Source organism: Zeus faber (genome assembly GCF_960531495.2).
Source record: "Zeus faber genome assembly, chromosome: 10".
Lineage (NCBI taxonomy): Eukaryota > Metazoa > Chordata > Actinopteri > Zeiformes > Zeidae > Zeus > Zeus faber.
In genome coordinates, this window is record NC_137199.1 from 33,730,837 (window position 1) to 33,875,015 (window position 144,179).

The 144,179-nt window shown below is 46.0% G+C and overlaps 2 protein-coding genes across 6 annotated transcripts; both read left to right on the forward strand.

The window, feature by feature from the left end:
- The first annotated feature begins 30,898 nt into the window (after positions 1-30,898).
- Positions 30,899-53,554, forward strand: LOC307236054 (WD40 repeat-containing protein SMU1). Its single transcript, XM_080008335.1, has 12 exons — positions 30,899-31,005; positions 32,319-32,529; positions 34,582-34,734; positions 41,491-41,601; positions 41,810-41,938; positions 48,288-48,407; positions 48,532-48,648; positions 48,922-49,049; positions 49,475-49,601; positions 50,342-50,509; positions 50,611-50,763; positions 53,220-53,554. The coding sequence occupies exons 1-12, from the start codon at positions 30,980-30,982 to the stop codon at positions 53,316-53,318; spliced, it is 1,542 nt and encodes a 513-aa protein (XP_079864461.1). The 5' UTR covers positions 30,899-30,979; the 3' UTR covers positions 53,319-53,554.
- A 4,309-nt stretch (positions 53,555-57,863) lies between these two features.
- Positions 57,864-112,267, forward strand: arhgef37 (Rho guanine nucleotide exchange factor (GEF) 37). 5 transcript variants are annotated; one of them, XM_080007994.1, is made up of 15 exons: positions 57,864-57,964; positions 73,530-74,038; positions 74,892-75,021; positions 75,282-75,429; positions 78,425-78,624; positions 78,812-78,942; positions 79,570-79,674; positions 82,602-82,715; positions 82,977-83,146; positions 84,817-84,876; positions 85,626-85,773; positions 86,177-86,305; positions 87,034-87,229; positions 103,069-103,232; positions 111,797-112,267. In XM_080007994.1, the coding sequence occupies exons 2-15, from the start codon at positions 73,541-73,543 to the stop codon at positions 112,052-112,054; spliced, it is 2,451 nt and encodes an 816-aa protein (XP_079864120.1). In that variant the 5' UTR covers positions 57,864-57,964; positions 73,530-73,540; the 3' UTR covers positions 112,055-112,267. The 5 variants fall into 5 exon arrangements, with proteins under 5 accessions (XP_079864120.1, XP_079864121.1, XP_079864119.1 ...); XM_080007995.1 differs by lacking the exon at positions 57,864-57,964 and adding an exon at positions 58,070-58,086; XM_080007993.1 differs by lacking the exon at positions 57,864-57,964 and adding an exon at positions 72,344-72,525.
- Positions 112,268-144,179: the final 31,912 nt, after the last annotated feature.

Consider the following 144,179-nt stretch of genomic DNA (forward strand, 5'->3'; position numbering starts at 1 on the left):
ATAGCACAACACATTTTTGCACTTCATGGAAACATAACTTACTGAAAATGTAATCCAAGGAAAAACAACTCAACTTTCTAAAAAATTACGTAAAACTCGACAAATAAATGAATTTCCGTCACGGCACCAAATTACCTCCCGTCACTGAGAGTGCAGCTCTATTTCCACAGACAACACGGTGAGTTCTAACAATGTCAACAACACTGACAGTTGTTTTAAAGACAGGAGGGCTGTGCTGCGTAGACCGCATAGACAGACCGGGGCGAGCCCACGCTGCATTAAAGCAAACTCGGAAAATTGTGCTACGTTTCAGAGAACCCGATAAACTGTAAAATGCTTCCAACACGACTAACCCTAACCCTGTGTATTGCTGCCCTCAGCTATATTTATTATTATTATTATTATTATTATTATTATTATTATTATTATTTTGTGTCTGTAACGCAGAACATTTTCCCAAATATGGACTCACTGAATGAGAGGAACATCGCTCCTTGGAATTCTATTCTATTCTATTTTATTTGAATCGTGTGAAAAAGACAAAGGAAAAAGGAAAACAGTCGATTTTCTAGGATTTAAGATATTGTGGCGCCACCCCTGGAGGAAAGGCTGCTCTGCTTCTAAATGAGCAGCATATGCAGCTATGTCATGAAATAATTAAAAGCAGAATTATGATCCTGAGAAAACCCAGTCCCACAGAAGCAGCTTGATCCTAGTGATGGACCAGAGCGTCCACCTCCATGCTGCCCCTCTCCCTCTCTACATGCTGAAGAGTCCTTTCCTGTCTTCATCTGGTGCAACAGACAGACAGACAGACAGACAGGCAGGCAGACAGACAGACTGGCAGAAAGGCAGGCAGACAGGCAGGCAGACAGACAGACAAGCAGGAAGTCAGGCAGACAGACAGACACGCAGGAAGGCAGGCAGACAGACAGACAGGCAGGAAGTCAGGCAGACAGACAGACAGGCAGAAAGGCAGGCAGACAGGCAGTCAGACAGACAGACAAGCAGGAAGTCAGGCAGGAAGGCAGGCAGGCAGGCAGACAAGTAGGTAGACAGACAGACAAGCAGACAGACAGACAGACAGACAGGGAGACAGGCAGATAGACAGACAGGCAGGCAGGCAGACAGACAGACAGGCAGGCAGGCAGGCAGGCAGGCAGACAGATAGAGATGCAGGCAGGCAGGCAGACAGACAGACAGTTAGACAGCCAGACAGACAGAGATGCAGGCAGGCAGACAGACAGACAGTTAGACAGCCAGACAGACAGAGATGCAGGCAGGCAGGCAGACAGACTAAGGTTGAGTGGAGTTCCTGCTGCTGGGCTCCATGGAGCTTCTCTCTGTGGAGATGCCTCCGCCCTCACAGCTCCACGCTGCCTTGCTGCGCTGTCAGGTCAGTGCTGCAGCGTCTGTTGAGCGCTGTCTGGACCCCAACCGCTGTCTAAACCACATGACCCAGGTCTGTAAGGACCTGGAGGAGGCCTGGAAGGACCTGGAGCCTCCTTCCAGCACCGTACAACAAACCCTTTTTAATTGATGTGTTGGTGGTAAATTCCCAGTAGATTCCTCTGGCTTCATGGTTTGATTTCTGTATCTGACCTGACGTTAGGCTTTCATGTTGATCTTCAGTTGCAGGCACCAGAAACATGAATTTGAATAAAAATATAGTTTGAGTATTTCTACTGTCAGCTGGCTTTCACAAGTCTTGCCAAAGGGGAATAGGGAAGGAAGACGCTATATAGGACATTACATTAATACAATATATATATTATATTCATGTAATATCACAGTAACATGATATACATTATATTACTATGATATAACTGAAATATTACGGTGATATTACTTAATATAATATTACAGTAATATTACTGTGATATCACTGGAATATTGCTTTATATTACATTACTGTGATATTACTGTTATATTACTGTGATATAACTTGATGTCACATTACTGTAATATTACTGTGATATGACTTGATATTACATTACTGTAATATTACTGTGATATAGCTTGATGTCACATTACTGTAATATTACTGTGATATGACTTGATATTACATTGCTGTAAGATTACTGTGGTGTAATTCTAATATAGCTAAATATTACATTACTATGATATTACTGTGATATAACTTGATGTCACATTACTGTAATATTACTGTGATATGACTTTATATTACATTACTGTTATATTACTGTGATATAACTTGATGTCACATTACTGTAATATTACTGTGATATGACTTGATATTACATTGCTGTAATATTACTGTGATATAGCTTGATGTCACATTACTGTAATACTTCTGTGATATGACTTGATCTTACATTGCTGTAATATTACTGTGATATAGCTTGATGTCACATTACTGTAATACTACTGTGATATGACTTGATATTACATTGCTGTAATATTACTGTGATATAGCTTGATGTCACATTACTGTAATATTACTGTGATATAGCTTGATGTCACATTACTGTAATATTACTGTGATATGACTTGATATTACATTGTTGTAAGATTACTGTGATATGACGGTAATATTGCTAAATATTACATTACTATGATATTACTGTGATATAACTGGATGTCACATTACTGTAATATTACTGTGATATGACTTGACATTACTGTAATATTACTGTGATATAGCTTGATGTCACATTACTGTAATATTACTGTGATATGACTTGATATTACATTAGTGTAAGATTACTGTGATATAATTGATATTACATTGCTCTAGGATTGCTGTGATATAATAGTAATATTGCTAAATATTACATTACTATGATATTACTGTGATACAACTTGATGTCACATTATGGTAATATTACTGTGATATGACTTGATATTACATTACTGTTATATTACTGTGATTATAACCTGATGTCACATTACTGTAATATTACTGTGATATGACTTGATATTACATTGCTGTAAGATTACTGTGATATGACGGTAATATTGCTAAATATTACATTACTATGATATTACTGTGATATAACTGGATGTCACATTACTGTAATATTACTGTGATATGACTTGACATTACTGTAATATTACTGTGATATAATTGATATTACATTGCATACATTTTGTCATTTGTCATATTTTCCATCCATCCATCCATCCACCATTCATCTACCCTCCATTCATCCATCAACCATCCATCCATCCATTCACCCTCCATCCATCCATCCATCCATCCATCCACCATCCATCCATCCATCCATCCATCCTCCATCCACCCATCCACCATCCATCCATCCATCCACCCACATCTATCTATCCAACCCTAGCTCCTCCCTCCTTTGCTTAATACCAGCAGAGTCCTGAGAGACGCTGAGGGGGAGGCAAGACAAACAGATGGAAGAGGAGGAATAGAAATAGAAGAAGAGAAGAAGAGAACAACTCCTCCGGTGGACCGAGACTGAAGCTTCTCTAGTGTATATGTAGTATTAGAGAACATACAGCACAGTATCATATATTTAGTGTATGCAGTTTACACAGTGTAGTATATACTGAGTATATCAGAATCAGATCTGGTGACCTGGTGTGAGTTGGTCCAATGTAGTACAACCAGGACCAGAAAAAAACCTTAACATCTAAAAAACAAAATATATACAAATATACAGAATGTTCTGTATGCAGCAGAACCTTTAAAGGCTGGAGGTTTTTACTGAGTGTAGCTGCAAATACAATGATGAATATAACATACAGAATGGATAAAGATATACAAAAAGAGATGTGGATGTATAATTTAGAATATGTATATCAATATAGTATCTGGATAGAACTGGCCTGGAACCTGCTGCAAGGTCACTACTTTGATCAAGAAAGTGGTATATTCATAAGTATATGTATAAATAAGTACATAATATGTACTTCCGATCCATCCAGATATGTATAAAACGTTCCTTCAGACCAGGAGATGTCTTCTGAGCTGATGACCTCATGCAGGATCCTGAACTGTTCCAACGCACACACTTTACTTTTTAATGTCGACTGGAGCAGTAAATGAGAAGTGAAGTGTGTTCTTCATTCCATGGCCATGGAGACAATGAACAATTTCCTGGATCCAAATAGTCTAATTTGCATACTAATTAGTACTGTGCCAAAAAAGTAATTGCCTCAAACTCCTGTTGGCAGAAACCTCTTGATATGAAAGCGACGTTTGGCAGCAAACTCTCCAGCCCTGCATGTGCGACAGCTCTGTTTGTTCCCCTATCAAACATCTAATCACACATCTGTTTATCTGGAAGATCCTGCTCAGTCACCATATACACCGTCTTCCTGAAGATACTTCCACTGGACCTTGGACTAAAGGGATCAAGGAGACTCCAGAAGGCTCAGTAAGTGCTGACCTGGAACGCTGGAACTCTCTTGTTTCTTAAAGGAAACTCCTGTAGAAGCAGCAGCAAATTCCAGCGGGATCATTCGTCCCTCTGTAGATGTCAGAAGGACTTCTGTGTGTGGAGATCGAAGAAGTTTTTCCTGGTCCCCCAGTGCGATCAGAAGTCCTGGCCCAAAACCCCCGGTCTGAGTACAAGTCTAGGATTCCATCTTCCTCCTTTACAAACCCTCATTTCAACTCCTATGCTGTTTTGTTTCGAAGCTTTATTTTGCTGCAGGTTGTGTTGAGACGAGACTAACTTGTTCACAATATTTCATACACTTTCTCCTTCTGTTTACTGTAATGACTCTGACTGACCATCTGAGGGTCCCTGAACCACACATTGGGCATCACATGTTCCTTCTGATTAACCAATATAGGGATCGTTTTATTTCCTACAGATGAGACGTTGGTCCTGTTCATTTCAAATAAATTTGTCAATCTCATTTGTTTTACATATGCATTATCTTTTACGCATGCATCAATCTCAGACAAGGGCTTATGGAAAAAAAACATTTTAAACACGCAAAAGTCATCATTACATCAATATTTAAACAAAACATCAATCACAACACATCAACTTGTCTTTTGCGTTTCACATGTGTAAACAGGGAAACAAGCAGGAAGCAACATATGACAACAAGCCACAGGGGGCATTAGAGCGTCCAGCTGATGGAGCTGATGGAGCTGATGGAGCTGATGGAGCTGATGGAGTGGACCTGTGCATGCAGACCCGCATCTTGTGTCTTCCAGTCGTGGACCTTGCATTTCAGAGCTCAGCCTTCAGGGGGTGTCACCCGCTAAACCATCTCTTAATCACATGTCCACATCACCATGACACCATGTCTTTAACATTAAAGATTTCATTAAGAAACATGAAGGTGTAATGACATAACATCCCAGCTGGGCCTATCAAACAAACATTCTTGAAAACACTTAAAAAGCAGCCCAGACGTGGCCACCCGTCAGTCAGCCAGTCAGTCAGTTAATCAGTTAATTAATCTGTTATTGAGTTAGTTAAATATTCATTCAGTCAGTCAGTCAGTCAGTAAGTCATTCAGTGAATTAGTCACTTAGCTGTCAGTAAGTCAGCCAGTCAGCCAGTCAAACAGTCAGTAGTCAGTTTGTCAGTCACTGAGTCGGTCAAATAGTCAGTTAGATAGTTAGTCATTTAGTCAGTCGGTCGGTCAGTCAGTCAGTCAGTCAGTCAGTCAGTCAATTAGCCAGCTAGTAGTGATTTAGTCAGTCAGTCAGTCAGTCAGTTAGTCAGTTAGTAGTCAGTCAGTCAATTAGTCTGTCAGTCAGTAGGTGAATCAGTTCGTTAGTCAGTTATTCACTCATTCAATCAATCAATCAGTCAGTCAGTCAGTTAGTTAGCCAGCTAGTAGTTACCTAGTCAGTCAGTCAGTTAGTGTCAGTAAGTTAGTCACTTAGTAGACATTTAGTCAGTCAGTCAGTCAGTCAGTTAGCCAGGCAGTGAAGGCCCTGTGACACTGTGAAAGAATACCCTACCAGCTCCAGACTAAACCTGATTGGCTAGTTAGTCTGTCCAGGCAGGGTTAGGGTCAGTCAGTTAGTAGTCAGTCAGTCACTCCCTCAGTCAGTCATTTAGTCAGTTAGCAGTATTTTGGTCAGTCAGGCTTGGTCTCACCAGCTAAACATAGCAAAATCCTCACCAGGATGAACCCCAGCTTCTGTCTACTGCAAGAAACTCACCTCACTGAATCCGAGCACCTCAAACTCAAAGCTAAATGGGTTAATCAGATGTTTTCTGCATCATACAACCCAAAACAATTGGTGTTTCTATGTTGATCAATAAAAGTATCCCATATCAGAATAAAACCACAATATCAGAGACAGAAGGGCGTTACATAATGATTAATGGAATTTTTGGAGAACATCAAATTAACCATAGCTAATATTTATGGCCCCAATGTTGATGACCCAAATTTCTTTCACAATATATTTTCAAAACTCTTAAAATTCTCTGAATCAATTATTATATTGGGAGGACACTGCAACACAGTATTAGACCCAAATATAGACCGTTCTCAAGCCAAAAATATTCACAAATCCTGGCGTTCGTCGGACATTGTAAAACAATATATGAGTGATCTTGCTCTTGGGGATTGTTGGTGATCAAATAACCCACATTCTAGAGAATACACATAATTTTAGAGAAACTCTCTACTCTCTCAACTCTAGAGAAACTTTGGTGGGGTGGTGAATAATATTATTTTTCACCACCCCACAAAAGTTTCTCTAGAATCGACATTTTCTTGACAAGTGAAATCCACCCTATTGTAATTTCCGAACACGGGTCGATTAGTTTCAACCGCAGAAATGACACAAACCGGAACCCCCACGGCAGGTGGGGGTTTAACACCTCACTTTTGACAGATAAAGAATTTAACCATTTCTTTGCAAGAGAATGGACTTCCTTCATTGAATTGAATGACTCCCCAGAAAAATCACCATCCTTACCCTGGAAGCAGCTAAGAGGTAGTATTATTTCATTCTCCACTCACAAGAAAAAGAAAGGACAAGAATGCCAAAATAAACTCGAACAACGACTAAAGGAGTTGCATTCCCAACAAGCCCACTTATCCAGATTCAAGATTCAAGATTCAAGAGGTTTATTCATCACATACATATACATACTTTCATACATATATGCAGTGAAATGTCAATGCAACGCACCCGGTGATTACACACAATATGTCCTAGACTGAACACAGGAGCTCCTTAGAAAATAATTTCCACTTGACCAACTAACTGATTCCTAAAACGTAATGCAGTAAGTTGAATACTATAGAATAAAATAAAATAAGAACTCAAGGGTAATGCAGGGTGGGGGTACAGAATAGATTAAGGGAATAGGCTTATGTATATGGGATAGACTTACGTATGTATATGGGATAGGCAATTTATGTATATACAGATATGTGCATTAAAGTGGCATGTGAATAAAATGAGGTAGTGTTTGTGAGATATACAGCACAGAATACAATGGTACGGCGCAGCAATATTGTAACACCGAACAACCCAGAACAGTGACACAGTATGCGGTACAGTAGGCTACATACAGTACAGTAAGGTAGTGCAGCCTATGTGTGCTGCTCAGTGAGGACCCCTGGTGAGGTCAGCATTGACAGTACTTATGGCTTGCGGGAAGAAACTCTGTCTCAGTCTCTCTGTTCTCACTGTGTGACTGCAGAGGCGCTTGCCTGACCGCAGCAGCTGGAACAGTCCGTTGTTGGGGTGATGAGGATCCTTCATGATCCTGCGGGCTCTGCTGATACACCTCCTGGTGTATAACTCCTGCAAGCGGGGGAGGGTAGTTCCAGTGGTACGTTCAGCTGAACGCACCACCCTCTGCAGGGCTCGCCTGTCCTGAGCAGTACAGCTCCCAAACCAGGCAGTGATGTTGCCTGTCAGGATGCTCTCCACTGCTCCAGAGTAGAAGGACTTGAGGATCCTCACCGAGACCCGGAATCTCCTCAGCTGCCTGAGGTGGTAAAGACGCTGCCTCGCTTTTCTCACCAGAGTGTCTGTTTGCAAAGTCCATGTTAAATCCTCTGTGATGTGGACTCCCAGGTACTTGAAACTCCTCACCCTGTCAACAGAAGTCCAATTAATCACCAAGGGCGCGTGCGTCTTCGGTTGTAAACCACGCCTTAAGTCCACAATCAGCTCCTTAGTTTTGCTGATGTTCAGGTGTAGGCTGTTGACCTGTAGACCTGGCACCAGAGTGACAGGTCAGCCACCTCCTCGCGGTAGGCCTTCTCATCGCCGTCAGTGATCAGGCCCACGACAAACAGAGTCGTCAGCAAACTTGATGATGGTGTTGGAGCTGGACCTGGCCACACAGTCATGTGTGTACAGGGAATACAGTAGGGGGCTGAGGATGCAGCCCTGGGGGGGTCTTGTGTTCAGGGTGAAGGACCTTGACATGTGCTTCCCCACCCTAACCACCTGGGGCCGGGCTGAGAGGAAGTCCAGGATCCAGGCACACAGCGGAGTATTCAGTCCAAGCTCCTTCCACTTGACAGCCAGTCTGGAGGGGACTATGGTATTGAAAGCTGAACTATAATCGATGAACAGCAATCTCACATAGGCCCCCTTCCGGCCATCCAGGTGTGTGAGCGTGGTGTGCAGTACCTGGGAGACCGCGTCATCCGTAAATCTGTTCTGCTGGTACGCAAACTGCAACGGGTCCAAGGTGCGGGGGAGGGAGGCGCGGATCTAATCCTTAATCAGCCTCTCGAAACACTCCATGACCACCGAGGTGAGGGCCACCGGACGGTAGTCATTCAGGCAGGCTGGAGAGGCGATCTTCGGGACAGGAATGACAGTGGACCTCTTGAAGCAGGACGGGACCACTGATTCAGCCAGGGAGATGTTGAATATTGTAGTGAACACCGGGGTAGCTGGTAAGCACAGGTCTTCACTACTCGTCCAGATATGCCATCTGGACCCGCAGCTTTCCTGGTGTTAACCCGCATCAAAGCATTCCTGACGTCATGCTCCAACACTGAGAGTGCGCACTCCTCCCCAGCGGTGTAACTCCAATTAGCCGACGAGCTAGCGGTGCTGTTGCCAGACTCAAACCGCACATAAAAGGAGTTCAGTTCGTTGGCGAGGGAGGCGTCCACACTCATGGCTGGGAAGGAGCAGCCCCTGCCACAAGCGTCTGGTGTCCCGTTTCTCCATCTGTAGCTCCACAGTCTCTCTGTACGTCCGTTTAGCGTCCTTCACTGCCCTCCGCAGATTTTACGATGCCGCCACTGAGCAAATTTGAAATGAGATCCGGACAATTACATCTCAACTTGTTAATATATCACCATCAAAAGACACAATTCTGAATGCAATCACCAAGTGCAAATTATTTTGGTTTCAATGACAAATCAGGTAAATTTCTTGCTAATCAACTGAAACACGATAGAGAAAAAACACTTATTCAGCCATCAAAGATCCACAGGGTAGGATAACATACAAGACAACAATGCAACATGCAAGACATCAATAACATATTTAGAGACTTTTATAAGAATCTATATCACTCAGATAATGAATCAAATATATCAAACATTAACTCATTCCTTGATGATATCAACCTCCCTAAACTTTCCACAGAGTTGGTTACCACGTTTGATCAACCACTTACTCTAGAATAACTCAAAAAAGCTCTCTTCTCTATGCCCAACAATAAATCACTTGGATTAGATGGCTACCCAGTGGAATTCTATCGACACTTCTGGCCACTTATATTACCATTATTCATCAGAATGGTTACAGAGATTAAGTCAACCTCCAACATGCCACATGAACACCACTCTCATTTCGGTTTTGCTCAAACCCAATAAGGACCCAACCCTCACCTCCAGCTATATACCCATAAGCCATATTAATTGTTACCTTAAGATTAGAAGTAAAACACTAACCAACAGAACTGAAAAAATAATTCCATTTATAATTCACCGAGACCAAACAGGCTTTGTGAAAGGCAGACACTCATTCAGCAATATGCGTTGTTTACTTAGTCTGATCAGCATATCTCAAAGGAAAAACTTAAATACTATTTTTGCCTCTTTAGATGCCCAAAAAACATTTGACAGAGTTAATTGGGCATATCTCTTTCAATCCACAATAAATTTGGCTTTGAAGAGTGACTCATTCAGTGGATCAGAATCCTCTACAACTCCCCATCTGCTTCTGTCATCACCAATGGTTACACTTCACAGCGTTTCACTCTACAACGTGGCACAAGACAAGGATGTCTGCTCTCCCCTTTACTATTTGCCATCTTTATTGAACCCCTTGCAGCGGCCATCCATCAAAACAGTAATATCGGAGCCATACAAACAGGAAACTCTGTTCACAAAATCAGTTTGTATGCAGACGATATCCTACTGTACATACGGAACCCAATATCATCCCTACCGGAGGTGTTCAATCCTATATTTAAATTCGCAGCTATCTCAATAATAAATTAAAGTCCAATAAATTGGACTAAAACCACGGTCTTACCACTCAGTGGAGGGACTGCAATGCTGAAACCCAGAAACTTCCTTTAACCATCACAACTGACAATATTAGATACCTTGGTATTGATATCTCCACCCATCTGTCAAATAGTTTACCCTTAACTTCACTACATTGCTCAAATCCATTTAAGAAGACCTCATTCGATGGAAAAACCTACCCATCTCACTAATTGGTAGGATAGCAGCAGTGAAAATGAATATACTTCCAAAAATAAACTATATATTTTCAATGACCCCAGTGCAACCAACAGTACATCGGTTTAATACTGTAGACTCAATAGTAAATAAATGTTATTGGAAGATTGTGGAGGTCTAGCAGCCCCACACTTTAGATACTACGATCTAGCAAACCATCTTTAATTTATAATTAAATGGTTACAACCAGAGCAACAATTGGCCCATGGATGGTGGTGACATTGAACAAACAGAATGTCAGGAGTTATCGTTATCTGATCTCCCATTCCTTAATGAATCAATAAGGAAACATAATTGCTTTAAAAACCCATTTCTAGCAACAACTCTGTGAGCCTGGTGTAAATTCCTCAAATTCAGTGGTCACACTCTATCTCCAAACAAATACACGCCAATCTGGCACAACCCAGATTTTCTGGTTAAAAACAGACCAATAATCTTTAGGTCTTGGAAAGGCAAGGAATTACTCATCTGGAACACATTTATGAAGGGGATGCAAACCTTGGGTTTGGATCTCGGCCCCGTTGTCGGTGGGTCGGCGTGCCGCTTGGGTTACCCACCCTGGTTTTCCGGGGTGGCTGGTCGCTGGCGAGTCGGTGTGGGTGCATGGTTGTCTGGGGGGTGGCCGGGTAGGACCCCCTTCCGGCTGGGCTGGAGTCCTGGCGGCTTGCGCCTACTGGCTTAAGTGTGCTGCCTCCTGGCGGGGCAGCGGAGAGCGCCACTGGGTGCCTTCCGGGACCCCTGGGGGGGTTGCTTGCTGTTGTGGGTGTGGGGGACAGCTGTCGGCCTTTTACTCCTGTTGGCATCAGCAGGGGTGGAAGCTTACAGCCAGGAGGCCTGCGCTGAGCACACTCTGCTACATGGATGGCTACTCGGCGCTGATGCCGGGTGGGACATCTGGTCAGCTGCAGTGGGGCAGGCCTCGCCCTTACGGGCGCGGTTCGGGCAGGGTGTCGGTCTGTCGGCGCAGGGCTAGGATCCGGGCCTGCGGTCCGTGCCTGGCACTCGCAGCCCGGGTTCTGTGCCTGCGGCTGCGTCTTGTGCCTGCATCTGGGGGTTGGTTGTATGTGTGCACCCCTGGGGTGCGGGGTCTCCTCGTGCTCCCTGGGACTGGGTTATGCTCCTCGGGGCCGGGCGTGGGGGTTGCTCCACGGCCCTCTGGCTTCTCTCGGGGCCCGGGGGTCCTATGTGGCTGCAGGGCAGGGTTAGGGTTAGAGTTAGGGGCTTTCTTGCAGCCATGGGGTGTTTATGCGGCTGTGGAGCTCGGGGGGCTTCGGGGCCCTTTCTGCTGCTTGGAGGGGCCACGACATAATACCGACCTTAAACACTAGAACCAATAGGGATAAGTCCTGTACACTCACAGGTGGACACTTTACACACACACACACATACAGGCGGCCCCATCACACACACACACATGCACACACCACCAACACCTGCTTCGATTGCACCCCAGCACCCTCCTGCTTGCATTCCTCTACTTTTCTCCCTCATTTACAGCCATAACTATGACAGGAAGAGGCCACGTGACCAGTTGTTCTTCCAGTTGTCCTGGACTTGATTAACTATGTTTTTCAATACGTTGTCATCCAATGTTTATGTTTCCGTGTAAATGTTGTTTGGTTCTGTGTTTAATTATCTCACCCGTGGTGATTCTCCCCTTCTTGGAGTGTGATCAGTTGTTTATAGACCCAAACATTGTAAATAGTTCTCCAAAGAGGGGGGTTGGTGGTGGTTCTGTATAATCAAAAACTGTGCTCTTGTCATCTTATAGGTCGTCCACAGGACAGAGTTATTGCAGCAGTTGTTGATAATTAAAGAATGAATAAAGAGTTTCATTGTAGGTTGAGAAGTTGAACTCCACTTGCAGACTAACTCTGTCCTGAACGCAATGGCATACAAATAGTCTGTGTTGTATGTCCAGCATGCTGACAGCACAGGGGGGAAAATGGAAAAATAAAAAAATAAAACAGGGAGACACTCAGTCCCCCCCACATTTTGTAAACAGTGAATTAGTCAGTAAGTCAGTTATTTGTCATTTAGTCAGTCTGTTAGTCATTTAGTAATCAGTTAGTAGTCAGTTATTCAGCCAGTCGGTCAGTTAGTTAGTTAGTTAATTCGTTAGTCAGTAAGCCAATTCTATTGAATTATATCGGCACAGACACAAGGATCTGACCGAGACAGAGTGAATGGGGAACAGGTTAAATACAAGAGGAGTGATGAGGAAGGTGAAGACAGGTGGTGAGATTGCTGACTGGGGACAGGTGTGCAGTGGCAGGGATGTGGAACAGACAGAGGGGGCTAGAGAGGCACAGATAACAAACAAGCACAGGGCAGGTTCCTGACACTGACTCACAAACTGAATAACTGAATAACTACCTGATTAACTGACCGACTAGTCAGTTAATCAGTTCACCACTGCACACCTGTCCCCAGTCCCTGTCCCCAATCCTTTTGCGCATCATTGCTCATTTTATGAAAATAAAAACGTATGAATTAAATTATAAAAAATAAATATAGTCAATCCAAATATAATAATGTTGGATTGGTGTATTACTGCACAGTCTTTACACCCAAACAGAAAATAAACAATAAGATTAATGTATATTTATGAGTTTTCAATCTGGATTGTCATTCGTTCTTATTTTGATGCAGTTTTTCCCACTAAGTCCCAACGGAGCTAAAGAAAGAAAACCTGCAGATTAACAATTGATTTTCCCCGTCCGGGTAATGAAGATAACTTCACATATCGACCTGGAATGTAAATGATGCTTGCACTGCGGTTCGCTAGGAAATATGAATATAAATGTAGAAACACGATGTGCTGAAAGTGGAAGCCATCAATTTGGGCTTGAAAAAAACACAAATATCATTAACAGCTGGTCGCCAGTCACTGTGCTCCTGCTGCTTCACACGACTTTAAGATTTTAAGATTTTAATAATAATAAAATAATGGTAGCTCAGGCAGTAGAGCTGGTGGTCTAGTGATCTAAAGGTTGCTGGTTCGATCCTAGGCTCCTCCTGCTAGCATGCTGTAGTGTCCTTGAGCAAGAGCCTTAACCCCTAATTGCTCCTGATGGTTGCGTCCGTCGGTGATTGAACAATTGTAAGTCGCTTTGGATAAAAGCGTCTGCTAAATGTAATGTAATGTAATTTTAGAAAGAGGCAGCATGTTGTGGCGTCATTAGCGTTCCTAGAGATCTACACCAGATCTACTCCTATAACTACTACAGATCTACACCTAGATTTACTCCTAGATCTACCACTAGATCTACTCCTAGATGTACTCCAGATCTACTCCTACATCTACTCCAGATCTACAACTGGATCTACTCCTAGATCTACTCCAGATCTACACATATATCTACTGCTAGATCTACTCCACATCTACACCTAGATCTACTCCAAATCTACACCATATCTAATCCCGATCCACTCCTCTATGTACTCCAGATCTATTCCAGAGCTACTTCTAGATCCACATCAGATGTAATCCAGGTCTATTCCGTGATCTACTCCTAGATTTACTCCTAGGTCTACTCACAGATCTACATGAAATCTTCTCCAGACCTGGAGATCCAGGAGAACCTCTGATCTGCTAATTTCCTCAAGAACTAGTACGCTGCTTAGGGCTCGGACGCTGGAGAAGGAATCGCCTGATTGATCCCGTGAGGAAACGTGTCCTCTGCGTTTTCCATCCCATCTAGCTACAAGCAGTGTGTAAAAGGTGGTTCCAACTTGGAACTTTCTAGGTGTGTTTCACAACCAGTGAGCATGGTTTGTGTGTTTGGCGGACCCCTGGAGGGGCTTTCTTTGGGGTTGTTAAGCACTGTTGCTACGTGGCTAATGTGCGGTCTAATCAAGGAAAGGTCAGCAGGCCGTGACCATCATATGCTAGCCTTTACCCTTGATGTTGCACTGCAGGATGCAGCAGCGAGAGTCCGCCGCCTCCCGTCACAACATCAGCTTGTGCTAATTAGTGGAATCTGCTTTTTAGGACGAGTAGGCAAATGACTCTGCTGATAGTCTGGTCATGAAAGACTCAGAAGGATGTTTGCCCTGCTTCAGACGAGTGGAGCCTGCTCTGCTCAGGACCTGGACTTATGGGATGGGGAGGGCAGAAGGTAAAGAAGGACGCCCCCTGTTGTATGTATGTAACACCTTGAATGTACGTGTACAGGATGTTATGTGACGTATTATGTAGGTGTGGCACATTTGGGTTCAGGGGAAACATGTCAACCAGCCTTTTTTTTAAATACACTGTAAACATTTATTTTCCCCCTTGCTTTCCTGTTGGTGAGAGAGAGCGAGAGAGAGAGAGTGAGAGAGCGAGCGAAAGAGCGAGAGAGCGAGAGAGAGAGAGACAGAGAGCGAGAGAGAGAGAGAGACAGAGAGAGAGAGAGAGAGACAGCAGAAAATGAGCTCCTACAACATTCATTAAAACTCATTATTTTTACATTGTGTACAATAACAAGTTTAGCTTGAAATTAATCCAGAAGAATTCATGCAAAGCTGGGTAACTTTGCAGAACTATTGTCACTACTACTGGACTGTAGCAGCACATTTAAAAAGTTATGCTAACTGCTACTCAGTGAGCACCTGCCACAGCCACACCACAGAGAAAACAACTTGGAGAAGAAGACCAAAGGGGATTAAATAAGTAAAAGGACATCATATGGACAGAAAAACAGAAGACAAAACTACCAAGACCTACAGGATTAAATAAACAAGACCTGGAAGGTGAGATAATATTTAAAATCTCATAACAAAAGAATAGCCTTCAAGCTAGCTAACAAGCTAACATATACACAGGAGGCAGTTCCCAAAACATAACTTCAAAAATGGAACCTTCACAACAGCAGCTTAGTGGACAAAGCCTGGGTGACCTGACGATAAACTATCCTGAAGAAATCACAAGTGAAGCAGGAAGAAAGAAGCACAGACAGCGGTTACTGAGAGAGATCCCAGAGACCCTGAGAGCTGAGCACCAGCAGCTGGACAACAGAGAGGTCAGAGGTCAGAGCAGACCCTGAGAGCTGAGCACCAGCAGCTGGACAACAGAGAGGTCAGAGCAGACCTACTGTTCTACACCCCGCACCCAGAGGCGTGGCACGCTACTGTCCATGCAGAGTACACCACCCTCAAGATGGGAGAGAACAAATCTATCAGGCAGCTCTACACAGATACTGTTCCAAAATTCAATATTAACTTTTACAACAATGGAACTGTCATGATCCAAGGATCTCAGGTTAAATTGGAAGAATTTGGAAGAGACTTTGTCGAACTTAAAGCTCTTGCTGGAAAAATAAAAACCAATATACGTCCAAACACTATACAGTATGTGACCATGGAGCAGCTCGGAGAAACCGTGAGGGAGCTTCGACGAGACAATGAGGCCCTCAGAGAGGAGCTGTATAAACTGAGAGACACGCACTTCCTCAACCTCAGACAGACAGCAACAGAACAGCCCTCCCCACCAGACCACTGACGCTGGCTCCCAGACTGAAACCAGCAACCAGACAGAGACCCAGATCAGCAGCGTGGACCCCTGCCCCCCGACACACAGCCCATCTCCCGCCCTCACAACCTAGGGAGACGCAGAGATCCCAACCCCTCCCCCTGCCCCCACAGTCTGCAGAGGAACAGAGCTCCGCACCACGCCCAGAGCCCCCCAAAACTGCCATCCTCATGGACTCCAATGGCAAATTCCTCCTTCACAGGAAGTTGTTCCCCAGACACAGTGTTGGTATGTTCTGGTGGCCTTATACTGACAGTGCACTAAAGCTGCTCTGCCAGGCCCACCTAGGTCAGCCTAACAACATCACTATACACACAGGCACCAATGACCTGTGCCACAAGGGAGAGGGCGTGGCAGAGGCCCTGACGGTAGTGGCTAGGAAAGTCCACAGAGAGTTCCCCAGAGCCAACATCACCATCTCCACCCTCCTGTCAAGGACAGACATCCCCTCTGACACCATCAATAAGATCAACAACAAGATCACCACAGACTGTGTCAACCTGACCCACGTCACCATCGCCCATCACCCCACACTAACGGCCGAGCACCTACACGACGAGGTACACCTGGCCCGGAAATACGTCTGGATGTTGGCAGTGGACCTGAGAAGAGCCACACCCTACATAGGAGACACTCCAGCTCCTCTACAACATCACACACCACACCAAGCAAGATAGAAGAAAGCTCTACCCAACCGACAACAACCTACCAGATCCCAGCCTACTAGACCCCCACCCAGAGGATTCTTCTTGACTCCCACTAAACAGAACCCAGAATAGGAGTCCTCAAGCCAATGTCAGGCTCTGGTGCCAGGCCTGAGACATCACACCTGGCACAGCACCCCACACAGGACCACCGCACAGCCCTGCTGCCCCCTCAAAGAGTACATACCTATGCACAGGTAGTTTCAGGACACCCGACAGCCAGCTCTCTCTCTTTACCCTTCATAGTACCAACGTTCAAAGTTCCTACTCTCAACTGCACTCTCCTCCCCTTCTTCTCCTGCTGTCTCCGGACACGTTTTCCCCCTCTTCTTCTTCTTCTTCTTCTTCTTCTTCTTCGGCTGACAGTAGCACAATTTCCACTGGCACCCTGTTGGGTTCGGTTTGGAAATAAAATTTGTTGTCCGCATGTTTGATTTGCATGGTTTTTACGCCGGATGCCCTTCCTGACGCCACCCTCTCTATTCATCCAGGCTTGGGACCGGCACTGATGATACACTGGCTTGTGCACCCGTAGTGGCTAAATTCAAGTTGTTTAGTTGCTAGTTGTTTTTATTGTATTGAATATTTTAAATAGTTTATGGTATATATTGTCTAGGATTTGATACTAATATTGGCAATAGAGTTAAATGTTGTCTTTAAGTCTGCGTTGGAGAAAATAAATGTCACTTGATGAACTTCAGAATGTTCTAATAAATGATTCAACCTGTATAATATTAACAATAAAAAATATTCAAGTATTATATATATATATTATATATTATATATAATAATAATAATAATAATATATATATATATATATATATATATATATATATATATATATATATATATATATATATATATATATATATATATATTTATATATATTTATATATATAGCGTATATTATATTAATATCTATAATTTTGAACGTATGTATGCATGAACTTGAAGGTATGAATGTGTGTGTGTGTAGCTTTGCTGGTATGTACTGTATATACCTGGATGTATGTTGGTATGTAGAGTATGTGCCTTGAATGTCTGTCTGTCTGTGTCTGTGTGTCTCTCATCTGGACATTATGCTGTAATGATCAGGTATCATGACTTATCTGTATGCGTTTTGTTATATATATATTTATTATTTATGTATGTTTCTTTAATCATTGGCTCCAAAGTGATGCCACAACGTTGTCTGTCCAGAGCTATTCCCATGAAGACATTTTGTTTTACAGCCTTGATCAGTGCAATACCCTTTATACCTTTTCAGACTAATGTCCCTAATGTCTGTCATCAGAATTGCCTGCTGACAACAAAGCTGCACTTTGAGTAAGAGAAGCTGTTTGAGATGTGATGAGCTGAGGAGAGGCTCCAGAGCTCAACAATATACACATGTATCACCCTGAATGTACTTACAGTACATACAGATATACATACTACATACATACTACATACATATATACATACATACAGACAGACAGACAGACAGACAGACAGACATACCTGCGTATTTACGTACAAACGTACATGAAGGAATCTGTAAATATGAACAACTTCAAAGATGAATGAGATCAGATCAAAGATGAGATTTGTATGAAATGTTAAAAGTTGATTGATTGACGTTGTTTTCAAATCCTCAACTAGTGTGTTTTCAGTTGTTGATCCATCGTTGATTCCGCTGCATCTGCTCAACTCAAACAAAGTTCAGCATAGAGCAAAGACCAAGATGGCGACGAAGCCAGTGATCAGAGTGTGTGTGTGTGTGTAATGTACTGTGTGTGTGTGTGTGTGTATGTGTGTGTAATATACTGTGTGTGTGTGTGTGTGTATGTGTGTGTAATATACTGTGTGTGTGTGTAACGTACTGTGTGTGTAATGTGTATGTGAAATGTGGGGGGTGGTAGCTCAGGAGGTAGAGCTGGTCTTCTAGTAATGTAAAGGTTGCTGGTTCGATCCCTGCTCCTCCTGCTAGCATGCTGTAGTGTCCTTGAGCAAGACACTTAACCCCTAATTGCTCCTGATGGCTGCGTCCGTCGCTGTTTGAATAATTGTAAGTTGCTTTGTGTGTGTGTGTGTGTGTGTGTCGGCAGGGTCTGATTCGACCTTTAATCTGAGATGAGATGTGAACCCTGCAGGGGGGATATCACTCTGTCCAATCCTGTTTCATCTTCCTCCCTCCGTCCTCCCTGTTTCTTTCTCCCTCCCTCCATAGTCCCTGTTTCTCCATCCTCCATTCTCCCTGTCACCCCCCCCCCCCCCTTTGTCTCTCCCTCCCTAAATTCACAAAGTCAATAGAAAAAGTGTGGCAGCATGGAGGGGGAGACTTCAAAGACAAATTATTCTTCTCATTATTACAAAAATGTCGCTGATATACTAATCAACATGACAAATATAGAATCATATCTGATAAAGATCTCAGAACTTCATGTCTTAGAGCAAATGGTTTGAACTTCAGTCAGGAACCAAACGTCTCAGTTCTTTGTACAGAAACCAGTTCTCAAACCGGAAAACGGTTCGAAATGTCAACTGTAGCAGAAAATCTTAAAAATAAATAAATGTGATTTTTCAAAAAAGCCGATGGTCATGTGACTCATGTCAGCTCCATCTTCTGGTCCCTCTCTCTCCATGTCTGCCTGCTCCAGCGGCTCAGATGCAGAGAGAAGCTCTGAGGAACATGGCCGACACCTCCACGTCACATCAACAACATTGTGTATTTCAGTGTATTTCAGTGAGGTGGCAGCAGGACACAACATAAGTACAAGCTTTTGTTTCTGCCCCGGTCCCAAAACCAAAGAGTCTGTTTTTGTGACACAGTGAGCGTTACTTGCTGTTAGAGAAGCCGGAGCTCATGGTGACGCTACGGCCAAAAAAACAAACAAACCAAAACTGTACTCCCAACAAAAGTTCTGCCTGAACCATAAGAGAACAAAAGAAATACAAACAAAAGACATTGGCTATCCCTCACTTTCTAAGCTAACAACAACATGGGAAAAACATTATCCAAACCAAAATGGCAACTCACTCCTACTACTTGGAGCTTAATACACAAAGAGTATTTACAAAATGTACGACAAGAATAGGTAGGTATCAACCCAACCTAACAATAGATACTAAAAAAATAAAGTTGTCAAAGCTCACAGAGCAAATAACACAAGTCCACAAAGACTTTGTAATATTTGGAGGCCAGGGTCTTGGAGGTCAAGATCTTCTGTGCTGGAACCAGCACCTGTGAATTATCACAAAGATCTCCACAGAAAACAGAGCTCCAACTCTCCAACAAAGACAAATTACGAACACAAACAGAAAGGGCTGGGGCCGTACCAGCGGGTCTGTCTGCCTGCCTGCCTGCCTGTCTGCCTGCCTGTCTGCCTGCCTGCCTGCCTGCCTGCCTGCCTGCCTGCCTGTCTGTCTGTCTGCCTGCCTGCCTGCCTGCCTGCCTGCCTTCCTGTCTGTCTGTCTGGCTGTCCGTCTGACACCCGTATATCTAATGGACTTCACACTTGGCGTGTGCATGGCTGGGACACGAGGACGTTCACTGTCCAATTTGGTGCAATTTGGACACACGACAGGTGCATTATTAATAACTTTGAATAAAGCAGCAAACAGGAACCGGCGGGGGTGGGGCTTCAGGGCTGTGACTGGGTTCCTTACGGCTGCAGTGCAGGGCCGATGGTCCTCTGTGAGAAACAGTGTATTTCCGTGGTGTTTTTCACCACGACTCTCAGGAGCGAGGCCGTGCATGCAGCAGGTCCAGTCAGAGTCAAGATGTTTGGATGAACCAGCAGTTGTTCAATCACATTGAGTCTCTGATCTGATCAGATTGTTATTGATTAGATGTTATTGATCAGTGTCTCTACTCCAGTCATTCTTGGACATTGTTCAACAGTGAAATTGAACCAGTGATCATTTTGATGAGGACCCCCTGGGGCCTCTGGAAGGACCCCTGGGGACCCTGAACCCCACGTGAAACAATCACAGACTCCTGTTGGATCTGAGCATCTTCATGTTTCTACCTTGAAGAACCTTGAAGAACCTTGAATGGAGTCTATATCTGATGAGCCAGCTCCCCCTGCTGGCCGTCCTGGGAAACACCACAGAGCAACAACCTGCTGCAAGGCGAGTGCTGCTCAGGGGCACTGCGGCAGACACACTGCAATCTGCTGAAGTGTTTTCTGGAAATAAAAGCAACATTTTCATGAAGAAAATAACTTGAGTAACAATTAAGACTGTTCAACTCAAACAATCCTCAAGCAACGACTCCGTCTTAACATTGCATCTTTGATATCACCCAGTGAACCAGGTGAGCAGTCACATGATGTACCCACCAGCCATGAATATACACTACTCACAAAAGGTTAGGGATATTCGGCTTTCAAGTGAAATTCCAGGATGAAGCTAAAATGCACTATAACCTTTACAGGTTAACTTAATTTGACCTTCTCTCAACTTTTGAATGCACATGTCCAACTGTTCAATGTTTCAGTACTTTTTGCACAACTTGCTGTTCTCTAACAAGGAGCTGAACGGCAAAATTCACAACAGGTGTTTGATCCATGAATCCACCAATACATTTCCTGGTTCAATTGGAATTGGTATTTTAACAGTCCTCTTCGTCATGCTGTTCACATGTTGACATCATGAGACCAAGACCATACCTAGCAACTGATCAACAGCACCTCGCCATTGCGTGGCTTCAAACAGGATGTTTGGGGAAGGAAGTGGGAAGTGGCCACTAAGCTTAGAGTGTCACAGAGTGTCATCAGCAGGTTGCAACAGAGATACAGGGACTGGAAGAGTCACAGAAAGGCATAGAAGTGGACGTGCTTTGGCCACATCCCACACTGATGAGCGCTTCATTGTGAACAGTGCCCTGCGCAACCACATGATGATGCCACTCAACTCCAGGGACATTTAAGGGAGGTGAGAGGCACCCAAGTGTCACGTCAGACCATTCGAAACCGTTTACATCAGTGTGGTCTGCGTGCTAGACCACCTGCAAGGGCACCTGACCACACCACCAGGCACAGGCATCATCGTCTCGCATGGGCCAGAGGGCATTTATGCCGGACGAGGGACCAGTGGCCTCAGTGCTGTTCTCTGATGAAAGTCGATTCACGTTGAGCAGAAATGATGGCCGCCAACGATGTTGGAGAGGTCAAGGAGAGCGCTATGCATCATCCACTGTTGTCACCAGAAGAACCTTTGGTGGTGGTGGTGTTACAGTGTGGGCAGGTGTGTCTAGTCAATACAGAACTGCCCTACACTTTGTGAATGGTACAGTGACAAGCCCATACTACCTGAATGACATCATTCATCCAGTCATTGTGCCCCTGCATGAACAACACAGGCCTCGTTTCATCTTCATGGACGACAACGCTCCAGCTCATGGAGGTGGCATCATTAGGGAACGGCTGCTGGAGACCGGGGCACCTCAAATGGAGTGTTCCTGCACTTTCTCCAGACCTGAATCCCATAGAAAACCTATGGGATCAGCTGAGTGGCCGTGTAGAGGCTCCTAACTCTGTACCCCACAACCTCAATGACCTGAGGGGCCCCTTCAAGAAGAGTGGGGGGCCAGGCCTCAGCAGACAATAAGTCGACTTGTGAACAGCTTGAGACGTCCTTGTCAAGCTGTAACTGATGCTCAAGGCCACATGACAAGTTATTGAGACGTTGACATTTGTTGTTGTGGTAAACCCACCACTGTTGTTGGCTTTTGTTTCAATACATTGTTTGAGATGAGGAAATCACCATTGTATCTTCTACTTAAATGCTCTACTTTCATCATATCATATCAATGTAGCGTGAACTTTTCACATTTTCCATAAATTTCACCCGAAAGCAAAATATCCCGAACTTTTTGTGAGTAGTGTATCTTAAACTAGTAGTACTACAACACTACATGTTGTAAAGTACTAGTATTAAAGTAGTAGTAGTACTAAAGACTGCAAAAAGTAGTTTTGTAAAGTACTAGTATTAAAGTAGTAGTAGTTCTAAAGACTACACAGTATACACACAACACAGTATACAGGACACAGTACACAACTTGAACTTGAACACACAACACAGTGCACATGGCACACACGACACAGTACACAGGACACACACAACACAGTACACGGTACACACAGGACACAGTACACAGCACACAGGACACACACAACACAGATACAGACGACAAAGTACACACGACACAGTACACATGACACAGTACAGTGTATACACTCGACACAATACACACGACCCACACAACACAGTACACACGACAAAGTACACACGACACAGTAGACAGTACACAGTACACACATGACAAAGTAGACACGACATAGTACACATGACACAGTACACTGTAGACACTCGACACAATACACACCACACACGACACAGTACACACTACACACTACACAGTACTCACACGACACAGTATACAGTACACACGACACACACGACACAGTACACAGTACACACAACACAGTACACAGTACACAGTACACATGACACAGTACACACACGACACAGTACACAGTACACAGTACACACACGACACACACAACACAGTACACACACAACACAGTACAGATTACACAATACACAGTACACACACACGACACAGTACAAAGTTTACAGTACACAGTACACAGTACACACACAACACAGTACATATGACGCACACAATACAGTACACACAAGACACACAACACAGTACACAGTACACAGTACACATGACACAGTACACACAACACAGTGCACAGTACACACACAACACAGTACACAGTACACATGACACAGCACACACGACACAGTACACATGACACACACGACACGGTACACACACGACACAGTACACAGGACACAGTACACACACAACACGGCACACACAACACAGTGCACAATACACACGACACACACAACACAGTACACAGCACACACACGACACAGTACACAGTACACACGACACACACAACACAGATACAGACGACAAAGTACACAAGACACAGTACACACACGACACAGTACAAAGTTCACAGTACACAGTACACAGTACACACGACACACACAACACAGATACAGACGACAAAGTACACAAGACACAGTACACAGTACACACACAACACAGTACACAGTACATTACATTACATTACATTTAGTCATTTAGCAGACGCTTTTATCCAAAGCGACTTACAAGGGAGAATAACATTCAAGCTACATTGCGACAGAGATTAGTGTAACAACAACATTAGTGTAACAATAAATACTGCAAGGTGGTGCTAAGTAGTTGTAGGTTAGGACAGGAGGTACTCACTGAAGAGCTGGGTCTTCAAGTGCTTCTTAAAGACAGAGAGGGAGGTCCCCGCTCTGGTCATTTTTGGCAGCTCGTTCCACCAATGTGGAACTACAAATGAGAATAGCCTGGATTGCCGTGGCTGTATGGCCGGCAGAGCCAGGCGACGCTCATTTGACGAGCGCAGCATCCCGGGGGCAACATGTGCTCTTACAAGAGCATTTAAGTAGGCGGGAGCATTCCCAGCAATCACTCTGTAGGCCAGCATAAGAGACTTGAACTTGATGCGGGCGGCTCCAGGTAACCAGTGGAGCTCGATGAGCAGCGGAGTGACATGTGCCCTCTTTGGCTGGTTGAACACCAGTCGCGCCGCCGCATTCTGTATCATCTGTAGTGGCTTCACCGCACAGGCCGGCAAGCCTGTTAAGAGGGCGTTGCAGTAGTCGAGACGGGACATCACCAAGGTTTGTACCAGCAGTTGAGTGGCATATTGGGTCAGGTACGGCCTGACTTTTCGGATGTTGAGTAGTGCGAAGCGGCAGGACCGGGAGACGGCGGCAACATGGTCCAAGAATGTCAGTTGGTCATCAATAATGACACCAAGATTCCTTGCAGCCTTGGTAGGAACAAGAGATAGAGAGTCAATTTTAATATCAATGTTGTGATAAATACCTTGTTTGGCTGGGAAGACCAGCAGTTCCGTTTTCGCCAGATTGAGTTGAAGATGATAATCCTTCATCCATGTGGATATGTCAGCGAGACAATCCGAGATCCGCGTCGAGACAGTAGGGTCGTCGGGCGGGAAGGACAGATAGAGTTGAGTATCATCCGCATAGCAGTGATATGAAAAGCCATGTGAGCGGATGATCGGGCCCAGTGAGGTGGTGTATATGGCAAAGAGGAGGGGTCCTAGCACCGAGCCTTGGGGCACGCCTGTGGTGAGGTTGTGAGGCACAGACAGCTGGCCTTGCCATGTCACACTGAACGAGCGCCCAGTAAGGTAAGATTCGAACCAGGAAAGTGCACTGCCCATTATGCCCATGCTTGAGAGTAAGGACAGGAGTATGCAATGATTGACAGTGTCAAAAGCAGCTGATAAGTCTAGCAGAATGAGGACCGAGGATTTGGCAGCAGCTCTAGCAGTTTTAAGGCCTCTGTCACAGACAACAGGGCTGTTTCGATGGAGTGACCACTTTTGAAGCCAGATTGAAGTGTATCAAGAAGGTTGTTTCTTGACAGGTACTCTGTAACCTGTCTAGAGACCGCCCTCTCTAAGGTTTTGGAAAGGAATGGGAGGAGAGAGACCGGCCTATAGTTTTCTACTTGATTGGGATCGAGTGAGGGTTTTTTGAGCAGTGGTGCGACCCGAGCCGCTTTGAAAGCGGAAGGGAAAGTGCAGGGAGTTAGGGACGAATTAATCACATGTGTGATTGCCGGGGTGATAGTCGGTGATATGGCTTGAAGGAGGTTAGATGGGATCGGATCTAGCGGACAGGTAGTAGGATGGCTACATGTTAGTAGTTTAGATACCTCACTTTCAGCGAGGGGGGTGAAACCAGGGAACGATGAGCCTTGGGCTGGAGAAGACAGGTTGTGAGTAAGTTGTTTAGTGAATTGGCTGCTGATGGCTGCCACTTTGTTAGTAATAAAGGAGGCAAGGCAGTCAGCAGTGAGGTTTGTAGCTGGGGGAGGTGGTGGAGGGTAAAGCAGAGACTTGAAGGTGGCGAATAACTTACGTGTGTCTGTGGCACTGTTGATCCTATCGTTGAATAAGGCCTTCTTAGCAGCAGTGATGCTGGAAGAGAAGGAGGACAGCAGTGTCTGGTAGCTTGCAAGATCCTCAATTGTTTTGGATTTGTGCCATTTCCTCTCGGCTGCTCTGAGGTCAGTGCGCATTGTCCGGAGGGTGTCAGTCAGCCAAGGGTGCGACTGGGTTGATCGAGCAGGTCTGGTGGATAGTGGACACAGGCTATCCAGACATGAGCTCAAGGTGGAACAGAGGGAGTCAGTGGCATCATTTACCTGCAGAGAGGAGAAAGTGCCGTGGGGTGGAAGAGAAGAGGAGAGCACAGAGGAGAAGTGGGTGGGAGACAAGTTGCGGAGATTGCTGCGGATAGTAACCATGGGTGGGGAGGTGGGGGGTTGTTTTGGTAGCTGGACATTGAAGTGGATGAAGAAGTGGTCAGAGAGATGAAGAGGAGTGACCCATAGGTTGTCCGTGGTACAGCTCCGAGCAAGAATGAGATCAAGCTCTTTGCCAGCCTTGTGAGTCGGTGGAGTCGGGACCTGTCTTAGGTCGAACGAGCGAACCAAAGACAGGAAGTCAGCCGAGGTCGCACTGTCCAAGTGGATGTTCATGTCTCCGAGGACGAGCATGGGACACTCATGCTCAGGGATTGATGACAGCAGGGTGTCAAGCTCATGTAGGAAGTCACCTAGTTGTCCTGGTGGACGGTAGATGACGACCACATAGGCTTTCACCGGAGCAGTCACCAAGACGGCGTGATATTCAAAGGAGGCAAAGTTGTTTAAAGGCAGCAGTGGATTAAATTTCCATGTGTTGGAAATTAGCAGGCCAGTCCCACCACCACGGCCAGATGGTCTGGATGTGTGGGAGAATGAGTAGTTAGTGGAGAGTGCAGCCGGGGTTGCGCTATCTTCTGGTTTAGTCCATGTCTCAGTGAGAGCAAGGAGCTCCAAGGAGAGGTGGTTGGCATGACCAGAAATGAAGTCTGCCTTGTTAACTGCAGATCGACAATTCCACAAGCCAACAGAGAAGGAGGTCTTTGCAGAAGATGTTTGCTGCAGGGACCTGAGGTTACCCGGATTGCATCGGCGTATGGTATAACGAGGCTTTCTGGGTGACCTTGAAGTTGTAGGGATGCGGTAGTAGCACATTTTGTATGGAGAGAGAAAGAAGGCAGGTTTGCCTTGTTCAGTGTCCTTGCTTCGGTTGACGTGCAGAGGTAGACGTGCGTCTTTACACAGAGCGACTACAAATGGGCCAATGCTTGAAGCTAACGCTTCAAGGGCAGGACCATAAATAGGTGATAGAATACAGCTGCTCATGTTATTAGGGTTGCACCTGGCTAAGAGCACGCCCACATAAGAGAGGACTTACCTGAATAGGGGGTGTGTCTGGAACACAAGCTTGTTGGCAGATCAGCAAATAGCAGTGAAATGTGCAGAGTCAATCCAGTAGTCCAAGTTGCAATACTACAATAGGAGCAGTGATACACTACACAGCAACCTCAGCACTAGAGCTCGACTCGACACAGTACACATGACACAGTACACATACGACACAGTACACATTACACAGTACACACATGGCACAGTACACACGACACACACAACACAGTACACACACAACACAGTACAGATGACACAATACACAGTACACACACGACACAGTACACATACACACAATACAGTAAACACGAGACACACAACACAGAGTACACAGTACACACACAACACAGTACACAGTACACAGTACACACGACACAGTACACATAACACACACGACACAGTACACACACAACACAGTACACAGTACACATGACACAGTACACACGACACAGTACACATAACACACAAGACACAGTACACATGACACAGTAAAGACGACACAGTACACAGTACGCACACACGACACAGTACACACAACACAATACACAGTACACAGTAAACACACGACACAGTACAAAGTGCACACAGGACACAGTACGCGCGACACAGTACACAGGACGCAGTTCACAATACACATTTGACAGTACACAGTACACACACGACACAATACACACGACACAGTACACAGGACTCACTTCAAAGTACACATTACACAGTACAAAGTACACACATGACACAGTACACATGATTCAGTACACAGTACACACGACACAGTACACATACGACAAAGTACACACGACACAGTACACAGTACACACACAACAAAGTACACACGACACAGTACACATGACAGTACACTGTAGACACTTGACACAATACACACCACACACTACACAGTACACAGTACACAGTACACACTACACAGTACTCACACGACACAGTATACAGTACACACGACACACACGGCACAGTATACAGTCCACGCACGATACACGACAAAGTACACATGACACAGTACACACGACACAGTAAGCAGTACACACGACACAGTACACATACGACACAGTACACATGACACGGTACACAGTACACAGTATACACATGACACAGTACACAGTACTCAGTATACATGACACAGTACAAACACGACAGAGTACACAGTACACATGACACCGTACACACACGACACAGTACACAATACACAGTACACACACGACACACACAACACAGTACACACACAACACAGTACAGATGACACAATACACAGTACACACGACACAGTACAAAGTTCACAGTACACAGTACACAGTACACACACGACACAGTACACATGACGCACACAATACAGTACACACGAGACACACAACACAGAGTACACAGTACACACACAACACAGTACATAGTACACAGTACACATGACACAGTACACACAACACAGTAAAGACACAGTACTCAGTACGCACACATGGCACAGTACACATAACACAATACACAGTACACAGTAAACACACGACAAAGAACACACGGCACAGTACACATGACACAGTACACAGTAGACACACGACACAGTACACAGTGCACACAGGACACAGTACACACGACACAGTACACAGGACGCAGTTCACTATACACATTACACAGTACACAGTACACACATGACACAGTACACACGACACAGTACACAGGACTCAGTTCAAAGTACACATTACACAGTACACAGTACACAGATGACACAGTACACATGACACACATGACACAGTACACACGACACACACGACACGGTACACACGACACACACGACACAGTACACACATGATACAGTACACACAGCACACAAGACACAGTACACAGTACACACGACACAGTACACAGTACACAGTATACACTACACACACAACACAGTACAGAGTACACACACGACACAGTACACAGTACACAGTACACAGTACACACAGTACACAGTACACACGACACAGTACACATGACACAGTTCACAGTACACACAACACACACGACACAGTACATAGTACACACGACACAGTACACACACAACACAGTACACAGCGCACACATGAAACAGTACACAAGACACAGTACACATGATACAGTACACAGTACACACAACACAGTACACAGTACACACAGTACACAATGCACACGATACACATGACACATTACACACGACACAGTACAGATGACACAATACACAGTACACAGTTCACACATGACACAGTACAAAGTGAACAGTACACACGACACACACAACACAGTACACACAGTACACAGTACACACAACATAGTACACAGTACACACGACACAATACACACAACACAGTACACACGACACAGTACACAGTACACACACGACACAGTACACACGGCACACACAACACAGTACACACGACACACACAACACAGTACACACAACACACACAAGACAGTACACATGACACAGTACACAGTACACACGACACAGTACACAGTACACAGTACAAGCAGTACACAAACGACACAGTACACACGACACAGTAAACACACGACAAAGTACACACGACACACAAAACATGACACAGTACACAGAAAACACACGACACAGTACACACAACAGTACACACATAACACATAACACAGTACACACGACACACACTACACAGTCCACAGTACACACATGACACAGTACACACTGCACAGTACACACGTCATAAAGCGTCTTACTGTAAATATCATCTCCCTCATTTTAAAACCAAACGTGTGACGTCTCAGTAAACCAAGACCAACTGAATATTTTGGGTCATAGTTGTTCAGTTTTTCACTAATATCTGCTCCGTATTTGGATCGAATTAGATAAAATCTAAACCACGAGATCCTTGTTACATAGTGATTTCAAATGAAACCTCAACCGTTTTTGTAGCTTATGCCGAAGTATATCCTCCACATCGGGTTTGACATATCTCGCTGTCAGATGTATTGGCTCATCAGTCTTAAAATCGTTCAAAATGTGGTTGGTTTTTCACTAATATGTGCTCTATATGTGTATGGAATTGGATGAAACTTCAACCACAAGATGTTTGTGACAATATGGTTCAAAGAAGACAAAACAGCCCTGTTTGTGTATTCTGCTGAAGTTGGTTTTCCAGATGGTTTTAGGTTCCACAATTTCCTGCAGGCTGGACCCATAATAATAACAATAATAATAATAATAATAATCATCATCATCATCATCATAATAAATAATAATAATTAAATAATAATAGTAATACTACTACTACTACTACTACTACTACTACTACAAATAATAATAATAATAATCATAATAATCATAATAATCATAATAATAATAATAATAATCATAATCATAATAATCATAATAATCATAATAATCATAATAATCATAATAATAATAATAATAATAATAATAATAATAATAATAATAATCATAATAATAATAATAATAATCATAATAATAATAATAATAATAATAATAAAGGATAATAAACTCTAGATCTATCTTTACGACACATCTATCTTCTACTTTGGGAGCCAGCCTTAAGTCACGGAGCTTCGGACGTGGTGGTCAAGTTGATCTCGGTGTCGCCACGTGTTCTCGCGATACTGCGGGGAGCAGCGCCGCTAGAGAAGGAAGCAGTAGGTCCGTCCTGAGTAGTCTGCAGAACATACTAGAACCTCCCGTTCGCCACCATGTCTCTGGAAGTGGAGTCCGCAGAGTAAGTCTGAGCGGAGACACACGCGTTTATTCCGCGGCCATCGAGGCCTCTGCACGCAGCTAAGTCTGCTGGAGCTAGCGGCTATCCTTCGGTGCTAACTGCTAGAGCTGGCAGCCATCTTTCGTCGTAATTGCTAAAGCTAGCGGCTAGCCCCTGTTTGAGTTCATGGCTACAGGGTTACGCAGCTACGGAGCCACGGGGTTATGATACTACGGGGATATAGCCCTACCGGGATATAGAACTGCGGGGTTATGTGACTATGGGGATATAGAACTACGGGGTAATGTGACTACGGGGTAATATGACTACGAGGATATAGAACTACCGGGATATTGAACTCCGGGGTTACGTGACTTCGTGGATATAGGACTACGGGGTTATGGAGCTGCGGGGATATAGAATTACGGTGTTATGTGACTACGGCGATAGAGAACAACGGGGTTATGGAGCTACGGGGATTTAGAACTACAGGGTTATGGAGCTGGGGGCATATAGAACTACGGGGATATAGGACTACAGGGTTATGGAGCTGCGGTGATATAGAACTACGGGCTTATGGAGCTGTGAGGATATGGAACTACGGGATATAGGACTAAAGGGTTATGTGATTAAGGGGTATAGAACTACCAGGATATAGACTTAGGGGTTATGGAGCTGCGGGCACAAAGAATTTCGGGTTTATGGAGCTACGGGGTTATAAGTGCACATATCTGTGTATATGATATCTGTATATACATAGGCATATTCCTTCTATCTATTCCATTTTATTTCAATTTATTTTTATTGTATTTTATTCTTTATATTTTTATCTTATTCTATAAGTATTCCACTTACTGTATTACGTTTTAGGAGTCAGTTAGTCGGTCTATTAGAAAGGAATTTTCTACTTTTTATTTTATTTTATTTTTAATTTTTTCCTAGGACATATTGTGTGCTATCACCGGGTGCGTTGCATTACATTTCACTGCATATATGTATGGAAGTATGTATATGTATGTGACAAATAAAAATCTTGAATCTTGAATGAGGCTGTGGGGTTTACCTCCCAGGATATAGAACTATGGGGTTATGGAGCTGCGGGCACATAGAACTTCGGGTTTATGGCACTACGGGGTTAAGGGGTTGTGGTGTCGTCATGGTGCTACGGGGTGGGGTTAAGGGGCTGTGGTGTTGTGGTGCTACAGGGTTATATTGCAGAGCCCTGAGAGAGGCCTAGGCCAATGGTACCGATAGTAGCATCCACTGCTAAGTGAATGAGCTGTGCTACTGAGTGCGAGTTGACCTGCACTCACTTCAACCCCCCCTGCCCCTAGTGTGATCCGTCTGATCCTGCAGTACCTGAAGGAGAACAACCTGCAGCGCACCTTGTGCACGTTGCAGGAGGAGAGCACAGTGTCTCTCAACACGGTGGACAGCATCGACGGCTTCGTGGCCGACATCAACAGTGGCCACTGGGACACGGTGCTTCAGGCCATCCAGTCCCTGAAGCTTCCCGACCAGACCCTGGTGGACCTCTATGAACAGGTATTAACTTTAGTATTAGATATATACTGACCATCCAGTTCCCGAAGCTTCCGGGCCACACCCTGGTGGACCTCTACCAACAGGCCCTGTACCTTAAAATATATGATAGGGGGGATGGTAGCTCAGGAGGTAGAGCTGGTCATCTAGTAATCTAAAAGTTGCTGGTTCGATCCCAGGCTCCTCCTGCTAGCATGCTGTAGTGTCCTTGAGCAAGACACTTAACCCCTCATTGCTCCTGATGGCTGCGTCCGTCGGTGTTTGAATAATTGTAAGTCGCTTTGGATAAAAGCGTCTGCTAAATGTAATGTGATGTAATGATAGGGTTATTAATTTATTACATATATTATAGGGTTATAAATATGACATATGATGAAACGCCTTTGAATGACTAAAGCATTGGTATGGCAACCTCATGGCAGCTATCACTGTACTCTTAACTGTATTACTAGGACATATTTCACATAATACAGAGGTATTTTTTCAGAACATTTATTGCGCAAAACTGCAATAATAAATAGAAAAAAAATCAAACCTTTTCTCAAGTAACTTCCATCTCTGAAAAACACTTTCATGAAATACAATCAAATCAAGCTCCACAAAGTGAAAATAAAGACTCACTCCAAGTATTTGTTATTTATTCCCCCTTTTGTGCCAGTTAAAATATTTGAACTTTTGGCCGTCCTCAGAGAGGTAACACGCAACATGCCGGGTGTTATGTAGCCAGAAAGCAAGTGGCCGACTATACTGCACGTCTGCTGCAGCTGCCACACTCCGAATATTGCACTTAAATAAAAAATGTGGATTGATATGAAAGTTCTTCTATTTAATCTATTTATTGACTACATGGAGGCTGTTTGGTGCTTGAGGCAAGGAAACGGATGGAAGATTTGGACGTAGTGGTGGCGTGGTTTGTCTGGAGATAAGTTGTGGCTCCGGGTTATTACTTGTATAATGAAATATGAATAATTGATAATAAAAGGGGGATGGGATGGGATGGGATTTCCAGGGGATGGTAGCTCAGGCGGTAGAGCTGGTGGTCTAGTGATCTAAAGGTTGCTGGTTGGATCCCAGGCTCCTCCTGCTAGCATGCTGTAGTGTCCTTGAGCAAGACACTTAACCCCTCCTTGCTCCTGATGGCTGCGTCCGTCGGTGATTGAACAATTGTAAGTGGCTTTAGATAAAAGCGTCTGCTAAATGTAATGTAATGTAAAAGAAGGGCTTCTATTGCGAGTGGAAACCAGGTGATCAGCCATTGCTCACTCAGTAAACAGATCATTGATCACTCTCAGTAGACAGATCTGCGATCTCTAAAGATGCGCTCTCACGAGAACCGCATAACAATATCCATCCATAATGCCAAATAATCCTGGTTCAAACCTGCTTGGAGATTAATATGATGCTTTATCGACGACTTAATTTAAGGATCCTAGACAAATGCGACCTTCAGATCAAACGTGGTAGACGGAAACAGTATAACGGCTCTTTATGAATGGCACAGGGCCAGGGGAGGGAAAAAGAACAACAATAAAACCACATAATTTGGTCTAATATATTTTGCTTTTGTGCGTCACCAAAATATCAACATATCGTGCTGTTTCCATCTCTGAGGGCTCTACCGGTCAGCACGATAGTCAAAATCTAGCGTAGGGCAAATACATACCGGTGTACTTTCTATACCGTCCACCCCTATAATAAGTACATATGTCACAGTATCTAATCAGCTGTATGTCACAGCTCAAGACTCTAGAAACAAGCAGCGCTTGTAGAGTTAGTCAGGTGTTTTTTTTTTTTGTTGTTTTTTTTCTTCTTTTTTTAACATTAATTTATTAGCTCTGAACAATAGTGTCACTTTTTGTGTTAAGGTATTTTCTAGGAATTTATTTAATCGTTTCTAGGAAGTGTTCTTTTGTAGATGGGGAAACCTTGTATGTGATAAATATGTAATAAAATATATTGTTATTTCTGTTATGGTTGGAGCTAATCCAGCTCGACAGCTGGGGTTATGTTTATTTTCTCCCCATTTATCTATATAAAACTATTTTCTGTATTCAGGTGGTGTTGGAACTGATTGAGCTCAGGGAGCTGGGTGCAGCTCGTTCTCTCCTCCGTCAGACGGATCCAATGATAATGTTGAAACAGACGCAGCCAGAGAGATACATCCACCTGGAGAACCTTCTGGCGAGGTCCTACTTCGACCCACGGGAGGTGAGTTAAAATACAGTTTTATTACAACTAATCTTTACATGTAGTAATGACAACAAACTCTCAAATGTCTAGTTTAACAACTTACACTACTCACAAAAAGTTAGGGATATTTGGCTTTCGGGTGAAATTTATGGAAAATGTAAAAAGTTCACGCTACAGTGATATTAAAGTAAAGTAGGGCATTTAAGTAGAAGCATGCAATGGTGATTTCCTCATCTCAAACAATTTATTGAAACAAAAGCCAACAAAAGTGGTGGGTTTACCACAACAAAAAATGTCAATGTCTCAATAACTTGTCATGTGCCCTTGAGCATCAATTACAGCTTGACAAGGGCGGACGTCTCATTCTGTTGACAAATCGACTTATTGTCTGCTGAGGCCTGGCCCCCCACTCTTCTTGAAGGGCGACCCTCAGGTCATTGAGGTTCTAGGGTACAGAGTTACGAGCCTCTACACTGCGACTCAGCTGATCCCATAGGTTTTCTATGGGATTCAGGTATGGAGAAAGTGCAGGCAACTCCATTTGAGGTACCCCAGTCTCCAGCAGCCGTTCCCTAATGATGCCACCTCCATGAGCTGGAGCATTGTCGTCCATGAAGATGAAATGAGGCCTGTGTTGTTCATGCAGGGGCACAATGACTGGATTAACGATGTTATTCAGGGCTTGTCACTGTACCATTCACAAGGTGTAGGGCAGTTCTGTATTGACTAGACACACCTGCCCACACTGTAACACCACAACCACCAAAGGCTCGTCTGGTGACAACAGTGGCTGAGGCAAAGCGCTCTCCTTGATGTCTCCAACATCGTTGGCGGCCATCATTTCTGCTCAACGTGAATCGACTTTCATCAGAGAACAGCACTGACGCCCACTGGTCCCTCGTCCAGCGTAAATGCTCCCTGGCCCATGCGAGACGATGATGCCTGTGGCTGGTGGTGTTGTCAGGTACCCTTGCAGGTGGTCTTGCACGCAGACCACGCTGATGTAAACAGTTTTGAATGGTCTGACGTGACACTTGGGTGCCTCTCACCTCCCTTAAATGTACCTGGAGTTGAGTGGCATCATCATCCGGTTCCGCAGGGCACTGTTCACAATGAAGCGGTCATCAGTGTGGGATGTGGCCAAAGGACGTCCACTTCTATGCCTTTCTGTGACTCTTCCAGTCTCTCTTTCTCTGTTGCAACCTGCTGATGACTACAGTTCACTGCAAATTGCACCACCGAAACTGTTGTGTGATGGTCATTGCAGAATCATGGCTTCGCCTGCAAATTCCTGTCGCTGCGGTTCAGCTAACAGACCATACAATCTTCCGGCAAGACAGGAACATAGACTCTGGTAAGAACAGAGGTGGATAACTTTGCATCTATGTGCAAAATGACTGGTGTACCAACAGCAGAGTTATTGCTAGTCACTGTTCCCCTGAATGAGAAGCCATATCAATCATATGCAGACCCTTCTATTTACCAGGAGAGCTAACAGTAGCTATTGTGACGGCTGTTTACATAGCACCAGATGCTAACATTAGTACAGCTCTCTCCCACTCACTAGCATAACCAACCAACAGCGTGCTCATCCAATTGGTGTGCACATCATAGATTGAGACTTTAAAGACAGTACTCCGTAAATTCATCCAGTATGTGAAGTGCCCTACCAGGGGCATCAAAACACTCGACCAAGACTATTCCAACATTAAGCAACCGACAGAGCCGCACCCCTCCCCCACCTAGGACAATCGGATGACCTCTCACTGCTCCTTATCCCAGAATATACTCCCCTCGGGAGGAAAACAAAGCCAAGCAAAAAAAACAAAACCTGGCCTGGGGAGCTCTCTCTCAGCTACAGGAAAGCTTTGAACGAACAGCATGGGATGTATTTGAGCAACAGGAGTTAGAGGAATATACAGAAACCGTCTTGTGTTACATAATTGTCTGTACAATAAATTGTACAGACAATGTAACTGCAGAGAAACTCATCTCTGTGTTTCCAAATCAGAAACCGGATGACTGGTGAAGTTCAGACACTTCTCAAGAACCGCAACACCACCTTCAAGTCAGGCGACAGGACCCTGTACAGCAGTGCCAGAGCTGACCTGAAGAGAGGCATCAAAGAGGCGTACAAGAGGAAAATTGAAGACCGCATCACAGATAACGACTCAAGGAGGTGTGGAAGACATCACAAATTACAAGGGAAGAAACCCCTTCACCGTCAGCGATGACGCCTTGCTGGCAGAGGAACTGAACCGTTCCTTGGCCTGGTTTGAGGTAACAAGGCCCATCCCCAACTCTCCACCACCATCTCCATCTGCATCCAGCATTCACACACTCCCACTACAAGAACAGGAATTGAGACAGGTGCTTAGGTCAGTGACTCCGAGGAAGGCCGCTGGGCCTGATGGAGTACCTGGGAAGGTAGTCAAAGCATGTGCTAACAAGCTCACCGGGGTCTTCACAAAGATATTCAACCTCTCCCCTACACAAGCCAGTATTCTGCCCTGCCTAAAATCAGCCAAGATCATCCCTGTTCCAAAAAAGGCAGCCACCAACAGCTTTAAACGACTACAGGCCAGTTGCACTCACACCAGTGATCATGAAGTACTGTGACAGACTGGTCTCTCAACACATCAAAGCCAGTCTCCCTCCCCTCTGGTTGACAAACTGCTTGACCTAGGCCTCCCCTCTCCCACCTGCACCTGGATAAAGGACTTCCTGACGAATCACCCTCAAACTGTTAAGTTAGGCCCCCACCCTCACGCTCAGCACCGGCTCTCCACAAGGCTGCGTGCTGAGTCCACTACTCTACTCTCTGTCCACATACCACTGCACACCAATCCATACCACCAACATCATCGTCAAATTTGACGATGATGTAACCACAGTAGTCGGACTCATCTCAGGAGATGACGAGTGGGCCTACAGCGATGAGGTCGAGAAACTGGTGGCGTGGTGTTCAGTAAACCACCTGACACTGAACACCACAAAAACAAAATATCTCATTGTGGAATTCAGAGGGCAGAGTGCACAACCGGCCCCACTCTACATCAACTGGGAGTGTGTGGTAAGGGTTCACACCTTCAAATTCCTGGCAATCCACATCTCTGAAGATCTCTCCTGGTCTGCCAACACCACGGCAGTAGTTAAAAAGGCACAGCAGCGTCTACACTTACTGAGGGTGCTCAGGAAGGACAACCTGGAAGAACGGCTGCTTGTGGCCTTTTTATCGTCCCACCATCGAGAGCATATTGACTTACTGCATCTCGGTGTGATATGCCGCCTACTCAGCAGCAGAGAAGAGAGCTCTCCGGAGAATCATCAACACAGCTCAGAAAATCAACGGGTGCAAAATTTTGTGTTTAAGCTGTTCTTAAACTCTGTATTTGTATTTCTGTAAATTAGTATTTCCACATGCACCATCAGGAGCAGTGCTGCTAATGTTGTTGTATGAATACAATAACAATAAAGGCTTTGTATTTCTAAATGGTAAATGTAAGTTTGATAAGAGAAATGTGTGTATTTCTGCATCCTACTGCTGTGTTTCGACTAGGATGGAGTTGTAGCATTGGAGGTGAAGCACGCACTTGCATGCGTGCAGAAATGTATTCATATTATGATAATGATTATTATTATTATCATCATGATCATCATAAACACCTACCCAAAATAATTGTCTTCAGAAGCTTTTGGCAGTTAATACGCGTTACAGCCACCAGGTGTCCTAGTCCTGCAAGACTACGGACCCGTAAGTGCTGCACGTGCTACTGTGTGTTTACACTTGTAGCCGGCAAGCTGCTAACGCGATAACTCGTGAATTGCAGGACTGTTTTCATTCAGCCAATGATAATCCTGAATCCGTGGTCAGCATTGCTTGCTTCATTATTGTTTGTTGTTATGTACCCTGTGCCTGTTATTAAGTATTGTGCTGACATTAGCAGGTAAGTGTAAAGTTTCTCATTTACAGTGGGGCAAAAAAGTATTTAGTTAGCCACCAATTGTGCAAGTTCTCCCACTTAAAAAGATGAGAGGGGCCTGTAATTTTCATCATAGGTACACTTCGTCTATGAGAGACAGAATGGGGGGAAAGAATCCAGGAAATCACATTGTAGGATTTTTAATGAATTAATTGGTAAATTCCTCGGTAAAATAAGTATTTGGTCACCTACAAACAAGCAAGATTTCTGGCTTTCACAGACCTGTAACTTTTCTTTAAGATGCTCCTCTGTCCTCCACTCGTTACCTGTATTAATGGCACCTGTTTGAACTCGTTATCAGTATAAAAGACACCTGTCCACAACCTCAAACAGTCACACTCCAAACTCCACTATGGCCAAGACCAAAGAGCTGTCAAAGGACACCAGAAACAAAATTGTAGACCTGCACCAGGCTGGGAAGACTGAATCTGCAATAGGTAAGCAGCTTGTTGTGAAGAAATCAACTGTGGGAGCAATTATTATAAAATGGAAGACAAACAAGACCACTGATAATCTCCCTCGATCTGGGGCTCCACGCAAGATCTCACCCCGTGGGGTCAAAATGATCACAAGAACGGTGAGCAAACATCCCAGAACCACACGGGGGGACCTAGTGAATGACCTGCAGAGAGCTGCGACCAAAGTAACAAAGGCTACCATCAGTAACACACTACGCCGCCAGGGACTCAAATCCTGCAGTGCCAGACGTGTGCCCCTGCTTAAGCCAGTACATGTCCAGGCCCGTCTGAAGTTTGCTAGAGAGCATTTGGATGATCCAGAAGAGGATTGGGAGAATGTCATATGGTCAGATGAAACCAAAATAGAACCTTTTGGTAAAAACTCAACTTGTCGTGTTTGGAGGAGAAAGAAAGCTGAGTTGCATCCAAAGAACACCATACCTACTGTGAAGCATGGGGGTGGAAACATCATGCTTTGGGGCTGTTTTTCTGCAAAGGGACCAGGACGACTGATCCGTGTAAAGGAAAGAATGAATGGGGCCATGTATCGTGAGATTTAGAGTGAAAACCTCCTTCCATCAGCAAGGGCATTGAAGATGAAACGTGGCTGGGTCTCTCAGCATGACAATGATCCCAAACACACCGCCCGGGCACCGAAGGAGTGGCTTCGTAAGAAGCATTTCAAGGTCCTGGAGTGGCCTAGCCAGTCTCCAGATCTCAACCCCATAGAAAATCTTGAAAGGGAGTTGAAAGTCCGTGTTGCCCAGCGACAGCCCCAAAACATCACTGCTCTAGAGGAGATCTGCATGGAGGAATGGGCCAAAATACCAACAACAGTGTGTGAAAACCTTGTGAAGACTTACAGGAAACGTTTGACCTCTGTCATTGCAAACAAAGGGTATATAACAAAGTATTGAGATTAACTTTTGTTATTGACCAAATACTTATTTTCCACCATATTTACAAATAAATTCTTTAAAAAGCAGACAACGTGATTTTCTGGATTTTCTTTTCTCATTTTATCTCTCATAGTTGAGGTATACCTATGATGAAAATAACAGGCCTCTCTCATCTTTTTAAGTGGGAGAACTTCCACAATTGGTGGCTGACTAAATACTTTTTTGCCCCACTGTATATACTTTTTCACAGGTTTGTGAATTTACCCGGATATGAAGTGTCCATAGTGCAAAATAATTTAACATTAGTTTCTGAAGAGATAAGCGGAGCCCTCCCCCCTCCTCTCCTAAAAAAATAAAAGAATAAAATAATGCCCCTGCTAGGTGCATATAGAGGAAACACTGCCTGACTTTACTGTGTACTGTTACTACCAGGGTACAGTGCAAGATTACTTTGTACTGTCTGTTACTAGTTACTTGAGTTTGAGAAGTAAACATTAACATTTACCTGAGTAGTATTGCTGTGTCGCTAACTGTTCCATACAATGTTTGGCATAGATAATGTAAGATAACACTTTTATTAATCCCCAGAGGATATTTCAGGCATTACAGCAGCAAATTATGGTGCAGTCAAGCAAGGGATACAAATTAAGAGATAAGAAATACACTATCTATGTACACAATGTTATGTCACAATGTAAGGTCCTCACATTTCAGTCAACTGATCTCCATAGCGATAGTGGCGCCGATAGTGGCGATAGTGGCGCCGCCCCTAGCAGTCGCCTGCGCCGGCGATCCGGTTATTACATTTCACTGCATATGTATGAAAGTATGTATATGTAAGTGACGAATAAAAATCTTGAATCTTGAATCCATCAGTTTATCAGACCTCACATCTTCTCCATCTGGCTGTATCTTCTGCTGACAGTCACCATGGTCAGACCCTGACCAGAATTAAGAGGTTGGGGTTAGCTCCCAAATTGCTGTTCCAATTTTCCTGGACTTAATTAAATCTGTTTTGTCGATACATGTTGTCATCTTTTGTTTCTATGTTTGTTTTTCCGTGTACATGTTGTTTGTTTCTATTTGTTTTTCCGTGTACATGTTCTTGTTTGTTTTATTTGTTTATTTGTCTCACACGTGGTGATTCTCCCTCTTAGAGTTTTGTTGTTTAAAGACCAAAACATGGTATGGTGGTTCTCTAAAGAGGGAGATTGGTGGTGGTTTTGTATAACCAAAAACTGTGCTCTGGGTTAGGGGTCTCCACTTGCAGACTAACTCTGTCCTAGATGCAATGAACAAATTCTCTGTGTTGTATGTCCAGCATGCTGACAGCACAGGTTAAAAAAAAAAAAAAAAAAAAAAAAAGAGCTTGGGGCAGCTCACCAGGTCGGACCCTTTTTACTTGAATATGCAATGTGTGCGTGTGTGTTTCAGGCCTATCCAGATGGTAGCAGTAAGGAGAAGCGCCGGGCGGCCATTGCTCAAGCCCTGGCAGGGGAGGTTAGCGTGGTGCCTCCCTCCCGTCTGATGGCGCTGCTTGGACAGGTAGATCACCTCCAAACTACTGCTATTAAGACCTGTAAATCACATCGAAACTACCGCTGCTAAGACATATCGATAACCTCAAAACTACCGCTGCTAAGACAGGTAGATAACCTCCAAACTACCGCTGATAGACAACTCCCCAGTCCCAGAAGCGGCAGCGCCAGGGCCGACTTCCTCCTGGAATAAAGTCTGATCTTATCTCCCCCAGTCCCTGAAGTGGCAGCAGCACCAGGGCCTCCTTCCTCCTGGAATGACAATTGATCTGTTCAGGGGAAAAGCTGCCGTGAAGGACGTGGAGGAGGAGCGCTTCCCCACACAGCTTACACGCCACATCAAGGTGAGCTGTCCTACTAGATTTCTATTACCCTAACCCTGCTTCAAGAACAGCCAAATTAAATGAATATTGTCAGTGTTTCCCTATAATTATTTCACGCCTGGTGGTAGGCACCGAAAAAGCCCTAAACAAACATTGCGTACGGGATGGCATATTGGCGCGGCCGGTTTTTGTCAGATGGTGCAGTAGGCGGTCTGCAATTTATGTTTGAGTTCGAATTTTTGTTCGCCCTGTATATTCAAGACCTAAAACAAAGTGATCACAAGGAGAGGGTGACTTAGTAAGCTACATTTATTGCATAAAAATAAGCTGTGTAACCAATGACCTTTGCAAAACATTAGCACATCATGAGTGTGAATGATTCATTGCTGCTCATTTATCTTCCTTGGCCTGGAACACAATTTCACCTTGGCGTCAGGATCTAGAAATTTGGGCACCGGAGGCCCATTGATTTAAATCTTCATGCAGGCCCCATGGTGCTCTCCTTGCAGCCTCTTCCCGGGGTCTGTTTTAACCTACCAAAAGTGAAGATGTCTTTATTTAGTAAATTCTTAAATTTAGGGATAGATTGCAATCAAAACATGGGGAGCAAGTTAATGTTGGAGAAATGACGTTCACACTTCCCACAGCATTGAGCTCTGTCATCACCTCAATAAAAATAAATATGCCTATGAAATAAATAAACGAGGCTATATATATATATATATATATATATATATATATATATACACATTTTTAAATAGAGGAGAAGAACAATCTTTGTCGCACACCACAACACATGCACGCACACACACACACGCTTTGGATGGTGGCCGATGGAGGCCTCTGTGTTTAACCCATCCTGGCTTGTCATTCCTCCGGGGGCACAGCCAGGAGCAGTGGGCAGCATTCGTGGACGCGCCCTGGGACCTGGTGATGAGTGTCCATCGCTGGTCAGACGATGATGTGTGCATGTTTTTGGTGGGGGTCCTTACTGATGTGAGGTGGAGGAAACCCCATGTGAGCACCGGGAGAACATGCAAACTCCACACAGAGAGGCTCCTATTTGGGAGATAACCCACCGGAGCACGGTGCCAACAGCGCCCCAGGCGGGAATCAAACCCAGGACCTTCTTGCTGTGAGGCAGCAGTGCAATGCACTGTGCCACCATTTCGTGAGTGGGAAAGCATTGTGGCGGCGCTTGCGCTGCACCTGTGGACACTAGTACAATTTTTTTGTTTTATTTAGAACATTTTGAATAAGCCATTAGGGGGGGAAAAAAAAAAGTGTGGGGGGGGTGATACAGTTTATTTTCAGATAACTATACATTAGAGATCACATTATTTTGTCTTGACTGTCACAATGATTGTTACACTCGGCAAATCAGAAGCTTGATTCCTATCCGCCACATTCCACCAATCAGAGGAGAGATTATTGGACGGATCCAATCCGCTTCAAGCCATGTGCAGCTCTTAGATTGCGTTAACTCTTTAGACCAGTGCATGTTTTGCCAGTTTTCTTTCTACATGATGGTTGCAAAGCAATATCTATGGGCAAGTGCAGATGGAAATTGGAGACTTCCTACACCAATGTTGGAAATTATTTTAGCAGATAGAGGCGAAGAGGAGCAGGAGCCATACACCAATGTTGGAAATTATTTTAGAAGATAGAGGCGAAGAGGAGCAGGAGATTTATCAGAGCCCGATCAGTGGGAATGGTTTGCAACACGGGAATAAATCGGCTATCGGCGGTTGTTGGGCTGATGGTGCCCGGTAGGAAAATATTTTACTTTTCGCCCAACCCAAAGAGATCCTTATGAGATCTACAAAAGAAGTCTTCACTGCCTGTGACACATACCTACATCTCACAGGAACAACAGGATATATTTTAGTATCATCTTTTTTAATTTTCTGAACATAAAGAACCACAGGCTTAAAGTTTAAAAATATAATAAGAGCTACAGCTACAGAGCTAAAAACATTGAGCAGCTAATACAGCCAGTTGTGTTTAATGTGTTGATTTGGACATTTAAGATTTAAGAGATTTATTAATCACTTACATAAACATACTTCCATACATAAATGCAGTGAAATGTCAATGCAAAGCTTCCGGTGATTACGCACAATATGTTCTAGACTGAACACAATCACTACCTAATTGTACTTGACTAACTAACTGAAACTAACTGATTCCTAAAACGTAATGCAGTAGGTAAACAATATAGAATAAAATAAAGTAATACGGGGTGGGGGTACAAAATAGAAATAAAGGGAATAGACTTATGTATATGGGATAGGCTATATGTGCATTAAAGTGGCATGTGAATAAAGTGAGGTAGTGTGTGTGGAGATATACAATACAGTATACAACAGTACGGTACAGTAGTACAGTAACACTGAACAGAACAGCAATACAGCACAGTATGCAGTAACCCAGAACAGTGATACAATATGCTAAATACAGTAAGGTAGTGGGGCCGATGTGAGTGTCTAAGTGAGGACCCCTGGTGAGGTCAGCGTGACAGTTCTTATGGCTTGCAGGAAGAAACTCTGTCTCAGTCGCTCTGTTCTCCCTGTGTTACTGCAGAGGCGCTTGTCTGACCACAGCAGCTGGAACAATCCGTTGTTGGGTGGTGAGGATCCTTCATAATCCTGCGGGCTCTGCTACTACACCTCCTGGTGTATAACTCCTGCAAGGGGGGGAGGGTAGTTCCAGTGGTATGTTCAGCTGAACGCACCACCCTCTGCAGGGCCTGTCTGTCGTGAACAGTACAGTTTCCAAACCAGGCATTGGTGTTGCCTGTCAGGATGCTCTCCACTGCTCCAGGTGGAAGGACTTGACCCCGAAATTTCTTCAGCTGCCTGAGGTGGTAAAGACGCTGCCTTGCCTTTCTCACCAGAGTGTCTGTATGTAAAGTCCATGTTAAGTCCTCTGTGATGTGGACTCCCAGGTACTTGAAGCTGTCAACAGAAGTCCCATTTATCACCAAGGGCACGTGCGTCCTCAGTTGTTATCCTCTGCTAAAGTCCACAATCAGCTCCTTAGTTTTGCTGACGTTGAGGAGAAGGCTGTTGTCCTGGCACCAGAGTGACAGGTCAGTCACCTCCTCACGGTAGACCTTCTCATCACCGTCGTTGATCAGGCCCACCACAACGGTGTCGTCAGCAAACTTGATGATGGTGTTGGAGCTGGACCTGGCCACACAGTCATGTATGTAAAGGGAGTACAGTAGGGGGCTAAGGACGCAGCTCTGGGGGGGATCCTGTGTTCAGGGCGAGGGAGCTGGACATGTGCTTCCCCACCCTAACCACCTGTGGCCTGGCTGTGAGGAAGTCCAGGATCCAGGCACACAGCGGAGTGTTCAGTCCTAGTTACTGCAGCTTGACAGCCAGTCTGGTGGGGACTATGGTATTGAAAGCTGAACTACAGTCTAATCGATAAACAGCAATCTCACATAGGCCCCCTTCCGGCCATCCAGGTGCGTGAGCGTGGTGTGCAGTACCTGGGAGACCGTGCCATCTGTGGATCTGTTCTGCCGGTATGCAAACTGCAGCGGGTCCAAGGTGCGGCAGAGGGAGGTGCAGTCCTTGATTAGCCTCTCGAAACACTTCATGACCACCGAGGTGAGGGCCATCGGTGGTAGTCATTCAGACAGGCAGGAAACCGATCCTTGAGACAGGATCGACGGTGGACCTCTTGAAGCAGGACGGGACCACTGATTCAGCCAGGGAAGGCGTTGAATATTGTAGTGAGCACCAGGGCTAGCTGGTGAGCACGAGTCTTCAGTACTCGTCCAGATATGCCATCTGGGTCCGCAGCTTTCTTGGTGTTCACCCACATCAGAGCCCTCCTGACGTCATGTTCAGACACTGAGAGTGCACGCTCATCCCCAGCAGTATAACACCAATTAGCTGGCGTGCTAGCTGTGCTGTTGCCAGACTCAAACTGCGCATAAATGGAGTTCAGTTCGTTAGCTAGGGAGGTGTCCACACTCGTGGCTGGGGAGGAGCTGCTCTTGTAGTTAGTAATAGTCTGTGGCCCCAGACACAAGCATCTGGTGTCCCGTTGCTCCATCTGTAGCTCAACTGTCTCTGTACGTCCGTTTGGCGTCCTTCACCGCTCCCAGCAGATTGTACAACGCTGCTTTGTGATTGTCCATGTTTCTGGCCACAAGACCTTTGTAAGCGGCCGTGCGAGCATCCAGAGCGCAGAGGATGGATTTATTGACCCAATGTTTCTGGTTCGGGAATATCCAAACTTTCACCGTGGGAACGATGCTGTCTGCTAACGTAACTATAAAGCTCACAGCTACGTCCGTAAACTCTCTGATGTCACTGGAACTTTATTGGAACATGTCCCAGTCTACGTCAGTAAGAGCGTCCTGAAGCGCGGCATCTGATTGGTCCTCGGCTTGTAAACGGGAACCAGTGAAATAGTGGTATGATCTGATTTCCCTAAAGCAGGGAGCGAGACAGTCTTGTATCTGTTCTTGTAAGGTGTGTAACAATGGTCCAAAGTTCTCTCCCCCCTGGTGGCACATGTGATGTGTTGATAGAAATGAGGCACTTTTTCAAGGTTCGCCTTGTTAAAAGTCCCCAGTCATTACCACAGCCGCGTCAGGATGTTCATTCTGAAGTCCGCACGACACATCATATAGGTCCGACAGTTGACACATCATATAGGTCCGACAGTTCTGTGTCGGTGTCAGCTTGCGGTGGAATATAAACGGCTGTAATGATGACCGTGCTGACTTCCCAGGAGAAGTAGAATGGACAGCGTGAGATGGTCGGCTGTTCCAGGTTCGGCGAGCAGGAGCGGGAGAGAGTCTTGATGTTGTTGGGGTTACACCACTGTTTACCATGAGGCAGACGCCTCCAACCTTGGATTTCCCCGACTCCTCTGACTTGTCGGCGTGGAACACGGAGAAGGACTTGGCTGCACGTGTGGCGTGATCCGGCACCAGTGTGTTCAGCCAGGTCTCCGTCAGACAGAGGACGCAACAGTTTCTTATATCCCGTTGGAATGTAATCCTCGCTCGAAGCTCATCCATCTTGTTCTCCAGAGACTGAACATTGTCAAGAAGGATGCTTGGCAGAGGTGGACGACAAGGTTGCGTCCTCATTCTGACCCGAATGCCGCCTCGTTTACTACGGGGCTTTCTCCGTGGGCCCAACTGTGGAACGGCGGCTCTGTTGTTGTTGTTGCTGTTGTTATTGAGAGCGTTGGCGCGTAAAGTCTCCGGTGGCCACTCTGGATCCGTGGATAAAAAGTCCCAAAAATGTTCTTTTCAGGAAATTTTTATATCCACGAGTGCATCGCGGCAGTAGGAGATCACTGTTGATGATTTATTTGCGGACAGTGATTTAAAAAAAAAAAGGGGAAAAAAAAATAGTAAAATGTGTGTAGTCGACACGGAGCACTCGCGCAGGCAGCCGCAAGGGGCGGCGCTACAATCGCGAATGAGTGCAGATTAGTGCAGAAAAGTCTCAGCAGTTTCACAAAATATCAAGTTCTCACAAATACTGCAGAGATTGGTTGAACTTGCACTGAAGTTATTTCAGTTTCTCACTAACCGACGTCTGAAATGTTCTGGAAGGTTTAATTTTTTGGGGGGCTGGGGGGGGGGGGTGCAGTTCCGTTATTTTTGTCAGGGGGAACACTGATTGTGTATATATCCTTGGATGTAAATACTGGAACTACGGGTTAATGGAATCTGACTAAAACTAATAATTCAAATAAAAAATGATCAAAAATCAAATTGTGACCTGAAAATCAAAAGTCAAATCTAATCGCAGATTTGGAGAATCGTGAGACCCCTAGAAGCATATCATTGTCAGCAGTGACATACTAGGTTTTAGAGACCGGTTAATTATTTGCCGAGTTGAATTCTTGAGGAGACAGACCGATAAATTCGTAAATTAAAAGGACAAATCGCCCAAAAAAACAATCACAGCTTGCCGATATATTCGTCCAATCTCCCAAGCCTAATCTCTGTCCCCCTTTCCTTTTCTCGACCTCTATCTTATGTGGATCTCTATCCACCTTTACTCTTCTCTATCTCTCCTAAAGTTACTTCTTGCTGAAGTAGGTTTAGTGTGACTGATGGATTTATACAATGCACCCATTGTAAGTTGCTTAGTACAAAATCGATTGCCATTATGTAACATAGTGTAGCTGTAATGTAACATAGTTTACTGGAACCTTAATTGAATGTTACTTGATGTATTGTCAATTAATGTAAGGTAGTGTAGTTTAATGCACCGTAGTGTACTTCAAGAAGTAGTTTGGTCGCTTCCATGAGGAGTGCTCCTGGTTCTTGGTGCAATACTTGCTGTGTAGTACTAGTACCAGTAGTTCTCTGTGTGTTTTCCAGTTTGGCCAGAAGTCCCATGTGGAGTGCTCCCGGTTCTCTCCTGATGGTCAGTATCTGGTTACCGGGTCAGTGGACGGATTCATTGAGGTCTGGAACTTCACAACGGGCAAGATCCGAAAGGTCACACAAACTTACCCACTCAGTTCTGGAGGAATTATGTTCAAAGATATATTATATATATTAAGTGTGTGTGTGTGTGTGTGTGTGTGTGTGTGTGTGTGTGTGTGTGTGTGTGTGTGTGTAGGATCTGAAGTACCAGGCTCAGGATAATTTCATGATGATGGATGACGCCGTGTTGTGCATGAGCTTCAGCCGTGACACCGAGATGTTGGCGACAGGAGCACAGGATGGAAAGATCAAGGTAACTGGGAAAGCTATAACTATAAAACTTTTCATACATCTTAAACTGTAAAATAATAAAACTATAACTGTGAACTATATATAAACTACAACTTGCAGGACTAACTATAAAACTATAATTATGAAACTATAACTGAAAATATAACTACAAAACTTTACATATAACTATGAAACAAACTATATACCTTTCATAGCTAACTATAAAACAGCATATAGAAAGTGAAATGATGGATATAAAAGGTAAGTTTAAATCAGGCTGCGTGGTGTGTTGCAGGTGTGGAAGATCCAGAGCGGTCAATGTCTCAGAAGGTTTGAGCGAGCGCACAGTAAAGGAGTGACATGCGTGGGCTTTTGCAAGGACAGCAGCCAGCTGCTGAGCGCCTCATTCGACCAGACCATCCGGTATCACACACTGCTTCTATTACCTAGCTATCATCCGAGGAATGTCTGTATGTATGTCCTTCGATTTGCTCAATAGCTGTTCATCCAATCTACTTCGCACTTCGCGGGTGTATCGCTGGGGACCCAAGGACGTGCAGTGTTAAATTTCTTGCAAATTGAACACACAACACCCCTTTCATATTAATAAACTTTAAATAAACAAGCAAACAGCGAGCCGCTTTGTGACATCTGAATTATTTACATTTGTTAAACTGTGACATTAGGATGTTGTAGAAAGTCTGAAATTCCAAACAGGCATGTACTAGTTATTATTAATACGTATTAAGTCTGACATAAAATCTTACACATTTATACTATAATAGCTGGATATAGTAACATGCAACTCTAATTTGAAAGGTCATTCACTCATGTTGCATCTCTATTAGGATCCATGGGCTGAAGTCGGGGAAATCTCTGAAGGAGTTTCGAGGCCACGCCTCCTTTGTTAATGAAGCCACCTTCACCCCTGACGGACACCACGTCATCAGCGCCTCCTCAGACGGAACGGTCAAGGTACAAGTGGCCGTGGCTGAGTGGGCGGGGGTCGCCATTAGGGATGGTTCCAAATATCCAATTATTCGTTCCGCTTTTCAAGGCAATGACTTTTGTGTGGGTAATTTCCACTGAAAGTCATTTTATTTCACGTAGGAAGTATTTTGGGAGAAGTTAACAACCTACAATTCAAAATTCTTCAGAAAAAAACAAATCACTGAGTGAAACAGATTATGCAGTTCATGGGTTCAGAGACATGAAAGGGTAGACTTTGGAGATTACATTTTATTTGACATTGGCGGTTGAGGACAAACTGCATTTTAAGAGCAATTAAAATGTAGTCTGTTCAGATCCAGAACCCGACTTGTATCCGGGTCTCTCTCACAGTGCGTGGTCTGGGGTTGATCCTCGTGTTTCCTCTCAGCCCGCCCGGCTGTGAAGGACCAATCAGGCAGTCAATTGTTCTAGGAGGCGGGGTAGTTGATGATGTTATATAGAGCAAACCACATTTCAGAATAATGGCGGCTCCCGGAGACGAACGTGCCAATACTGTCTCACTGAGAGTGAGTGGTGTGCAGTTGTTTCAGCATAAATAGGAAAATACCACATTTGGCAGGTATCCATTGGCTTATTGTGTGTGTGTGTGTGTGTGTGTGTGTGTGTGTGTGTGTGTGTGTGTGTGTGTGTGTGTGTGTGTGTGTGTGTGTGTGTGTGTGTGTGTGTGTGTGTGTGTGTGTGTGTGTGTGTGTGTGTGTGTGTAGATCTGGAACATGAAGACCACAGAGTGCACGAGCACATTTAAGTCTCTGGGAACATCGGCAGGAAGTGACATCACAGTGAACAATGTTCTGCTGCTTCCCAAAAACCCTGAGCATTTTGTGGTTTGTAACCGTAGCAACACCGTGGCCATCATGAACATGCAGGGCCAGGTAGGTGTGACCTATTCATATGTCAACAATGTGTAATTAGTATGTGTTCTAAATATGTTGTATGTTTGTAGAGTGTAATAAGTATGTCCTGTGCTCGTCAGATCGTGCGCAGCTTCAGCTCGGGGAAGCGTGAGGGTGGAGACTTTGTGTGCTGCGCACTGTCCCCTAGAGGCGAGTGGATTTACTGCGTGGGGGAGGACTTCGTGCTCTACTGCTTCAGCACTGTCAGCGGCAAGCTGGAGCGCACACTGACGGTGTGTTACTCAACCTTCACTCACTGCACCACCTCAAGCTTTTGTTGGTCAGGATCCAGATTCTACCGCAGAGCTAGTACTAAATAGTGTATTCATTGCCGTACAGGGTAGACATACTAGTACTGCATAACATACATTTCAGTACTTGTACAGGTTATACTGAAATAGCAAAATGTTCCAATTAAGGCTGTGATGATTACCGCAATACCACGGTTACATGATTCTGCCGGATTATTGTGCAGTGTTTGTGTCACTAGGGCTAGTAGGGACAGGTTTTAGTGTCAGTAGGTCTAGTAGGGACAGGTTTTAGTGTCAGTAGGGCTAGTAGGGACAGGTCTTTATTGTCTGTAGGTCTAGTAGGGACAGAGTTTGTGTATGCAGGTCTAGTAGGGACGGAGTTTGTGTCTGCAGGTCTAGTAGGGACAGGGTTTTAGTGTCAGTAGGGCTAGTAGGGACAGGGTTTTAGTGTCTGTAGGGCTAGTAGGGACAGGGTTTTAGTGTCTGTAGGGCTAGTAGAGAGAGGGTTTTAGTGTCTGTAGGGCTAGTAGAGAGAGGGTTTTAGTGTCAGTAGGGCTAGTAGGGACAGGGTTTTAGTGTCTGTAGGGCTAGTAGGGACATGGTTTTAGTGTCAGTAGGGCTAGTAGGGAGAGGGTTTTAGTGTCTGTAGGGCTAGTAGAGAGAGGGTTTTAGTGTCAGTAGGGCTAGTAGGGAGAGGGTTTTAGTGTCTGCAGGGCTAGTAGAGAGAGGGTTTTAGTGTCTGTAGGGCTAGTAGAGAGAGGGTTTTAGTGTCTGCAGGGCTAGTAGAGAGAGGGTTTTAGTGTCAGTAGGGCTAGTAGAGAGAGGGTTTTAGTGTCTGTAGGGCTAGTAGGGACAGGGTTTTAGTGTCTGCAGGGCTAGTAGAGAGAGGGTTTTAGTGTCAGCAGGGCTAGTAGAGAGAGGGTTTTAGTGTCTGCAGGGCTAGTAGAGAGAGGGTTTTAGTGTCAGTAGGGCTAGTAGAGAGAGGGTTTTAGTGTCTGCAGGGCTAGTAGGGACAGGGTTTTAGTGTCTGCAGGGCTAGTAGAGAGAGGGTTTTAGTGTCAGCAGGGCTAGTAGAGAGAGGGTTTTAGTGTCTGCAGGGCTAGTAGAGAGAGGGTTTTAGTGTCTGTAGGGCTAGTAGAGAGAGGGTTTTAGTGTCAGTAGGGCTAGTAGGGAGAGGGTTTTAGTGTCTGTAGGGCTAGTAGGGAGAGGGTTTTAGTGTCAGCAGGGCTAGTAGAGAGAGGGTTTTAGTGTCTGCAGGGCTAGTAGAGAGAGGGTTTTAGTGTCTGCAGGGCTAGTAGAGAGAGGGTTTTAGTGTCTGTAGGGCTAGTAGAGAGAGGGTTTTAGTGTCAGTAGGGCTAGTAGGGAGAGGGTTTTAGTGTCTGTAGGGCTAGTAGGGAGAGGGTTTTAGTGTCTGTAGGGCTAGTAGAGAGAGGGTTTTAGTGTCTGTAGGGCTAGTAGGGACAGGGTTTTAGTGTCTGTAGGGCTAGTAGAGAGAGGGTTTTAGTGTCTGCAGGGCTAGTAGGGAGAGGGTTTTAGTGTCAGTAGGGCTAGTAGAGAGAGGGTTTTAGTGTCTGCAGGGCTAGTAGAGAGAGGGTTTTAGTGTCTGTAGGGCTAGTAGAGAGAGGGTTTTAGTGTCAGCAGGGCTAGTAGGGAGAGGGTTTTAGTGTCAGTAGGGCTAGTAGAGAGAGGGTTTTAGTGTCAGTAGGGCTAGTAGAGAGAGGGTTTTAGTGTCTGCAGGGCTAGTAGAGAGAGGGTTTTAGTGTCTGTAGGGCTAGTAGGGAGAGGGTTTTAGTGTCAGTAGGGCTAGTAGGGAGAGGGTTTTAGTGTCTGCAGGGCTAGTAGAGAGAGGGTTTTAGTGTCAGTAGGGCTAGTAGAGAGAGGGTTTTAGTGTCTGTAGGGCTAGTAGAGAGAGGGTTTTAGTGTCAGTAGGGCTAGTAGGGAGAGGGTTTTAGTGTCTGTAGGGCTAGTAGAGAGAGGGTTTTAGTGTCTGTAGGGCTAGTAGAGAGAGGGTTTTAGTGTCAGTAGGGCTAGTAGGGAGAGGGTTTTAGTGTCTGTAGGGCTAGTAGAGAGAGGGTTTTAGTGTCTGTAGGGCTAGTAGAGAGAGGGTTTTAGTGTCAGTAGGGCTAGTAGGGACAGGGTTTTAGTGTCAGTAGGGCTAGTAGGGAGAGGGTTTTAGTGTCTGTAGGGCTAGTAGAGAGAGGGTTTTAGTGTCTGTAGGGCTAGTAGAGAGAGGGTTTTAGTGTCAGTAGGGCTAGTAGGGACAGGGTTTTAGTGTCAGTAGGGCTAGTAGGGAGAGGGTTTTAGTGTCAGTAGGGCTAGTAGGGACAGCGTTTTATTGTCAGTTGGTCTAGTGGGGACAGGGTTTTAGTGTCAGTGGGTCTCGTAGGGTTGGGGTTAGTCCTGGATTTGAGGATCCTGAACTCCTCATCCTCCCCCAGGTCCATGAGAAGGATGTGATCGGCATCGCCCACCACCCGCACCAGAACCTGATCGCCACCTACAGCGAGGACGGTCTCCTCAAGCTGTGGAAGCCATGAACGAGGCCCAGGGACGCTCAGGGGGCGTGGCCCCCAGGGACTCTCGGGGGGCGTGGCCCATGTACAAGTGGATTCTCAGTATGCTGCAACTTCATGGGGGGGTCATTTCAGAATTTCACTTTTTTTTGTAAATATTTTTTTAAACTTGTTTCTACAGATCTGGTAAAGTTTTTTTGTTTTTTTTGCGTGTTTTTTTGACAGAATGTCGTCCTGAACTGATATTAAACAATAAATTTCAATAATCTTGATTGTTTTTAAATTAATTTTAGTTGTTTCCTCATATTTCCATGTTTTCTTCTGGAATGAAACGCCAAAGCTTCTGTTTTCTTTGCAGATTTTTCAGGTTTTTTTCCCTCATTTCATTAAATTGGTTCCATTCACCTCATTGAAGCAGGAAGAGGTGAACGCTGTTAGAAACAAGTTATTTCAAGACTGCAGGAGGTGGGCTACTTGAATTTAGCTTAGTTTACTCTTCTCATTCAAGCAATCATGGATAGGCGTCATGGTTTTATAGCGTTTACACCAATGTAATTTATTTCTTTGTATATTAACAGTAAATTTTCTGCCGAACCAACTCACCAAATAAAAGATTAGACCTAATATTGGTTCAATAGGAGTAATTAATAATGAATAAAAACTGATCTAGTTTAACCAGTATTTAAAAAAAAAAGTTATATGTAAGCCACAAGATGGCGCTTTGAAGCCTCAAACAATAACTTAATTTAAATATAGACTGTCTTCCATTAGGATTAGTAGTTGTAATAAATGGTTAGTAAACAATTAGTGCTAATAGTATTAGTAATAAATGCTCGGTAAGTATTAGTAACATTGAATGTTGACTCCCATTTGCTCCGCCCTCCAGTGTAAGACGGCAGAACAGAACGTTTCCCATTTGAAATGAATATGCAAAAGTTTGATCAGAAGTGTATTAACTTTTTTTTTTTTTTTTTTTTTAAACAAATACTGGAGGAGTTAAAACAGGCAACCAGTAGAAAGTGGCCTCTCCAGCACAGCACACCTTTAGAGGGAACAACTATCCAATGGTTTTCAAAGAAGCCCGTGGTCAAAAACAACTCAGGTATTTGTTTCCATGGAAACAGTAGTTCTACCACCTAAGTCCAGTTGTAAAGAGTTACTATCAAAGTGTAGTACAATTTATCTACTGGTACAATCTCCTGGGAACTGAACCTTAATGAGGTGGAGGGCTTTGTGTGCTGTGCCCCAATGAACCTGGGGACTATGCTGTCTGCTTTGGAATCTGGTAGGGCCACCTATGGCAGATTGGCCAAACAAATAATTCAAAAGACCCTATGAGTTAATGAAAAACATCTGGAAGAACTTTGCCCATGCTAGGGAGACTGGGCCCAACCCCGGAGCCAGGCAGAGGAATGGAGTTAGCAGTCAAGCGCCTGGTTACCAGGTGGCACACGGAAACTGGTAGGCACAGCTCGAAAAAGTAACAAGCAGCTGCTGCCTTGTGGGCAGAACCCCCTGCAAGGAAAATCATCAGGGGCCAGTTCAATGCCCAGTGGGCAGCAGGCAGTAGCAGAGTTGGCCTAGGCGTGCTGGACCCAGAACTGCTTGTGCAGGAGGTTGAGAGGTACTGACTGGACATCGTCTTGACTCACCTCCCAACTACAGCACTGGCTCTGGAACCAAACTTCCCGATCAGGGTTAGACTCTCCTACTCTGGAGTTGCACAGGTGGAGAGGCACTGGGCAGGGGTGGGGATACTCACCAGCTGCTTACTCAGAGCCACTCTTTTCCAATTTGTTCAGGTGAACGAGAGGGTGGCCAGCAATGAGGGTGGAGAGCAGCTGACCTAAATGAAGGAGTTAAGGTATCTCTGGGTCTTATTCACAAGTGAGGGTGAGAGGGAGCATGAAATTGACAGATGGTTGCAAGATCTGCAGTAATGCAGCAGACCATCCTAGTGAACTGACAGCTGAACCGAAAGGCAAAGCTCTCAATTTACCGATAAATCTTCGTTCAACCCTCACCTATGATCATGAGCTCTGGGTTATGCCTGAAAGAATAAGGTCCTGGATGCAGGCGGCCGAAATTAGGTTCTTCTGCTGGGTGGCTGGGCTCAGCCTTAGAGGTAGGGTGAGGGGCTCAGCGGTCCAGGAGGACCTGAGAATACAATTGCTGCTCCTCAGCATCAAGAGGAGCCAGTTGAAGCGGTTCGGGCATCTATTAAGGATGCACCCAGGGCGCCTTCCTTTGGAGGTGTACCAGGCACGGCCAACTAGGAGACCTGCGGCTGACCCGGTTTCAGGAAGTTGCTTGGGAAAAGGACATCTGGGCCGCTGCTAAGCTGCAGCCTCCACGACTTGGACCCGGATAAACGACTTGAAAACAGATGGAACAACATAGTTCAATCTATCTACTGATACCACAGAGTACAATCTATCTACTGGTACCGCATTGTACCATATAGTACAATCTATCTATTGGTACCACATAGTACAATTGAATCTTACCCTAGGATTAGGGTAACCTCAACCCTAAGCAGAAAAACAGGAAAGACTTTTCACACTCTGCTGGTCAGTGCATGAAGTGAACACAACACTATGTGTATATAATATATAAGATATAAGACATGAGATATGACCATTTGCACTGTGCTGATCTCTAAAAGAAAAAAAAAGGGGTTTTTAAACTGTAACTGCACTTTTCTATGTTTTTTTAAGTTATTACTTAAAATAACGTAGGAAAAGTCTGTGTATATATATATATATATATATATATATATATATATATACACACACACATACACACACACAATTCTTGGATTGGCATTAGCAAGAGAGCGTGAGAGAATATGAATAGAATGAGGATATAGAATAAATGGAACACAACAGGATATGAATAGAATGAGGATATAGAATAAATGGAACACAACAGGATATGAATAGAATGAGGATATAGAATAAATGGAACACAACAGGATATGAATAGAATGAGGATATAGAATAAATGGAACACAACAGGATATGAATAGAATGAGGATATAGAATAAATGGAACACAACAGGATATGAATAGAATGAGGATATAGAATAAATGGAACACAACAGGATATGAATAGAATGAGGATATAGAATAAATGGAACACAACAGGATATGAATAGAATGAGGATATAGAATAAATGGAACACAACAGGATATGAATAGAATGAGGATATAGAATAAATGGAACACAACAGGATATGAATAGAATGAGGATATAGAATAAATGGAACACAACAGGATATGAATAGAATGAGGATATAGAATAAATGGAACACAACAGGATATGAATAGAATGAGGATATAGAATAAATGGAACACAACAGGATATGAATAGAATGAGGATATAGAATAAATGGAACACAACAGGATATGAATAGAATGAGGATATAGAATAAATGGAACACAACAGGATATGAATAGAATGAGGATATAGAATAAATGGAGCACAACAGGATATGAATAGAATGAGGATATAGAATAAATGGAACACAACAGGATATGAATAGAATGAGGATATAGAATAAATGGAACACAACAGGATATGAATAGAATGAGGATATAGAATAAATGGAACACAACAGGATATGAATAGAATGAGGATATAGAATAAATGGAACACAACAGGATATGAATAGAATGAGGATATAGAATAAATGGAACACAACAGGATATGAATAGAATGAGGATATAGAATAAATGGAACACAACAGGATATGAATAGAATGAGGATATAGAATAAATGGAACACAACAGGATATGAATAGAATGAGGATATAGAATAAATGGAACACAATGGTCAGTCTGTACTTTAATTTTCCTTTGGTCTTGTTGTCCAATAATAGGCGGAGACTGTGGCGTCATCCAGTTGCCGCGATACACTGAGCCGGACACGGCAGTACCACCGCCATCTTGGTGCGGTGTTCAGTCGGCCAAAAGTAGCGCGGTGATAATCTTGTAATAATATGCTAATATATTGTAAATGCCGCAGGCTTGTACCGCACATTGGGAATGGGAGCACAAATTATAGCAAGGATTTAGGGATGGTAAGTTATGGCAACACATAAAAACAGCGAAATTGAAAAAATATATATAAAAGAAAAAGTGTGTGTGTGTGTGTGTGTGTGTATGTATGTATATATATATAGGTACAAGAACTCCTCACTTAACGACCGAGTTTCGTTCCTAGCGTGTCTAAGGGGGTGTGGCTGGTATATATAGTGCATATAGTATATGTAGGATATATAGTATAAATTGTATGTATAGTGTATATAGTAAATATAGTATATATAGTATATAAAGGGTATATATAAAGGTCGTTAAACAGGTCGGTCGTTAAGTGAGGAGTACCTGCGCACGCGCGCGCACTCACACACGCACGCACACACACACACACACACACACACACACACACACACACACACACACACACACACACACACACACACACACACACACACACACGCTCGTCAAGGAATGCCACACGGCCCTCACAGTCAAACACCTTGGAAAGATGGCGGCGCTTTGACGCATCATGGGAGGTGGCTATCACTTTCTGTTCCTCCGTGACTCAGCAGGTGAGGCAGCTTGGTCTCGAGCTGCGGTTTCTTCGCTGGAGTCTTCCTCTTCCACAAGGTAGGAGACCGCTTTTATTTTAACATTTTTAAATACTATTTAAAAATATAAGGATATTCGTCCACAACTCACAGCAGAGCGGCCACTGCTTTCCCAGGATGCACTGCTGCTACGGACAGCAGGTTAGGGACCGTCTACAAATGATATCGTTCCATCTATGTGAGGTAACGCTTACCTTAAAAGCAACAATCACAATTAAGTGCTTATGAAAATGAAATGAATGAAAGTGCATTCATATTCATTGTAAAAATAAATTATTGGAACAGGAAGTCATTAGTGACATGATACAGAGAACACGTTTCATCTCTCACGTGTCATAGACGCCACTTGACACTTGGAGTGTTGCAGCGTTTGGAGTCTTGTCAACGTTGCAAGACTTTGATTTCACTTCAAACTACGAGAAGTGACAGCTTGGTCGTCCAGGAAGAGCTGTCGACCGCAAACCACCTGTCTTATGGTGGAGTTTGGCTGTTCAGTTTGTTATTGTTTGTCTGTTTCATGGTGCCAGGTCCCCAATTTGCATATGCAAGAGTTGTGAGGCAGCAGTGTTGTAACCTCAGCATCAGTTAGAGTGATACGTGTTGTATCCTCAGCCTCAGTTAGAGTGATACGTGTTGTAACCTCAGCCTCAGTTAGAGTGATACGTGTTGTATCCTCAGCCTCAGTTAGAGTGATACGTGTTGTATCCTCAGCCTCAGTTAGAGTGATACGTGTTGTATCCTCAGCCTCAGTAAGAGTGATACGTGTTGTATCCTCAGCCTCAGTTAGAGTGATACGTGTTGTATCCTCAGCCTCAGTTTGAGTGATACTTGTTGTACCCTCAGCCTCAGTTAGAGTGATACGTGTTGTATCTTCAGCCTCAGTTAGAGTGATACGTGTTGTATCCTCAGCCTCAGTTAGAGTGATACGTGTTGTATCCTCAGCCTCAGTTTGAGTGATACGTGTTGTATCCTCAACCTCAGTTAGAGTGATACGTGTTGTGCCCTCAGCCTCAGTTAGAGTGATACGTGTTGTACCCTCAGCCTCAGTTTGAGTGATACGTGTTGTAACCTCAGCATCAGTTAGAGTGATACGTGTTGTATCCTCAGCCTCAGTTAGAGTGATACGTGTTGTATCCTCAGCCTCAGTTAGAGTGATACGTGTTGTATCCTCAGCCTCAGTTTGAGTGATACGTGTTGTATCCTCAACCTCAGTTAGAGTGATACGTGTTGTGCCCTCAGCCTCAGTTTGAATGATACGTGTTGTAACCTCAGCCTCAGTTAGAGTGATACTTGTTGTATCCTCAGCCTCAGTTAGAGTGATACGTGTTGTACCCTCAGCCTCAGTTAGAGTGATACGTGTTGTATCCTCAGCCTCAGTTAGAGTGATACGTGTTGTATCCTCAACCTCAGTTAGAGTGATACGTGTTGTGCCCTCAGCCTCAGTTTGAATGATACGTGTTGTAACCTCAGCCTCAGTTAGAGTGATACGTGTTGTATCCTCAGCCTCAGTTAGAGTGATACGTGTTGTATCCTCAGCCTCAGTTTGAGTGATACTTGTTGTACCCTCAGCCTCAGTTAGAGTGATACGTGTTGTATCCTCAGCCTCAGTTAGAGTGATACGTGTTGTATCCTCAGCCTCAGTTTGAGTGATACGTGTTGTATCCTCAGCCTCAGTTTGAGTGATACGTGTTGTATCCTCAGCCTCAGTTAGAGTGATACGTGTTGTATCCTCAGCCTCAGTTTGAGTGATACGTGTTGTATCCTCAGCCTCAGTTTGAGTGATACGTGTTGTATCCTCAGCCTCAGATAGAGTGATACGTGTTGTATCCTCAGCCTCAGTTTGAGTGATACGTGTTGTATCCTCAGCCTCAGTTAGAGTGATACGTGTTGTATCTTCAGCCTCAGTTAGAGTGATACGTGTTGTATCCTCAGCCTCAGTTAGAGTGATACGTGTTGTATCCTCAGCCTCAGTTAGAGTGATACGTGTTGTATCCTCAGCCTCAGTTAGAGTGATACGTGTTGTATCCTCAGCCTCAGTTAGAGTGATACGTGTTGTATCCTCAGCCTCAGTTTGAGTGATACTTGTTGTACCCTCAGCCTCAGTTAGAGTGATACGTGTTGTATCCTCAGCCTCAGTTAGAGTGATACGTGTTGTATCCTCAGCCTCAGTTTGAGTGATACGTGTTGTATCCTCAGCCTCAGTTTGAGTGATACGTGTTGTATCCTCAGCCTCAGTTAGAGTGATACGTGTTGTATCCTCAGCCTCAGTTTGAGTGATACGTGTTGTATCCTCAGCCTCAGTTTGAGTGATACGTGTTGTATCCTCAGCCTCAGTTAGAGTGATACGTGTTGTATCCTCAGCCTCAGTTTGAGTGATACGTGTTGTATCCTCAGCCTCAGTTAGAGTGATACGTGTTGTATCTTCAGCCTCAGTTAGAGTGATACGTGTTGTATCCTCAGCCTCAGTTAGAGTGATACGTGTTGTATCCTCAGCCTCAGTTAGAGTGATACGTGTTGTAACCTCAGCCTCAGTTAGAGTGATACGTGTTGTACCCTCAGCCTCAGTTAGAGTGATACGTGTTGTATCCTCAGCCTCAGTTAGAGTGATACGTGTTGTACCCTCAGCCTCAGTTAGAGTGATACGTGTTGTACCCTCAGCCTCAGTTAGAGTGATACGTGTTGTATCCTCAGCCTCAGTTAGAGTGATACGTGTTGTATCCTCAGCCTCAGTTAGAGTGATACGTATTGTACCCTCAGCCTCAGTTAGAGTGATACGTGTTGTATCCTCAGCCTCAGTTAGAGTGATACGTGTTGTAACCTCAGCCTCAGTTAGAGTGATACGTGTTGTACCCTCAGCCTCAGTTAGAGTGATACGTGTTGTATCCTCAGCCTCAGTTAGAGTGATACGTGTTGTACCCTCAGCCTCAGTTAGAGTGATACGTGTTGTACCCTCAGCCTCAGTTAGAGTGATACGTGTTGTACCCTCAGCCTCAGTTAGAGTGATACGTGTTGTATCCTCAGCCTCAGTTAGAGTGATACGTGTTGTACCCTCAGCCTCAGTTAGAGTGATACGTGTTGTATCCTCAGCCTCAGTTTGAGTGATGCGTGTTGTATCCTCAGCCTCAGTTAGAGTGATACTTGTTGTATCCTCAGCATCAGTTAGAGTGATACGTGTTGTATCCTCAGCCTCAGTTAGAGTGATACGTGTTGTACCCTCAGCCTCAGTTAGAGTGATACGTGTTGTATCCTCAGCCTCAGTTAGAGTGATACGTGTTGTATCCTCAGCCTCAGTTAGAGTGATACGTGTTGTACCCTCAGCCTCAGTTAGAGTGATACGTGTTGTATCCTCAGCCTCAGTTAGAGTGATACGTTTTGTACCCTCAGCCTCAGTTAGAGTGATACGTGTTGTATCCTCAGCCTCAGTTAGAGTGATACGTGTTGTATCCTCAGCCTCAGTTAGAGTGATACGTGTTGTATCCTCAGCCTCAGTTAGAGTGATACGTGTTGTACCCTCAGCCTCAGTTAGAGTGATACGTGTTGTATCCTCAGCCTCAGTTAGAGTGATACGTGTTGTATCCTCAGCCTCAGTTAGAGTGATACGTGTTGTATCCTCAGCCTCAGTTTGAGTGATACGTGTTGTATCCTCAGCCTCAGTTAGAGTGATACGTGTTGTATCCTCAGCCTCAGTTTGAGTGATACGTGTTGTATCCTCAGCCTCAGTTAGAGTGATACTTGTTGTATCCTTAGCCTCAGTTAGAGTGATACGTGTTGTATCCTCAGCCTCAGTTAGAGTGATACGTGTTGTAACCTCAGCCTCAGTTAGAGTGATACGTGTTGTATCCTCAGCCTCAGTTAGAGTGATACGTGTTGTATCCTCAGCCTCAGTTAGAGTGATACGTGTTGTATCCTCAGCCTCGGTTAGAGTGATACGTGTTGTATCCTCAGCCTCGGTTAGAGTGATACGTGTTGTATCCTCAGCCTCGGTTAGAGTGATACGTGTTGTATCTTCAGCCTCGGTTAGAGTGATACGTGTTGTAACCTCAGCCTCGGTTAGAGTGATACGTGTTGTAACCTCAGCCTCAGTTAGAGTGATACGTGTTGTATCCTCAGCCTCAGTTAGAGTGATACGTGTTGTATCCTCAGCCTCAGTTAGAGTGATACGTGTTGTATCCTCAGCCTCAGTTAGAGTGATACGTGTTGTATCCTCAGCCTCAGTTAGAGTGATACGTGTTGTACCCTCAGCCTCAGTTAGAGTGATACGTGTTGTATCCTCAGCCTCAGTTAGAGTGATACGTGTTGTATCCTCAGCCTCAGTTAGAGTGATACGTGTTGTAACCTCAGCCTCAGTTAGAGTGATACGTGTTGTATCCTCAGCCTCAGTTAGAGTGATACGTGTTGTATCCTCAGCCTCAGTTAGAGTGATACGTGTTGTATCCTCAGCCTCAGTTAGAGTGATACGTGTTGTATCTTCAGCCTCGGTTAGAGTGATATGTGTTGTAACCTCAGCCTCAGTTTGAGTGATACGTGTTGTATCCTCAGCCTCAGTTAGAGTGATACGTGTTGTAACCTCAGCCTCAGTTTGAGTGATACGTGTTGTACCCTCAGCCTCAGTTAGAGTGATACGTGTTGTATCCTCAGCCTCAGTTAGAGTGATACGTGTTGTATCCTCAGCCTCAGTTAGAGTGATACGTGTTGTATCCTCAGCCTCAGTTAGAGTGATACGTGTTGTATCCTCAGCCTCAGTTAGAGTGATACGTGTTGTATCCTCAGCCTCAGTTAGAGTGATACGTGTTGTATCCTCAGCCTCAGTTTGAGTGATACTTGTTGTACCCTCAGCCTCAGTTTGAGTGATACGTGTTGTATCCTCAGCCTCAGTTAGAGTGATACGTGTTGTATCCTCAGCCTCAGTTTGAGTGATACTTGTTGTACCCTCAGCCTCAGTTTGAGTGATGCGTGTTGTATCCTCAGCCTCAGTTAGAGTGATACGTGTTGTATCCTCAGCCTCAGTTAGAGTGATACGTGTTGTATCTTCAGCCTCAGTTAGAGTGATACGTGTTGTATCCTCAGCCTCAGTTTGAGTGATACGTGTTGTATCCTCAGCCTCAGTTTGAGTGATACGTGTTGTATCCTCAGCCTCAGTTAGAGTGATACGTGTTGTATCCTCAGCCTCAGTTAGAGTGATACGTGTTGTATCCTCAGCCTCAGTTTGAGTGATACTTGTTGTACCCTCAGCCTCAGTTTGAGTGATACGTGTTGTATCCTCAGCCTCAGTTAGAGTGATACGTGTTGTATCCTCAGCCTCAGTTTGAGTGATACTTGTTGTACCCTCAGCCTCAGTTAGAGTGATACGTGTTGTATCCTCAGCCTCAGTTAGAGTGATACGTGTTGTATCCTCAGCCTCAGTTAGAGTGATACGTGTTGTATCTTCAGCCTCAGTTAGAGTGATACGTGTTGTATCCTCAGCCTCAGTTTGAGTGATACGTGTTGTATCCTCAGCCTCAGTTTGAGTGATACGTGTTGTATCCTCAGCCTCAGTTAGAGTGATACGTGTTGTATCCTCAGCCTCAGTTAGAGTGATACGTGTTGTATCCTCAGCCTCAGTTAGAGTGATACGTGTTGTATCCTCAGCCTCAGTTTGAGTGATACTTGTTGTATCCTCAGCCTCAGTTAGAGTGATACGTGTTGTATCCTCAGCCTCAGTTTGAGTGATACTTGTTGTACCCTCAGCCTCAGTTTGAGTGATGCGTGTTGTATCCTCAGCCTCAGTTAGAGTGATACGTGTTGTACCCTCAGCCTCAGTTAGAGTGATACGTGTTGTACCCTCAGCCTCAGTTAGAGTGATACGTGTTGTATCCTCAGCCTCAGTTAGAGTGATACGTGTTGTACCCTCAGCCTCAGTTAGAGTGATACGTGTTGTATCCTCAGCCTCAGTTAGAGTGATACGTGTTGTACCCTCAGCCTCAGTTAGAGTGATACGTGTTGTATCCTCAGCCTCAGTTAGAGTGATACGTGTTGTACCCTCAGCCTCAGTTAGAGTGATACATGTTGTATCCTCAGCCTCAGTTAGAGTGATACGTGTTGTATCCTCAGCCTCAGTTAGAGTGATACGTGTTGTATCTTCAGCCTCAGTTAGAGTGGTACGTGTTGTATCCTCAGCCTCAGTTTGAGTGATACGTGTTGTATCCTCAGCCTCAGTTTGAGTGATACGTGTTGTATCCTCAGCCTCAGTTTGAGTGATACGTGTTGTATCCTCAGCCTCAGTTAGAGTGATACGTGTTGTATCCTCAGCCTCAGTTTGAGTGATACTTGTTGTACCCTCAGCCTCAGTTTGAGTGATACGTGTTGTATCCTCAGCCTCAGTTAGAGTGATACGTGTTGTATCCTCAGCCTCAGTTTGAGTGATACTTGTTGTACCCTCAGCCTCAGTTAGAGTGATACGTGTTGTATCCTCAGCCTCAGTTAGAGTGATACGTGTTGTGTCCTCAGCCTCAGTTAGAGTGATACGTGTTGTATCTTCAGCCTCAGTTAGAGTGATACGTGTTGTATCCTCAGCCTCAGTTTGAGTGATACGTGTTGTATCCTCAGCCTCAGTTTGAGTGATACGTGTTGTATCCTCAGCCTCAGTTAGAGTGATACGTGTTGTATCCTCAGCCTCAGTTAGAGTGATACGTGTTGTATCCTCAGCCTCAGTTAGAGTGATACGTGTTGTATCCTCAGCCTCAGTTAGAGTGATACGTGTTGTATCCTCAGCCTCAGTTTGAGTGATACTTGTTGTACCCTCAGCCTCAGTTTGAGTGATACGTGTTGTATCCTCAGCCTCAGTTAGAGTGATACGTGTTGTATCCTCAGCCTCAGTTTGAGTGATACTTGTTGTACCCTCAGCCTCAGTTTGAGTGATGCGTGTTGTATCCTCAGCCTCAGTTAGAGTGATACGTGTTGTATCCTCAGCCTCAGTTAGAGTGATACGTGTTGTACCCTCAGCCTCAGTTAGAGTGATACGTGTTGTACCCTCAGCCTCAGTTAGAGTGATACGTGTTGTATCCTCAGCCTCAGTTAGAGTGATACGTGTTGTATCCTCAGCCTCAGTTAGAGTGATACGTGTTGTATCCTCAGCCTCAGTTAGAGTGATACGTGTTGTATCCTCAGCCTCAGTTAGAGTGATACGTGTTGTATCCTCAGCCTCAGTTAGAGTGATACGTGTTGTATCCTCAGCCTCAGTTAGAGTGATACGTGTTGTATCCTCAGCCTCAGTTAGAGTGATACGTGTTGTATCCTCAGCCTCAGTTAGAGTGATACGTGTTGTATCCTCAGCCTCAGTTAGAGTGATACGTGTTGTATCCTCAGCCTCAGTTAGAGTGATACGTGTTGTATCCTCAGCCTCAGTTAGAGTGATACGTGTTGTATCCTCAGCCTCAGTTTGAGTGATACTTGTTGTACCCTCAGCCTCAGTTTGAGTGATGCGTGTTGTATCCTCAGCCTCAGTTAGAGTGATACGTGTTGTATCCTCAGCCTCAGTTAGAGTGATACGTGTTGTATCCTCAGCCTCAGTTAGAGTGATACGTGTTGTATCCTCAGCCTCAGTTTGAGTGATACTTGTTGTACCCTCAGCCTCAGTTAGAGTGATACGTGTTGTATCCTCAGCCTCAGTTAGAGTGATACGTGTTGTATCCTCAGCCTCAGTTTGAGTGATACTTGTTGTACCCTCAGCCTCAGTTTGAGTGATGCGTGTTGTATCCTCAGCCTCAGTTGGAGTGATACGTGTTGTATCCTCAGCCTCAGTTAGAGTGATACGTGTTGTATCCTCAGCCTCAGTTAGAGTGATACGTGTTGTATCCTCAGCCTCAGTTAGAGTGATACGTGTTGTATCCTCAGCCTCAGTTTGAGTGATACTTGTTGTACCCTCAGCCTCAGTTTGAGTGATGCGTGTTGTATCCTCAGCCTCAGTTAGAGTGATACGTGTTGTATCCTCAGCCTCAGTTAGAGTGATACGTGTTGTATCCTCAGCCTCAGTTAGAGTGATACGTGTTGTATCCTCAGCCTCAGTTTGAGTGATACTTGTTGTACCCTCAGCCTCAGTTAGAGTGATACGTGTTGTATCCTCAGCCTCAGTTAGAGTGATACGTGTTGTATCCTCAGCCTCAGTTTGAGTGATACTTGTTGTACCCTCAGCCTCAGTTTGAGTGATACGTGTTGTATCCTCAGCCTCAGTTAGAGTGATACGTGTTGTATCCTCAGCCTCAGTTAGAGTGATACGTGTTGTTTCTTCAGCCTCAGTTAGAGTGATACGTGTTGTATCCTCAGCCTCAGTTTGAGTGATACGTGTTGTATCCTCAGCCTCAGTTTGAGTGATACGTGTTGTATCCTCAGCCTCAGTTAGAGTGATACGTGTTGTATCCTCAGCCTCAGTTTGAATGATACTTGTTGTACCCTCAGCCTCAGTTTGAGTGATACGTGTTGTATCCTCAGCCTCAGTTAGAGTGATACGTGTTGTATCCTCAGCCTCAGTTTGAGTGATACTTGTTGTACCCTCAGACTCAGTTAGAGTGATACGTGTTGTATCCTCAGCCTCAGTTAGAGTGATACGTGTTGTATCCTCAGCCTCAGTTAGAGTGATACGTGTTGTATCTTCAGCCTCAGTTAGAGTGATACGTGTTGTATCCTCAGCCTCAGTTTGAGTGATACGTGTTGTATCCTCAGCCTCAGTTAGAGTGATACGTGTTGTATCCTCAGCCTCAGTTAGAGTGATACGTGTTGTATCCTCAGCCTCAGTTAGAGTGATACGTGTTGTATCCTCAGCCTCAGTTAGAGTGATACGTGTTGTATCCTCAGCCTCAGAGTGATACGTGTTGTATCCTCAGCCTCAGTTAGAGTGATACGTGTTGTATCCTCAGCCTCAGAGTGATACGTGTTGTATCCTCAGCCTCAGTTAGAGTGATACGTGTTGTAACCTCAGCCTCAGTTAGAGTGATACGTGTTGTATCCTCAGCCTCAGTTAGAGTGATACGTGTTGTACCCTCAGCCTCAGTTAGAGTGATACGTGTTGTACCCTCAGCCTCAGTTAGAGTGATACGTGTTGTATCCTCAGCCTCAGTTAGAGTGATACGTGTTGTATCCTCAGCATCAGTTAGAGTGATACGTGTTGTATCCTCAGCCTCAGTTAGAGTGATACGTGTTGTATCCTCAGCCTCAGTTAGAGTGATACGTGTTGTATCCTCAGCCTCAGTTAGAGTGATACGTGTTGTATCCTCAGCCTCAGTTTGAGTGATACGTGTTGTATCCTCAGCCTCAGTTAGAGTGATACGTGTTGTATCCTCAGCCTCAGTTTGAGTGATACGTGTTGTATCCTCAGCCTCAGTTAGAGTGATACGTGTTGTATCCTCAGCCTCAGTTTGAGTGATACTTGTTGTACCCTCAGCCTCAGTTTGAGTGATACGTGTTGTATCCTCAGCCTCAGTTAGAGTGATACGTGTTGTATCCTCAGCCTCAGTTTGAGTGATACTTGTTGTACCCTCAGCCTCAGTTAGAGTGATACGTGTTGTATCCTCAGCCTCAGTTAGAGTGATACGTGTTGTGTCCTCAGCCTCAGTTAGAGTGATACGTGTTGTATCTTCAGCCTCAGTTAGAGTGATACGTGTTGTATCCTCAGCCTCAGTTTGAGTGATACGTGTTGTATCCTCAGCCTCAGTTTGAGTGATACGTGTTGTATCCTCAGCCTCAGTTAGAGTGATACGTGTTGTATCCTCAGCCTCAGTTAGAGTGATACGTGTTGTATCCTCAGCCTCAGTTAGAGTGATACGTGTTGTATCCTCAGCCTCAGTTAGAGTGATACGTGTTGTATCCTCAGCCTCAGTTTGAGTGATACTTGTTGTACCCTCAGCCTCAGTTTGAGTGATACGTGTTGTATCCTCAGCCTCAGTTAGAGTGATACGTGTTGTATCCTCAGCCTCAGTTTGAGTGATACTTGTTGTACCCTCAGCCTCAGTTTGAGTGATGCGTGTTGTATCCTCAGCCTCAGTTAGAGTGATACGTGTTGTATCCTCAGCCTCAGTTAGAGTGATACGTGTTGTACCCTCAGCCTCAGTTAGAGTGATACGTGTTGTACCCTCAGCCTCAGTTAGAGTGATACGTGTTGTATCCTCAGCCTCAGTTAGAGTGATACGTGTTGTATCCTCAGCCTCAGTTAGAGTGATACGTGTTGTATCCTCAGCCTCAGTTAGAGTGATACGTGTTGTATCCTCAGCCTCAGTTAGAGTGATACGTGTTGTATCCTCAGCCTCAGTTAGAGTGATACGTGTTGTATCCTCAGCCTCAGTTAGAGTGATACGTGTTGTATCCTCAGCCTCAGTTAGAGTGATACGTGTTGTATCCTCAGCCTCAGTTAGAGTGATACGTGTTGTATCCTCAGCCTCAGTTAGAGTGATACGTGTTGTATCCTCAGCCTCAGTTAGAGTGATACGTGTTGTATCCTCAGCCTCAGTTAGAGTGATACGTGTTGTATCCTCAGCCTCAGTTAGAGTGATACGTGTTGTATCCTCAGCCTCAGTTAGAGTGATACGTGTTGTATCCTCAGCCTCAGTTAGAGTGATACGTGTTGTATCCTCAGCCTCAGTTTGAGTGATACTTGTTGTACCCTCAGCCTCAGTTTGAGTGATGCGTGTTGTATCCTCAGCCTCAGTTAGAGTGATACGTGTTGTATCCTCAGCCTCAGTTAGAGTGATACGTGTTGTATCCTCAGCCTCAGTTAGAGTGATACGTGTTGTATCCTCAGCCTCAGTTTGAGTGATACGTGTTGTATCCTCAGCCTCAGTTTGAGTGATACGTGTTGTATCCTCAGCCTCAGTTAGAGTGATACGTGTTGTATCCTCAGCCTCAGTTTGAATGATACTTGTTGTACCCTCAGCCTCAGTTTGAGTGATACGTGTTGTATCCTCAGCTTCAGTTAGAGTGATACGTGTTGTATCCTCAGCCTCAGTTTGAGTGATACTTGTTGTACCCTCAGACTCAGTTAGAGTGATACGTGTTGTATTCTCAGCCTCAGTTAGAGTGATACGTGTTGTATCCTCAGCCTCAGTTAGAGTGATACGTGTTGTATCTTCAGCCTCAGTTAGAGTGATACGTGTTGTATCCTCAGCCTCAGTTTGAGTGATACGTGTTGTATCCTCAGCCTCAGTTAGAGTGATACGTGTTGTATCCTCAGCCTCAGTTAGAGTGATACGTGTTGTATCCTCAGCCTCAGTTAGAGTGATACGTGTTGTATCCTCAGCCTCAGTTAGAGTGATACGTGTTGTATCCTCAGCCTCAGAGTGATACGTGTTGTATCCTCAGCCTCAGTTAGAGTGATACGTGTTGTATCCTCAGCCTCAGAGTGATACGTGTTGTATCCTCAGCCTCAGTTAGAGTGATACGTGTTGTAACCTCAGCCTCAGTTAGAGTGATACGTGTTGTATCCTCAGCCTCAGTTAGAGTGATACGTGTTGTACCCTCAGCCTCAGTTAGAGTGATACGTGTTGTACCCTCAGCCTCAGTTAGAGTGATACGTGTTGTATCCTCAGCCTCAGTTAGAGTGATACGTGTTGTATCCTCAGCATCAGTTAGAGTGATACGTGTTGTATCCTCAGCCTCAGTTAGAGTGATACGTGTTGTATCCTCAGCCTCAGTTAGAGTGATACGTGTTGTATCCTCAGCCTCAGTTAGAGTGATACGATACACCCCCACTCAGAACACCTTTGCCAGTGAGGGAGGAGGCATGAACAAATGAACAAATGAACACATGAACACATGAACACATGGACACATGGACACATGGACACATGGACACATGGACGCATGGACGCATGGACGCATGGACACATGGACACATGACACATGAACACATGGACACATGAACACATGGACTCATGAACACATGAACACATGAACACATGGACACATGGACGCATGGACGCATGGACGCATGGACACATGGACACATGGACACATGGACACATGACACATGAACACATGGACACATGAACACATGAACACATGGACACATGAACACATGAACACATGGACACATGAACACATGGACTCATGATACATGAACACATGAACACATGGACACATGGACGCATGGACGCATGGACACATGGACACATGGACACATGGACGCATGGACACATGGACACATGACACATGAACACATGGACACATGAACACATGGACACATGAACACATGAACACATGACATATGAACACATGGACACATGGACACATGGACACATTAACACATGGACACTTGGACACATGGACACATGGACACATGGACACATGAACACATGACACATGAACACATGACACATGAACACATGAACACTTGGACTCATGAAACATGAACACATGAATACATGAACACATGAACACTTGGACACATGGACACTTGGACACATGGACATATGACACATGTACACATGTACACATGAACACATGAACACATGAACACATGGACACTTGGACACCTGGACACTTTAATACATGGACAGCTCATTCTGTGGGTGCTGTGTATGTTTGGCTGTTTGAACTTGGTGCAGAGTTTTTTCTGGTTAATTCCCACAGCAAACAAGATTTGGTCTAAATACTTACACTGCCTGCGTGGTTGGCGTCAAAAACTTCTTAGACAGACAAGTGGCGTACTGTTGGTACTTCTTCTCTACAGTTTGGTACTTCTTCTCTCCAGTCTGGTACTTCTTCTCTACAGTCTGGTACTTCTTCTCTACAGTTTGGTACTTCTTCTCTCCAGTCTGGTACTTCTTCTCTACAGTCTGGTACTTCTTCTCTACAGTCTGGTACTTCTTCTCTACAGTCTGGTACTTCTTCTCTACAGTCTGGTACTTCTTCTCTACAGTTTGGTACTTCTTCTCTACAGTCTGGTACTTCTTCTCCACAGTTTGGTACTTCTTCTCTACAGTTTGGTACTTCTTTACAGTTTTGTACTTCTTCTCTACAGTCTGGTACTTTTTCTCTACAGTCTGGTTCTTCTCTACAGTTTGGTACTTCTTCTCCACAGTTTGGTACTTCTTCTCCACAGTTTGGTACTTCTTTTCTAGAGTTTTGTACTTCTTCTCTACAGTCTGGTTCTTCTCTACAGTTTGGTACTTCTTCTCTACAGTCTGGTACATATTCTCCAAAGTTTGGTACTTCTTCTCCACAGTTTGGTACTTCTTCTCTACAGTCTGGTACATCTTCTCCACAGTTTGGTACTCCTTCTCTACAGTTTGGTACTTCTTTACAGTTTTGTACTTCTTCTCTACAGTTTGGTACTTTTTATCTACAGTCTGGTTTTTCTCTACAGTTTGGTACTTCTTCTCCACAGTTTGGTACTTCTTCTCCACAGTTTGGTACTTCTTTTCTAGAGTTTGGTACTTCTTCTCTACAGTCTGGTACTTCTTCTCTACAGTCTGGTTCTTCTCTACAGTTTGGTACTTCTTCTCTACAGTCTGGTACTTCTTCTCCACAGTTTGGTACTTCTTTATAGTTTGGTACTTCTTCTCTACAGTCTGGTACTTCTTTTCTACAGTCTGGTACTTCTTCTCCACAGTTTGGTACTTCTTCTCTACAGTTTGGTACTTCTTCTCCACAGTTTGGTACTTCTTCTCTACAGTCTGGTACTTCTTCTCTACAGTCTGGTACTTCTTCTCCACAGTTTGGTACTTCTTCTCTACAGTCTGGTACTTCTTCTCTACAGTCTGGTTCTTCTCTACAGTTTGGTTCTTCTTCTCTACAGTCTGGTACTTCTTCTCCACAGTTTGGTACTTCTTCTCTACAGTTTGGTACTTCTTCTCTACAGTCTGGTACTTCGTCTCTACAGTCTGGTACTTCTTCTCCACTGTTTGGTACTTCTTCTCTACAGTTTGGTACTCCTTCTCTACAGTTATTGTGGTTGAGTTAATCAGATGTTGATCATTTGGGTAAATCAGAAGAGGAGAGAAATGGAAAAATAATGTAATTATGTTTTTACTTCGAAACACGTTCCATGGTATTCAATGTTGTATTCTCTGTTGGGAATGTAATGTCAGTGGTGGTGTTGTTTTCTCAGACTTCCAAAGAGGATGTCTTTGAACTTTTTGCCACTGTCAAACTCTTGTGATAAAAACATCCGATCTAAACCCTGACTTAGTGACTGGTAGTGGACGGCACCCTGCCGTGCTATTGTTTAGTTTCAGAAGGAGACGTCAACCCTTCCTGTGTTCTGATTGGTCAGCTAGAGTCAGTCAGGAGCCTTCACCTTCCTGAGCCTCAGAAGGCCCTGCCCACCAGCTGGTGCGTCAATCACACTATTCATCTGTGTGTGTGTGTGTGTGTGTGTGTGGGTGTGGGTGGGTGTGGGTGTGGGTGGGGGGATGGGTGTGTTTTGCAGGAAGACCTCTGAAACTGGGTGTTTTTGCAGCATGCTGAAATGCTGAGCACACACCACATGGTCTCAGCAGGTTGTGAGTCAGTGGAGAAAGTTACAACAGTGTGTTTGTCTGTTTTCCAACGAGAGAGAGATTGAGGGAATGAGCGATTGAGCTCTGCCGCAGCTGAATCAGGATTCTGCACAAGGTAACAACAGTAATAATACTATAATGATATATAATAATAGTACTTCTATCCTGAGGATACCAACACTGGTTGTGTAATGACTCTGTCAGGCTCTGAGGCAGTGATCTCATACTTCTACTGAAAATAGCTGATTCATTGTGTTGTGGTCAACTCCTGTTTCCGGCATTCTGTTTGTGGACTTAAAATTTCAAATAGACTTTTGAAAAACTCTGGAGCTGAAATTTGTTGGATGGCTTGGGCTAAATCCCTGATCTTCAGCTCGCTGAGTTTGCACACATCATCTATGCACTTCTTAACAACCTGACAAACGTCTAATATCTTATTGTTTTAGCAGAAATGTCAAGAGTTTAGCACTTTGACAAGGTTCCACTGCTTTTATAGAATACATTAAAACACGTTTGTGTTACTTGTCCATTTTCTTCTTTTTTGTGACTTTATACAGAAATATGAAAAAATGAAATAGAAGTGGGTACGCAACACATTGACGGACTAAAGGGAAGAGGTTCCAACACTGATGTATCGTTGGTAGACAGTGTTCAACTTCTCTTGATGTGAAGCTCCATGAAGCTCTGTAAAACCACTGAAGCTTCATGAATCTCCACAATGGTCCATGATGCTCCATGAGGCCACACAAGACTCTAGTGAAGCTCCATGAAGCTTATATTACGCTTCATGGAGCTTAACACACATGATTGCGGTTTCATCGATATGGTTATGTAAATTATATTTTAATACAGTGAAATGAGAAGTCCATATTTGAATTTTATTTATATTTTTTTGAATAACAGAATCAATACAGCATAATACATTATGTTGCATACAGTGGTTAGAGTATTGGACTGAGTAACCATAAGAGTAAAATATAAGAAGTTAGAATAAGAGGCAGGGAGTCTATGTTCAGGTAGGAATTTCTGAAGCATCCTCAGTATCTGGTGGCAGAAGATGGAGGCAAGCCTTCTGCGCTTAATCCTCTTTTATTAAACAGTGTTCCTCTTTCCTGACAGTAATCTCCAACATGAAACTGTCCAGCAAAGCCCAGCAGGCCTCTTCTGATCTGTCTGCCCCTAGAGGATGGGGGGATGCAGAGGATGTCAGCAAGGGCAGAAAGCTGATCAGGATAGGAGGACATGAGAGGAAGAACAGTGCCAAAGAGGAAGAGGAGGAGGAGGAAGAAGAAGGAGAAGCAGGGGTTACCCTCCACCCAGAGGAGAGAAGGATAGAATTGGAAGCATCTGCAGAGGCTCCGCTGGATACAAATCCTTGCACTGAGGAGGCCCATGTGGACCAGCGTTCACCAGGAGGTTCAGAGCTGACATCCCCAGCGGAGGAGAAGCCTCCTGGGAAGCTGGAAGCCTGCGGAGAAACCTCTGCAGGAGAAACAGCAGCAGCCAAGGAGAGAGCGCTGCAGCGGCAGCAGCTGGCCATCGAGGAGCTCGTCTACACCGAGAAGAACTACCTGCAGAACCTGCAGGTAGCTGCAGTCACCATCAGGAGCAACCTGCAGAAACTAGAGGTACCTCTGCAGGTTCTATTCCCTGTAGCTCACTGAGCAAGGCACTAACACTGCAGGGTTAGAGGTTTTATTCCTTGTGTAGTACTCTGGGCTTTGATCAAACAGAGCTACAGTATTTACTAAACATGTTTATTTGACAATTGAATATTAACTTATGTCATCATGTTATTATTAGGTCAGAAATACAGCAGGAATATTCCTTTTGTAGAGTTAAAGGAAAGATATTTGAGACATTTGAAGCCATAGATGTTTAGCACATGCATGAGAATGAATGATTCCGTTGTGATGGCCGCAGAAACACTGCTTTGTGCTTTGTGTGGCTCTGTTCTCCAACAGTGAAGAGAACACAATAGAATACATTGTTTTATAATGTATGTGTAACTTTACAACACATTATAACACAATAGAGTATTCAAACCGCATAGAATATAATATTCTCCAACATGCCATACATGCGAGGAGGCCAAAGAATATTTCCAAACTAGAAGAGTTTTGCAAGGAAGAATGGGGAAATCCCAGAAGGAGGAGTTCCAAACTGGCACAGGACCCTTTTGCTTTTTTTTAATTTTGAAACAAAAAAATTAAAATAAAAAATCTCGCTTTCAATTTTGAAGGAAGGTGGCACGTTTGACGTGATAGGATTTAGAGGTTCAGCTTTGTTTTCTTAGATCCATTTTGACCTTGACTCTAACTTTAAAAAAATATTTCAGTGCAGTAGTTAATTAGGTGTGTGTGTGTGTGTGTGTGTGTGTGTGTGTGTGTGTGTGTGTGTGTGTGTGTGTGTGTGTGTGTGTGTGTGTGTGTGTGTGTGTGTGTGTGTGTGTGTGTGTGTGTGTGTGTGTGTGTGTCGCAGCCCCCCCTTGCTGACCTCGACACCATGTTCCTCCACATCGAGGATGTAATGGCGATATCTGCCCGGTTCCTCAGTCTGGTGGAGCAGAAAGGAGTAGAACCCTGCGACCCCCTCTTCCTGGAGACCCTCTGTTAGTGACACCACTCCAGCCCCCCGGGAGCATCCAAACTGGATCACACAAAACCTTCAGTCTTTCCAAAACCACTGCATGACATCACTGTGCACTGTCCCTAACCCCACCTACCTCCCTACCCATGTTGTTGTTGCTGCAATGTTACATTTTCAGGAGGGAAACCTTTCGTAGAGTTTAAACCTCCTTTCGGAAATCCTTTCTAATTCCCCTCTCCGTTCTTTTCTTGAAGTAGAAGATTCATATTTGTCCTCTGGCAGGTGTTTCCTTCCTCAGCTTGTCCTCCGACATGGAGGTGGCCTACAGAGAGTATCTGGCCAACTACAGTCAGGTCATCGTAGTGGAGAATGGCTACAAGCAGAAGGAAGCACTGTGGAGCGACATCATCAAAGTCATCAAAGCCTCAGCGTAGGTTGATTTCTCTGATGGATTCTTAGTATGAATAGAAATCAACAAAGTAGAAATCCTGTTTTATTCTGAAGTTTAGAATTGGTTGACATGCAGCAGCTTAATGTAGCCCCTTAAACAAAATGTATTTTTACAATTTACCGCCATAAGTGATCACAATATGGTTCTCGTTTTAATTTATTGTGCTTAGAGCTACAGTGTTCATTTATAGTGTGTAGAGCTGCAGTGTACATTTATAGTGTGTAGAGCTGCAGTGTACACTGTAGAGCTGCAGTTTACAGTAGAGTTGCAGCTTACAGTGGAGCGCCAGTGTACATTGTAGAGCTGCAGTTTACAGTAGAGCTGCAGTGTACTGTGTAGAGCTGCAGTGTACCGTGTAGAGCTGCAGTGCACCATGTACTGTGTAGAGCTGCAGTGTACCGTGTAGCGCTCAAGTGTGTCCTGTAGAGCTGCAGTGTACTGTGTACTGTGTAGCGCTCCAGTGTACCCTATAGATCTCCAGTGTACCCTGTAGAGCTCCAGTGTACCTTGTAGACCTGCAGTGTACCTTGTAGAGCTGCAGTGCACCGTGTAGAGCTGCGGTGCACCGTGTAGAGCTGCGGTGCACCGTGTCGAGCTCCGGTGTACCGTGTCGAGCTGCGGTGTACCGTGTCGAGCTGCGGTGTAGCGCGTCGAGCTGCGGTGTAGCGCGTCGAGCTGCGGTGTAGCGCGTCGAGCTGCGGTGTAGCGCGTCGAGCTGCGGTGTACCGCGTCGAGCTGCGGTGTAGCGCGTCGAGCTGCGGTGTAGCGCGTCGAGCTGCGGTGTAGCGCGTCGAGCTGCGGTGTACCGTGTCGAGCTGCGGTGTAGCGCGTCGAGCTGCGGTGTAGCGCGTAGAGCTCCGGTGTAGCGCGTAGAGCTGCAGTGTACCGTGTACCGTGTCGAGCTGCAGTGTCCCGTGTCGAGCTGCAGTGTCCCGTGTAGAGCTGCAGTGTACCGTGTCGAGCTGCAGTGTACCGTGTCGAGCTGCAGTGTCCCGTGTCGAGCTGCAGTGTCCCGTGTAGAGCTGCAGTGTACCGTGTAGAGCTGCAGTGTACCTTGTCGAGCTGCAGTGTACCGTGTACCGTGTCGAGCTGCAGTGTACCGTGTCGAGCTGCAGTGTACCGTGTCGAGCTGCAGTGTGCCGTGTAGAGCTTCAGTGTGCCGTGTAGAGCTTCAGTGTACCGTGTACTGTGTAGAGCTGCAGTGTACCGTGTACTGTGTAGAGCTGCAGTGTACCGTGTACTGTGTAGAGCTTCAGTGTACCGTGTACTGTGTAGAGCTGCAGTGTACCGTGTACTGTGTATAGCTTCAGTGTACCGTGTACTGTGTAGAGCTGCAGTGTACCGTGTACTGTGTAGAGCTGCAGTGTACTGTGTAGAGCTGCAGTGTAGCGTGTAGAGCTGCAGTGTAGCGCGTAGAGCTGCAGTGTAGCGCGTACTGTGTAGAGCTGCAGTGCACCGTGTACTGTGTCGAGCTGCAGTGTAGCGTGTAGAGCTTCAGTGTACCGTGTAGAGCTGCAGTGTACGATGTACTGTGTAGAGCTGCAGTGTACGGTGTACTGTGTAGAGCTGCAGTAGGCGGTGTACTGTGTAGAGCTGCAGTGTACCGCGTTCCGCTGCAGTGTACCGCGTTCCGCTGCAGTGTACCGTGTACCGCTGCAGTGCACCGTGTAGAGCTGCAGTGTACCGTGTAGAGCTGCAGTGTACCGTGTAGAGCTGCAGTGTACCGTGTAGAGCTGCAGTGTACCGTGTAGAGCTGCAGTGTACCGTGTAGAGCTGCAGTGTACCGTGTACCGCTGCAGTGTACCGTGTACCGCTGCAGTGTACCGTGTACCGCTGCAGTGTACCGTGTACCGTGTAGAGCTACGGTGTACTGTGTAGAGCTGTGGTGTAGCGTGTAGAGCTGCGGTGTAGCGTGTAGAGCTGCAGTGTAGCGTGTAGAGCTGCGGTGTACCGTGTAGAGCTCCGGTGTACCGTGTAGAGCTCCGGTGTACCGTGTAGAGCTGCAGTGTACCTTGTAGAGCTGCAGTGTCCCGTGTAGAGCTGCAGTGTCCCGTGTAGAGCTGCAGTGTCCCGTGTAGAACTGCAGTGTACCGTGTAGAGCTGCAGTGTACCTTGTCGAGCTGCAGTGTACCTTGTCGAGCTGCAGTGTACCATGTCGAGCTGCAGTGTACCGTGTACCGTGTAGAGCTACGGTGTACTGTGTAGAGCTGTGGTGTAGCGTGTAGAGCTGCGGTGTAGCGTGTAGAGCTGCGGTGTACCGTGTAGAGCTTCAGTGTACCGTGTACCGTGTAGAGCTTCAGTGTAATGTGTACTGTGTAGAGCTGCAGTGTACCGTGTACTGTGTAGAGCTGCAGTGTACCGTGTACTGTGTAGAGCTGCAGTGTACCGTGTACTGTGTAGAGCTGCAGTGTACCGTGTAGAGCTGCAGTGTAGCGCGTAGAGCTGCAGTGTAGCGCGTACTGTGTAGAGCTGCAGTGCACCGTGTACTGTGTCGAGCTGCAGTGTACCGTGTACTGTGTCGAGCTGCAGTGTAGCGTGTAGAGCTTCAGTGTACCGTGTAGAGCTGCAGTGTACGGTGTACTGTGTAGAGCTGCAGTGTACGGTGTACTGTGTAGAGCTGCAGTATACGGTGTACTGTGTAGAGCTGCAGTGTACGGTGTACTGTGTAGAGCTGCAGTGTACCGTGTTCCGCTGCAGTGTACCGTGTACCGCTGCAGTGTACCGTGTAGAGCTGCAGTGTACCGTGTAGAGCTGCAGTGTACCGTGTAGAGCTGCAGTGTACCGTGTACCGCTGCAGTGTACCGTGTACCGTGTAGAGCTACGGTGTACTGTGTAGAGCTACGGTGTACTGTGTAGAGCTGCGGTGTAGCGTGTAGAGCTGCGGTGTAGCGTGTAGAGCTGCGGTGTAGCGTGTAGAGCTGCAGTGTACCGTGTAGAACTGTGCTGCAGTGTCTAGATTTGTTGGTCCTTGCAGGCCCAAGGTGAATGCTACGTCACTCAGCTTCTTCCTGGTCATGCCGGTGCAGCGCATCGCCCGCTACCCGCTGCTGTTGCAGACCATCCAGAAGCACAGCGCCCCCTGGCACCCTGCGGTGGCTCTGCTGCAGCAGGCCGCACACACCGCTGTTGCACTCAACTGTCGCATCAACGAGTTCAAGCGCTTCCGGGAAGTCGGTATGAGAATATACTAATGTTGGAACGAGGGTTAGGGCCTCTAACGCAGAAATAATCCAACAAAATGGTGTGTGTGTGTGTGTGTGTGTGTGTGTGTGTGTGTGTGTGTGTGTGTGTGTGTGTGTGTGTGTGTGTGTGTGTGTGTGTGTGGTTTCTATGCTGATGCAGTGCCTTGTCTGTCCTCCAGCTGATAGATACAAGAAGACGGAGACTCTGTCCATCAAGGAGAAGATGAATCGTCTGAACAGCCACAGCATCGCTAAGAAGACGTCTCGGCTCAGCCAGTTCATCAAACACGAAACAGGAATGACGGCCAAGGTTTGCATTTCACTTTTTTAACCTTCATAACTTGTAAAATATCCATATACCTGTGGACAGTGCCTTCATTTGTTCAGTTAGTTTATAAAGCTGTCTATATTTTATAGTTATTATTGTATTAACCAGCCTATTTAAAGGCCCCTGTTCTATATTTGGTGCACTTTTCACGTGGAAAAAAAATCCCTTTTAGTGAAAATGTCTGTCCATAATAGCTTGAATTAATTGTCTCAAGTAATTATATGTTGTTGAACTTAAATGTAATTTATTTGCTGTTGTTGAAACCCATCATGTTGCTCATGTCTGTCTGTTTGATAGATAACTGCTTAATTACCACCCAAATGTATTTTTAGGTTTTTATCTATATTTTGTCTCAGTGCTTGTTTAAATTGTAAAAAACGTCAATAGGTTTAAAGGCCGACCCCTGTCCTAGAGGAACGAGGAGAGGAACCAGCACCGCTTTCTAAAAGGAGATTCCAGCTTTTTAAAAGTTTTAAGCATCTGCCTTGGACTGGGTTCAGTCGCCATGAAGCTGCAGCAGAAAGTTGTGTTTTCACTGTTCTAAATGATGGAATGAACATGTGGAGGCCCAGGGTGACGGTTGGGGTCCTGCTCTGTGTCATGTTGCAGCTGGTGGACGAGCAGTTTGATGCTCTGGAAGGTTTCTACTACGTTCTGGAGAGCGGTATCTTGGAACTCCATGAGAATGTGGAGAGCTACCTGCTCCACCTCCAGGTACAGTAAATATACTCTAATAATATAATTGATATTATTATACTAATTAAAATGATATAAATATGAACACAACACACCATTGCCTATTCCAACGGGGTGCTTACCTCTGAAATATTCTTTGTATTTTCATGAATTTTCGTGTTTTTCACATCGTTGACACAGGAGGTGTGGAAATTAGACAAGAGAAACATATGGTTGTGGGTTGAAATTCTGGACCAAATGGGAATTCCAGGGCAGGTGCCCCTGAGCATGGCACTGGATTCCTCTTGTTCTATTATCTAATATCGTTACTAGGCTGAAATAAATAACCCTTTTGAACACCAGTCTGTGCAGGGACAGTTTATTATTAATATTCTGAAGCAAACATTTACTTTTCTACGAATGTTGATCACATTATGAACCCTTTCCCACATGATTTTTTGTTCCTTGTAAATAAAACAAAGGCAACAATAATGAACAAAAACAAATGGAGGATATTTCTTTTACTTGTATTATCATCTATAAAAGTATTTTAGGTGTAGTTGTGAATTCATTTGGACGATCACTAGTTTCACAGTTATTTAGGATGCTTAAGTACTGTGTTTAGGATTTATTATTCACAAGTAAAACATTTTTAACCCAAAAAATTCAGATGCTATCAAACAAAGGCCCATCCCAACAGAGACACGATAAAGTTAAATAACAACGGAGAGGCGGGTTTTGTTTTGTTCAAGTAGAAAGCAAAAGAAAAAAAATGCATGTAAAGGCAAGTTTATTTACAAAGCACATTTCAACAAGGCAATTCAAAGTGCTTGACATAAAATCCAAAAGCATTGAGACAAGTGCAAAGAAACACGTCATAAAAGGACATCGATTCAAGATTCAAGAGGTTTATTCGTCACATACATATACATAATGTTCATACGTATATGCAGTGAAATGTAATGCAACACACCCAGTGATAACACACTATGTGCTCAGAAAAACTTCTTTCTAATAGACCAACAAAGAATGCATAAAATTAATAAATAGAATTAATAGAATGCATAAAGTAAACATAGAATACGTAAAATTAAATAATAGAATACATAAAGTAAAAAATAGAATCCATAGAATGCATGAAGTAAAAAAATAGAATCCATAGAAGGCATGAAGTAAAAATATTAGAATACATAGAATGCATAAAGATAGATATTAGAATACATAGAATGCATAAAGTTAAATATAGAATACATAGAATGCATAAAGTAAAAAATAGAATACACAGAATGCATAAAGTTACAATGCATTGCGAGAAATGAATGACAGAAACCTTGTTTTACTCTTTGTTAACTATTTTGCCTCTTCCCTGAATCGTGTTTAACCTTGTCCACGTGATATCCTTGCCCTGGAGAACCGGTCTGGAGGCCTTTCAGTTATCTGATATCCCTGTTTCATATTAGCCAAAGCCGTTCTAATACAGTGCACACAAAGCCACTAATATTCACATTTCAACAAGGCATTTCAAAGTGCTTTCAATAAAACATCAGAAGCATCAAGACAAAGTGCAAAAGAAACACATTAGAAAAGGAAAGCAATAAATAAAATTCAACCACACCCTGTCTTTTAGCACAGCGTCTCCCATTGTGACAGAGTGGAACCATCTCAGTTCAGTGAGAAACTGGGAAATAAATGTAAGATGAAAACACAGAGGGGCGAAGTCACAAAAGGACTACGCAGCTTTTGCGGCCGCTTAACCGGCACAAATAACAGAATAAGAAAGCATCTAATTCACGAAGCACCGCAAATAGTGAACTGCAGCTAACTGCGCTGCCACGCAAATAGCGTCCCAGTGCGCCAATGCATGAGGTATTATTCATACATTTGGTCCTTTTCTATGCAAATCAGCCTCATTGCAAATAGCGCCCAATTCACACTGGCGCCAATACCCACACCCAGTTAGAGTGACACTATTACCGTCTGCAGAGACCTGGTGGCAACTGCACGAAGACCAAAAAAGAATGCAGCGCTTTGCGATCGACTGCAGAGAGCTGGTGCAACTAAAGCACATTTATAAGGGGTGTCATGCCCAGGTCTTCCAGTGACCCATAAATAATATTTTTACATTATTATGATAACTATTATTACTGTCACGGCATAGTAGATAGTGTAACAGGCAGAAGTCTGTGGTTTTCAAAACACACTCCATAAGCAACTTGTTGAAACTGTGAATAATTTATTGTACAAAAAGGCGTTTCAAAGGTTGACAAAACCGTTTTTTTAATTCCTATTTAATCATACTCAAAAGATCATGAAAAATAAAAAATAAATAGTTATAGGGAATAGTGATAAAGTGGTCAAAATTGGCATTGAACCACAGATGGCATCTAATCTGCAGGACCATGGACAGGTCTGCAGGTCGCGGCCTCAGGTGCAGCGGTCCGGAACTTGGTAGAGCAAAATATATTTAATTAACTGTCATATGTCATTTCTACATTGTAATATTAAGAATCAGTGACAAGTAGAATTTTTTCAGTAAAAATTTAAATAAATACACATTTTCATGCAACTGGTATTTGGGAATAATACCTTTAATTATAGATTTACTCGTACAATTTAAATGTTTTATAGTCACTGCACATACACAAAACCTAAAAATACAAAATAAACCCACCCCGGGGTTGGGGTTAGGGAGAGGGCACCCTATCACTGGGGCGTGCATACGTCGGTACCTTTTGGCGGGGGAGAAAGGTGCGCAAAATGCACCTGATTGCGCCCTCTCGCGTCCTCTCTCGGGTTGTCGTCCTAGACGACCTTGGGCACTCTTTAAGAAGATAAGAAAATACTACGAAAATACTACTGCTTCTACATTGTGCTTCAGCTTGAGGTCACAGATCCAATAACAGTTTCTAGATCCAATAACCAGCTGCATTTAATGTCTGCCTGTCTGTCTTTCTGTCTGTCTGCAGACCTTCTTGTCCTGCAGACCAGAGGAATGTGACCTGGATTTGGACGGAGATAAACCAGCCATCTGCTTCAAGGAGATCCACACAGCGCTGCGCCAATGGATCTTGCCCACGTTTGTACGTCACGCACACTTTGGGTTTATATTCCTGGGATGAGGTTTGTTTCCATGAGGTTTGTCTGAACCGAAGGTAGGGAGTTGGAACCTCAGAGGAATTCTTTACAGAACACAAAAAACAGCCTTCTGCTCTCTTGCTCCACCAGATGAACAGGACTGCAGCTTTTTTACTTATGCCAAACCACAGGGGGCTTTCTGAGCTTCCAGACCAAAACATCCAAAATATAAAATTAAACTTTTTCGCTGTCTCTTTGCTGTACAGGAGAAGAGGATGCGCACGTTGATCCACAAGCCGCTGTGTGCCCTGCGGGACCTGCTGGTGGGTCCCAGGAACCTGATCCGGAAGAGACTGGACAAGCTCCTGGACTATGAAGTGATCGAAAACCGGACCATTCTGAGCTACGAGGAGCAGGCTGTGGCCAACACCTACAGGTACAATGTAGTACACTGTAGAACACGCACATTTTGGTATTTTTTAGTATTTATAGAGCTTATTGTGAGTAATCACCGGGTGTCATGACATTTCACTGCATATATGTATGAACGTATGTATATGTATGTGACAAATAATCTCTTGAACTTGAACTTGAACACCTTGATTGACTTGGAACATGTTCCAGTCTAAGTCACTCAGAGCGTCTTGAAGAGCCGCCTCTGATTGGTCTGACCATCCCTTTACGTCGCTCATCACCACCTGTAGAGCTCCATGATACACTGCAGAACACCATGATAGACTGTAGAGCACCGTGATAGACTGTAGAACACCATGACTGACTGTAGAGCACCGTGATAGACTAGAACACGGTGATTGACTGTAGAGCACCGTTATAGACTGTGGAGCACCATGATAGACTGTATTCAAGATTCAAGGGGTTTATTCGTCACATACATATACAGTACATACTTCCATACAGATATGCAGTGAAATGTCTTTGCAACGCACCCAGTGATTATGCACAATATGTTCTAGACTGAACACAATAACTATCTTATTTATACTTGACTAACTAACTGAAACTAGCTGATTCCTAAAACATAATGCAGTAAGTAAATAGAATAATATAGAATAAAATAAAATAACTCAGAAGTAATACAGAGTGGGGGTACAAAATAGAAATAAAGGGAATAGACTTATGTATATGGGATAGACTATTATGTATATACAGATATGTGCATTAAAGTGGCATGTGAATAAAGTGAGGTAGTGTGTGTGGAGATATACAGTACAGTATACAACAGTATGGCACACCAATACTGTAAAACTGAACAGAACAGCAATACAGCGCAGTATGCAGTAACCCAGAACAGTGTTACAGTATGCAGTACAGTATGCTACATACAGTACAGTAAGGTAGTGGGGCCTATGTGAGTGTCTCAGTGAGGACCCCTGGTGAGTTGAGCGTTGACAGTTCTTATGTCTTGCGGGAAGAAACTCTGTCTCTCTGTTCTCGCTGTGTGACTGTGGAGGCTCTTGCCTTACCACAGCAGATGGAACAGTCCGTTGTTGGGGTGGTGAGGATCCCTCATGATCCTGCAGGCTCTGCTACTACACCTCCTGGTGTATAGGTCCTGCAGTGAGGGGAGGGTAGTTCCAGTGGTACGTTCGGCTGAACTCACCACCCTCTGCAGGGCCCTCCTGTCCTGAGCGGTACAGTTCCCAAACCAGGCAACAATGTTGCCTGTCAGGATGCTCTCCACTGCTCCAGAGTAGAAAGACTTGAGGATCACAGCTACCTCCTCGCGTTAGACCTTCTCATCGCCGTTGTTTATCAGGCCCACCACAGCGGTGTCGTCAGCAAACTTGATGATGGTGTTGGAGGTGAACCTGGCCACACAACATGTGTGTACAGGGAGTGCAGTAGGGGGCTGAGGGCGCAGCCCTGGGGGGATCCTGTGTTCAGAGTGAGGGAGCTGGACATGTGCTTCCCCACCCTAACCACCTGGGGCCGGGCTGAGAGGAAGTCCAGGATCCAGGCACACAGTGGAGTGTTCAGTCCTAGCTCCTGCAGCTTGACAGCCAGTCTGGTGGGGATTATGGTATTGAAAGCTGAACTATAATCGATGAACAGCAATCTAAAATAGGCCCCCTTCCGGCCATCCAGGTGGGTGAGCGTGGTGTGCAGTACCTGGGAGACCGCGTCATCCGTGGATCTGTTCTGCTGGTACGCAAACTGCAATGGATCCAATGTGCGGGGGAGGGAGACGCAGATATAATCCTTAATCAGCCTCTCGAAACACTTCATGACCACCGAGGTGAGGGCCACCCGACGGTAGTCATTCAGGCAGGCTGGAGAGGCGATCTTCAGGACAGGAATGACGGTGGACCTCTTGAAGCAGGACGGGATTTATCAGTCATTTTTTAAGGTTTTAAAGAAAAAATGCCATGAAATTAATTATTTTTACATTTAAAAACGTTTTTGTAATTTATAATTGTTTGGGAATTTTTTCAATACAATCTACGTGTTTTGCCCATGATTTGGCGGCCACTTGCCATACCCTCGTCGCCCACCAGTGGGCCGTGGGCCGTGGCCCATAGGTTGGGAATCACTGCTGTAGGGCACTGTGATAGACTGCACAGCACTGTGATACACTGTGCAACACTATAGAACAGGTACACTGGCATGGAGCGGCAATCCACAGACGGGAGCTGAACTGCTCTCTGGAAGATTATCCATGGGGCCGACTATCTACTGCAAGGTCATCCATGGGGTGGACTATCTACTGGAAGGTCATCCATGGGGTGGACTATCTACTGGAAGGTCATCCATGGGGTGGACTATCTACTGGAAGGTCATCAATGGGGAAGACTATTTCCTGTCCTCCAATTTTTATCTTCTCTTTTCTTCGCTCCATTCTTCTTCTTTCTTGTCCTTTCTTTGCACTCCTCCGTTTGCTCCTCTCCTTCCCCCAGGACTATCAACTCATTGCTTCTTAACGAGCTGCCTCAGTTTAATGGCCTGGCGCTGCAGATCATCTGTTCCACGTTGGGAACCTTCAGCGTTCTGCACAGTGACCTGGCGTCCGACATGGAGCAGCTCTTCCAGGGCTTCGCTCAGCAGGTAAACTAGCAGTACTAGAAGTACTCTCGTAGTAATAGAAGTACTAGCTGCCCTCTAGAAGTACTAGATGTACTCTAACAGTACTCACTGTACTTTTGTAGTACTAGCTGTACTCTAGTAGTGCTAGCTGTACTCTAGCAGTACCAGCAGTACTAGCTGTCCTCCAGCAGTACTAGCTGTACTCTAACAGTACTCACTGTACTTTTGTAGTACTGGCTGTATTCTAGCAGTGCTAGCTGTACTCTAGCAGTACTAGCTGTATTAGCAGTACTAGCTGTACTCTAGCTGTACCTTATAAGATAACATAATACTCTATTTATTCCCAGAGGGAGATTCAGGAATCATTTTGAAGAACATTTCTATGTATATTTGGGGTGTCAGGGTAACATATTTTTCTGTTCAGCTTCCCCACAGTTCTCTGGAATCTGGTGCATTTTGGGAGTGGGCAGAGTGTGCAGTGCTGGAAGGGGCCAATCGGATGGCGACAGTGTGTCGGAATGTGGAGGAGACCCTCACTGCTCCTATTGTCCAGGTTAACCTAAACTTGACCCCAAATTAACTCTGAATTAAACCTAAACTAACTCCAACTTAACCCTAACCTAACTCCAACTTAACCCTAACCTAACTCTAACTTAACCCAAAACGAACTCTAACTTAACCCCAAACTAACTCTAACTGAATGCTAAACTAACTCCAACTTAACACTAAACTAACTCGAACTTAACCCTCAACTAACTCGAACTTAACCCTCAACTAACTCGAACTTAACCCTCAACTAACTCGAACTTCACCCTCAACTAACTTGAACTTAACCCTCAACTAACTCGAACTTAACCCTAAATTAACCCTAACTTAACCCTCAACTAACTCTAACTAACTTCCTGCATAAACTCACGGCTCCCGTCAACAGCCAGAAAGGTTACTTTGGAGTGTTATGGTTTTTATCCGTGTTTCAGTGAAGAATGGCATCATAGGAACGTGTGTGTGTGTGTGTGTGTGTGTGTGTGTGTGTGTGTGTGGTGTTTCTTAGTTTAAATCCGGTTGCTCCGGCTCAGCAAGCTCTCAGCTGAAGGAACATTCCATCAGCAGCATTCCTGGAATGTGTCCACACCCATGTCACAACTTAATACTTTTAATAGAGATCAATACATACAGCCATGTATCGATTAGCATCTCTGACTGATCAGGTATTAGAATCAATGTATATCCATTTTTCACACATTCATATTCTTTCTACTTCTTCTCATGTCGCTGCTTCAGCCTCTGACTCCGTCGTCCCAGCACCGTCTGAAGCAGCTGACCCAGAAGCATGGTTCTGGAAAGATCTACCAAGTGACTGGGGCCGTGGTGGGGAGTCGGGACCTGGACCTGAGCCTGGACCGGGGGGAGCTGGTTGCCATTATCACGGAGGCAGACAGCCGCGGGGACAGGAGGCGGTGGCTGGTGGATGCAGGGGGTGAGTGTCCCCTAGACCCCTTGCCTCTAACCCCCTTAGATCCCCAATTCCCCTCGCCCCTAACCCCTAGACCCTAACCCCCTCTCACCCCTAACCCACCTCGACCCCTAGACCAGCGGTGGGCAATTATTTTTTCCATGGGGCCACATGAGAAACAGAACATATTGTGGAGGGCCGGCCGGGCCAAAAGGCTGAACTCAATTCTGCATAATATTAATTGTATATCTTTATAAAAAGCAGTAAATAGCATTGTTTTGACAAGCAGGTAAGAGTAGGCTATATGTTATAATCAAGCAATGAAAAAGTGAGGTTCCCTTACAAAAAATGTCATTTATCAATCAAATTTCCCAAAGCAATGGTAAACAAATTTTGAACACTTTTTTTTACCATTTGTGACTTATATTAGTGAACATTTTCATTCACATTCCCTACAAAACACATTTTGAGTTTCAATACTGTTGGAAAGTGGGTCTTAGCATTATAAAGACATCACAATATTGTCTTTGTGCTCCAAACATTAAGCAAGACACATTATATTGAACTGTCACTGAACATCACTGAACTATGATTTTGAGAAAAAGGCTTCCAAAGAAAATGTACCAGTTCACTGCTAGTTGGTGCCTTTACATGCCTACATTTGAAGACTAACCACCTCATTTGGTGTTTTTAAGTTTTTCTTTCTTGTTCAGTGAGATAAATCTAGTCTCTGCTGGGCTTTAACAAGTGCATCGAAGTTGGGTTGAATGTCTGAGGTGGAGACGCGAAGCACAGCTGACAGATGATCATCGGTGAAGAGGATCTATACCTGGATTTTGTAAACTTCATCATTAAAAATGTTTGTTCACATATGTAGGTAGGAGCCAAAGAGAACCAACATCTTCTGAGCATGTCTCCTTATGTTGGGAAAGTTCTCCTCCTTAAGAGAAGAGTAGAAATCCAGCAGAGATCCTGACTTAAAGTGCTCTGCCAGTACTGCATCAGACTGCAGGTCAATGAGTACCAGCTGAACATCACTGGGTGCATTATCCACACTGCAGGTAAAGGGTGAGGAATTCATGTGCATTTCATCCTTGATTATTCTGAGATTTACATTTACATTTACATTTAGTCATTTAGCAGATGCTTTTATCCAAAGCGACTTACAAGGGAGAATAACATTCAAGCTACATTGCGACAGAGACATTACTGTAACAATAAATACTGCTAGGTAGTGCTAAGTAATTTTAGGTTAGGAGAGGAGGTACTCACTGAAGAGCTGGGTCTTCAAGTGCTTCTTAAAGACAGAGAGGGAGGTCCCCGCTCTGGTCATTTTTGGCAGCTCGTTCCACCAACGTGGAACTACAAATGAGAATAGCCTGGATTGCCGTGGCTGTATGGCCGGCAGAGCCAGGCGACGCTCATTTGACGAGCGCAGCATCCGGGGGGAAACGTGCTCTTACAAGAGCATTTAAGTAGGCGGGAGCATTCCCAGCAATCACTCTGTAGGCCAGCATCAGAGACTTGAACTTGATGCGGGCGGCTACAGGTAACCAGTGGAGCTCGATGAGCAGCGGAGTGACATGTGCCCTCCTTGGCTGGTTGAACACCAGTCGTGCCGTCGCATTCTGTATCATCTGTAGTGGCTTCACCGCACAGGCCGGCAAGCCTGTTAAGAGGGCGTTGCAGTAGTCGAGACGGGACATCACCAAGGTTTGTACCAGCAGTTGAGTGGCATATTGGGTCAGGTACGGCCTGACTTTTCGGATGTTGAGTAGTGCGAAGCGGCAGGACCGGGAGACGGCGGCAACATGGTCCGAGAATGTCAGTTGGTCATCAATAATGACACCAAGATTCCGTGCAGCCTTGGTAGGAACAAGAGATAGAGAGTCCATTTTAATATCAATGTTGTGATCTTCAAATCGCCTTCAAAACTCACCATGCAATGCCTAACATGGATGAGTACCTGCAGAGGTGATCAGCTGTTGGTGTGACTTCTTTCAGGGTTTGCATGTGAGTGAGAGTATTGCTCTCCAGTTGGCTTGAAAGAAACTGCATCTTTCTCATGAAAGCCTTCACCAGGCTGTGCATTTCATGAGCAAAAAGGCCCTTGCCTTGCAGTTTGGTGTTCAGTTCATTCATCAGTGCAGTCACATCAACAGCAAATGCAAAATCTGCCATGCAGTCCTCATCTGAGAGCTCTGGGATGTCTTTGCCTTTCTTCTCACAAAACTCTCGAATCTCTGCTTTCAGGTCCCAAACTCTTTTTAGCACTTTGCCCAGGCTGAGCCATCTGACAGCTGTGTGGTAGCCAATGTCACTTTGCTCAGTCTCATGCTCCTCCAAAATTGGGACAAACTGTCTGTGATTCAATGCCCATGCCCTGATGAAGTTTACTGTTTGAGTAACAACATCAATAACATGGTTAATTTTTAGCACTGACTCGCACAACACATGTTGGTATATAATACAATGCAAAAATTCCAATTTCTGATCTGCGTCGATTTCAGTCACTTTATCTTGCATACGTTTCAAAAGTCCGACCTTTTTCCCTGTAAGATTTGGACAACTGTCCGTTGTGACACCTGCCAGTCTGTCCCATTTCAATCCCAGGGTGTCCATGCACGCATTTACCTCCGTAAAAAGATCACTCGCTGTCGTCGTCCCTTTCATTGACCGCATTGCTGCCAGCTCCTCCGTAATCTTGAAGTCCGTTATCCCACGGACAAATATAAGTACCTGGGCTGTGTCGTGGACATCACAGCTCTTGTCCAAAGCCAAGGAGAAAAAGTCAAAACTTGCCACTTCACATTGCAGCTGAAGCTCCAGATTCCCCGCAATTTCCTCGATCCTTCTCGTCACGGTTCGCCTGGACAGCGGGACTTTCTCAAATGTCCCTTTTTTAGGGCATATTAGTGCTGCAGAGTCCACCAAGAACTCTTTGACAAACTCCCCCTCCGAGAATGGTTTACTGTTTTTAGCGATTTTGTGGGATATCACAAGGCTGGTCTTGGTTGCTGCATCCCTGGATGTGTGAAGCTTGGTAAAAAAGCCTTGCTGCTTTTGCAGCTTAGCTAGCAAAGCTTCAGATGTCTGTGCCCTTTCAGAATCAGTCAAGTTTTTGTATTTCTCCGCGTGTTTCGTCTCGTAATGCCAACTAAAATTGTAGTCCTTAAACACGGCGATCTGCTCCCCGCAAACTAAACACGCGGCTTTACCTCCGACTTCAGTAAATAAATATTTAGCAGTCCAATTTTTGTTGAAAAGCCTGCATTCAGCATCTACCTTTCTTTTTTTAGCATGAGCGGACATTTTTGAGGGCTAAAGTCGTCTTGTGACCTGCTTGTGACAACGATACAATCATGCGCACGTCTTGATATACGTATTGCATCATTATGTACGTGAATAAAAAACAACTTCATAATAATAATAATAATAGATCTTTATTGTCCACCGTGGTGGAAATTTGTCTTCGGACTACACACAACACACAGGCAGACACATACAAAGAACAGTAGAGATAAAATACAGTATTATGAGGGTCACACCAGAGAAATAAAACACCAGCACTAAGAAGGTGATAAACAAATATTAAACCACCATTGACTCTTGCTTCATCATTATCGTCATTATCATTTCATCATTATTGTCACTGTCATCATCAGGTCATTCTTTCAGATTAAGAACACTGACTGCTTTGGGGATAAAAGACTTCTTATAAATATTTGTGGTCGCTAGGGGAACTCTGTAGTGCCTACCAGAGTTCAAAAGCACAAGCTGACTGGAGAGAGGATGGGAGCTATCGGCTGTGATGCTCAAGGCTTTCTTCCTCAACCTCTCCTTGTACAGTAGGCTTAAGGCCTTTTGGGGTTTGCCAATGATTTTACTGGCCATTGACACAATCCTAGAAAGCTTGTTTGAAAGTTTACAGCTTAAATGACCATACCAGGCAGAAAGGTGAAATGTCAGAACACTCTCAATCATGGTCTTATACACAGTTTCTAAGACCTGCTGACTGACACAGAAGCTATTTAGCTTTCTAAGTAGGTAGAGTCGCTGGGAACATTTCTTGACAATATACTCTGTGTTACCAGAGAGGCTCATCTTGGAGTCTAAAACTGAGCCTAGATATGTGAAGTTCTCCACATTCTACGAGTTGGCCATTCAGCGAGACTGGCAGTATGGTAACATCCAGAGATTTAGACATGTTTAGTTCTTTTGTCTTTTTCACATTAATTTCTAGCTGGCTGGTGTGGCACCACCCTTCAAAGGCTACAGTGTGAGCTAGGTAGGCATCTACACCAAGGCGGTTTGGCTCAAATAGCAGGCCAACTAAGGCCCTGTCATCCGCGTACTTGAATAGTTTAAAATGCTGCTTGTTGATCATAAATTCATTAGTAAAAAGAGAGAATAACACAGAAAAAAGAGAGAATAACACATCCTAGGACTTATTGTGTGCTATCACCGGGTGCGTTGCATTACATTTCACTGCATATATGTATGGAAGTATGTATATGTATGTGACAAATAAAAATCTTGAATCTTGAATCTTGAAACAGGGGACAGAACACTCCCTTGTGGGCAACCTGTGCTCACAGTGAGCACCTCTGATGTGCTCTCCCTGGCGTAGACCTTTTGTGGCCGACAAGAGAGAAAATCCCTAAACCACCAGATTAAACTGAGCTCAGCAGCCCTTTTCAGCAGGATATTAATCTTCATTGAATTGAAAGCTGCGCTGAAGTCTATGAATAGGATCCTGGCATATCCTTTAGGATGCTGGAGATGTTGTGTGACTGCATTTAACAGCATCTATTCCTCTTATACGCAAATTGAAATGGGTCCAGCATAGTTGACACAGTTGCAGTGAGGTGGTTAACCAGGACTCGTTCCATAGTTTTGCATAGCACAGAAGTTAATGCTATGGGCCGGAAATCATTAGGTGAACTTGCACCTGGCTTCTTGGGCACAGGCCTGATTATAGAGTGCTTCCATGATAGCGGCACTGTACCGCTATCTTAGAGGAGCTGAAACAACCTAGTTAACACTCCTTTAAGTTGGAAATAACAATCTTTGAGAATCCTAGGCTTCAGTCCGTCAGGCCCTGGGGCCTTGTTTGGCTTGAGTCTTAAGAGACAGGCAGCAACCTCATCCTCCCTGATAGCTATGGGGGTTGCTGTTGGAAGGTTGTTACATATCTGATCACATTCCATGCTGTCATCAGTAGTGTCAAATCTACAGTAGAACTTGTTTAAGTCATTGACATCGATTTGACTACTAGGGCTCTCATCCTTTTTGGGGGGTCTGCCCATTAGGGTGTTTAGCCCCTCCCAGGCTTGCTTCACATTACCATTTACAAGCTTACTCTCTATTTTGTTTTTAAATTTCAATTTTGCCTTAAGGATGGCCCCTCTGAGCTTCCTCCTTTTCTCATGGACCAGAGCCATGTTACCGGCACAAAAGGCAAGCTTCCTTTCATTAATATAGCCCTTAAGCTCTTTAGACACCCAGGATTTATTATTTTGGAATATTCTGACAGTTTTCTTTTCAGACGTAGTGTCTTCACAGAATGTTACATATGACGTGATAATGTCTGTCAGTTCATGAACATCCTGGCAGGACTCAAAGAAAATGTCCCAAGTAGTGTCTTCGAGTCCATCCCTGAGTTGCTCTCTACTCCTATCAGACCTCACATGTATCTCCTTGGAGACAGGTTTCGTTCTCTTCACCACAGTTCTGTACTTGGGAAGTAGATGAATGATGTTATGATCCGATTTTCCGAGCGGGGGTCTGCATACACTTTTATAAGCATTGGGGACATTTCCATAGCATTGATCAATAGTCCTGTTTAAGCGAGTAGGGCAGTCCACATATTTCTCGAGAGTCGGCAAGTGCTCAGATAGATTGCCCGCGTAAGTCTCCGAGGGTAAGGATAGCTTGATCTGTAGAGCGAGAGAGCGCATTGTTATAGCTCTCAGCTATTCTCTCCCCTGCAGCCTCAAAGTTTGGACCAGGGACATATGTGAGAATTATCGTAATCTGTCCGTATTCCAGTGGACTGTAGAATGGTCTGAAAGAAACAGTTAATATTTCATAGTCGGGGGTGCACACTTGCTCTCGTATGCAAAATTGTGTGGCCCAGTTGTTGTCCACAAACATACACAGCCCTCCTCGATGGTTTTAGAGGAGCTGCGCTTTTCTCTGTCCGCTCTAATTGTGGTGTAGCCAGGTAGGCTTGGGGTTACATGCTGGTCTTTGAGCCAAGTTTCTGTAAAGCAGACCAGATTGCTCTGCCTGAATTCACAGTCATGTTTGGCTCTCGCCGCAGGCTCATCCAGCTTGTTGTTTACAGAGCCCACATTTGACAGGGTGATAAACGGAACTGGATACCTGCTTCCGCGTCTCCACAGCCGCTGTCTCACGCCGCCTCTCGATCCCCGCTTTTTCCTCTGTCCTCTCCGGCTGCCCGACCAGCCTTCAACCCGTTGGATTTCACCACAGTCCGCAGGTAGATCAGCAGAGAAGCGAACGCCGGTTGAGCTCAGTGACAGTAGCTTCTCCCGGGTATACCGGTAGGTGAGGGTGCTTTGTTCACCTACCAAACATAAGCTGCTCCCAGGTGCAAACGCCCCGAGGCAAACAATGATCTACAGCAATGTGAAATCCATGATCGTAGGCTACTTTAGGCTACAAAGTGCAACGTGCAATTCACCAGTGTAATCCACATAAAAAGAATACTTGAAAGGGTGAAAAAGTAAGAAAAAAAAAAAAAGAAAAAACAACATAAAACAGCAGACAGCGGTGAGCACAGGGTCAAGCAGCTGAGCCGCGCCCCCTCCAATCCCTAAAAGCAATGCCAAAAGCAATCCCATAAAAGCAATGCAGCTTTAGTCTATGCATGAGGTAAAATTTGAAAATATGTTTATTTTGTAATTTCCAATTAACCTTACACAGGCCGGTCAGGCCGCCAAAGAATCATCGAGCTGGCAGACCAAGGTACAAGCCAATGCCAAAACCAAGGCAGAGAACATCCTCTTTAGGACGGGCGGACACCCCCACCGTCGAAAACCAAGGTCTGCCGGTGCTCCAACTCAATGTCGAGGGCCTTACCATCGCAAAACTCGAAGTCATCAGGCATCTCGCCGATTCCAACAAAGTGGCAGCGGTCCTCCTGCAAGAGACACACTGGGTGTCAGATGAAAACCTCAAGCTTCCTGGGTTCTCCCTCGCTGGATCCATCCACAGCAAGAAGCATGGAATGGCAACCTTCGTCCGAGATGGTTTGAGCTGGGCAGCCACCAGCCAATCTCCACCTGGCTGCAACATTGAGTGGCTGGCCACTAAAATCCAAGAAACATCTGTCGTGAACGTATATAAGCCCCCACCAACAGCGCTGACTGCATCATCACTTCCATCCGTGACTGCTCCTGCCATCTATGCAGGTGACTTCAACTGCCAACATACGGATTGGGGTTACCAACACACATCACAGGATGGAGAAGCACTGAGTGAGTGGGCCTCTAACATTGAGGCACTACTGCTGTACGACCCAAAGGAGCCCCCAAGCTTCTGCTCTGCACGTTGGAACTCTTATACCAACCCAGATCTGGCCTTCGTCATATGCCGCAGTAACGACCTGAAACCGGAGAGACGTGTCTTGGACAGGTTCCCTCGCTCACACCACCGGCCATCCATCATCAAAGTACCATCCCTAGTACAGCCGGTAGCTGGCAAACCGGTCAGGAGATGGAACTTCAGGAAGGCGAACTGGCAGTCGTTTACGGTGGAAACAGAAAGAAGAACTGCTGGTCTCATGGACCCAGAAGCAGAAGACGTGGATGCTGCATACATTGCCTACTGTGAAGTCCTCCTAAGGGCAGCAAAGCACAACATCCCACGTGGCTACAATAAAAACTATATCCCGGGCTGGGATGAGGAGTGCAGCTGCCTGTTGCGCCAACACCAGCAGGCGATCACCAGGGAAGAAATGGACGCAACAGCAACAACCCTACTGCAGAAGCTGGATGACACCCGAAGGGCTAGGTGGACGGAAGTAGCGGAATCCATCGACTTCACCCACTCCAGCCGGAAGGCGTGGCAGACCATCAACTTGCTCTCAGGGAGAAAAACAACACCTCGTAGGTGTCCAGTGACTGCAGATGCTATTGCTTCCCAGCTCCTGAAAAATGGTCGCTTCCCTGATGCGGACAAAAACTTCGCACGACTGACATCGTGTGAGGTATCATCCCTCTCCAGAGCAGCCAGCGCTGATGCTAATCTCTCAGGAGACTTCACAGCAGCCGAGCTAAAGGCAGCAATTAAAAAACTGAAGCTGGGCAAATCACCAGGTCGAGACAATATCCACCCAGAGTTTGTTATGCACCAAAGTGAAAGAACATCTCAATGGCTACGCACATTCTTCTCATCATGCTTCCGGAGGTCCAAGCTCCCGAAGACCTGGCGCCGTGCTTCCATCATAGCCTTGCCAAAGCCGAACAAACCCGCCGAAGACCCGAAGTCCTACAGGCCCATATCCCTGCTCTGTGTCCCGTACAAGATTCTGGAGAGGCTGATCCACAGCCGCATTGAGCCAGTGGTGGACCCTCAACTCCCACCGGAACAAGCCGGCTTCCGCAGAGGCAGGTCAACGGTGGACCAGGTAACGCTACTCACCCAGGACATCGAGGACAGCTTCCAAGATAATGAGAAAGCTGGAGTAGTATTCCTGGACCTGACAGCCGCTTATGACACCGTGTGGCACCGTGGACTACACCTGAAACTGTTGAGAACAATCCCGGACCGGCACATGGTGAGATTTATCATGGAGATGCTATCTAACCATAGCTTCATCCTACAAACCAGCGATGGCCAGACCAGCAGGCTCAGAAGGCTGAAGAACGGTGTCCCGCAAGGCTCTGTCCTCTCACCAATGTTATTTAACATCTATATTCACGACCTGCCAGACACAACATCCAAGAAGTACGGCTATGCGGACGACCTGGCCATCATGCTTCGATGCCCAACATGGAACACTATGGAAGAAGGCCTCAACCGAGACATGGGCATCCTGGCAGACTACCTCCAGAAGTGGCACCTTCAGCTCAGCATGGGCAAAACAGTGTCTGCAGCTTACCACCTCTACAACCGGGAGGCAAGAAGGGAACTGGACGTGCATGTTGGCAACATCCGCCTGGAGTTCCAGCAAGCCCCCAAGTACCTTGGCGTATGCTTGGACCGGACGCTGTCCTACAAGCAGCACCTGGATGAAGTGAAGGCCAAGACAACCGCAAGGGTCTCGCTCATCCGCCGCCTTGCAGGCTCGACTTGGGGAGCTTCCCCCCAGACCCTACGCATATCCACGCAAGCCCTGGTCCTACCCGTAGCGGAATACTGTGCCCCTGCCTGGAGCAGAAGTCCACATGCGAACAAGGTGGATACTGTCATCAACAGCGCCCTCCGGATAGTAACTGGTTGTCTGAAACCCACCCCTGTGTCCTACCTGCCAGTCCTAGCTGGTATCGCCCCACCCAGTCTCCGACGGGAAGCAGCTACCCTCGCCCTGGCAAGGAAAGCCCAGAAGAACGACTGGCACATCCTACACAAAGCCACAACAACACCGGCACCACCATGCAGGCTCAAGTCTCGCCATCCCTACAACAAGGCAGCACAAGAGATGCTACAGTCGATCCCTGACGACTTGTCCAAGGACGCCTGGCTGGCAGCATCCTGGAGACAATCGTGGGAGTCAGCTGCGCCCTCCCGCATCCAACGATACATCCGGGACCCAGGAGGAGGTGTAAAAGGAGAAGACATGCCACGCCACCTATGGACCTCGCTGAACCGCCTGCGTACTGGCGTCGGGCGCTTCAAGTCCTCTCTAAAGAAGTGGGGCCTATCCGACAGTGCGTCATGCGAGTGTGGCGAACCTGAACAGACTGCCGAGCACATAATCACCAGCTGCCCCCTATACAGCCCACCCTCAGAAGCTGGCCTTTTTGACCTAGGACTGGAGACGAGGGCGTGGCTATATGACACTGAGTTGGCCATCTGATGATATACGAAAGAAGAAGAAGGCCGGTCAGAGTCAACCAAGGGCCGTATGTGGCTCGGGGGCTGTACAATGCCCAGGTCTGCCCTAGACCCTAACCCCCCTTTGCCCCTAACCCACCTAGACCCCTAGAACCTAACCCCCTCTCGCCCCTAACCCCACTAGACCCTAACCCCCCCTCCCGCCCCTAACCCCCCTAGACCCATAGACCCTAACCCCCTTCGCCCCTAATCCCCCTGACCCCCTCTCGACCCTAACCCCCCTAGACCAGTGATTCCCAACCTATGGAGGGTATTGCAAGTAGGCCGCCAAATCATGGGCACACATCGATTTTATTGAAAAAAATGAAAAAAATAAATAAAAAATGTTAATTACAGAAACAACTTTCTCCCTTCCAGTAGATAGTCGGCCCCATGGATGATCTTCCAGTAGATAGTCGGCCCCATGGATGATCTTCCAGAGAGCAGTTCAGCTCCCATCTGTGGATTGCCGCTCCATGCCAGTGTACCTGTTCTACAGTGTTGCACAGTCTATCACAGTGTTGTACAGTCTATCACAGCGATTCCCAACCTATGGGCAGCAGCCCAGTGGTGGGCCATGAGGGTATTGCAAGTTGGCCGCCAAATCATGAGCAAAGCACATCGATTTTATTGAAAAAATTAATAAATTATTAATTACGAAAACATTTTTAAATGTAAAAATAATTAATCATTTCATGGTATTTTTTTCTTTAAAACCTTCAAAAATGCATCATCACTGATAGATAGTACGCCCTAACATAAGTTCCTATGTCCAAGCCGGACCACGATCGACATGCACCTGTACGTTTTTAACTTGCGGTGACAATTAAAATGGATGGTTGGCAGCATCAGGAACACTGAAAAGGAAGGAAGACATTGGTACATCATCCACAAGCGAAGTCCGCGGGACAGTCCCGCCTGTCAAACAAAAAGCAAAGGTTTGGAGAAAGTATTGCGCTGAATATTTATCATTGGGATTTCTTTGAGCAGGCACAGAAGACAAACCGTAACCGCTGTGTATAGTGTGTTCTGAGATTTTATCGAACGAAGCTCTGAAGCCATGTAAACTGCGCCATCACCTCAAGACAAAACACCAACAGGACATTTCCAAGCCGCTTGAATTTTTCGATAATAACCTCAAGGAGTATCAGGGCAAGAAGAAAGTAATCGAAACGTCATGTAGGGGCACCGAGAACGCAAAGGCAGCAGAAGCATCCTATCGGGTTGCGCGACTCATAGCCAAGCTTGGTAAGCAATCAATCGGGGAGAATTAAATTTTCCCTGCCACAAAAGTGAATGTGGGGGTGATGAGAGAGGTGAGAGAAGGTGTGCAAGCCAATCAACCTCATCTCATTGTCTGATAACTCAGTCAAACGCAGGATTGAGGAGATGGCAGAACAGCTGATAACGAGCGTACGAGCGTACGAGTCCCCCCCCACCCCGAGTCGTTTTTATGCCCTTCGACTGGATGAACCGACAGACCACACAAATCTGTCAAACCTGCTTGCCTATGTAAGGTATGAAAACAATGGAGAGATAAAAGAGGAGTTCCTGTTTTGCAAATCTTTACCAACGCATTCAACTGCTGAGGCCATTTTTGATATTCTGAAAGTTTGAACTCGCACATGGCTTCAGTGATTTTGAGTGGCTGGCTGAATTGGGATACCTGGCTGACATTTTCAGCCACTTAAATGGACTCAATCTCAGTCTCCAAGGAAAAGCAGTGACCATGTTCAATGTCCAGAATAAAATAGGAGCAACATAAGAAAAATGGAGATGTGGGCCAGGCGAGTTGACCGGTCAAACTTTGAGTCGTTTGAGAATCTGTCAGATTTTTTGACAAAGGAAGAAATGCGGCTTCCCGTCACTGTGATCAATCATGTCAAAGAGCACCTGCATGGTTTGAGACCATGCTGCACCAGTACTTCCCCATCCCAGATGTGCAGTGCAGCTGCATGGAAACCCCCTTTCGCCAGCCACAGTGACGAGACCCTCGCAGGCCTGAGACAAAGACTGAGAACGACAATTTTGTGGATCTCTCCTGCGACAGGGCATTGAAACTGGCTTTCTCACAGAAGTACCTGACAAAGTTTTGGCTTCATGTTGCTTCTGAGTATCCCGATCTGTCTGACAGAGCTGTGTGGTTTCTATGCCTTTCCCGATGACGTTTCTCTGTGAGAATGGCTTCTCAGTGCGGCGTCACTAGTCAGCGCAGCAGGCCGAGGCCCCGTGCTCCTGAAGGGAGGAGAGGGCAGTCTGTTGGCGCATGGTGGAAGGAGGCTGGTTGACCGTGCTGCCCAGGGAAACTCAGGTCCTCTAGAAGGTCACCTGTTAATTTGTTTTGGACATTTGTTCGTATAAGGTATAGGAACCCCGGGTCAGAGTCTGTATTTTTTGGTTTAGTAACTCTAGGTCAGAGTCTGTTTCAAGCATTTATCTTCATTTTTGTTCTCTGCTTGGTGGTGGTGGTGGTGGCGGCGGGGGGGGGGGGGGGGGGTAGGCTTCAGCCAGGAGTTCTTCCTGGCCACAGTGTGGTGTTGGGGGGTATGTGGTGGATGGGGTGGCTTAAGCAGCCACACCTGAGGTACTTAAGCTCAGCCTGAGCTTGAGCCCTGCGTCATGACATGTTCCATCTGCTCCTGGCTAATTCCACCTAGCCTCATCTCTACAATAAACTGGTGTTATCAACCCCCCCCCCCCCCCCCCCCTCCCAGCCGTCTGTGTCCCCGGGGTGGAGGGCCCTGAACACGCAACTTGGATGTTTGGTGGCGAATCTGCCACAGTGCTGTTTGGCTCCCGTATTACTTCTGGTCGGATGTGGGCCGCCAACACTTTTGGGATTTTGAAGTGGGCCGCGAGTCTGAAAAGGTCGGGAACCGCTGCCCTAGACCCTAACCCCACTAGACCCTTAGACCCTCACCCCCCCTTGCCTCTAAACCCCTGGACCCTCACCCCCTCTCGCCCCTAACCCCCTCTAGACCCTAACCCCCCTTCAACCCCCTAACCCACCTAGACCCCTTAATCCTGGTTTATGATTTTACATGCTGCACAAATGATGTCACCAGGCACTGGTGGGCGGAGGGGCGCACAGAGCTTTCCCTGGAAGAAATGCATTGGAATCGATGGGAGATCAGAATGTTGCTGTTTCATTTGAGACATATTGGACAAAACTGACCGGCAGCAGAAGTCAAATGCCAAATACTTTTGGACGCAAAGACAATATAGTATACGCAAACAGCTCCTTTTTGTCGGTTTAACCTCCAAGAACAGCGCCTCCTCCTCAGCATAAACAAGCTAAAATGTCCTTCGTGCAGCCATGTTTTCTGTCGAGCGCTCTTCACCAACACCCAGCGCTCTCTGCAGGAGGGCGTGTGCCTCCGGTGAGGGCCCTGCACAAAAGCATTACAAGCCCTTTAGACCCCTAACCCCCTTACCCTCTAGACCCTGACACCCCTAAACCCTTAGACCCCCAGACGCCTTACCCCCTAGACCTCTAGACTCCTAGACCCTGACCCTCCTTCAACTCCTAAAGCCTTCTGAGTAGTCCTTCAGTCTGCAGCTCCATGACGATGACAATTACTGCATTTGTGTTTTGGCGTTTTTTTCAAATGCAATTCATATGAAGAGCAGTAGCTCCATCTGCTGGTTAGCAATTGCCATCACAATGGATTTGGTCTTTTTCACAGTAATTCCATTTGTAAAAGTTGCTTATATTAGTGCAAATCATCAACTAGTGAAATGTGGTAACTCACCCCTGAAAAATATAAATAAATATAATAAATATAATAAAGAGAACACTTAAACAACACATCCTAGATTTCGATGAATGAAATATTCCAGTTGTTCCAGTTATTCATTACATAGTGGAATGAGTTGAGAACAAAATAACATAAGAATGATCAATGGAAATCAAAATCATTAACCCATGGAGGTCTGGATTCAGAATCATACTCAAAATAAAAGTGGAAAAGTCAGATCACAGGCTGATCCACCTTCTATGGAAATTCCTCAAGACAATTCAAAATGAGGCTCAGTAGAGTGTGTGTGGCCTCCTCGTGCCTGTATGCACTCCCTACAATGAGACGACGGATGTTCTCCTGAGGGATCTCCTCCCAGACCTAAATCAGGGCATCACTCAACTCCTGGACAGTCTGTGGTGCCATGTGTCGTCGCTGGATGGAACGAGACATGATGTCCCAGAGGTGCTCGATTGGATTCAGGTCTGGGAAACGGGCAGGTCTGTCCATAGCATCAATGCCTTCGTCATTCAGGAACCGCTGACACACTCCGAGCACATGAGGCCGAGCATTGTCATCCATCAGAAGGAACCCAGGGCCCACTGCACCAGCATATGGTCTGACAATGGGTCTGAGGATCTCATCCCGGTACCTAATGGCAGTCATGGTACCTCTGGCTAGCACATGGAGGTCTGTGCGACCCTCCAAGGATATGCCTCCCCGGACCATCACTGATCCAACCGCCAAACCGGTCATGCTGGAGGATGTTGCAGGCAGCAGAACGTTCGCCACGGCGTCTCCAGACTGTCAAGTCTGTCACATGTGCTAAGTGTGAACCTGCTTTCATCCGTGAAGAGCACAGGGCGGCAGTGGCGAATCTACCAATCCTGGTGTTCTCTGGCAAATGCCAATCAGGTTACACAGTGTTGGGCTGTCAGCACAGGCCCCACTTGTGGACGTCGGGCCCTCAAACCACCCTCATGGAGTCTGTTTCTGACAGGTTGAGCAGAAACATTCACATTGGTGGCCTACTGGAGGTCATTTTGTAGGGCTCTCAAGATTCAAGATTCAAGAGGTTTATTTGTCACATATACATACTTTCATACATATATGCAGTGAAAGGTCTCTGGCAGTGCTCCTCCTGTTCCTCCTTGCACAAAGGAGCAGATAGGAGCTCCTAAGTACAAGGAGCGGTCCTGCTGCTGGGTTGTTGTCCTCCAACGGCCCCTCCACGTCTCCTGTTGTACTGGCCTGTCTCCTGGTATCTCCTCCATGCTCTTGACACTGTGTTGGGAGACACAGCAAACCTTCTTGCCACAGCGCGCATTGATGTGCCATCCTGGATGAGCTGCACTACCTGAGCATCTTCTGTGGGTTGCAGACACTGCCTCATGCTGCCTCTAGTGGTGAGGGCACCCGCAAAATGCAAAAGTGACCAAAATCAGCCAGAAAAGATGAAGACAGGGAAATGGTCTGTGGCCACCACCTGCAGAACCATTCCTTTATAGGGGTTGTCTTGCTCATTGCCTCTCATTTCCACCTGTTGTCTGTTCCATTTGCACAACAGCAGGTTAAATGGATTCACAATAAGTGTTGCTTCCTAACTGGACAGGTTGATATCCCAGAAGTGTGATTGACTTGGAGTTCCATTGTAATGATTGTGTTCCCTTTATTTTTTTGAGCAGTGTATATAACACTATATATTTATTATTATTATTAATAATAATAATAATAATAATAATAATAATAATAATAATAAATAAATATATATAGAATTTATCCCACTCCTTGACAGATGCCCTTGAACCAGATCATCAGTGTTATTCACTTCACTTGTCAGTGGTTTCATGTGTGTGTGTGTAACATGCAGTTTCATCTTTTTGATAAAACTGTACCAATAAAATGTCTCAGAATATCTTAAATTTTGAACAGGCATGTACTAGTAATACTTAAATGTATAAACATCAGTATATTACAGTAAGCAAATAATGTATATTATAGATGGTATTTTAGATGATATTATAGATAAATGACACTATTTAACCCGCACGTTGCTTCCAGGACCCAGAGGCTACGTCCCGTCCTCTAAGCTGGTTCGCTATCACCAGGCAACAGAGGCTCCGCCCCCTTCTCCCCACCTTATCCTTCCAGGCGACATGGCCACCAGAAGACACTCTTACTCTCAAGAAACCATCGCCATGCCAGCGAGTCTGCCATGTTTCCAGGTGACCTTTGACTCAGTGCGGGAGGCGATGCGTCCTCCATCTGGTTTAGGTCCATAAGTCATACCCCTTTTCCACTGTACCAAAAATCTGGTAACACCCGCTAACACCTGGCATTTGTTATTAGTGGGAAAGGTAACACCCAGGTTTCAGTCCCGGGTCAAATGACCAGGCAATAGACAAAGGTTTTTCTCGACTTGGGCGTTTAAATAACCCGGTTATACCCGCTAATCTTAATCTTACCCGCTAACTCTAAAACAGTATATGTTTCCTGATCTGAAGGCTGTGTACTTAGTTAGTAGTAAATTAGTGCCTTGATAGATATCAATGAATTAGTTAGATTGATAATGAGTAGTTAGATAGTTAAGAAAAGGAAATTAAGGCATTACAGCAGCAACAACGTGCAAAAGTCAGTCCATTAGTCAACTTGTCTGGAGAGTGGGTCGTATCCCTTGCAGCACGTTTTAGTTTGCAGGAATAGTCCGTCAACCCTCAGTCACCATCCACCCGATTCCCCTCATCCATTGCCCGGGCCATCCACTCCCGGAGTCATCGCCCCGGGGAATGGTCACCTCGTCTCCACTGGAGCGAAGGAGGTAACTCTGGGATCCCTGGAGTAACGTACTTTAAAAAGACTCGCTCCCATGGGACGTCAGCCCATGACACAAACTATTTAAACTGAGGAAGTGACTCAGGGGGAGAGGGTTGCACGGGTCAGTATACAGTATGTTGTCGCACTATATATGTACTGTATATATATAATACACTGGGAGTGATTGAATGTGGCTGTGTTGGGTGTTTCCTTATATGCTTAGTCAGGGATGGTTGCGATATCAGGTCCTTTGTAGGGTTCTGCTGGTGGTCCTTATGAATTCTAATTTTCGGACCAAGACTCTGACCTGCACCCCGGCGTAACCACCAGCGACCGCTTCATAGAAAGTGGCACCCCAGATTTATCTTGGGATATTTCAAACTAGTCGTGTGCACATTGAAAAAGAATAAAATAAAATCCCGGCCCTGGCTTAATCAGCAAGCAAATCTCTAGCTAAAAGGCTAGATTCAAAAACACACTCAACAGAACGCAAACAGTATTGATTCAAAAGACATTAAAGGGGACATAGCTGAGTTATTGGATCTGCTGGATCACCTGGGAAGCATTGCACTCTGCTGACCAAAAGGAACAACTGCTATGTCCTCCTCTCTCCACCATTTTGGATGGACGGAGAGAGGGGAGATGGTCATCTGCTGGCAAGGATGACCAACTACAACATTTTCCTTTCAAAACCAGGCAACCTTTGCTGGGCAACAGGAGGATCATAACTCAGAATAAAGAAATAAAATGGAAAGAACAAATGTATCTTTACTGGACATGGAACTCACAGGACAGGGAACTCTGGTTCCTCCAGAAAACACCAACATACACCGTACCTTGGCTGATCTACAAAAAAGCAAAGCTCACCCATCCATCGAGACCCAAGGAGAAGGTTATTTGGGGAAAGCTTAATTAAGTTGCCGTTTCCTTGTTTTGGCACGGAATGGAAAGAATGGAAAATGGTGCTGACCCTCTGATGATACCTGGAGCAGTGTCGGGACTATCTGGCATTAAACTCTCTCACGGATGAGGAGCTTCTCCCCACCCTTTGCAACATCCTTTTTGGCATGGCTCGCAACTGGTGGGATGTGGTGAGGCTGGATTTTGAGAATAAGTTGCTGTCAGTCTTTCACTCAGAGGATTATATGGACCAACTTGAGGAACAGATCAGGACATGGGTGCAAGGTGAGGAGGAATGCATCTGGGATTTTGCTTAAATGTATCAAGCCCTCTGCCGCTGGTGGAAGCCGGATATCGGTGAGGGAAAAATCATCCAGCTCATATTAAAGAACATATTCAAGATTCAAGATTTTTATTTGTCACATACATATACATACATACGCCCATTTTTGGCGGACCAGCTGAGGAGCGATGGGGTCCAAACAGTGGATGCCCTGGTAAGACTCAGCCAGCAGCTAGAGAAGGACAGAGCAAAGCAGTTGCAGCAAGGTACACCTTGCAAATACCCCCCTGCCACCAACATGTTTCAGACTGTGACACCCACAATCACCTCACACACATCTCTCATTCCTGCTAAGGCAAGACTGGCCAAACCTTCTGTTGGCAGTGTAAAGGACCCCATTCACCACACAATTGTCCAAATGTGTCGTCAAATAAAGGGAAACTTCCCAAGCCTGCCTACTAACCTCCATCTCCATCTGGTCCATCCACAAGTTGCAATCCAATGATGCATGCAGTGTCCCATCAGCAGCCAAAGAAGACAGCTTTCCCCTTCTCATCTTCCAGACCTCTCCTTTGCCAACTGCTGGTGGCTATAAGCATTGGCTCAGTGAAGGGTAGGGCTAGGGTAGATTCAGGCTCATCTGACACGCTTCTGAATGAGGAGTGGTGGTGCTCCACTATAGGGGAAGACAAGAACTTAAACACCTGGGATGGGAAACCCCTGTATTTGGCTGATGGGTGGGATGGCAGCATCTGGTACTGAAACTGCAGGATCAAGATTTGAAATTCAAGACGTTTATTCGTCACATACATATACTGTACATACTTTCATACATATATGCAGTGAAATGTCTTTGCAATGCACCCGGAGATTATGCACAATAATTACTAAACCGAATGTAATAGCTCACCTAATTTCTGCCTAGTTAACTAATTAAACCTAGCTGATTCCTAAAACGTAATGCAGTTAGTGAATATAATATAAATAAAATAAAAATTATATAACATTCAAAAAGATAGTACAAAGCGCTTGTACAAAATAGAAGGGAATAGAGTTATGTATATGGGAAAGGCTATATGTATATACAGATACGTGCAGTAAAGTGCATGTGAATAAAGTGAGTATGGAGATATACAGGGCAGTATACAACAATATGACACAGCAATACAGTAACACCCAAAAGAACATAATTACAGCGCAGTATCCAGTAACCCAGAACAATGATACAGTTTGCAGTACAGTATGCTACATACAGTACAGTAAGGCAGTGTGAGTGACTCAGTGCATTTTGTTAGGACCCCTGGTGAGTTCAGCATTGACAGTCCTTATGGCTTGCAGGAAGAAACTCTGTCTCAGGCTCTCTGTCCTCGCTTTGTGACTGCAGAGGCGCTTTCCCGACCGCAGCCACTGGAACAGTCTGTTGGGATGGTGAGGATCACCTTCATGATCCTGCCGGCTCTGCGACTACACCTCCTGGTGTATAGGTCTTGCAGGGAGGGGAGGGTAGTTCCAGTGGTATGTTCGCCCTGAACACACCACCCTCTGCGGGGCCCGCCTGCCCTGAGCAGTACAGTTCCCAAACCAGGCAGTATTGTTGCTTGTCAGGATGCTCTCCACTGCTTCAGAGTAGAAGGACTTGAGGATCCCCTAATCCACCAATCCTACTCCGAACAACACTCCACCAGACCAGGGTCTGCGGGGCAGGAGGGGTGCAAGTTATTCAGGTTCGATTTGCCTGAAGGACCCCCAACCCCACAATTTTAACTGCAATTGCCAACAGCACACATTGAGGGGTTTTCCGGGGTTGGCGGGTCGCTGGCAGGCCGGTGTGGGGGCGTGGTTGGCCAGGGGTGGCTGGGTGGGCCCCCCACCGGCTGGGCTGGAGTCCTTGTGGCTTAAGGTGTGCTGCGATCTGGCGGGGCTGCGGAGAGTGCTGCCGAGTGCCCCTGTGCGGCTGCTTGCTCTTGGGTTGCGGGGGGCGGCTGTCCGCCTCTGCTCCCGTTGCACGGCTTCTCTGCAGCGGGTGCCCTAGGTGTCGGGGGTCAGCCTGCCGGGGCTCGGCGGCGGTGGGGGCTAACCTCCGGGTGCCCTGCACTGGGCACGCTCTGCTACATGGATAGGTGCTCGCGGCTCGTGGCCGGGTGATGCGTCTGGTCGGCTGCGGTGGGGCGGGCCCTTGCGCGGGCTGTGGGTAGGCATGGGGGTCCCGCCAGCTCACCTGCGGGGTGGGCTGTTCGGGCGAGGTGTCGGTCAGTCGGCGCAGGGCCTGATTCCGGGCCTGTGGTATGTGCCTGGCGCCCGCGGCCCGAGTTCTGCACCTGCACTTGGGGATGGGTTGTATGTCGGCGCCCCTGGGGTGCGGGATCTCCTCATGCTCCCTGGGACTGGGTTGTGCACCTGGGGGCCCGGCGTGGGGGTTGCTCAACAGGCTTCCCGCTTCTCTGGGGGCCTGGGGGTCTTCTGTGGGTGCAGGGCGGGGTTCTTGGGGCTTTCCTGTAGCCGTGGGGTGTCTATGTAGCTGCGGAGCTCGGGGGTGGCTTCGGGGCCCTTTCCGCTGCTTGGAGGCGCCACAACAAAATACCGACCTTATACACACACAGACACGCACTCATGCACGCACGCACGCACGCACGCACGCACGCACGCACGCACGCACGCACACACACATACACATACAGGCGGTCTCATCATGGAACTGGGAGCTGTGCTTGCCCAGATCACCAGGCTTGGAACAGAAGAATTTCTGGCATATTGCAGCAGGAGCCTCATGCAAATAGTGCAAATATTCAGCCACAGAAAAAGAGTTTTTAGATGTGGTCTGGGCTTTCGGAAGGTGGAGATATTACCTGGAGAGAAGATTCTTCTCTGTAGTCACCGACCACTTAGCGTTGCTTTGGGTTTTTAAAATCCAGAGTCCCAGTGCACGCCTCATCCGGTGGCCCCCCGGCAACAGGAATTTACTTTCACTGTGGAATACAGGAAAGTAAAAATACAACACCGTTCTGGATGCCTTATCCAGGGCTCCCCATGATTCTACCAGCACTACCCTCCATTTACTATCGGCCTGTGCCACTCTGTTGTCAGTCAAAGCGTGGTGGGGGGGGGGGGCTGGATCTGCCCATATCTGATGACCATGGCGAGCACAGCAGGAAGACTGAGACTGCCACCTCTTGTACCAGGCTGTGATGGACGAGGGAGAAGTCACTTTAACGGACTCCACAAAGTACACCATTTTGGAGGACAAAGTCTATAGAGTGCTTCAATTAAACCATAAAACCATTTATCAAATCCTCATACCAGAGAGTCTCCAAACACCCCTGCTGCAGATAATCCATGAGGACCCCTTGGCTGGTCATTTTAGCAGATACAAAACTTGTATTGTTGTATTGTTGTTGTAGTGTTGTTTATATTATGCCGCTTCCACCGGGACACGCTGCCTTTGTTTACTCCGGAGAACAACTGATCGTGCTAATGCCGGCCGGCATAGTGGCCAGACCAGCTGATATACCATCTGAACTCTGGAAGAAAACACACCGGGGATGCAGAGGAGGGAAGCAATGTCGGGGGATGAGTGGAGGGTCGAGACGGGACGGGCTTATGGAGAGGAGAAGATTTAAGCCTCTGTTGTTATGGGAAATGTACAATGGACAATCTAACGGCGCTAACGCGGAGCCACGCAGAGTACTGGGAGTGCAGTCTGATGTGTTTCACTGAGACATGGCTGCACAGGGACATTACGGACCAGAACGTCTCTGTCAATGGCTTCCACACTGTCCGGGCGGACTGGAATTGTACCGAGAGTGGTAAGCGGAAAGGCGGGGGGCTTGCCGTTCTAGTTAACAGCAGATGGTGTAATCCTGGTCACATCACCATTAAAGAACAGCTTTGTAGCCCGGATGCTGAACAGCTGGCCGTTGGACTCCGTCCATACCATCTGCCGAGAGACGTTATCGAGAGCACGTCATCATCGTTGTCCTGTACATCCCTCCCTCTGCAAACCCAATATCTGCCTGCAGCATCATACACACCACCATCTCCAAACTTCAAACTCAACACCCCAGTGCCCTCATCATCATGTCGGGAGACTTTTACCATGTCACCATGAACAGAGTTCTGCCGACTTTCAAACAGTACATGAGCTGTCCTACCAGAGAGGAGAGGACCCTGGACCTGATGTATGTATCTTCTCTCCCCCCTCTGGGCAGGTCAGATCACAACCTGGTTCACCTCAAACCCTGCTATGTGCCTCTGGTGAAGAGGAAGCCTACGAGCACAAGGACTGTGAGGAGGTGGTCGGAGGAGGCTTATGAGGCACTGCAGCACTGCTGGCTGCTCAACAACTACTGCCACTTTATCTCCCACTACTCCTCCTCCTTACAGACCCCTTGTCTGCTCCTCACCGCCTCAATTCACACCCACCGACTCCACCCCTCCCCCTTGCTCTACATCATGTCCTCCACAACCTGAGGACCCCACCTCTCCCCCAACTGTCACCTCTACAGTGTCCTTCACGCCTGACCTGGTGACCCCGTGACCCAACTCCTCCACAGTGTCCACAGGGACCCCCCATCCAGGGGGTCCCTGTGGACACTGTGGAGGAGTACAAGTACCTGGGGGTGTACTTCAATAACAAGTTGGACTGGACCAGAAACACTGAGGCAGTCTACAAAAAGGGCCAAAGCCAACTCTATTTCTTACGGAGGCTGGGGTCCTTTAACATCTGCCGGACGATGCTGAGGATGTTCTATGAGTCTGTTGTGGCCAGTACGATCTTCTTGGCTGTCACATGCTGGGGCAGTGGGCTGAGGGTCGCAGACAACAACAGATTAAACAAACTAATCAGAAGGGCCGGTGATGTAGTGGGAGAGGAGCTGGACACCCTGATGACTGTGGCAGAGAGGAGGGTGTTGTCCAGGCTTCAGTCCATCTTGGACAATGTCTCACACCCTCTCTACGACACACTGGCCCAGCAGAGGAGCACCTTCAGCAGAAGACTCCTCTTACCCAGATGCACCACAGAGCGCCACAGGAAATCATTCCTGCCTGTGATCATCAACCTCTACAACGCCTCCCTCAGAGAGTCAGACACCCCCTCTCTGTAATCTGACCTCAAAACACAGCTATCCACTTCTGCACTTTCTTCTTGCACATTTTTAGCTGTACATTTTACACTTTTCCTTGTGTATATAGATATGTTTATGTATAAATATGATTCTTAATAATTATTATACGTTGTATGTAAATATGTTGTATGTTAATATGTTGAATGTAGATTTGGAGTTGTAACGAAAGTAATTTCCCCCTGGGATTATTAAAGTATTTCTGATTGTGATCTGAAAAGCTACAAGAGATTACAAGCTCTAGCATATTGGCCTCGTATGAGCCTCGATGTCAAGACGTTTGTACAGAGCTGTCAAGTGTGTCAGCGCTTCAATCCTGAGAGCCGCATGGTAGCTGCAAAATTATGGCATGGCACTTACAGCATACAGATATCACTGTCTCTTTCCTAGGAGTTCCAAGGGAAATGTCGACTGTTGTGGACTACTATTCCCATTGGGTGGAGCTATATCCCTTACGAAAAGCAACAGCTGAGACAGTATCAAAAATACTCACCCAGGAAATCCTCACCAGATGGGGAGTCCCCAATTACCTGCTGTTGGACTTTGGAAGCCAGTTCATCTCCTCCATCTTCAAAGCCACCTGTGAAGAATGGAGCCTGAAGCAGAGGACCCGCAGACCTTCTGCTCCAGCCAAGGGAGGCCACACCCGACTCATACACCTACAAAACCATCACCAAACTTCAGGACCTCACAGCATTTGCCCAGTTCACCGCACAAAAACCCGACAAAGACAAAAACGTAATTATGACATGACTCACCGAGGCAAAGACAGAGTATGGCTCCGGTCCCATCAATTATCCAAAGCAGAAAATCATTTACGGCAAAACTGGCTCCTAAGTGGCTCGGTCCATACCCGTCCGTACCAGGTGGGGCCGGTTAATTATGATGTGGTACTGGAGCACAATGGAGAGAACAGGAAGGTGGTGCATGTTGCACGCTTGAAACCCTGCTATCCCACCGCACAGGAACTGGATATGCTGAGAAGAAGTGCCTCTTGGACATTTTTACCGAGGAACGTGACCGTGAGGAATTTCTCGGCTTCCCTGCTAGCTCACTTGCCTCGGAAGCGGCGAAAGGTTTCGACGGAGCGGAGAACACGCATGTCTTTTTTCAAGGGTGTGGCACTCTGCGCCTTTAAGGAGGCAGTCCCCTACATCGGGGACCCACCCCCTACTTCCACTAAGGGGATGTTGGGAGTGTGTTCAAATGGTTGTATGGGTCCTGTGTCAGCGGGACAGACACACCCGGAAGAGGAGCTGTCTGGAGAGTGGGTCGCTCGTCTTCCAATCCCTGGCAGCACATTTTAGTTTGCAGGAATAGTCCGTCAACCCTCCGTCACCATCCACCCGACTTCCCTCATCTATTGCTCGGGCCATCGACTCTTGGAGTCATCGCCCCGAGGACCGGTCGCCTCATCTCCACCGGCACGAAGGAGGCAACTCTGGGATCCCTGGAGTAACGTACTTTATAAAGACTCCTTCCAAGGGGACGTCAGCCCATGACACGAGCTATTTAAACTGAGGAAGTGACTCAGGGGGAGAGGGGTGCAGGGGTCAATATATGTTGTTGCACTGTGTGTGTATATATATATAATACACTGGGAGTTATTGAATGTGGCTGTGTTGTGTTTCCTAATTTCTTAGTTAACAGAAGGTATTGATCTGTGTTCTAGGTGTTTTCTGGCTTCGACTTCACAGCGAGAGGAAGCCACGAGGTTTCCCTTCGAGCTGGCGACGCCGTCACTGTCCTAGAGCCTCAGGACAAGAGGGGCAACGCAGAGTGGAGCCTGGTGGAGACCAGGGGGGGTCACAGGGGCTACGTTCCCTCCAACTACCTGAGTGTCATGGCCGTCGCCACCCCCTACCTGCAGTTGGCTGCAGGTAGGGAGTGGTCCAGCCAGCCTACCAGCAGCTACATGGCCCGTCGCTGAGAGAGAGAGAGAGAGAGAGAGAGAGAGAGAGAGAGAGAGAGAGAGAGAGAGAGAGAGAGAGAGAGAGAGAGAGAGAGAGAGAGAGAGAGAGAGAGAGAGAGAGAGAGAGAGAGAGAGCTCCTGAAATACCCTTTGGATTAAAAAAAAAAGGACACAGAGGAAACCGAAGCCTGTGAATAGCAACGTAAAGCTACAGATATTGAAGACGAAGACTGAAGTCACACTGTGTGTTTTAAAATTAGTTTGTTGTTGCAACACTCAATGTCGATCTAAAATACTGTTCGTGCGTGCATGATGCCAGTCACTGTGTCACCACTAGAGGGAGGCAGATTGTGTGTAAGATCAGATGGGGCGTGGTTACCGTTGTCAGTGTTAGTTTCATGTAACTTATTGCTTTTTAACTGAGTTCAGTTTTATTTTAATTTATTTCAAGATGTCACTCAGATCAATCATATGACACTGGCAAAGAGAGACACACACAGTTCATCTCAATAAAATGAAAATTTCCAAACGAAATGTGTGTGTGTGTGTGTGTGTGTGTGTGTGTGTGTGTGTGTGTGTGTGTGTGTGTGTGTGTGTGTGTGTGTGTGTGTGTGTGTGTGTGTGTGTGTGCGCACACATGCATGTGATCCCAATCTATAAATATCTTGTCCTCAGCAGAGGCTGAGCTTAAAATAGACTCCAGCTTGTGGGGGTTCCCACAGTGAGTCTGCCACCTAGGGGACACCATGGGAATAAACACATTAACATCCAGCGTCTCAGAGGAAGTCGCTCCAAACTTCCAAAAGCTGGGCTCTGGGAACTGAAAACCAAACCCTCCAGGCAGAAGTACCCAGTGTGCAGAAGGAGCCAACATGCACGACCACACAGAGCCTGCAGGTGCACCCACGTGTCATCCACCAGGGCAGAGGGTGAGGGATGCTACAGCATCAAACGCCTCAAAATACTACTACATTCTTCTTTTTCTCCTCCATTGGCCCATCCACCTGTCTCTGTCTCTTCTTCCTCTTATATGACTTCTGTCTGGGGATGTGCAGTAGTTGCACTGTTCAGTGTAGGAGGACTTCCTGTTGTGGAATCACTGAGGGTAGTCCTGTGTTTTGCCTCATGGGGGGGGGCCGCCCCTCTGGAGCATCTCCTGAGTGCGGACCGTGTGAGGGTCCAGTAGAGGTCCCCTGTGAGGGACGTCAGGCTCAAAAAGCAGTTTCCTTTCCTTTCCGAGTCCATGTATTGATCTCTCCTCCCTGGTATGGATGCATTATTAACATTTAATAACAAACTAATTTAATTTTGCTTAGTTTCAGGGTAACATAACATTTTATTTTCAACTTGAAGTTGAAAATAAAACTCGCCTGTTCTACCATCTAAAGCAAACTGCCAACCCTTTACAGATATTTAGGATGTGAAGTACAGTCATTCTAGTGTTAACAATATAAAACACAATGAAGAATCCAGCTGAGGCCGTGGGCTGCATGGAGAAGCAGGACTGAGTCACAGGGCGGAGTCTCCCCGTTACACAAGCGCAGATTTATTATTTACAAGTGGGGAGTATTTACACAAAAAATCCAGATTTTACAAAACAATGTCCCATTCCAGTGGAGACATGGTAAAGTTAGAGAATGACGTGAGGCAGTTTTGTTTGGTTGTTTCCTTCAAGTTTGAAGTGTCTCCCCACTGTCAGTTAAGCAGCTCCTCAGGTTTGGGCCCCAGGTTCCAGGTTCTTCCTTGCTGTGTTTCAGGAACATCCTTCCAGTGACGTTTGGCTCAACTTACCTGGTAGGACAGAACACTGTATGTGTGTGAAAAAGTAAGTACAGATACTTGACCAGGATATTAAAGTCTCCCATTAAAATGCTATTTGAGTCAGAGTATCTGGTTTTAAATGTACTGTAAGTAATGTATGTATCCGAAGTAAAAGTAAATACTTTAAATTAAAATGTTAATTTAATTTGAAATCCAGTCGTTGAATCTCAGACTCGTTTATGAAAAAGACTCAAATTGATGAGCGGTGATTTTACTTTATTCACGTAAGATAAGGTCTGGCTTTTATATTTTATTTAAAAAAAATGTAGTGGAGTAAAAGTAAAAGTGAAATACTCATGTAAAGAAGCACAGTAACAAAGTATTTCTTCACACACTTTATATCAGGTGGAGCTAGGTGGAGGAAGCTAACTGCAGATCTACACAGGTGGAGCTGGGTGGAGGAGGCTTACAGCGGATCTACACAAGTGGATGTTGTGACCCAAAAAGTCCAGCCCTGGATCTCTGGATGACGTTTACAGAGAAAAAGAAAAAACACTGGAACCGAACAGAGTCTGATGCGAAAAAGTTTGTGTATCTGAGCGTCAAGTACAGCACTACACTTTGAGTGGCTCCGGAAAACAGACTAACTAACCAATCTTTTGGTCTTCCTTATATCCTGAGATGTACTCGTCTTCAATTACATGTTCTGCCCCTTTCAGCGCCGGGAACCAATCACAGTCTTAGGGGTGTGTCCCAAGGAACCAATCACAGTCTTGTTACTATGGTGTCCTATTTTTTTGTGGTGGTTTTCTAAAGAACCAATCCTAGTCTTGTGGAGTGTGAACCACTCACAGTCCTGTTACCAGGCAGCTTCTCCTTTTGAGGGTGGTTCTTGAAGAACCAATCACAGTCTTTGTGGGGTGTGAACCAGTCACAGCCCTGTTACTAGGGATGTTCTATTTTTTGGAAGGTTTCTTCAATGGTTCCTAGAATTATTGTGCCATATATGGGTATATGACCTTGGCCTCTTTTCTTTGTCTAAACTCAATTTGTTTGGCCTGTTTTTGTTGAAGACTTATTTTTGAGTTATATTTGTTATGGGGATGGTAGCTCAGGTGATAGAGCTGGTGGTCTAGTGATCTAAAGGTTGCTGGTTCGATCCCAGGCTCCTCCTGCTAGCACACTGTAGTGTCCTTGAGCAAGACACTTCGCTCCTGATGTCTGCATCCGTCAGTGATTGAACAATTGTAAGTCGCTTTGGATAAAAGCATCTGCGAAATGTATTAATTTCATTACTTCCCTTTTTGAGTTTTATAACATACATTTTAAAAAGGTTTTCATATACCTTGAATATTTGTGGTTTAGTATAACATGTCATCAGTTTCTCTTCTCATGTGGGGGCTAATAATTAACCACAACATGGAGCTTGGCACAGGAGGCTTACAGTAGATTTTCGCACGTGGAACTGGGTGGAGGAGGCAGATCTATGCAGGTGGAGCTGGGTGGAGGGGGTTTTTACAAAGCACTGTCTAGTGGAAAAGGCGCCACCCAGTGGAGACTTGAGTTAGTGCCCAAAGTGAATACTTTTGTAGCTAAATCAAGTGTTAGTGTCCTTTTGAGGAGAGACTGTACATTATTTTAAAATATTATTTTAAATATTTGAAACTTCATTTCTTAATTGAAAAAGGTCATGAGTTGTTTTTATTTTTAATGCAAAGAAGTTAAATGCATTAAAATGGCGGCTAGTGAACTTCCCGGTGGGAGAAAAAACGCTGACTCCCTCCTCACGGAGAGGGAGGAAGTTGCGTCAGGAAGTCATTGCATGTCCAGGACCATGGGCTGGGTTCACTTTATAACCAGGTAAAGGGTGTGTGTGTGAACAGTGAAACCCATTTCACTGGCAGTTTATCAGCCACTGTACAGAGATTAACAAGTTAATCAGTAAACCACATACACACAAATACACACACACACACACACACACATACACATACACATACACACACACATACACACACTAAAACCCAGGGCAACGCCCTTCATGTCAGGTTTTTATTTTTACAAAGCCTAACCCTTTGTTGATGATACTTTGATCAAAGACAAACCTTCACTTAAATACCATAAAATTGACTTAAATACCATCACATGAAAATGTTAAACTTGACTTAAATACCTTAACCTGAGTACCTTAAACCTGACTTAAATACCTTAACTTGAGTACCTTAAACTTGGCTTCAATACCTTAACTAAAATAGACCCCTGTCCATCCAGACTCCATCCATCCATCCATCCAGACCCCCGTCCATCCGTGAACAGTAAAATACATTTCATTGGAAGTTTATCAGCCACTGTAGATAGATTAACAACTTAATCAGTAAGCCACATAAACTGAAACCCAGGGCAACGGCCTTCATGTCAGGTTTTTCTTTTTACAAACCCTAACCCTTTAGTTGATGACACTTTGATCAAAGACAGACCTTCACTTAAATACCTTAAACTTAACTTCAATACCTTCACTTAGATAATGTGGGAGAGACAGAAAGAGGGAGAGACAAAGAGAAGGAGAGGCAGAAAGGGGAAGGGAGGTCAGTGTTTCATGTTATTATTGCTGCACATTCCTTCATTCCACACAGAGCTGAACCATGTGACCCCCCCCCCAGAGACCATCCGTCCATCCAGACCTCACTCATCCAGAACCCACCCCTCCCGACGCCACCTGTCCAGACCTCGGTCCACCCATCAATCCAGAGCCCCGTCCATCCAGACCCCTGTCCATCCGGACCCAATCCATCCAGGCCCCCTGTTCATCCAGCCATCCAGACTCCGTCCACCCATACGCCACCCATCCAGACCCCTGTCCATCCATCCATCCAGACCCCCATCCAGCCAGTCTCCTGTCCATCCAGAACCCATCCATCCAGACCCGTTCATTCCAAACCCCACCCATCCAGACCCCTATCTATCCATCCATCCAGACCCCACACCTCCAGACCCCACCCATCCAGACCCCACCCATTCAGACCCCTGTCCATCCGTCCATCCAGACCTCACTCATCCAGACCCCACCCCTCCAGATCCCACCCATCCAGACCCCTGTCCATCCGTCCATCCAGACCCCTGTCCATCAGTCCATCCAGACCTGGTCCATCCAAACCATACCCATCCAGACCCCTGTCAATCCATCTATCCACCCCGTCGACGGATGAACGGATGGACTGGATGGACTGTCTATCCAGACCCGGTCCATCCAGACCCCGTCATCCAGACCCCGTCCATCCAGACCCCACCCCTTCACCTGCCAGACTGGGGGGGCGCACCTTGTTTATCATCACATTAGTACTGTATGTGTTCAACAAGCACAGGAGGAGTTTAACCTTTATGCTGCACTAAGAAAACACTGTGTGTGTGTGTCACATTTGTATATGTGTGTATAACTGGATTTGTGACTTTGTCTGTGCCATCCTCTTTTGTTTGAAATTCCTTCAGACCAACTGTCATAATAGAATTCCACGGACCGTACCACTCTTCTGTAGAGAGGGAGGGGGCCCTTACAGCTAAGCCTTAAAGTAAAACTTCACTTTTACTAACGTTCTAAGACATGTGTGGGCAAAGTTGAAGAGTTTTGCAGACCATGTGAGGGGCTGAATTCCAAGTTTACACCGTTCTTCTTAGTTATTCAAATCCGGGAGCATTTTTCAAGTAGAAATTCTCAGTATGGCACAGGCTGGTCCTTCAGCCTGGATCTATGCTTTTATTGATGTTCATGACAGAGAAGGTTTTGGATCCAAACAGTACCTGCTTTGTGCCGGTTGTCTTGTGTTTGGAAACTTGGCCTCCTTCCAAGAGGCATAGAACTCAGGCAGAGTGGACGTCTCAAACTTGTCTCTGAGTGTAGAGTCGCAGAAACGTAGATATTATATCTGCTAATGTTTTACACCGCAATCACTACTGGAAATGGCTCAAGACGTGCTGAAATGTGTATTGGTATCAGCAGTGGGGTCTGCCTCTCCTCATGCTGTTAAATGGCCCATTACACAGAGAAAATGGCCAGAGAATGGCTGGAGAAAGTGATAACCTCAAGTGCTATAATCCTGATAATTTAGATCATGTACTAATAATAATATCTAATATATTGCAATTATAATATCGTAATATATGATATAATATAATAATAAGTTGAAGCTCTGAATGTTGAGCACAGGGTTCTGGCTAAACAGGGTTGAGAAAGATTTTGATTTATTTTGTTTCCTTAATTTCTTACTTGTATGGAAAATGAAATCTTACAGAACTCAGAGATGTTTTTTTCTCCTCCAGACAGCACAGAGCTGTGCTGGTTTTCTTATGTTTTTATTTTTGAGTTTTATGTTATGTTATTTAGTTTATTGTTGTTATTTAAGAGTAGAGAATTTTTGAGAGTTTGGCCAATCCTGAAAGAAAATTGATCAGGACGAGCACCAGTGTCTTCCTAGTCGTGTACCTGGGTCTAAAAACAAAAAGCTCAAATGAGAAGGTTAGCCCTAAATCAATAAACCACCTCTTGAGTTGTGAAATCAACCCCTCTGACCTGCTCCCCTGAACAAAAAGGTTCTCAATGGACTTCTGTGCAAAAGGGACAGGCCTCCCCTACACTAGGATCCAGATATGCCACATTACATTTAGCAGACGCTTTTAGTGTCTTGCTCAAGGACACTACAGCATGCTAGCAGGAGGAGCCTGGGATCAATCCAGCAACCTTTAGATTACTAGACGACCAGCTCTACCGCCTGAGCTACCATCCACATGTACAATCCTCCACTGGAGGTCACCGTCTGCTTATCAACAAGGGTTTGTACAGGTGTCGCCAGCTGCCATTCGGTGAAGAGCCTGGACCAAAACACTCAGTCCGCCTAGATGCCTTTCATCCCTTCTAGAGTGTGTGATATGTTTTTTTGCTTTTTTGCTGATAGTGTCCAACTCGCCCAGCATTGGAACTGCGAAAGACAGAAAGACCCCACCCCAGTCCCCGTCAGTCACCTATAGCGGAAGAGACAGATAGGGGAAAACATACTCACATTAATCATCGCACCGGTCAGATAGAGTAAGGGTCTCAACAAATGCTCTCAGGGGCCTCGGCAGGGATGCACAGACCTCTTCCACCAATCTCTCCTGGAACCTTGTGGAACGTATGTCAGTGAACTTTCCCAACCTGTCTGTCATTGTCCCCAGCAAATGGCCCGGCTAAACAATGCCAGTCTCGTGCAGACTGTACCCCAGGCTGGGTAATCATAGGCTCTGAGTGTAGCTGTGTAGCAGTCTCTGTGCAGCCTGGATCCTGAAAGTCATTATTCAGGAGGAAATGTCAACAAACCCCTGTCCTCCCTTGTGCACTGGCAGATACAAATCAGGTGCCTTGAACCAGTGCTGTCCTAACCCAAAAAGGTCCACAATGGATCTCTGCAGCTGTTGTATTAGGGCCATTGGTGGAGGTAAGACTATCAGTCTGTGTCCAAGGGCCGAGGCAACCAATTTATTGGTAACCAGCACTCTTTTTTTCTTTTTTTTTTTTTTTATCCGTGCTGTCAGCATGCTGGGCATACAACACAGAGGATTTGTATGCCATTACATCTAGGACAGAGTTAGTCTGCAAGTGGAGTTCAAGTTCTCAACCTGCAATGCAACTCTTTATGAATTCTTAAATCATCAAGAACTGCTGCAATAACTTTGTCCTGTGGATGCTCTGTAGAAAAACAAGAGCACAGTTTGGGTTATGGAGAGCCACCACCAATCCCCCTCTTTGGAGAACTATTTATCATGTTTGGGTCTATAAACAACTAATCACTACTCCAAGAGGGGGGGAATCACCACGGTGAGACAAATAAACATAGAAACAAACAACATTTACACTAAAACATGAACATTGGACGACAACATGTATTGAAAAACAGTGAATTAGGTCCAGGGAAACTGGAACTACAACTGATCACGTGGCCTCTTCCTGTCAAAGTTATGGCAGTAAATGAGGGAGGAAAGCAGAGGAAAGCACCCCAGGTTGCTGGGGTGCACTCCAAGCAGGTGTGCGTGCGTGCATGTGTGTGTAAGATGTCCACCGGTGAGTGTACATAACTTATCCCCATTGGTACTGGTGAAGAAGGTGGGTATTATGTCGCGGCGTCTCCAAGCAGCGCAAGGGACCCCAAAGCCCCCCCGAACTCCCCAGCCGTGTGGACAACCCTTGGCTGCAGGAGTTCCCCGGGTACCCCGCCCTGCGGCCACGGAAGACACCCGGGCCTCCAGAGAAGCCAGAGGGTCGTGGAGCAACTCCTATGCCCAGCCCAAGGAGCATGACCAAGTCCCAGGGAGCACGGGGAGTCCCCGCACCCCAGGGGCGCACACATACAACCAACCCCCGGGCGCAGGCACAAGATGCAGCCGCTGGCACAGAACCCGGGCCACGGGCGCAAGGCATGGACCACGCGGTGACAGACCGACATCCCGCCCAAGCCGCCCGCCCCACGGGCGGCCCGGCAGGACCACCACGCCCACCCACGCCCGCACAAGAGGGGAGGCCCGCCCCACCGCAGCCGACCAGACGCCCTGCCGGCGTGAGTACCAAGTTACCATACACATAGCAGCAAGTGCCCAGCACGGGGCACCTCGATGTTACACCCCCCCGCCCCCAGGCGGCCACCAGGTATACAGGCCCTCCGCCACCCCCAGCATCCGGGGCGCCTGCCACAGAGAAACCCCGCCGCAGAAGCAAAAGGCCAACAGCCGCCCCCCACACCCCAACCCACACCCACAACAACAAGCAAAGCCCCGGGAGGGGCCCAGCGGCGCTCTCCACAGCCCCGCCAGGTCACAGCACATCCCAAGCCACCAGGCGCAAGCCGTCAGGACTCTAGCCAGGCTGGGAGGGGGGGCCCACCCGACCGCCGCCTGGCCAACCACGCCCCCACACACCGACCTGCCAGCTACCGGCCACCCCGGGGGAAAAAAAAAAAAAAGAAAAACCCCAGTGCTCAATGTGTGCTGTTGGTAACTGCAGTTAAAATTGCAGGGTTGGGGGTGCGAGTCCTTCAGGCAAGTCGAACCAGGATCACTCGCACCCCTCCTGTCCCGCAGTCGGTCTAATGCAGTGTTGTTTGGAGTAGGATTGGTGTACCAGTGTATGTGTTCTTAGCTAATGTGAGTGGGATTACATTTTTTGGGATGGACGAGAAGCACGCTTGGGCAGGAGCATGACAGGCAAGATGGCAGCGCCCGCCGCATCCCCACCCACATAGCCTGCACCCCGCCCATCCCGCAAGCCCTCGGTCTATTGTGTGGTGTATGTGCTGAGTATGAGTTTTGGCACTGGGAGAGATAGGCGAGTCGCGACCGGATCGATCCAGGAGCGCAGCAGGCCAGGGAGCAACCACGCAGACCCCCGGACCCGAACGTGCCCCAGTGCGCCCACCTCCTGTACCTGGTGGCAGCCAACCCACAGCAATCAGCCAAGGGCGCAGAGCGTCCGCCATGCGCCTCCGCCATGTCGGGCAGCTCAGCTCCCCATCAGGCCCTTGTCAGCCCCCAGCCACCGAGCATGTAGACTACAGAACAGAGGGCGGCATACGGCACCCTCACCCACAGCCCGACCCCCCAGCGACGAGCACCCCACGCACGAGAGCGTCAGAGGGCAGGTACCTCGGCAGCCTGGTGTGATGACAGGAGACCGCCACCCACGAAGGAGGCCACATGGTGAGCCCCGCGCCTAGCACAGCCAGCCAGGTTCAGGACTCAGGTTGACAGGACCAGACGGAACGCCTAACCAGCCCCGGCAGGACGGGCCACCACCCTCTCCTTTGCCTGAGTTGAGCTGGCCTGTCTCTGGGGGTGGGGGGGGGGACCAACGGTCCAACGGTTCTGGAGGGACCAACGGTCCAACCCGAGCCAGAACCCACAACCACGCTCGGAACCCACACACGGACACCAGCTGTAGGTACTAACCGGGAGCACGTCCCCTCCCCCCACCCCACCCCCACCCCCGGAGACAGGCCAGCTCAACTCAGGCAAAGGAGCGGGCGCCACCAGGAGGGCCCCCACATGCCCCAAAGCGCAACGCCATTGCACCGACTTAGGAAGACTCAAGTATTACATGATGGCGTTATGTCAGTGATAAAAGTTGCCCATATTCCATTAAATGAATCAAAATTGTTTTGGGATACTGCCAATAGTTTTTCCATTGAGATGTAATCTATTAATAACTGCAACCATTGGGATGTGGTGAGATTATCTATATTTTTCCAATTAAGTAATATAGTTTTTATTGGCCATTGTTAAGGCGATCAAAATGGGTTGGTGGTGTTTCAGTGGTGGGTCGACTGAGGAGAGGTCACCTAAGAAGACATAGACGAGGAGAATGGAATGCTGCGACCCAGAAGGGTTGATAGCATCTTGGTGATGTTGGTCCAGAATGCTAGGATAGGTGGGCGGATCCAGAAGGCATGAAAGTAGTCATCTCTGGTATCAAGGGAACAGTGGGAGAAAATGTCTTCATCCACAAATCCCATTTTGAACATTTTGTGTTCCGTGATATGGGCTCTGTGCAAAATCTTATATTGGATGAGTTGCATTTTGGAGTTGCGGGTCACAGAGAAGATGTTGTTGGAAATAAGCTTCCACAGGTTGATATCGGTGGGAACAGCAAGGTCTCTTTCCCATTTCATTGTAGGTAAAGATAGGGTGTCGTATTTTCTGATAAAAGTTTGTATATTCTGGAAAAGGGATTTTTCAAGTGACCGATATGAATGAGATATTCAATCATTTCAGGTAGGATGTTGTTCGTCAATTTGATTTTAACTTTTAGAGACTATAATTATTGTTGGAATTGAAGGGGCCATGGCCATCGATATTATACCTTTGGGTTAAAGTTGGGAAGGATATAAGCAAATTGTTTTCAAAATGTTTTCAAAGATGAGTAATTCCTTGTCTTTTCCAAGACCTAAAGATTTTTGGTCTGTTTTTAACCAAGAAATCCTGGTTGTGCTAGATTGGCATGAATTTGTTTGGAGATAGAGTGTGACCACTGAGTTTCAGGAATTTCCACCAGGCTGACAGAGTTGTTGCGACAAGTGGGTTTTTAAAGCAATTATGTTTCCTTATAAATTCAGTAAGGAATGGGAGATCGGATAATGATAACTCCTGACATTGAGATTGTTCAATGTCTCGCCATCCATGGGCTAATTGTTGCTCTGGTTGTAACCATTTAAGTATAAATTGAAGATGGTTTGCTAGATAGTAGTGTTAGGCCCACAGCCTCCCAGCACCACTAGAGGCCGCTCTTGCCTCATCTGCAGCTCCCCCCTTGAGCCAATTGCACACACCTGGGATCAAATACCTGCATCACTCCACACAGTATTTAGTCTCCAGCTTCCCAGTTATTCTTTGCCAGACCGTCAACTAGCTTACCCGAGTTGAATAGCTACTGGCTCCATTCCTAGTTCCAAGTTCCTAGCGCCTAGCTCCTAGTGCTTGTTTCAAGTGGCTAGTGTATGTCTCTTTGTTTCGTCTTCCCCTTACCTGCTTGTCTCCTCTCGTCGACCCAGTCTGTCCGATTTACCTGCTTGTCTCCTCTCGTCGACCCAGTCTGTCCGATTTACCTGCTTGTCTCTGCTCGTTGACCAAGGTTGTCCGTCCTTCTCCATCCAGCCCGTATCCCCGTCTCTCCACCCGGATCCTGGACCCCTCCTCCCGGTCATCATCATCCCTGCCCAGCCCTGCTCCATCCCTACCTGACCGGGTCCCCCCGGCAAGCTCCACCGTGTGGGCTAATAAACATCCTTTGTCTGCCTCCCGTGTCGTGCGTTTGGGTCTCTCCTAGCCCGGGTCGTGACAAGTAGTATCTAAAGTTTGGGGCTGCTAGGCCTCCACAGTCTTTGTTTTTCGGTAGTTTTGCTAGTTTAATTCTGGGTTTTTTGCATTTCCAATAAAATTTGTTGACTATTGAGTCGAGAGTATTAAACCAATGTACTGTTGGTTGCACTGGGGTCATTGAAAATATAAAGTTTATTTTTGGAAGTATATTCATTTTGACTGCTGCTATATCACCAATTAGTGAGATGGGTAGGTTGTTCCATCGAATGAGGTCTTCTTCAATGGATTTGAGCAATGGAGTGAAGTTAAGGGTAAACAAATCTGATAGATTGGAGATATCAATACCAAGTTATCTAATATTGTCCGTTGTGATGGTTAAGTGAAGTTTCTGGGTTGCGGCATTACAGTCCCCCCCAATGAGTGGTTTTAGTCCAATTTATTAAATTGTCTGAGATAGCTGAGAATTTAGATATAAGATTGAACACCTCTGGTAGGGATATTGGGTTCCATATGTACAGTAGGATATTGTCTACATACAAACTGATTTTGTGAACAGAGTTTCCTGTTTGTATGCCTACAATATTACTGTTTTGATGGATAGCCGCCGTGAGGGGTTCAATAAAGATGGCGAATAGTAAAGGAGAGAGCGGACATCCTTGACTTTTTCCGCGTTGTAGAGTGAAACGCTGTGAGGTGTAACCATTGGTGATGACAGAAGCAGATGGAGAGTTGTAGAGGAGTCTGATCCATTGAATGAGGGACTCTCCAAAGCCAAATTTGTTGAGGATTGAAAAGAGATATGTCCAATTCACTCTGTCAAAAGCTTTTTCGGCATCCAAAGAGGCAATAATAGTATTAAAGTTGTTCCTTTTAGATCTGCTCATCAGACTGAATAAACAACGCATATTGCTGGATGAGTGTCTGCCTTTGACAAAGCCTGTTTGATCTGGTTGAATTATAAATGGAATTACTTTATCAATTCTGTTGGTTAGTGTTTTACTTATAATCTTAAGGTGGCAATTAATTAGGCTTATGGGTCTGTAACTGGAGGTGAGGGTTGGGTCCCTTTTGGATTTCAGCAAAACCGAAATTAGAGCAGTATTCATGTCCGAAAGCATGGTGGAGGTTGACTTAATCTCTGTAACCATTCTGATGAATAATGGGAAGATAAGTGGCCAGAAGTGCTTATAAAATTCCACTGGGTAGCCATCTGATCCAGGTGATTTTTTGTTGGGCATAGAGAAGATAGCGTTCCTGAGTTATTCAAGAGTAAGTGGTTGATCTAAGGTGGTAGCCTGCTCCATCGAAAGTTTAGGAAGGTTGATATCTCAAGGAATGAGTGAATGTTTGATATATTCGATTCATTATCCAAGTGATATAGGTTCTTATAAAAGTCTCTAAATATGTTATTGATGTCTTGTTATTCTCCCCTGTGAATCTTTGATGGCTGTAATAAGTGATTTCTCTCTATCACGTTTCAATTGATTGGCAAGAAATTTAACTGATTTGTCATTGAATTCAAAATTATTTGCTCTTGTTCATGTCATAAGGAATTGTGTCTTTTGAGGGATAGTTTCAAGTTGAGATGTAATTGTCCTGATCTAATTTTGTATTTGCTTAGAAGATGAGTTGGCTTGTTGGGAATACAACTCCTTTAGTCGCTGTTCGAGTTTATTTTGGCATTCTTATCCTTTCTTTTTCTTGTGAGTGGAGAATGAGATAATACTACCTCTAAGAACTGCCTTCGCTGTTTCCCAAAGTAAGGATGGTGATATTTCTGGGGAGTCATTCAGTTCAATGAAGGAAGTCCATTCTCTTGAAAATAAATTATTAAATTATTTATCTGTCAAAAGTGAGGTGTTAAACCGCCACCTGCAGGGAGGGTTCCAGTTTGTTTCATTTATCAGGTTGAAACTAATCAGCCCGTGATTGGAAATTACAATAGGGTGGATTTCTGGATTAGTGATTTTGGACAGTGCAGAATTACTTGTTAAGAAAAGGTCGATTCTAGAGAAACTTTGGTGGGGTGGTGAGTAATATGTGTATTCTCTAGAATGTGGGTTATTTGATCGCCAACAATCCCCAAGAGCTTCACGGTGGAGAAAGTCTTTCACCATATTTTCTGGGGACTCTGTGTTGTTCTCTGGGATCTCTGAGGTTGTCCCGCATACTTCTGGATTGAATATCCAGGATGGTCTCTTTCATTATTTTATTTTATGTTTTTACAACTTCCATCTTTGCTGTGAGACGCTTTGCATAGGTTTTCAGATCCAGGTTGTCTTTTTGCATCTCGCCAACCGTGCGGTGCAGGAAATCAAGACTGGCTTTGATCTCTGTAATGTCTCAGAGAAGTCGACCGAGCATGTCCAGCTTCTTGTTAATCTCATCCAAGATACTCACCTCTACAGCACCCTGTATGAGATCATCAGTGTCTGTTGCTGAGTCGGTCTTCTTTCTTTTCGCGGGATTATTGCGGTCCCGGTCCTCTTCCATCACGTATGCTTTATAAAAAAAATAGATATAATCCTCGAGGTCCTCAATTTCGGTTTCGCACCGTGTTCCCTTATATATATATATATATATATATATATATATATATATATATATATATATATATATATATATATATATGTATATATATATGTATGTATATATATATATATATATATATGTATATATATATATATATATATATATATATACACACATATATATATATATATATATATATATGTATTAATATTATTTGCAATTCGCTTTGTTATTTTGTCAGAGGTGGAGCTAGCGCGTTAGTTAGTGTAGCAGGGTGCCGCCATGTTGGGGCTCCACTCACTACTCATTTCCGCTTCCATCTTCTCGTGAGATCACAGCATGCTCCTCTGTAACCTCCCTAAATCCCCTGTAACCAGAACTCTACCCCTAACGACAGCTAGGGTACCAGCATTTCCATTTTGACAACTGGACACAAACTTTCTCTTCTTCCCCCTCCCAATAAATTCTTTCCTAAGAACCCTCCTAGGACTCTCAGGCTTCCGCTGCCCCATCTAATATTTCCCGCCAGACTCGGAGCTGCCTCTTCCTCCCTTTGTCCTATCCACACGAGGTAAACATGGAGGTGCTCTTAAAAAAATGTAGAAGTTTTGGACCAAAAAGACGTGTTCAGAACAAGATCAGAACAAATTGATGTGGTGATCTGGGTTCCTGTGTTCTCAGTGCAAGAATCCAGAGGGGGAATTTGTCTTTCGTCTCTCTCTCGTTCTGAGACCTCCCCCTGCTATTGGTCCAAATGCTATTACTTCACGACAGGGGACGGACTTCAAGCTCCCTTTCCGGGTTATTCAACCTTCTCCTTTTCCTGGGTCAATAAGCTTGTTTTCCCGGAGCTGCAACATTGGGAGCATGTTTTGTAGATATGGTATCTCCTCAAATTTGAACCGGTAAACAAGGCTGGATCTGATCGGTGTGTTCTACCCCATCATCTGTGTCTCTGTGGGTAAGTATTGGAGGGGCCTCTTGTTTGGGAAGATGCTTCAGCGGGTGGGAGAAATTTCATTAGTTCAACCCTAACCCTCATGTATGGTACATTTGGTCTTTCAATGCTACTTAAAGGGCTAGACTCACTTTTTTTTTTCAAAGGATGACTCAACAACCTAACTTAAGAGGACAGTCAGCTTAGAGTACACTTAAGCTTTGTAGTTGGAACTGTAAAGGTTTGAACCAACCAATGAAGCGCTCCGCTATTTCCAGCATTTGGAAGCTCAGATTGCATTCTTGCAGGAGATTCACTCAAAGATCTTAGTTCACTCTAGGTTGCGGAAGGGCTGGGTTGGCCAACTGTACCACTCTGCTTGCCAAAGCAAAGCTTGAGGCATTGCTATCCTAATAAAGAAATCTGTACCTTTTGTTCCCTCCAATGTCATCTCATATCTCAAATCGCTAATGGTAGATATATTATCGTCACTGGTGTTGATGCTTGCTAACGTATATGCGCCAATTTGGGATGATGTTACCTTCTATATGTTTTATTTTATAGACGGAGGACCTGTGTCCCATGCACCTTGGCCTTTCAATCCACACTTGTTGTCCGATGATAAATTTGTCTAATTTCTGCCTGCTCAGATTAACGTTTTTAAAGCCACAAATGAGACACACTTGGTTTTCCACAATCTCTTCTCTGGGAGACCTTTAAAACCCACATTGGGGGAGAAATTATGTCTCATACTTGTTTTGAAAGGAAACAGAAGAAAAGGATACTCTCCAGCTGATGGCTCGGATATTGCAGTTGGACAAACATGCAACTTCCTCTTCCCTCTGGGCCAGAGCGGGATTCATTTCAGCCCGGGAGTTGTTGTTTCTCGCCAGCCCGCTTTGGTGGTGGGAGCAGGGTGGATGGGTGGGTGGGGGGTGTTAAGGTCCGTAATGAACAAAATTGATAGTTTTAGATCATAAAGCTTTTTCAGTGTGCATGGGTTTGACAATAGTCACAAAGAAATTTGTAAAACATGAAAGTTAAAAGACTTTTGAAAAAATGTTCAAAAACGCTCAGACTAAGTAAAGATACTAGGACATAAACTACATGTTGCACAGCCTTTTGATTTCAAAATAAAAGTTCAAGGCCTTTATTTGGAAATCCAAAGGCCAAAGACTAGATCCCATAATTATATAGACCAAGTTTGAGTGCAGCCCACAGCCCAAAAAAATACCATGGAGCCGCTACCCTGTGGACCCACCACCTGCAGGAATAGGCGTTGGGGTCGGGTGCAATGTCAGCTGGGCGGCGGGGGCCTGGGCCTGCTGATCCTTGGCATCATAGACTAGTTTTAGCGAGTCACCTCTCTGGCGGGGAAGGAGCAGGAGCTGCTGCAGGAGGTGGAGCGGTACCAACTAAATAAAGTTGGGCTCACCTCTACGCACAGCACTTGCTCTGGAACCAAATTCCTGGAGAGGGGCTGGACGCTCTCCTTTTCCGGAGTTGCCTAGGGTGAGAGGCGCCGGCAGGTGTGGGGATCCTCACGAGCCCCAGCTGAGTGCCGTTGATTTGGAGTTCTCCCCAGTGAATGAGAGGGTGGCCTCTATGCGACTACAAGTTGCTAAGGGGAAAGCTCTGACTATTGTGTGTGCTTATGCACGGAACACCAGTTCAGAGTATTCTGCCTTCTTGGAGTCTCTGGATGGCGTCCTGGAAGGGGCTCCGTCTAGGGACTCTATAGTTCTACTGGAAGAGTTCAACGCTCACGTGGGCAACGATGGAGAAACCTGGAAAGGGGGTGATTGGGAGGAACGGCCTGCCTGATCTGAATCCGAGCGGTGCTTCGTTATTGGACATTGTGCTAGTCATGGATTGGCCATTACGAACACCATGTTCGAGCATAGGGTGGCTCATCAGTGTACAGTTTGTGGTACCAGACCACCTTAGGTCAAAGATCAGATGATCGACTTTGTGGTTGTGTTATCAGATCTGCGGTCGTATGTCTTGGACAGGTGAAGAGAGGAGTAGAGCTGTCAACTGATCACCACCTGGTGGCGAGTTGGATCAGATGGTGGAGGAGGCTGCCAGACAGACCTGGTAAACGCAAACGTGTAGTTAGGGTGAACTGGGAACGCCTGGTGGATGCCTCTGTCCGCGAGGTCTTCAACTCCCATCTCCAGAAGAATTTTTCACGCATCCGGGGGGAGGTAGGAGACATGGAATCAGAGTGGGTCATGTTCAAAACCTCCATTGCAGAGGCGGCTGCTAGGAGCTGTGGTCGGAGGGTAGTCGGTGCCTGTCATGGCAGTAACCCAAGAACCCGTTGGGGGACACCAGTGGTGAAGGAAGCGTCAAGCTGAAGAAGGAGGCCTTTCAGGCTTGGCTGGCCCAGGGGTCTCCCGAAGCAGCAGACGGGTACCAGTGGGCTAGAAGGGCTGCAGCTTCGGTGGTCACTGAAGCAAAAACCCGGGTGTGGGAGGAGTTCAGGGAGGCTATGGAGAAGGACTTTCGGTTGGCCTCAATGAAATTCTCGTAAACTATTCGGCGACTCAGAAAGGGAAAGCAGGGCTTGGCTCAGGCTGTGTTCCGTTGGGGAGGAGAACTGCTGACCTGGACTAGGGATATTGTCGGGTGGTGGAAAGAGCACTTTGAGGAACTCCTGAACCCAATCAATATGTCCTCAGGGGATGAGACTTCTCATCGAGGTCGAAGTCTCGTCCATATGCCTGGCAGAGGTTGCTGAGGCAGTCAAAAGCTACTCAGTGGCAAGGCGCCGGGGTGGATGAGATTTGCCCTGAGAGGCTGAAGGCTCTGGACATTGTTGGGCTGTCTTGGCTAACACGTCTCTTTAGTGTCGTGTGGATGTCGGGTACAATACCTGTGGAATGGCAGACCGGGGTGGTGGATCCCATTTTTAAAAATGAAAAATCACATTGCTCAGCCTCCCCGGTAAAGTTTACTCTAGGGTGCTGGAAAGGAGGTTTGCAGGGCTGCTGGGGAGGCTGTGGGAGTTAGCCCATCCAGTCTACATGTGTTTTGTGGACCTGGAGAAGGCTTTCGACCATGTCCCTCGGGGGATCCTGTGGGGGGCACTGAGGGAGTATGGGGTATCAAGGCCATTGGTACGAGCCATCCGGGCCTTGTACAACCAAAATGAAAGGTATGTTTGCATTCTCGGCACAAAGTCAAACAAGTTCTCAGTGGGTATTGGACTACGCCAAGGTTGCCCCTTGTCCCCGATTCTGTTCATAATATTCATGGACAGGATCTCAAGGCGCAGTCAAGGTGAGGAGAGTGTCCGGTTTGGGAGCAAAGCTCTCAATTTACCAGTCCATGTACTTCTCAACCCTCACCTATGGTCATGAGCTTTGGGTAGTGACTGAAAGAACAAGATTGCGAATACAAGCGGCCAAAATGGGTTTCCTCCGTAGGGGGGCTGGGCTCAGCCTTAGAGATAGGGTGAGGAGCTTGAACATCCGGAGGGAGCTGGGAGTAGAGCTGCTGCTCCTTCGCGTCAAAAGGAGCCAATTGAGGTTAGGGCATCTGATCAGGATGCCTCCTGGGCGCCTTCCCTTGGAGGTTTTCCGGTCACGTCCAACTGGTAGGAGACCACGGGGTAGACACAGAACATGCTGGAGGGATTATATATCCCAGCTGGCCTTGGAATGCCTCGGGGTCCCCAGGAGGAACTGGAAAACGTTGCCGGGGAGAAGGGGCCCTGGAGCTCCTTGCTCAGCCTGCTGCCACCGCGACCCGGCCCCGGATAAGCAGAGGAAAATGGATGGATGGATGGAGTATAGACTTAGTTTGAGTCTATTCAAAAAAATCGATTGAACTTTGAAAATGTAGTCATGTCATCTGTAGACAGTCCATAATACGCCATTGAAGCAGCGACCGACAATCAGCGCTGCCCCTGTCTGTGAAGCATCACCTCATTCCGGGGAAAGGGCCTATTTAGAGCATGTTTTAAAACGCTTAAGGACATGGATGCCCTAAGTATTTTTATCTTTAACTTGGAAAAGACAGCCTCTTAGAGAAAGCACATGGCCTGCCTATGGCTGCCTGATGGATGAGTGACCACTGACCCCACTGCCGCACTGAAGTTCTCCTGGAGGAGTTCTCTTGGAGTTCTCCTGGATGGGTTCTTCTGGAGGAGTTCTCCTGGAGGAGTTCTTTTGGAGGAGTTCTCCTGGAGGGTCTGCCCGAGCTGGGAGCAGAGGAACGGTCGCACTGGACTATGCTATAAGGCTTGAGGCGCTAACTGCCACAGCGAAACAACTCGCTTCAGGAGTACACAAAATCAACCACTTATGGTCTCAGTTTATGCTGACAATATTAATGTTTTTTATTAAGGATCAACATGACATTCAGGCTCTTCTCTGCCAGAATAAACGGGGAGACGAGTTTAGCGGTGAAATGAGAACTCGGGGGTGAAAGAACCATAAACTGAGCAGTGAGAGGAGAGGAGTGGTTTTGCTTTAACTAAAAATGAAAAAAAGAAAAAGAAAAAACAATTAAATCAAATTCAATGTAATTTATTGATAGAACCCGTATTTCCGTATTTGAATATATTAAAATATAAAAAATAATATAAAGCCTTATACAGATCATAAAGAGCAGCCCTCAACAGCAATAATAAGATAAAAGAGCTCTGGTATCGGAATCAGTAATGGTGTCGTCACACATTTACTGCAATCGGATCTGAACTGAAAAACAGTGCATCTCTAGATAAAATGTTGAAAACCTAAACTATCAGAAAATGGAATAGCTGCTCCAGCTCTGGGGTTTGTCCCATGACTGAGAAAATGCTGTGCTTTCCAACCTCAGCCCCATTCCACCTCATTATTGAAATCTGAGGAAGAAAACATCAAACTTTCACATACTTCAAATGCTGCTGCCCCCCCCACCCTCCCTCCCACTTTTAATACTTAAAGAACCCAGCTTCAGAAACCCCATGGAAGAAAGTAGAAAGAGGTTGTGGTTTTCTTCCTTTATTCTGCCCCACCTGCTTTCTCAGAACGGTTACATGCTTCCTTAGCCTGGAGCCTTTCTTCTCATCTAACACATTAAAGTCAATGGGAGAGAGGGAAGAAAGGGAGGAGGGAGGAGGGAGGGCAAGAGAGAGGAAGGGATGGAGGGAGGGAGAGCAGAGAGGGAGAGAGAGGGAGGGAGAGAGGTAGAAGGGAGAGAGAACAAGAGATGGAGAGATGGAAAGAGAGAGAGAGAGGGAGGGAGAGAGAGAGACTGAGAGACTGCTGTGTTCAAATGTAAATAGTACCTAGAGGTCAAGCACATACATTACGCAAACATACACACACACATACACATACATGCACTGGTGTGTGACAGAATTGGAATGCAGTGTGTGTGTGTGTGTGAGTGTGTGTGTTTAGTTTTAGCAGGTGTGGTCACAGAACAGAAACTCATGAAAAAGAAAACAAAGCAGAGTGTTAAAGGATAAATAGTCACAAAAACAAACAATTTGTTATGATACACGCAAGTTGGGACCCAAGGATGCATAACACAAACTCAAAAACAAACACGGTTTTTAACAGGTTTATTGCAGACAGGGTTAGTTCACCAAAGTCCAAAACGAGCAAAGAGTATGGGGGGCAGAGTGAGCAGGTGTGGCAGAGATTCCTTAGGATACTGATGACCAGAGACCGAAGAACGGAGGAGGGATTGGAGGCGGCAGGAGGCAGTAGGGCTGCCTCCAGGTCCTGGTTGGCCCTTTTGTCTGTCCATTGGTCTGTGGATTAAAACCGGAGGAGAGACTCACCGTGGCCCCCAATGCTGTGCAGAATGCCTTCCAGGCCTCAGAGATAAACTGGGAAACTATATCCATGAAGCCAGAAAATATAATACACCAGGAGGTCAGAGGTCTCATGAGCAGATGGTAGTGCAATAATAATAATGAAGTAGGGCAATAAAATGTAGAGCCTTGGAGAAACGGTCAACAATTGCGAGTATGGTGGTGTTACCTTGGGATCATGGCAAACAAGTGACGAAGTTCAAGGTGATGTGGGACCATGGCCGACTGACGGTGAGACAACCTGTAATCAGGGCAGATGAAGCAAGCAGCCTCCATGGTGGGCCACCAAAGGTGACTTTTGGGTGGGGACATGGTTCAGCTGGCCCCAGGATGGCAGGAAAACCGGGATGTGTGGAACCACTGCAGGACCTGGGAAGGGACGGAATCTGGAACAAAAAGGCAGTTAGCCGGGCCATTACCTGGGTCGGGTTACTGTTGTTGGGCTTCACGGACTGCAGCTTAATTCCCAGGTAAGTGCTGCCACAACACAAGACAGATGGAGGATGGTGTGGGGACTAGCACTGTCCTCTCCCGAGACAAACCGCAGATAGAGAGCATTGCCTTTAACATTTGTGGTGCCAGAACGATAAATGTGAAATTGAATCTGCTGAAGAACAGCTTCTAACAGGCCTGTCCTAGAGATCAGACGTCTGGCGGACTGGATGTAAGCTAGATTCTTATGGAATGTCCAAACCACAAATGGGTGTTCTGTCCTTTCCAGCCAATGTCTCCACTCTTCCAGGAGGAGACCCAATTTATTTGACACAATTTCACTGCCAACAACTCTGTTTCCAACAACGTATTTTTTTACGACCGGGTACAGACGAATGGAGAAGAAGGCACAGGGATAAAGCTCCTGGTCAGGACCAGAACCAGAACAGCCCCTCTAACCCCTTGAGTCCTTGCTAGAGTCTCCTTCCAGGGACCAGACAAATGGGATGGAGTTGGAGGTGAATCTGATAAGGCTAGCTGCAACTCTGCTAAAGTCTCTGATGAACCTCCTTTAAAAGTTTGCAAAGCTGAGGAACCTCTGCGATTGTTTACGGGATGCAGTTTGTGGTTATTCCGACTCTGCTCTGATATTTTCTGGGTCCGTCTTCACCTGTTCACTCTGAATAATATAGCCTAGGAAACTGCCAGTGTCAGAGTGAAACTGACATTTCTCGGCTTTAACAAACAGTCTGTTCTCCAGGAGACTTTGGAGTACCTGGTGAAGGTGGGAGGTGTGTCTCCTGAGCCATCTGCAGGAGACGGAGGAGACTACAAACAGACCGAGTGACAATGAGTGAACTCAAGCCAATTATCCTCCCCACAGAACAGTCAATGTGAGGGTTGTGGTTCTGCAACCAGGGGTGCCAATAACCAATGGAGTACTGGGGGCTGATATCACTTTGAACCTAAAGGTTTCATGGTGGTCACCTGACAGGACCAGGATTACAGGTGCAGTCTGATGTGTAACTCGAGCTAAAAACCTCCCGTCCAACCTATTTGCAATGTGTGGTTTCTCCAAGGGCTCAAGAGCGATTCCTGACTGAGCAACTATCCTCTTATCCAGGAAATTATCCTTGGCACCAGAGTCAATAAGCGCTAACAGAGGCGGGGGAGCTGGTTGGCATTTGGAGTCTGATTGGCACAGAGAGTGGTTTTGGAGTCTGAGCTTGGGCGGGGGAGATGAACTAATCTGGCTTGTAAATACCACCATTACTATTGACGACCCTGGCCTTTTGGCCATTTGGGACACGCGGCCAGAAAATTATCCAATACACCGCAGTAAATGCACTCACTCGCCCTTATGCGACGTTGGAGCTCATTAAGGGATAGGTGAGCTTGGTTCAACTGCATGGGCTCTTATGCTGTTGGAGTGGCTGGGAGTCCAGCCAAGGCAGGCTACTGTAGCCCCGTAAGCTGGTGGAGAGGAGCGCGGTGTAGCAGGAAAATGAGAGCGTCCAAATCTTTATGAGTCTCTCTCTCAGGCGATTATCAATCTTAAAAGCTAGGGACACAAGAGAACTGAGGTTAGGTGGTTCATCCCGAGATACCAGTTCATCCTTCATCCGTTCATTAAGCCCTTTAATAAACACTCCTCTCAGTGCTTCCTCATTCCATTGCACATCTGTCGCATAAATCCAGAAATCCACAGAGAAATCTGCCACACTCCTGCTCCCCTGCTGAAGACTCAACAACCAGTTAGAGGCCTTACCATGAAAATCAGGGTGGTCAAACACAGCGTTAAATCGTAAATCAAAGTTCTCATAGCAAAGGCAACTGCTGGTCCGTTCATGTATATCGATTGAGCACAGTCCAAAGCCTTTCCCTTTAACAAGCTCAAAATGTAATTCACCTTGGGGGTATCTGAAGTGAAGGTCAGTGGGTACTGCCAAAACATTATGGCACACTGGAGGAGATAGCGTCAACATTTATCCAACTCACATCCAAAGAGCTGTAGATCAGTGGTGTGTGATGCTCTAGGCTGGGGAGATGATGGCATGGGTACAGAGGGAGCTGGCAGAGGGAGCTGCAAAGATGAACCAGGGGAAGTTAACAGAGAGATTTGGTGCGTAAAGTCTGTGAGTCTGTCTGCCATAGCCTGGTTGCTTTCCAGGAGAGTCCGTAACATTTGTTCGTGCCATCTGAGTAATGCACCTGGACTGGAAACTGGAGGTAATTTTTTCTGTCTACTGGGTCCATATTTGGCCTGATCGTTCTGTTATGATATGTGCAACTTGGGACCCAAGGATGCAGAACACAGACTCGAAAGCAAACACGGTTTTTAACAGGTTTTTTGTTGACAATCAGGGTTAATTCACCAAAGGCAAAATGACCGAAGAGTGTGGGGGCACAGGGCACGGTGGCCAGGTGTGGCAGAGATTCCACAGAAGACTGGAGACTGCAGACTGAAGACCAGAAACAGGAGACCAAAGAACAACCGGAGATCCAAAACTGGAAACCAAGACTGGCAACAGCTGACTGGTGAGGAAATGGCATCGTAGACTATAGGATTAGGCAAGGAAGATGTGAAGCTCCGGTGGTTAAGCATTGCTGCTAGATTGGAGTGGATGAGGCGCAGCTGTGTGCGTGAGGAGACAGGGAAGGATCCAGGACCTCGCCCACTTCCAGATGGACAGGGTTGGGGTTAGACAGGACACACAGGAGGGGAGGAGAAGCCAGGGGTAAAAACAAAAGGAAGACAAGGGGAGAGACAACGATCCCTGACCCAATTATTTCATGTGTTCAATATTAGAGTTTAATATCCTGACAGAGGATCAGTGTCACAAGTCGAAGTTCCGACAGGAAGAGACAACACCAAATAGAAAGTGAATAATTTAATAGAATTTATTCAGAATTTAATCAGCACCTCTGTGATCCAATCTTAATCGCAACTTCACGCTTGAGCTTCACTAAACTGAATTCATGTCAGGGCTTCCATTCGAAAACAGCTTGAATCCAGTAGTCAGAACCCAGAACCTTGTGAGGAACCAAACCTGGACCATATTAAACAAAAAAACATGATTTGAGGAACCATCTGAGGAACTGTGGCAGACAAGGGTTAAGGGTTAAGCCAATAGTTAAACTACGGACTGCAGGTGACGGTGCTGGCTCCTTCCCGTGGCGGCGCAGCTGTACTGGGTCTGCCCGATCAGCCTCTTTAGCATTGATTGGTCAGGCCCGGCTGGGAGATTTTTCTTACGTGTTTTGTCTTTCAGTGAGGATTGCAGGGTGCAGGTCACCTTGATGCCTGCGGACTGGACTGCAACTGAGGACACACAGATACTAATTATTATTGTTGTTTAATGTTCCCGGTTTTGGACAGAAAGCCTTTTTGTTTTGAAAACTTGAATAAACTCTCGCCATGTCGGCGCCACACTGCCAAAAGGACTCCGTCCCCCCCCCTAAACCCCTACCTATGGGCAAAGACTCCCACAGGAAACATCGGAGGTTCTGAGGAACCATCTTTAACTCTGTTCTCTACATCTGGTTCATTTATGTTTGGAGAAAGTCAAGGGATCCTTCAACCAACAGTGTCTGTTTGCAGCTGTTAAACATTGTGGGGGTCTGTGATGGTCTGGGCGGCCATCTTGTGGAGACACTGGGTCCAATAATTACTCTTCATGGTCATATAACGGCCAAGTTCTATAAGGCTATTTTATAATACCAGGTACACCTGGGGTGCAAACACTGCTCCTTTGTGATATTCTACGTGGAAGGATTGTATAAGATAAGATAAGATAAACCTTTATTAGTCCCACAACGGGGAAATTTACATTGTTCCAGCAGCAAAAAGGGGACAGCAGAAAAAAGAGAGCATATCAAGGTAAACACTTTAAACAATATAAAATATATAGAAAACATAAAAATAAAATATCACCATAAATAGGAACTAGAGTACTTAGTGTATTGCACATATCTTGACAACAAACACCTCCATACAGACTGCTAAATTAAATACACAAATTCTGTTACACTAGGATGCATCAACCCCCACCCACTGAACGTTTGGAGAAGTTCTGGACTGACAAGTGTGAAGTACATCTCTGAATTCTGTCCAGAACTACAGATCTGTGTATTTTCCGGAACTCCAAGGCCCAAGTGGGCAGCGTGACTTGGAAGGACAAGCAGAAGGCGTGGACCGCAGTGGCAGTACAATGTTGATTGCGGAAAGTGGGCTTGGCGGGTCATCCAGCAAGTCCTTCAATAAGTCCTTTAAATCAGACAGCAGGTCCAGCAGGTCCAAAGTCAGTGTGGTCACAGCTGCCCGAGCAAGAGCCGCAGTTGCACGAACGGAGGTCGCGTACGCAAAGCGTGGATATGGAATTGGAAAGGGCAGTTATTGAAATGGAGACGCAAAGAGGTACGCAGAGAGAGCACGCATCGGCGCAGAGAGGTCCACAGAGAGAGCACGCATCGACGCAGAGAGAGCACATGTCGAGGCGGCAGAGCAGGCTGAGAGAGCAGGCTGAGAGAGCAGGCGGAGAGAACAGGCTGAGAGAGCATGCTTCGCAGCGGCAGAGCAGGCTGAGAGAGCATGCTTCGCAGCTGAAGAAAAGGCAGATGCAGCACTCTTCGAGGCCACCCTATGGGCCCTTAAGAAGGAAGCTGGAGCAGTAACTGCAATGGCAGAAGCAGAAGCTCTTGGAGCCCTTAAGGAAGAAAGGGAGTTGGGAATCTCACCCCCTTCATCACCCGGGACACTCACGCTCCTCCTCGCACCAGCACACAGAGCACTGAATACGTCAGCACTCACTTCTGGGAGCGAAGCCATGATTCGCCCCCCATTCCCCCAAGCCCCAAGCTCCCAGGGCCCAGCAGTATGAGGGCCCTCAGGTCACAAGCGTTGTACCGCCCATTCCACTGCCCAGACAATGGACAATGGATCAGCGTTCAAGTCGCGCCCCCCGTCAGTACCCAGGCCCGCCCGGGGAAGCAAATGATCCTCCCAGCAGACTAAACTCTAAGAGACGACGCCTGAGAGCCATGTCAAAGAATCCTAGTCACAGTCCCAAAGTCGCCAGCAGACAGCCTTAAGAGCACCTTGCAGTGGGACCTGCCCTTCGATTACTACAACTAAACGTCGAAGGCCTTTCTGCAGCCAAGCAAAGCCTCCTCGAAGGCCTCGCCTCCCAACACTCGATTGACGTTATCTGCCTCCTCACATTGGCGAGACTCACATTGGCATAGAGGAAGCAGGCCGCTACACCATCAATGGCTTTGACCTCCTGTGTTACGCTCCGCATGCCAAACATGGACGTGCCACCTATGTGCGTTCTGACATAGCTGAAGCAAATCACTTGACAACAACACAATTCTCTGATACCATAACTATTGGTGATTTCAACATTGTCAATGTGTACAAGCCCCCAGGTGCCAACTGGGGTCTGCAGGTCCTACCCACCCTACCCCACCCTGCCATCTATGTGGGGGATTTCAACAGCCACCACCCTGACTGGGGACATCCAGTAGTGGATAGTGATGGAGAGGCAGTTTCAGACTGGGCATCTAGAAATGACCTTGTTCTGATACATGATCCCAAATAAAGAGGAACCTTCCACTCCACCAGGTGGAAAAAAGACTACTCTCCTGACCTGTACTGGGTCAGCTCTTTGAATGGAACGCCCTATCCTGCTCAGATCCTCATTCTTGACGATTTCAAAACCACACAGTCAACAGTACAGGCCCTTGCTTGTACACGTTGGCCTACACCTCCCAGTCATAGACTGCCCAAGGAAGATGCGCTGGAACTTTCGCGAAGCCAACTGGAAGAAATACAGTCAAATCCTGGAACGGAGTGTTGTTACCATCCCACTCCACACCATCACTGTAGATGAAGCATACAACCGCTTCTGCAGCGCCATCTACAAAGCTGCCCACTCAGCAATCCAACGAGGCTACTGACCCCTCTACGTCCCATGCCTGGACGGAGAAAGTGCTGCACTCCTACAAGCCTACAAAACATCAGGGGACCCTGAGATAGCAGACCACCTCATTGAATCGCTAAATAAAGCTCGGCGAAGGAAATGGGAGGAGACAGTAGCTGACCTGAACTTAACACACTCTAGCAGGAAATGTTGGAGCCTCATCCGCCTTCTAGGAGCTGCACAGAAGCCCCCCAGCCAAAACCAAGCATCTGTTACACCCAACCAAGTTGCATCCCACCTACTGACTATTGCAAAAGCAACCCAAGACAAACCCACCAGAAGAGCAGTTACAACTGAGCTTAAGAAAGCGCTTAGAGACCATAGAAGCCCTGAACCTTTTGAGGTTGCTGAACTGGAGAAAGTCCTGCAGGGCCTGAAATGTGGAAAGGCAGCAGGATATGACAACATCTCTCCAGAGTTCATGAAACACCTTGGCCCCCGAGCCCTAACCTGGCTGACACAATTCTATACCCAGATCATAAATACGAACTTGATCCCAAAGAAATGGCGGACAGCAAAAGTTATTGCCAGCTTAAAACCTGGCAAAGACCACAAACTACCTGCCAGCTACCGCCCAATCTAGGGCCCAACCGCCCAGCGTTCCCTACAAAATCCTGGAACGCCTAATACTACAATGTATCTCTGCAGGAGTAGAGGAAATTCTTTGCGTGGATCAGGCAGGTTTCCGCAAGGAGTGCAGCACAGGAGAACAAGCACTGGCCTTAACCACCTTCATCGAAAATGGCTTCGAGAGCAGACTGAAAACAGGGACTGTGTTCCTGGACCTCACAGCCGCCTATGATACAGTCTGGCACAAAGGCGTCCTACTCAAACTCACAAAGGCGCTCCCTGCCTGGGCAACGGCAATAATGCAAACTCTACTGACAAACCGGAGGTTCAGAGTTCACCTTGGTCAGAACACGAGCGCATGGAGAAGACAGACAAACCTCTACACAAATGACCTACCCTCCACCAAATCTCTCAAATTAATCTTAATCCATCTAGACGACCAATTTGGAAGAACATCCCACCAGCTGACTTCGCCATCCAACTGGCTTGGAAAGCAGAATGGGAGTCCAAGGAGGTCCCAAACAAACACCTGGTGTCAGACCCCAATCAACAGGTCCCTGGCACCAACCTCCCAAGGAGACAATGGTCTACGCTCAATCGCTTCAGGACTGGACATGGCCCCTGCTTGGCAGCCTTCACAAATGGGGCAGTAGCCCCACTCCACTGTGTGCTTGTGGAGAGGAGCAAACCATGGAAAACATCATAGAAGTTTGCCCTCTTCAAAAACTGAAAGGAGGATTAGTCGCCCTCCACACAGCACCAGGAGGCAACTGCTTGGCTTAGAGACTTTGCATTCGCTAAATAACTGCCCAGAACCCGGTATCCCATACCAGCGCCAAGGGCTCGGCAGTACCAAGGCCCTCACAATGCAGGACCCATACCGCTGCCCATCGTCCATAGGTGGAGCAGGAGCAGCCGACGGTATCATCTACATGGCTCGCCGTGACCTCATCTTGTCAGCAACGCCACAGCAGGGTTGAGAATCAAACCCAGCAGGGAGGTCGACCTTCTCACCAGGTGGCTCTCTGGGGAGACACTAGAGTATGTCGAGAGGGTCAGGGCGGCCCACGTCAACGATCCAACGATGCCAGTCGAGACAGAGCATGAACCAACAGCAGGAGATCCTGGAGACTCTGACCCAGGATAAGAACCAGCTGTAGGAGATCCTGGGGGCCCTGACCCAGGAAAAGAACCAGCAGAAGGAGATCCTGGAGGCTCTGACCCAAGAGCAGAACCAACAGCAGGAGATCCTGGAGGTTCTGAGGGAGGAGAAGAACCAGCAGCAGGAGATCCTGGAGGCTCTGACCCAGGAGAAGAACAAACAGAAGGAGATCCTAGAGGTTCTGAGTAAGGAGACGAACCAGCAGCAGAAGACCCTGGAGGCTCTGACCCAGGAGAAGAACTAGCTGCAGGAGATCCTGGAGGCTCTGACCGGGAGAAGAAACAGCTGCAGGAGATCTTGGAGGTTCTGAGGGAGGAGAAGAACTAGCAGCAGGAGATCCTGGAGGCTCGGACCCAAGAGAAGAACCAGCAGCACAAGAACCTGGAGGCTCTGACCCAGGATAAGAACCAGCTGTAGGAAATCCTGGAGGCTCTGACCCAGGAGAAGAACCAGCTGCAGACGATCCTGGAGGTTCTGAGTGAGGAGAAGAACCAGCAGAAGGAGATCCTGGGGGCTCTGACCCAGGAGAAGAAGCAGCTGCAGAAGATCCTGGAGGTTCTGAGTGAGGAGAAGAACCAACAGCAGTGATCCTCATAACTGACGTTCAGGTGGAGGCTGTTGTCCTGGCACCAGGGTGACAGGTCAGCCACCTAACCCTAACCCTAATATTCAATGTTGTCAATGTTCACATTACAACATTAACATTACCCAGTATGCGAGCACACACAGGGCATTGTCCTGATTGGACGACCACCCTGTCAGCGAAGCTCCTCGCTCCCTGACATTTGTTGTATGTTTTTGTTAAATACATTTATTTCACTGAATAGCAATAATTATAATACAAATTTAATTCATTGTCATACTTTTTGAACAGGTTAGATAGATTGGCTAATAATTGCTTGAGACTTGGACCAAATGACTTGAGACTTAGTTGTGACTTGGATAAGAGGGACTTGGTCACATTGCGTCCCGTCCTGCCTCTTGCACACTCTACCCAGGCTCAACCCCTCGTCTCAAACAATTACAAAAAAAACAAAAGTATTTACAGGTAGTGTAAACACGTCTGAGACTACCTGGACAATCTCCAGCTGTTTGCTACATGTGTGAAAGGGCAACTCCGGTTTGTGAAGCCCTTTGAGACTATATTGTGATTAAGGGTTAAATAAATAAACTTGACGACTTAATTTAGGGGCATCAGACATCTACAATATGCCCCTCTGCATAAACAACTGGAGGCGCTACAACAACCTGCAACCTCAGGAAAGGGAATGGAAGGAAAGGGAAAGGGAAGGGGGTCAGGGAGGAACAGGAGACGAACATATAAATGATAAAAATATCACACACAGACAAAGACTGAACACAGCCCACAGCTCCACCAGAGTGACAGAATCACCCTAGCTGTCCCATTTGGGCACAGTTCTGGTTGCCAATAACTTAGTTGCCTCTTGCTGCGCGGAGCTGGAGGGAACGAGTGGACAGGGAGAGGGAGAACGGGTGGAGAACGTTCCTTCTCCGGAGGCAGAGAGTGTAGGAAAGGTTGAAAATTATCACACAGATTTAAAAACATTGGGTTTAGGGTTATTTTGTCCGGGGACGGCGGCTCTGTCCCTATGTCCCAGCTCCGTCAGCGGAACGAGGAGTCTGTCTGGGAGGGGTGGGGAGATGGAGAGGTGGAAACCAAATCTCTGGTCTCTGAGATCCAGGAAAAAAAACAAACCCATTGAGATTGTACATTTGTGGCCAACAGATTGCTGAAACGATGGCATGTACACTGAACATAGTGTATTGACCCAAACCCATTACGCATTGTATCCATAGCAGTCATCGAATGTCGGAACAGACTCCATATGTAACTTCTCCATAAAGTAGGCCACTGTGTGAATGACAAACCTCCTGTCTTTGCCGGATATCTTTTATCCAGCGATGTTATGGATTCCATGTGGGATAGGGCCGAGTGAAGACCCCACAGTGAAGACCTCACAGTGAAGACCCCACCGTGAAGACCCCACCATGGAGACCCCACAGTGAAGACCCGATCATGGAGACCACACAGTGAAGACCCCACAGTGAAGACCCCAATGTGAAGACCCCACCGTTAAGGTCCCACAGAAAAGGTCTCACAGTGCAGGTCTCCCCTTGACCTTTCACCAACTCGTCTTGAACACCACCATTTAAAACACTCCATAACAAGAAACTAGAGATAATGCTGGAACATTTAAAACAAGATACAAAGACTGGCAGAGAGTGAGGGAACGCACAGACTAAATACACTAGGGGGGGAAGAGTAACGAGGGACAGGTGAAACTAATCGGGGCTGGGTAGACAATCACACAGGCGGGAAACACAAAAAGAAAGGAAGTGAAGTCTCTTAGGAGCCGGGAAGGATGTCACACTTTCCACTTGTCTGTCTGAAAACATCTGGGATTTCAACATCTCTCTCCAAACATCTGCAACACCTCACTCTCCTCCTGTCTCATCTTGCACCTTCTCAAATGTGCTGCACCTCCTGGCACACACACACACACACACACACACACACACACACACACACACACACACACACACCAAATCCATGTCAGGGTTTGTGTGTGTTTACATGTGTGTGTGTGTGTGTTTACATGTGTGTGTTTACATGTGTGTGTTTACGTGTGTGTGTGTGTGTGTGTGTGTGCATTTGAAGGCTTACTGTGCTGCTAAATATAAACCCACATACCAGAGGCAACGTTCTTTTATGCAAGACTGGTTCCACGAAAGAGAGAGACCTTGCACCCCGCCTCCCTCTCTCTAAGCTCATGAGTCATTCTATGTATAAACATGGCTGCCTGCTCTTTTGGAGTGCGCGGCACTCTCCATAAAAGTAGGAAACGTGGTTTTCACTGAACAGTGAAATAAAGATACCCTCTCTCTATCTCAATCTCTCTCCCCCTCTAACTCCCACTCACCCCCCCCCTCTCTACCACTCAGCATCCATGCCAAATTGGCCTTGTTTAGTTGGGCTACAACTGGCCGTGTGTGTGTGTGTGTGTGTGTGTGTGTGTGGGGAGGGACATCTCACACACACTCACACTTACGCTCACACTCACACTCACACACACACACACTCACACACACACACACACACACAC

Excerpts from the sequence above, each read along its gene's own strand:
- arhgef37 (XM_080007994.1), top strand. The coding sequence starts at position 73,541 with ATGAAACTGTCCAGCAAAGCCCAGCAGGCCTCTTCTGATCTGTCTGCC. Across the intron at positions 78,943-79,569 it reads AAACAGGAATGACGGCCAAG|CTGGTGGACGAGCAGTTTGA; the intron begins GTTTGCATTTCA and ends GTCATGTTGCAG. Across the intron at positions 83,147-84,816 it reads GCTGTGGCCAACACCTACAG|GTGGGTGAGCGTGGTGTGCA; the intron begins GTACAATGTAGT and ends CCGGCCATCCAG.
- LOC307236054 (XM_080008335.1), top strand. The coding sequence starts at position 30,980 with ATGTCTCTGGAAGTGGAGTCCGCAGA. Across the intron at positions 41,602-41,809 it reads TGATGGCGCTGCTTGGACAG|TCCCTGAAGTGGCAGCAGCA; the intron begins GTAGATCACCTC and ends TATCTCCCCCAG. Across the intron at positions 48,649-48,921 it reads CACAGGATGGAAAGATCAAG|GTGTGGAAGATCCAGAGCGG; the intron begins GTAACTGGGAAA and ends GGTGTGTTGCAG.